Source organism: Solanum lycopersicum, chromosome 12 (genome assembly GCF_036512215.1).
Source record: "Solanum lycopersicum chromosome 12, SLM_r2.1".
Lineage (NCBI taxonomy): Eukaryota > Viridiplantae > Streptophyta > Magnoliopsida > Solanales > Solanaceae > Solanum > Solanum lycopersicum.
In genome coordinates this window covers 63,022,684-63,166,862 of record NC_090811.1, presented here as the reverse complement: position 1 = coordinate 63,166,862, position 144,179 = coordinate 63,022,684, and the positions used below count along the sequence as shown (strand labels likewise).

The 144,179-nt window shown below is 33.5% G+C and overlaps 2 protein-coding genes and 2 long non-coding RNA genes across 10 annotated transcripts; 1 reads left to right on the top strand and 3 right to left on the bottom strand.

Moving 5' to 3' along the window:
* Positions 1 to 5,370: 5,370 nt before the first annotated feature.
* Positions 5,371 to 7,590, bottom strand: LOC109119078 (uncharacterized). The gene is made up of 5 exons (XR_011213108.1): positions 7,453 to 7,590; positions 7,199 to 7,282; positions 6,909 to 7,091; positions 6,667 to 6,808; positions 5,371 to 5,740 (listed from the first exon to the last, which is right to left on the bottom strand). It is a non-coding gene; the product is annotated as an uncharacterized lncRNA (long non-coding RNA).
* Positions 7,591 to 28,642: 21,052 nt separating this feature from the next.
* LOC138340640 (uncharacterized) lies at positions 28,643 to 30,957 on the top strand. Its single transcript, XR_011213344.1, has 2 exons — positions 28,643 to 28,855; positions 30,665 to 30,957. It is a non-coding gene; the product is annotated as an uncharacterized lncRNA (long non-coding RNA).
* A 15,986-nt stretch (positions 30,958 to 46,943) lies between these two features.
* Positions 46,944 to 109,955, bottom strand: LOC101266703 (actin-related protein 8-like). 7 transcript variants are annotated; one of them, XM_069292309.1, is made up of 18 exons: positions 109,419 to 109,945; positions 106,397 to 106,479; positions 106,084 to 106,154; positions 105,867 to 105,937; positions 104,492 to 104,553; positions 104,303 to 104,397; positions 92,881 to 92,962; positions 92,619 to 92,761; positions 86,415 to 86,462; positions 86,188 to 86,339; positions 62,113 to 62,182; positions 60,973 to 61,037; positions 53,711 to 53,842; positions 50,389 to 50,507; positions 50,108 to 50,260; positions 47,913 to 48,034; positions 47,443 to 47,766; positions 46,944 to 47,342 (listed from the first exon to the last, which is right to left on the bottom strand). In XM_069292309.1, exons 8-13 carry the CDS (start codon positions 92,742 to 92,744, stop codon positions 53,773 to 53,775), a joined length of 531 nt encoding a protein of 176 aa, XP_069148410.1. In that variant the 5' UTR covers positions 92,745 to 92,761; positions 92,881 to 92,962; positions 104,303 to 104,397; positions 104,492 to 104,553; positions 105,867 to 105,937; positions 106,084 to 106,154; positions 106,397 to 106,479; positions 109,419 to 109,945; the 3' UTR covers positions 46,944 to 47,342; positions 47,443 to 47,766; positions 47,913 to 48,034; positions 50,108 to 50,260; positions 50,389 to 50,507; positions 53,711 to 53,772. The 7 variants fall into 7 exon arrangements, with proteins under 7 accessions (XP_069148410.1, XP_069148413.1, XP_069148411.1 ...); XM_069292312.1 differs by lacking the exons at positions 46,944 to 47,342; positions 47,443 to 47,766; positions 47,913 to 48,034; ... (3 more) ...; positions 60,973 to 61,037; positions 62,113 to 62,182 and adding exons at positions 65,417 to 80,471; positions 81,547 to 81,616 and having other exon boundaries at positions 105,867 to 105,988; positions 109,419 to 109,955; XM_069292310.1 differs by lacking the exons at positions 46,944 to 47,342; positions 47,443 to 47,766; positions 47,913 to 48,034; ... (3 more) ...; positions 60,973 to 61,037; positions 62,113 to 62,182 and adding exons at positions 65,417 to 80,471; positions 81,547 to 81,616 and having other exon boundaries at positions 109,419 to 109,952.
* A 10,484-nt stretch (positions 109,956 to 120,439) lies between these two features.
* Positions 120,440 to 122,562, bottom strand: LOC101266401 (peptidyl-prolyl cis-trans isomerase CYP59-like). The gene has a single exon (XM_004252472.5). The coding sequence runs from the start codon at positions 121,688 to 121,690 to the stop codon at positions 120,542 to 120,544; it is 1,149 nt and encodes a 382-aa protein (XP_004252520.1). The 5' UTR covers positions 121,691 to 122,562; the 3' UTR covers positions 120,440 to 120,541.
* Positions 122,563 to 144,179: the final 21,617 nt, after the last annotated feature.

Here is a 144,179-nt window from a genome sequence, read left to right as displayed (position 1 = left end):
ATTTTCTTGTAGTGCTTGTTAGCAAGACAAGTTAATTGTGAGACCGTTGTTGACACCCAATTTCGACCCTCCTCGGTATTAATTAATTCTCGAGCTTCTTGATTTCCTAATGAGTTGAAATAATTGATGTTATAAAATTCAAAACTGTTTAAAATTGCTTTAGTCGCTTTTTATGAGTATATATATATTAGTTTATTTTATAAATAGTTTATATCATCTAAAAAAGATTTTAGTTTTACTTAACAATTCTATTAAAGATTTTAGTTTTACTTGACAGTTTGTAGTAAATTAATTTTGTTAATATTGAGTTTATAACCAAGTCAATTATTTTATCTCATTAAATTTTTAAAGCTCGTTGATTAGTTTTTAGTCAATTCGTCTTATTTAAATTTTAGTCTAATTTACTCATTTGGCTAAATTAACTATCATTTAAACCCACTTTAAAGAAAAGATTTTGGGCTTCCTTAGCATCAACATTCAGCAGCCCATCCTACCCCCAGTTAAACCAAATAACCTGACCCGGCCCTATTCTCCGACCGCCCCAGCCAGTCTTTTATCCGATCCAATTGCATTCACAAAAGAACCCAAATATTCTCCTTCAAAAAGCGTCTGTAAATTCATTTAGGATTAGGAAATGTGTAGTCCATCGGTTTTGAATTTAATGGTGGATTCCCGTTCCTAAATGCATGTATTTTTGTTAAGTCTTTGCTACAGCTATGGGGTCTATAGTTCAATTAAATTTTGGTCTTAAGTTTCTCTATCGTGGATGGGTATTAATTCTTCTTTTTTCCTCGTGTTCGCGAAGAACTCATTTCTTACCTTGTATTTCAAGGAGCCGTAAAGGCTAGACTCCTTCTTCGAGTCAAGCAGTCCGTAGAACCAAGGAACAGGCCCAAAGTTGGAAGAATCTGTGTAGGCCAGGGAGTTGAAGATTTTGGGCCAAGAAGATCAAATTTGTTTTTGAAATATTATATTTTATTTATTTTGGGCCCTAAGCCCACTTGTTATTTTGAATTTAAATTTGGGAATTTTATCAAAACAACAATATGTTAGTTTTTTTGGTGACAATATTTTAATATTTAGTAATACTAGCATGTTTTAATTACTTTAGATTAGTAATACCGTATTTTTTTCCTTGTATTATGGTATGTATATTTATAAAAAAAAAACTATAGAAAAGATGGAAATTATAACATAAAAAAGGTAAGTAGTATTAATAATCCTTCAGTTACTTTTTAAAAGCTGTAGTTTTGGCATATATTAATTTGAACGTTTTTTTTCTTCTTCCCTGTTCTTCATGTTTAAAAATGATTATAAACATATTTGTCTCCTCTATTATTCAATTGATAAAGAAGCTATATTATACAATTCGAATTCTGCAAATATAATCGAATACGAAAATTTTTTGAAAGCGGAAATTTTCGAATCCTACACCAACAATTTATTCCTTTCGATTTTATTCATACTTTGGAGATCAGGTATTTTTTTAAATTTTTTAATATGAATACGTTAAATGTTTGTATGATTTGAATTTTTTTTGAAAGATCATCTTATATTCCATTTATATCAATATAAAATCTCTGAACAATATAAGCAACAATAATATAATTATATATGATTATATGATGTGTACGGCTGGATATGTGTTTGATTCTGTTTAGACCCATATTAGTTATGTTTTTTTTTATTTCTTGTTTTTAACAATATGAAATTCTATATGTATTAATTTTGAAACGGTTGTTAGTGTGTGATAAAAGTTGTGAATTTGAGTTCGAACTTTACCGATTTTGATACCCTTTGAAACGTACACTTTTTTGATTGTAGATTGGACACATTTTTTTTTGGATTTTGGAATACTATTGAAATGTGATCATCACTTATATATTTGTTATTGTAGCTATGGGAAGCATTAGTTTATTGGTCATGCATTCTGGGAGGTGGAACAATGAAAATTGCTATGTTGATTACAGTACGGAAGCAATTGTGTTAAAAGAGCATGCGACATTTAGAGAACTAATGGATCTTGTTTCAAATCAAATTTGTGTTGACTTGAGCTTCAACATTGTGAAACTTAAATATAAGATAGAGGGTAGTACTGCACCTCTGGAAATACACAACGACATGGGCGTGAGAGTGTATGTGTCGTTGAAAAAAATAACAAAGAATTGTCAAAGTATCCTATATGTGTATCCGTATTTGTGAACGACTGTCAATTAGCTGATATAAATATGTTTGAAGATGGATTCGAAATGTGTGGGCCTGGTGGAATAGATATAGTTGATACAGAATCATTAGTGCTTAGTGTGCAGAACAATAGCGATAACATGAATTGCGACATTATTACAAACGCCAAACATAAGGTAGTGTTGGAAGATCAAGTTTATAAGGACAAGGGAACTTTAAAGGCTGTGATGACGCAATACGCTATTGATCATAGATTCCAATGGAAAACGGACAGATCGAGTCAAACATGGTATGTGTATTTGGGTTGGATTCTCTTATAATTTTTTTTCATTATATTTTTTACATTATATCAAATATTTATTTGTATTTTACCTAATTCTAATATGGTGTTATTCAAACAGTTATACACTTGTTTGTGTCTCTGATAATTGTGGGTGGGTGTTGAAGTCGTTAAGTATCAATAAATCTGGAATGTTCAGAATTAGAAAATTCGTAGATGATCACACGTGTCCATTGAAAGATAAGGTTTATGAACAACGTCAAGCAACAAGCAATCTTAATGGAGGTATGATACAACCCAAGTTAATTGATCATAAAAGGAAGTTGACGCCAAAGGATATACAACAAGATGTCAGCTTAGCTCTTAGAGTAAATGTATCATACTCAGTGGCGTGGAAGGCTAAATAAAAAGGATGTAATTTCTTTAAGAGGTACCCCATCTGGTTCTTATGGTAAACTTTCGAGCTACTTATACGTATTGGACGCTACCTACCCTGGATCTCATATAAGGATGAAGAAAACCAATGAATCTTTATCTTTTTATTTCGCTCTTCCCGTTCATAAAAGGTTTTGAGTTTTGTAAACCAATTGTCGTAGTTGATGGCAGCTACCTCAGGGGCACTTACAATGGAGTATTTGTTTCTGCAAGTACTGTTGATGGAGCAGGTATTGGAATGATAATATATACACTTTGTTTTGTTGATTAATATATTTATTCTATATGAAATAAAAACTTTATTAAATGTTTTGTCTGTAGGAAATATATTGCTGCTGGCATATGGAATTATTAATTCAGAAAATGATGCATCCTGGACTTGGTTTTTTGAACAGTTTAGAGAAGCGCATGGCGTTAAATATAACATGTGCGTTGTGTCTAATCGAAACGAAAGTATTATAAAGGCAGTTTCGAGGGTATTTGATAGAGTTCCTCATTATGCCTGTATTTGGCATTTGTGGAAAAATGTGAAAACACTATTTAAAAAGTCACACAATAGTCTGTCGGAAGTTTTTATGGGATGACAAAGGCATACAAACAATCTGAATTTGATGAACTGATGGAAAAGGTTGAACAAGTTGATGTTCGTGTAAAAAATTACTTGGAATCAGCACGTTATGAAAAATGGGCTAGGGTATATGCAACCGTTGATCGAGGAATGTTTATGACATCAAACATAGCTGAGTGCATAAATGCTTGTCTATTTGAAGCAAGGGAATTGCCGGTATACAATTTTCTTGAAGAATTAAGATAGATGTTTGCAAGATGGAATTTGAAAAATCATACGTCTGCTTCACATACATTCACCACACTTTGTGGTAGACCACAAGAGATGCTTGTTGCTAATGAAGAAGCATCATTACATATGAAGGTATGTTGTTACGATTTATATGTTCATCAAAATTATATGACATAAATGTTTTATTTTTGTAGGTTGTGCCATCAAATAACTATGTGTTTAGTGTTCATCACGAAGGAAGAACTTACATTGTTTGTTTGGAAAATAAAACTTGTACTTGCAAGAGGTTTCAAATAGATGAAATACCATGTTCGCACACTTGGGCTGTTTTAAAGAAGAAACATTTTGATGTTGGGTCATATTGTTCCGACGTGTACAAGCCAAGTAACTTGTTGAATACATATAGCATTCCAATTCGTCCGTTACCTGATCAAAACGAGTGGAATGTACCTGGGTATATTAAGGACTGGATAGTGCAGCCTCCAAATCACAAAAGCTCCCTGGAAGGCCATCCAAAAAGTATCGTGACAAGACGTATAGCGAGCTATATTGTAAGAAGAGAAAGAATTCTTGCAGTACGTGTGGGTTTAAAGGGCATAATAGGCGTTCATGTAGGAATGGACCGTGTATTGTGTAGTTAATGATGTTTCATTTTTTGTATATTTTTAGAGTTAGGTTTCTTCCAGACTTCTAATGCCTTCTGGGTAATAAAATAACATGGACTTCTTTGTTCATGGTTGTATCTTGAAATGTATTCGCTCTACGTCTTCTCTCGAATAATATTACTTGTATTCGAAATCTGATTGTATCTACGTTTTAATACCAAACGTATACATCCATTTGAATGCATACAATTGTTGGATTCTTCTATTCTAAATTTGGCAAATATTTTTTTTGTATACGTTGTCTTTCGATAAGTGTTCATTCATATCCATGTTTTCAATATATATTATATTTGTCCTATCTAAATTTTATGAGTGAACTTGTATGTGTCACATACAAAACCTTTGCAGTTACTTGTATTCCAGTTGAATTGTATTTATAATATAATATAAATTATATTTTGTAACATTTTAATGAATGCAAATTTTTTTTCTTCGTTTTCTATTAAAATGTATTTGTATCCCTGGTACTAATATATTTTGAGGAAGTGTTCATATTTATGTTTTTAATCTATATTGTATTTGCTCTATCTATAATGTATGCGTAAAATTGTATGAGTAAGAAACAAAATAAGTGCAGTTACTTGTATTCAAGTTAAATTGTATTTATAATATAATATAAATTATTTTTGTAACATTTTAAAGCATACAATTTTATTTTTTTTGGTATACGTGTTCTCTCTAAAAGTATTCATATTCGCTATACGTATTCTATCTTTTTTATGTTGTTAGTATTATTAATTGTATTTACAATTTAATAATTGAATACCAAGTCTTACATCCATTTGAAACATATGAATGCATACAGTTTGCTAGATTATTCTAATTGTTTTGGTATACCTTTTATAACGAAATGTATTCGTATCCATGATTTTAATCTACATTATATTTGTTCTATATATATTGTATGTTGGTAGAATCATATGTATGTTGATAGAATCATATTTATTGCATTTAAACATCAAAAATGAGTTTTGTGTACCCCACATGCAATACTTAAGCTTGAACACTTTAATATTAACCCAAAACCTTTGAAACCATAACTTCAAGATTTTATACATTAATAAACACAAAAGAACTGGAACCCTTTAAAATCGTTTCATAGAATACAAAAACTAATGTTCAATTACACATCAATAAATGGACAACAACTAATCTATTTGAATTGTATCAATCTCCTCCATTGCTACATTGAATCAGCTATATCGTGGAGGTGCTTCATTGTCACCTATTGCTCCGGAATCATTCTTTTGTTGTCCATAATTCCAAAGAAGTGTAGCATATCTTGATCGTAAATACGATGCAACCAAAATATTCGCTGGAATACCTTGACCGTATGATAGGTATTCGGCAAAAGCTAGCATATAAATACCACAATCCCTATAATATAAGAAATTAAAAGTTAGTACATTAAAGAAATCATTCTCTTGTTGAGCTTGCAATACATCAATTCCTTTATTGTTGTAATATTCATTGACTGATAACTTCAAAGGGATCAACTGAGACAGTTTAACTATCTCTGCCTTGATAGCTGCATCGTGACTTGCTGCCCTATATGAGTCATACACGTTGATACACTTATCATTCAATGATATCACAGTCAACACCCAATGAAATTTCTCCTTGACGTGGACAGGAACAAAAACATAATCAATCTTATGCCAAGGTGTAGCAGCATGCATTTTGTACCCTCTAATGTATTCACCAATGACATGCTCTTCATCGGCACAACCAACATCGCTATCTAAATCCAAATATTTTTCAAATAGCAGAGATCTTTGAACTAAATACACAATCTACAGTTGTGTATTTATAGCTGCCTCCAACATTATACTTGGCTTTTTTTCGTAGATAATATAAAATCACATCAACATGCTTACAAATTTAAACACAAATGTATAAATACTCTAACTACTAATCAATCATTGTTTGTAAATATAAATGCTAAACAACTTTTACCGAGTTGTTCAATAACTGTCCTTTGAAAAACAGATTATAGAACCAATTCTTATTGTCTACTATGAGAACGCCAAGGTTAATGGCCACAGAAATTTCAGCTAGATTCTTCTAGTAATGGTCTTGATCATGCTTCCTAAAAACAGAATAAAAATAGAAACAGTATACCATTCATTAAAAAAATAAAGTAATTACTATCAACATTTAAATACAAAAAAAACAAGAAAACCTATATATAAGCTGCATCTAACAATAACTATTGTTGAAACACAAACAAACATTTAACCGAATACAAAAATTTAAACAGTTATATTTTAAAAATATCTTGTAATTATTCACCAATGACTTACTTTCTGTCATGCTTTGTAAGTAAGCCATCTCGGATCCATGAACGGAACGCATCCCACAACGTTATATCATAATCGCCAGATATCAAATCAAATATAAAAGGGTGTTTCAATTAAAAAATGTGGGGCTGACTTGATGAACTACCTGAAATGGTTCAAAACACTATAAATTAAATACACACTAACATTAGCAATAAAAAAAATGATTACATTAACAAAAGTATTAAAATAATGAAATATTGTACCAGCAAATGATCCAAAATTGATAAGATACGGAGATGTATTATAAGGACATGGACGTCTATTCCTACGCGTAGGTAATGGCGTCTGTTCGTTATTGCTGATAGGTTGAACTATCATCAAATTTTCACCGTTCGTACCCAATTGGACATCGATAGTGGCCTGATCTGCCTTTGTTATAATGCATCCTGCAATTGTTGTTATACAAAATCAGAACTTCAATAAAGTGTTGATATACAAAATCAGGACTTCAACAAAAGACGCTAAAAAAATCGAAACCGAAATTTGAACTAACCTTGCCACCACGAAATCTGTTTTTAATAATGAATCTAGCTCAAAAATCTTCTTGATTCCTTGATAATCAATGGCTTTTCCTAATCTTAAAAATTGAAAAAAAAAATCACAACAGATGGACAAAAAATACAAAATCATAAATGTATGATGTATATTAAAACAAAAATCACATAAATTGTCCATAAATTCTTGATAAACAAAATCTGAACTTGAACAAAAAACGCTCAAAAAATCAAAACCAAAATTTAATCTAACCTTTCCACCACGAAATCTGCTTTAATAATGAACCTAGCTCGAGAATCTGCTTGAATCCTTGATAACAATGGCTTTGATGAAGAAATCTGGAAAATTTGAACAAGGAACTAGAAAATTTTTGGCTGAAAATATTGAATTGATTTTAATTTTTACCTTTCTTGGAACTTTACACTAAAATTTAATTAATTAATTTCTTTTTTTTCATTAAATGTTATTGGACCATGTTTTGGTCCAATCAACGTGTTTCCATTTATATATTAATTTAATAATACCAAAATATACTAAAATCTGAAATACACATATTTAATAAAAATATGTACAATTATAACATATTGCTATTTTGTCATTTTCACTAAAAATTTTAAATTAATGTTATTTTGATTAATTATGTTCTTAAACTTGTCTTAATTGCTAATTTTTATTTTAGGACAGGTACAATGGGCCTGAGGTCTAAAAACGAAGTGGGTTAAAGACCAAAAAGGTCAAATGGGTTCAAATATCGGTTCAGACGGACAAAAATTTTGGACCCAACTATCTCTCTCTCTTGCTCTTATTTCTTCGTTTATTTATTTGCTATTATTTATTGTTAGTTTTAGGGTCGACAATTTCAAATTCTCCGTGAAACATCGTGATGTTTTATCGACTTAAAATTAAATTAGATTTAAATAGATTTAAAATAACAAATTTTACAAGTTTGATGTTTTACTTAGATAAAAAGTTATGAATTTACTTTCAAACAATTCTAAATAATTTTTACCTCAAAAAATTCAAGCTACATAAATTTAGCTAAATATTTTAATTGTTGGATAATCGCAAGTAAGCAGACGTCTTAGATGCTTTCAAAAACCTTCCTAACATGTTAATAAGAATTCCCGAACTCCTCTAAAGTTTTCAAATTGTTTTTTCTGTTAAGTTTTTGGAAAAAGTAGTTTTTTTTTTAAATTTTCCTTTAAAAATTAAGTGGCAACTCTAAACAAGTTCAAAACATTACAAAACACATTTATATTTTCTGAAAAACTTTCGAATAAAACAACCATGATAAACGAAAGTTGAGATTGAGGGCCCGTTTGGATGAGCTTAATAAAAGCAGCTTTAAAAAAGTACTTTTAAAAGTGCTGAAACTTATTTTTAAAATAAGTAGTTATGCGTTTGGATAAAAGTGCTGAAATTGTTATGTCAAACGTGAAAAGGGAAAAATGGAAGAAAGAAATGTTAGGGTTATATGGGTAATTTGGAGATTGTACAAAAATATTAAACACAAAAAGATAAAAATGTGGTCAACTTAAAACAGCTTATAAGCTAAAAAAAAAAGCACCCCTACCCCAGTTTTTAACTTTTGGCTTAAAATAAGTTTTTTTTTAAACTTAAAATAAGCTGTTTTGAGTATTGCCAAACAGCTAAATAAGTCAAAAACCAGCTTTTAAGTCAGTTTGACCAGCTTTTAAGCTGAGCCAAACAGGCTCTGAATCCCTTGCATTCTAGTAGATATTTGTGGGCATATTCATCCACCTAGCGGATTGTTTAGGTACTTAATGATCCTAATAAATGTTTCTTCTAGATGGTCTCATGTGTGTGCATATTGTTATTTCGAAACTTGATGTTTGGCAAAGTATTAACATAAATAATATGATTACAGACACAGTTTCTGATAATCAAATTAGTTTATTTAGTGATGGGATCACGACTCACCTTTAGAAGAGGTAGAGTAATTAAGAAAAAACAAATATAAAATTTACTCTCGAAGTATCAAAGTTGAATTTCGCTCATATAATAGTAATAAATTGGGAATTTACTAAAGCAAAAAGGCACATGGCATAGTAAACTTAGAGTTTACAAGTACTAAAAATTTATAAGTTTACATGAAAAATTTAGTCATCCCAAAGATGTGCACATTGAGTAATGGACATACATGAAAAACTAGAAGATTCTTCAAGAATTAAGTTAATTTGTTACTTGTTCTTATTTTATTCAAAAAAAATTTAGACTGATTTAGATTCACCAATTGATTTTAGGAAAAATTAAGAAACCTTATTTTTCAGAAGATCAAAACAGTAATTCTAATGAAAATCTTTAATTGGGTTTCAGGGTTTCATATTAACATCGTAGGAAGGTTTTGAAAACACCTAAAATGCTCGTTTACTTGCGATTATCTGGCAATTAAAGTGTTTGGCTAAAATGCTTAACTCGATTCAAGTTTATTTGAAATTCTTAAAAAGGTGAAATACAACCTTATTATCTAAGTGAGGTTTTTACCTTGCGAAATTTATTTTTTCAAGTCTATTTAGAGTCGATAGATTTTAATTTAAATAATTAAAACATAACGGCGTCTCGCGGAGATTTTGAATTTTTCGACCCTAAAACTAACGACAATTAATAACAAGTAAATAAGCGGTAAAGTAAAAGAGATAGAGAAAGTTGGATTCAAATCCGATTTCTGTCCGCCTAAATCGATGTTTGACCCATTTTGCTTTAGACCTTTTGGCCCAATTGAGTCACCTGCACCTGTCCTAGTCTAACATTAATAATAATCAAGATAAATGGGCTTTTGGCCCAATGATTACAAAAATACAGAAGCTGAAATGGGCTTTTGGCCCAATAACTTATAAAAATGACTACAATTACAAGATTATTAAATTTTAATGGGAAAATTGTATATAATAGCAAACTAATAACCTAAAATAAATGGAATAGCCAGGGTTTGATTTAATTGTGCTCCATAGCAAACGTTAGCTAAAATTTTTCAGCGTCTCTCTCCCAGAAATCTCGCTCGCCACTCTCTATTCTCGCTCGCCTCTCTCGCTTTATACACAGAAGTGTATAATTCTGTTTATGTTTTGTATAAAGCGAGAGAAAATTGTATATACACATGCAAAAATATATATCTTCGTGTTATACACTTAATTATACAATTTACAAACATTTTACTTCAAATATTGCAGAGAAAAAGGTCAACAAATTATACAATTGCGAATTATACAATTGCAGTGAAATACAATTTTCTCTAGCTTTATACAACAGAAGTGTATAGATTGTGTTTCTGTTTTTGTGTAAAACGAGAGAAAAACATATATCTTTTTGCTATACACTTAATATTGCAGCGAAATAGGCAGTGAATTATACAATTGTTCATTATACAATTGTAGTGAAATAGAATAGCGAATTATACAATTGTAGTGAAATAGAATAGCGAATTATACAATTGCAGCGAAATAGGCCAGCGAATTATACAATTTAGGCCAGCGAATTATACACTTGTATATGTATAGCGAATTATACAGTTTTATATTTGCTATGGAGCGAATTTATGCAAAGTTTGCTATAGTATACAAATATGAATTTTTTGTTTGTTATATGTGAAAGTTGCCCAATTTTAATAGCTACAAGTATGATAATTGTCAAAAAATAACTATAGTTTACATCTATATCTAGCCGGTTGTATAACTTTTATCATTATTATTATTTAAACACTAATATAATTACAATTTTAATTCACTAAATAAGGTAATTTATGTTACAACCCTTTAATTACTTCCTTAAGACTCTCAACTTTTCGTCATTAAATTACCAATTAGTATTTACCTATTGAAAACATATACATTCAGATTCCATTTAAATAAACAAAATTATTGGAATACATTTTACTCCATTCTTTTGTTTTCTCTATTGTTCTTACATCATTGTTCTTATTCAGGCTTCATAAATATATTCATAGAATTTTGTTTACTTAAATTTACCTATTTTATTTGATTTATTAATGAATGAACCTTATTTCTTTAGATTTTAAATAGGTGAACTCCATGGCAAGCATAACTTGTGTAATAATTTTGATCTTGGTAAATCTACTTATGCGGCGCTTCAATCGGACGAAAGAGAAAGTATTAGTGAGGGTAAACATGAGGAACCAATCACAAAAAATATTAGTGAAAGAGAAAGTATTAGTGAGGGTAAATATGGGAAACCAATCATATAAAATATGCCTACACATAATAAATTAGGTTTGTAATAATTACTTTCTTATTTAATATTAATAATTTTTTAATTTTATATACACACACACACACACACACACACATATATATATATATATATATATAACTTTGCTATTTTGTAACGACCTATTAGTCGTTTTGAGCAGTAGAGTTTATTTCTGGTAATAACTGTCTGGGTCGACGGGTCCCACGACGGACCGTCATGAGCACGACGGACCGTCGAGGGGGTCTCGTTCCAAAACACTTAGATTCTAAAAATTTTTGGGTACTGAGAACAACTCTCTGAACTTCGCGACGACATGGCAGGACGGACCGTCGTGGGCACGACGGACCGTCACAGACCCTTTGATGAAATTTAGTCTCTGAACTTTGTGACGGAAGCAGCAGGACGGACCGTCGCAGGCACGACGGGCCGTCACAGGCTGTGTAACCCTGACTGGGTCGGATTTCTGTTAAAAGTTTTAAGGGGGAGTTTTTGACTATTCCTGCTTATAATTATAAAGTTAGTGGTTTAATGTTAATAATTCAATTATTTGGGGGTTAAAGGAGACAACCTTGGAATAAATAGTGGGTTACTTTTACCATCTTTTATACTTAATTATATGGTAATTAGGGTAAAAGAAAAAGGGTTGAAATAAGGAAAAAACAGAAAGAACAGAGAGAAGAAGGGAGAAACGAGCGAGAGGGAGAGAAGAACGCAGCTTTGGGAAGAAGATTGCTTATTCACGATTCTTCGGTGGAGGTAGGTTATGGTTTATGCTATTTCATAGTAAACTCTTAATAGCGAATGATATTTATTGGGTAGTATTGTAAAGTCTTCTATATGCTTAATTGTATGCTTGCATGATGTGATTATGTAATTGTAATGGGTTGGAAAGATAAGGTTGTGAAGCTTAAACCTAAAACCCTCTCTGTTAATGATGATGCCTTGGTATTAAAGAAGGCTTGATGAACTAAAAGAATGAGGTTAAGGGATCGAGTGTCACGAACCGACACGTAGTATTAATGGATCGGGTGTCACGAACCGACACGTAGTATTAGGGGATCGGCTGTCACGAACCAACACGTAGTATTAGGGGGATTGGGTGTCACAAACCGACATGTAGTATTATGGGATCGGGTGTCACGAATCGATACGTAATATTAGGGGATCGAGTGTCACGAACCGACACGTAGTATTAGGGGGATCGGGTGTCATGAACCGACACGTAGTATTAGGGGATCGGAGTGTCACGTTCCGACACCAGGATAGTAAAAAGAATGAGTCTTGAATTATGTTAATGGACTCAATTTAATGAACCTATTTCCCAAATGAGTATGGTATGGAGGCTTGAGTCCTCATGGATGTACTTGGCGTTATTATCAATGATTCTTGTACTTGTTGCTGCTACCTGTTGAGTATTGTAGTTGATTTTATGATATTATCTGATATATATTGCTTTCTATTTTGAGTTGACCGATGATATCTACTCAGTACTTGTGCTTGTACTGACCCCTACTTGTATGTTTTCTCTTGTTATTTGTGGAGTGCAGCAAATGTACCGTCGTCTTCAACTCAACCGCAACTCTAGCCAGTCTTCACCACGTCAGATTTCAGGGTGAGCTATTGTTCCTAGCTCGGACTGGATTCTCTCTCATTCATGTCTTGATGTCCTTGAAGTTCGGACATGGACTATCTCTTGTATTTGTTTTAGCTTCCTAGACATTCTTAGATTTAGTAATTTGATGATAGATGTTCTTGTGATGATGACTTCCAGATTTTGGGGAATGATAAGTATTGAATTTTAGAAGTTATTAATTGATTTCGTTAATGAGTTTTAAGTCTATAGCATTATATTCTATTTATTATGGTTGAAGTGTTGGGGTTTAGATTGGTTGGTTCACTCACATAGGAGGGTAAGTGTGGGTGCCACACGCGGATCGTTTTGGGTCGTGACAAACTTGGTATCAGAGCATTTGGTTCGTTGGTCTCATCACACAAGAACAAGTCTAGTAGAGTCTTGAGGAACGGTATGGAGACGCCTTTACTTTTCTTTGAGAGGCTACAAGACTTTAGGAAAATTCCATTCTTTCTTTCTTTTGTGCTATTACTTGGGTCCAATTGGTATCTAGGTGATACAAATTGGTATCTGACCATCTTCACTCTATTTCGCAGATGGTTAGAACTAGAGCAAAAATCGCGCCAACACCAACACCGGCAAGACAAGATGCGTCTGAGCCAGCCACTGGGTCTGTAGCTCGAAGAGGGGCAGTGACAAGAGGCCGTGGTAAAGGTCGCGAGAGGACGTCCTCTAGAGGAAGAGGACAAACACCTGGCCCATTTAGTACTAGAGCGGTGACTCCTCCACCGACTGAGGAAGTAGTAAGAGAGGGGGAGGAAGGGGAGAATGAGCAAGTGCAGAATGAGGAATTACCACCCCAACCTACCTCAGAGATGATTAATCAGGTTCTTGCTTATCTTAGCGGGTTATCTGATCAGGGCCAGGCACCTCCAGTGTTTTCTGCACCAGCACCTCAGGTTTCGGGAGTACAACATGCAGCTGTTGTGGCTCCCCGCATGGATACCTCATTGGAAATAGGCACGTTTCCTCGGTTGACTACAGGGCCTATAATGACAAGTGATCAGCATGAACTTTTCAGTAAGTTCTTGAAATTGAAACCTCCAGTCTTCAAGGGTGCTGAATCTAAGGATGCCTATGATTTTCTGGTTGATTGTCATGAGCTACTACACAAAATGGGCATAGTAGAACGATTTGGCGTCGAGTTTGTGACCTATCAATTTCAGGGGAGTGCCAAAATGTGGTGGCGATCGTATGTTGAGTGTCAACCAGCACAAGCACCACCTATGACTTGGGCATCATTCTCTAGCTTGTTTATGGAGAAGTATATACCCCGGACTTTGAGGGATAGGAGGAGAGATGAGTTCTTGAGCCTAGAGCAAAGCAGGATGTCGGTTATTGCATATGAGGCTAAGTTTCGTGCATTATTTAGGTATGCCACCCAGCTTTGCTTCAGTCCACAAGAGCGGATTGGGTTGAGGTCAGATTTATGGATTTCAGCCTTACAGGTAGCTGCTGCAGCAAAATCCTTTCAAAAGGTGGTAGATTTCGTGATAGAAGTGGAGGGAGTGAAGCCAAATGACTTCACCATGGCATCATCAACTAAGAAGTTTCATAAGGGAGGAGAGTTTAATGGTTCTTACTCTAGAGTGCAGAGTTCAGGAGGTTATCCAGCTCGACCTATTCAGTCTTCACTACAGACTGTAGCTGGGGGTCCACCGCAGACCGGTCAACATTTCTCTGAGTTTGGAGGTTATCCCCAGACTCCGTCGTTCTCACAAAGACCTATGCTTGAATCCAGAGATTGTTATGGATGTGGAGAGACTTGACATATTAGGAGAAATTGTCCAAAACCGAGTTACAGACCCCCAATAACCAGAGGTAGAAGTGGCCATGGAAGAGGCCGTTATTCGGGAGAACGTGGTGGCCGAGGTAATGGTGGTCATCAAAGCGGCCGGGGTGACGGGCAAACTGGAACTACTGCAGCGCAACATGGTAGGGGCAACGGACAGACCGGTGATAGGGCCCATTGTTATGCTTTCCCTGGGAGGTCTGAAGCGGAGACATCTGATGCTATTATCACAGGTAATCTTTTGATTTTTGATTGCATGGCTTCTGTATTATTTGATCTTGGATCCACATTTTCATATGTATCTTCCTCATTTGCTGCTGGTCTTAATTTACATTGTGAATTGCTTGACATGCCTATTCGTGTTTCTACTTCGGTGGGTGAGTCTGTTGATAGTTGAAAAGGTGTATAGGTCTTGTCTTGTGACTTTTATGGGGAGCAATACTCATGTAGACTTGGTTATCTTAGAAATGGTTGACTTCGATGTAATTCTGGGTATGACTTGGCTTTCTCCAAATTTTGCAATCTTAGTTTGTAATGCTAAAACTGTAACGTTGGCCAAGCCTGGGACAGATCCGTTAGTGTGGTAGGGTGACTACACTTCCACTCCAGTTCGTATCATCGCCTTCCTTCGCGCTAAGAGAATGGTTAGAAAGGGTTGTTTAGCTTTCTTGGCACACCTTAGGGATGATACTACCCAAGTACCTTCAATTGAGTCGGTTTCAATAGTCCGTGAGTTTCTGGATGTATTTCCCGTAGACCTTCCTGGTATGCCACCGGATAGGGATATCGACTTTTGTATTGATCTGGAGTCGGGTACTCGCCCCATTTCCATACCCCCTTATAGGATGGCTCCCGCTGAGTTAAGAGAGTTAAAGGCCCAACTTCAAGAGTTGTTAAGCAAAGGCTTTATTAGACCAAGTGCATCCCCTTGGGGTGCTCCCGTTTTGTTTGTGAATAAGAAGGATGGAAGTTTTCGGATGTGCATTGACTATAGACAACTGAATAAGTTAACTGCTAAGAACAAGTATCCTCTTCCTCGCATCGATGATTTGTTCGATCAATTACAAGGTGCTTGTACCTTCTCAAAAATCTATTTGAGATCTGGTTATCATCAATTGAAAATACGGGCAACGGATGTGCCCAAGACTGCTTTTCGGACCAGGTATGGGCATTATGAGTTCTTAGTAATGTCTTTTGGGCTTACGAATGCCCCAGTTGCTTTCATGAGCTTGATGAATGGTATTTTTAAGCCATACCTGGATCTCTTTGTCATTGTATTCATTGATGATATACTGGTATACTCAAAGAGCAAGAAAGAACACGAGGAGCACTTGAGAATGGTATTGGAAATGTTGAGGGGGAAAAAGCTTTATGCCAAATTCTCTAAGTGTGAGTTTGGGCTAGATTCAGTGTCTTTCTTGGGGCATGTAGTTTCTAAGGATGGAGTGATGGTGGATCCTTCTAAGATCGAAGCAGTGAAGAATTGGGTAAGACATACTAATGTTACAGAGGTAAGGAGCTTCGTTGGTTTAGCTAGCTACTATCGTCAATTTGTCAAGGGATTTTTTTCCGTTGCTTCCCAATTGACAAACTTGACTAAGCAGAGTGTTCGATTTGTATGGTCGGACGAGTGTGAAAAAAGCTTTTAGAAGCTCAAGACTTTGTTGACTACTGCACCGATTCTTACCCTGCCAGTGGAAGGTAAGAATTTCATTGTTTACTGTGATGCATCCTATTCTGGTTTGGGTGCAGTGCTAATGCAAGAGAAGAATGTAATTGCTTATGCCTCGAGGCAATTAAAGGTGCATGAACGTAATTATTCTACCGATGATTTGGAGTTGGCTGCGGTAGTGTTTGCATTAAAGCAATGGAGACATTATCTATATGGGGTTAAGTGTGAAGTCTATACAGATCATCGCAGTTTACAGTATGTCTTTACTCAGAAAGATTTGAATTTAAGACAGAGGAGGTGGATGGAGCTACTGAAGGACTATGATATCACCATCTTGTATCATTTGGGAAAAGCTAATGTTGTGGCAGATGCTTTAAGTAGAAAGGCAGGGAGCATGGGAAGTCTAGCTCACTTGCAGGTTTCTAGATGCCCATTGGCTAGAGAGGTTCAGACTCTGACAAATGACTTTATAAGGCTAGAAATAAATGAGAAGGGAGGATTCTTGGCCTGTGTGGAGGCAAGATCTTCCTTTCTTGATAAGATTAAAGGAAAGCAGTTTAGTGATGAGAAACTGATCCGGATCCGAGATAAGGTGTTGCGAGGAGAGGATAAAGAAGAAAAAATCGATGAGGAAGGTGTCTTGAGAATTAAGGAAAGGGTATGTGTACCCTACGTCAATGATTTGATTCACACTATTCTTGCAGAGGCTCATAGTTCAAGGTATTCTATACATCCTGGTGCAACCAAGATGTATCGTGACCTAAAGCAACATTTTTGGTGGAGTAGGATGAAGCGTGACATTGTTGATTTTGTTGCTCAATGCCCGACTTGTCAGCAAGTAAAGTATGAACACCAGAGGCCTGGAGGGACACTTCAGAGAATGCCCATTCCTGAATGGAAGTGGGAGAGAATCGCAATGGACTTCGTGGTTGGTCTTCCAAAGACGATGGGTAAGTATGACTCTATTTGGGTGATTGTTGACAGATTAACTAAGTCTGCTCATTTCATTCCGGTCAAGGTGACTTATAATGCAGAGAAGTTAGCCAAAATTTACATCTCAGAAATTGTTCGATTGCATGGAGTTCCACTCTCCATTATATCAGATAGAGGTACGCAGTTTACTTCTAAGTTTTGGAAAATATTGTATGCTGAATTACGTACTAGATTGGATCTTAGTACTGCATTTCACCCTCAGACCGATGGTCAGTCTGAGCGAACGATTCAGGTTTTGGAGGATATGCTTCGTGCATGTGTGATATAGTTTGGTGGTCATTGGGATAACTTCTTACCCTTAACAGAGTTCTCATACAACAATAGTTATCACTCAAGCATTGATATGGCCCCATTTGAGGCACTGTATGGGAGAAGATATAGGTCTCCCATTAGGTGGTTTTATGCATTTGAGGTTAGACCTTGGGGTACTGACCTTCTGAGAGAATCGTTAGATAAAGTAAAATGCATTCAAGAAAAGCTTTTAGCGGCTCACAGTAGGCAGAAAGAATATGCAGATCGAAAGGTTAGAGACTTGGAGTTTATGAAGGGTGAACAAGTCCTACTGAAGGTTTCACCCATGAAAGGGGTGATGCGGTTTGGTAAGCGAGGTAAGCTTAGTCCGAGGTACATTGGTCCATTTGAAGTTCTGAAGCGTGTGGGGGAGGTAGCTTATGAATTAGCCTTGCCCCCAGGACTCTCAGAATTGCACCCGGTATTTCATGTGTCTATGCTGAAAAGATACCATGAGGATGAAAACTACATCATTCGTTGGGATTCAGTTCTTCTTAATGAGAATTTGTCTTATGAGGAGGAGCCTGTTGCCATTTTAGATAGAGAAGTCCGCAAGTTGAGGTCAAGTGAGATTGCATCCATCAAGGTCCAATGGAAGAATAAACCAATTGAAGAGTCCACTTGGGAGGAGGAGGCTGATATGCAAGAAAAATACCCACACCTGTTTACAGATTCAGGTACTCCTTTTCGCCCTTGTTTTTCTTCTTGTGATCGTTCGGGGACGAACGATGGGTAAATTGGTATCTATTGTAACGACCTGTTAGTCGTTTTGAGTAGTAGAGTTTATTTCTGGCAATAACTGTCTGGGTCGACGGATCCCACGACGGACCGTCATGAGCACGATGGACCATCTAAGGGGTCTCGTTCCAAAAAACTTAGATTCTAAAAAATTTTGGGTACTGAGAACAACTCTCTAAACTTTGCGACGACATGACAGGACGGACCGTCGTGGGCACGACGGACCGTCACAGACCCTTTGATGAAATTTAGTCTCTGAACTTTGTGACGGAAGCAGCAGGACGGACCGTCGCAGGCACGACGCGCCGTCACAGGCTGCGTAACCCTGACTGGATCGAATTTTTGTTAAAAGTTTTAAGGGGGCGTTTTGGACTATTCCTGCTTATAATTATAAAGTTAGTGGTTTAATGTTAATAATTCAATTACTTGGGGGTTAAAGTGGACAACCTTGGAATAAATAGTGGGTTACTTTTACCATCTTTTATACTTAATTATATGGTAATTAGGGTAAAAGAAAAAGGGTTGGAATAAGGAAAAAATAGAAAGAATAGAGAGAAGAAGGGAGAAACGAGCGAGAGGGAGAGAAGAACGCAGCTTTGGGAAGTAGATTGCTTAATCACGATTCTTCGGTGGAGGTAGGTTATGGTTTATGCTATTTCATAGTAAACTCTTAATAGCGAATGATATGTATTGGGTAGTATTGTAAAGTCTTCTATATGCTTAATTATATGCTTGCATGATGTGATTATGTAATTGTAATGGGTTGGAAAGATAAGGTTGTGAAGCTTAAACCTAAAACCCTCTCTGTTAATGATGATGTCTTGGTATAAAAGAAGGCTTGATGAACTAAAAGAATGAGGTCAAGGGATCGGGTGTCACGAACCGACACGTAGTATTAATGGATCGGGTGTCACGAACCGACACGTAGTATTAGGGGATGGGGTGTCACGAACCGACACGTAGTATTAGGGGGATCGGGTGTCACGAATCGACACGTAGTATTAGGGGATCGAGTGTCACGAACCGATACATAGTATTAGGGGATCGGGTGTCACGAACCGACACGTAGTATTAGGAGATCGGGTGTCATAGACCGACACGTAGTATTAGGGGATGGGAGTGTCATGTTCCGACACCAGGATAGTAAAGAATGAATCTTGAATTATGTTGATGGACTCAATTTAATGAACCTATTTCCCAAATGAGTATGGTATGGAGGCTTGAGTCCTCATGGGTGTACTTGGCGTTATTATCAATGATTCTTGTACTTGTTGCTGCTACCTGTTGAGTATTGTAGTTGATTTTATGATATTATCTGATATATATTGCTTTCTATTTTGAGTTGGCCGATGATATCTACTCAGTACTTGTGCTTGTACTGACCCCTACTTGTATGTTTTCTCTTGTTATTTGCGGAGTGCAGCAAACGTACCATCGTCTTCAACTCAACCGCAACTCTAGCCAGTCTTCACCACGTCAGATTTCAGGGTGAGCTATTGTTCCTAGCTCGGACTGGATTCTCTCTCATTCATATCTTGATGTCCTTGAAGTTCGGACATGGACTATCTCTTGTATTTGTTTTAGCTTCCTAGACATTATTAGATTTAGTAATTTGACGATAGATGTTCTTGTGATGATGACTTCCAGATTTTGGGGAATGATAAGTATTGAATTTTAGAAGTTATTAATTGATTTTGTTAATGAGTTTTAAGTTTTCCGCATTATATTCTGTTTATTATGGTTGAAATGTTGGGGTTCAGATTGGTTGGTTCACTCACATAGGAGGATAAGTGTGGGTGTCACTCGCGGCTCGTTTTGGATCGTGACATATTTATTATATAATTATATCCATATAACATAAAAAAAGTGAACTGTAGTTATTTATTTTAAATGTATATTAATGTTTGGCATATTTTACATGAATATTAAGAAATATTAAGTAGCAAAGTAATTAGTACAATCCTAATCAATTATGTTAGGCATTTTTTACGGTGCTTGTTCTCTATGTTTACCATCTTTAATGTTTTCTCTTTCAATATTTTTATAACACCGATTTTTTTTCCAAAGATCCTTCTGATTCACGATCCTTTTGCATAATTGCAAGAATGATTTTTATGATTCATCTTCATTAGGTATCTTCTAATTGCATTTTTTTTTTGTTTTTATGAAGATTATATTTGTATACATCTGTATATTTCATCTATTTTCATAGAGTTTCAATTGAATATTTTTTATTATAATGGTGAAAATCAGTACTCCGATATACATTTATTTGATGAATTCTAGGACGAACTTCCTTCGTTGATTTCAATAGCAATGGAAAAAAATAGTTTAACAAGAACATGAGAAAAGAGACGTTGAGATTTAGCTGTACAACAAAAGCCGGAGGAAAGATTAACATGTTATATTCATATGTATATAGTTGTAAAAAAAATACAATATGGACATGAGCAAAGGTTGATTAGGATATATAATTATATTTGAATGCACTTGGATATTGACATTGTATTATGTTCTATTTTTCTTATTTTTGGGTTGTCCATGTATCCAATTTTTGTTCAACGACAAGTATTCAAATATATTTTAGGTAGGTGTATTAATAAGGTAACTATTTAAATTGTTGTGCTCTTACACTAAATCGATATACTTTATCAAGTTTGATATATTAATACATTAAATTCTATGATGATTTGTATTTTTCAATTTTTTATACAGTGAAATAGTTATACATTTGAATACTTGTATTGTATTATATTTCATTGTCGTTTTTTTTAAATTGTCCAATCGTATTGAAATATCATCACAAGGTGAAAGGTTTGATTATGGTATATAAGTATATTTGAATACACTTGGATACTCACATTGTGTTCTGTCTATTTTTCTTATTTTTGGGTTGTCCATGTATTTCTGTTTGACAACAAAGGTAGTCATATGTATATTATATAGGTGTATTCATATGGTAGATGTATTTAAATTGTTGTGCTTGTATGCTAAATTGATATACTTTATCAAGTTTGATATATTAATACATTAAGTTCTATAGTGGTTTGTATCCTAGATATATTAATACATTAAGTTATATAAATCATTGTACCATTCGAAATCAAAGTATTCATATTCTAAATGTATAAATTAAATAATACATTTTTCTTAGTAGAAAATTAGATTATATGTGGTGTATCCTCCTATTGAAGAGCCACATAAGTACATTTACAAAAATCAAAATTATTGCACAAGTTATGTTTGTCATGGAGTTCACCTATTTAAAATCGAAAGAAATAAGATTCATTCGTCAATTCATCAAATAAAATAGATAAATTTAAGAAACAAAATTCTATGAATATATTTATGACGCCCGAATAAGAACAATGAAGTAAGAATAATAGAGACAACAAAAGAATGGAGTAAAATGTATTCCAATAATTTTGTTTATTTAAATGAAATCTGAATGGATATGTTTTCAATAGGTAAATAGTAATTGGTAATTTAATAACCGAAAGTTGAGACTCTTAGAGAAGTAATTAAAGGGCTGTAACATAAATTACCTTATTAGTGAATTAAAATTGTAATTGTATTAGTGTATAAATAATAATAATAATAAACGTTACACATTCGGCTAGATATAAACTTAAACTATAGTCATTTTTTTGTAAATATCATACTTATAGCTATTAAAATTCAGTAACCCTATAACTGTAGTAATTTTTGTAAGTTGCTCTTCTTAATATACATGTAAAATATGACAAACATTGATATACATTTAAATAAATAACTACAGTTTACTTTTTCTATGCTATATGAATATAATTACATAATAAATAGCAAAGTTAAATATATATATATATATATATATATATATATATATATATATATATATATATATTAATTAAAAATGTTATTAATATTAAATAGAAAAGTTATTATTACACACCTAATTTATTATATGTAGGCATATTTTATGTGATTGATTCCCCATGTTTACCCTTACTAATACTTTCTCTTTCATCAATCTTCCTATATCACAAAATTTCTGTATTTTTCTCCCAAATTTCTTTCAATTTAAGATCTTTTTGATGATTTTAGAAACAACTTTTGTAATTTAAATTCGTCAGATATCACTTAATTGAAGATCATATTTGTATACATATATGTTGCATCTATTTTTATAGGCTTTCGATTCACTCGTTTTCATATTACAATGACTAAAGTTATATAAAAAAAAGTAGTACAAGAAGAACATGAACAAAAAGAGATTGATGTTTGTGTGATTGTCAAATTTGTATATAGTATAATAGTTATATACATAGACACTTGTATTCTAATATTGTTTTTTGAATCACTAGTATTCTAATGTTAACACAAATTGAAATGGTGTTATCTGAATACAAGTATATTTGGATACATAAGCAATATGTCGAATTGAAAGGTTAATTAGGTAATATAAGTATAATTGAATACATTAATACTATTTTTTTTATAAATAATTACACGAGTCAACACCAAACCTCAAGTATTATAAGAAAAACTTGACCAAAAAGCGATTTACGTTTGTTGATTTTTTTTTCATTTTTTTATGCAATCGAATACTTGCGTACTTTTGCTACCTACACATTCTAATATTTTCCTTTTTTTTTTGTTTCTGTATTGTCAAATATATTCATCTTTTGTTTAACAACAATATATATGTATCCTATATTAGTGTATTCATTTTTTGTCTAACAACAATGTATTATTTTTTAAATTATCGTGTTCGTGTGCTAAATTGTTATACTTTATCTTGTTTGATATATTAATATATTAATGTTTTATAAATACTTGTATCCTTAATATATCAATACTTTAAATTGTATAAACAAAGATACTATTTTGATACAATTAATATTGTTTCCTTATTTAGTTCATTGTAATTAAAATTGTATCAAGTATAAATAGAAAAATGAAAAACATATACAATAATATAGCTAGAAAAAGAGTTAAAATGTAGTAAATTTTTTTATAAATATTATACTTATAGCTATTGAACTTTAATAATCCTATAAATATAGTCATTTTTGTAAGTTTTTGGGGTCCTGCTGAAATGGGTTCTTTGGGAATTGGACTGCCGAAATTCAAAAAATGGCCCACATCATTGTCCTTAGAATTAATAAATTAGGCAAATTGAGTTACTTGGTGAATTCCGCTAAAATAAACAAATAAAATGAATTAATATAAGTTAATTCATAAACTTCTTAATTCTATCGAAATAAATAATCGATTTAACTATGAAAAGAACTAATCCTTAAAAAATATTACAATAATATACAACTAAAAAAAATAAAATCTTTTTGAGACGATAACCGAATATTCATAAGATATATTAATTATATACGTAATTATGTAAATCATATATGCTATCTAAGAATTATAAAAAAAAAGATAAGATTAATTTAAAATAACTTGAAAAATATTTTAAGATTTATAAAATCTAATTATTTTAAATTGTTTAGAATTAAGAAGCTCGTTAATTAATTATTATCGGACAGGATCAAAATTGGGTGTCAACAGTTCTCATGACATGTTGATTGGATCAACTAATGTTAAGACTAAATCCATAAGTTGTGAAAAGTGTTAAATGTGACTATGGGCTCGTTCACCTATCATGTGATATGATAAAGAGATGCATTTCATAAGATAATCATATGTGCGTTTGTTGTCAACATGTAGTTTGACATTCGCAAATTGTTTGTGCATAATAATTAAGTTAAGAGTACAACTTTCAGAATATGAAATCAAGATAATTCATCTTGATAATTTGATAAATATTCAAGTTGATTTGACATTAAATTCCTCAAATAAATTGTCAATCATCGCTTATGAGAACAAAGTTTTACGGTGTGAAATATAATGTAGTTGTATGCATCACACCAATAAATTATGATCAAATTTTCTTTCAATTGATTTATGATCAGGGACTATATATTTTTCATTATATTATTTTGATATGTAGTATATAATCAATGAATATACAATGATGCACAAAGATAGATTCTCCAAAAGATTGAGATATATGTTAGTTTGTCTAACATTGTCGCGATCCAAATCGGGCCGCGACTGGCACCCACACTTAGCCTCCTATGTGAGCGAACCAACCAATCTAAACCTTAACATTTCAATATAATATCAACAGAAAGTAATGCGGAAGACTTAAACTCATTAATAAAAACCAATTCAATAACTTCTAAAAACTCAACAACTATTATTATCCCCAAAATCTGGAAGTCATCATCATAAGAACATCTACTTCAAATTACTAAATCTAAGAGTATCAAAGAAGCTAAAATACATAAACAGCTAGTCTATGCCAGAACTTCAAGGCATCAAGACATGAAGAGGAGGATCCAGTCCAAGCTAGAAGCATTAGCTCACCCTGATATCCGGAGTAATGAAGACTGGCTAGAGTTGCGGTTGAGTTGAAGACGACGGTACGTTTGCTGCACTCCACAATTTACAAAGAAAACAAATACAAGTAGGGGTCAGTACAAACACAAGTACTGAGTAGGTATCATCGGCCAACTCAAAATAGAAAACAGTATATATCAGATAACATCATAAAATCAACTAATATCCTTAGCATGCAGCATTTACAATTACCATAACCCTTGGTTACAACACCAAGCACATCAATGAGGACTCACGCCTCCTCATCATACTCATTTGGAAATTAGGTTCATTAGATTGAGTATATTAACATCTTTCAAGATTCGTTATCTTTATTCCTCTCGTGTCGGTACGTGACACTCCGCTCCTCATATACTATCCTGGTGTCGGAACGTGACATTCCGATCCTCATTCTATCCTGGTGTCGGAACGTGACACCCGATCCATATTCTATCCTGGTACTGAAACGTGGCACCCGATCCATATACTATCCTGGTGTCAGAACGTGACACTCCGATCCTCATATACTATCCTGGTACCGAAACGTGGCACCCGATCCATATACTATCCTGGTGTCGGAACGTGATACTCCGATCCTCATATACTATCCTGGTACCGGAACGTGGCACCCGATCCATATACTATCCTGGTGTCGGAACGTGACACTCTGATCCTCATATACTATCCTGGTACCGGAACGTGGCACCCGATCCCCTAATCTCACTACTTTCGTTCATCAAGCCTTCTTTTACACTAAGGCATCATCATTAACAAAGTAGATTAGGGTCTCTCACGATTTAGGATTCAATAGCTTCATCATGCTTATTTTATCACAATTACATAATCACATTCATGCAAGCATACAATTAAGCATATAGAAGGGTTTACAATACTACCCATACATATCATTCGCTATTAAGAGTTTACTACGTATAGTATAAAAACCATAACCTACCTCCACCGAAGATTCGTGATCAAGCAAGCAATTTTCTCAAGGCTTTGTTTTCTCTTCGTTTCCCTCTTGTCTCGATCGATCCTTTCTCTCTCTTCTTGTTCTTTCAAATTTTCTTATTCAAACCCTCTTTCCTTTACCCTAATTAGCATATAATTAAGTATAAAAGAATGATGAATTAACCCACTAACTAACTCAAGGTTACCTCTTTTAACCCCAAGTAATTGAGTTATTTAATAATAAACCACTAACTTTATAATTATAAGCCGGAATAGTCCAAAAACGCCCCTTAAAAATAATTACAGAAATCCGACCCAGTCTGGGATTACGCAGCCTGTGACAGCTCGTCACGCCTGCGACGGTCCGTCCTGCTGCTCCGTCACAGAGTTCAGAGACTCAATTCTCTGAAGAATCTGTGACGGTCCGTTACGCCTGTGATGGTCCGTCCTGCCATTCCGTTACGAAGTTCAGAGAGTCGATTTCAGTACCCATTTTTCAGAATTTCTAAGTGTTTTGAAACGAGACCCCCTCGACGGTCCGTCGTGCCCATGACGGTCCGTCGTGGGATCCGTCGTCTCTGCCAGTTTTCCAGAAATAACATCTGTTGCTCAAAACGACTAAACAGATCGTTACAAACATAAGGGGGATATTAGAAGCAACACAAGAGTTGTAAATACTCCTATTGAATCTCCCTTAAGGATAGAGTCTACGACATTGATGAAGCATGATAAACTAATCAATTCTAAATAAAATAATTCTTGAAAAGGGGAGAGGATCAAAGAATCAAAATGATCATAATAAGGAGACAATGTGATCTTGGAGAGACTATGACATAACATTTTAAAAACCTCATGCGAGGGGTAGCTACCTAAAAATAATGAACTAATGAAATCTTAATAAGTTATGTCATATTGTGAATCGATATAAAATGATATTTTGTTGACAATATCTTTGATACAATAGGGCGCAAGATTATAAATGACTATGAGGATATGAATTCTACGTCTATTGAAGCATGTTAGTGCAAAAACAATTATCAAGTGAAAAGTGGAATAATGCATCTTGGTAAACCTAAAACTTATTTGACTTGCAATCTAGGCACTGAAAGATATCAAACATTTAATATTGAATGTTTTGCCTGATAATAATGATATGAAAATATCCGATGAGTTCAAAATCTATAGCATATACAAGTTTTGAAAAACTTATTTATAATCTTCATAAGGATTAAATAGATTCAAAATGCATAAAGCATATACAAGTACTTGTTATGCAAGTAGATGACTAGAATTGAAACTCTTAAAGAGTTTTCAAAAGGCATAGATTATTTGCTTAAAGAAGTTGAAGTAAGCAACTTGCAGAAATCTTTGACCTGAAGGGAAATTTCATGAAAGGAGATAAAATGAAGCATATTTCATCGAAGTTCTTCTACACTCATGAGCTTCCAAGAATGGTGATATGAACATGCAACATGTTTGTTCAAGTAATAATATAGTTAATTTATTCACCAAGTCTCTACCAACTACAACTTTCAAGAAGATGGTGCACAAGCTTGGAAAACGAAGATTCAAGTATGTGGATTGATGTTCTCATTAGGGGGAGTTAATACATGATGTACTCTTTTTCCCTCGCAAGTTTTTGTCCCCATTGAGTTTTCCTTGTAAGGTTTTTAATGAGGCATCCATAATGCGTATTATTAGACATGTGTACTCTTTTTTTCTTTACTAGATTTTTTCCACTGGGTTTTATCTAATAAGGTTTTAACGAGACACATAATCTACCGACATTCAAGGGGGAGTGTTATAAACATATTTGTATTATACTGAATGTCTATTATGTTGAGACCTTTTAGGATATGGTTAGGAATCCGACTTGGGGACAAATTTAGGTTTACCCTATAAATAAAGGGGTTTTCCTTCATTGTAAAGAAGATCCATGAATCCTGAATATACTTCAAAATAAAAAGAAGTTTTTTCTCTTTTTCCTACTTTATTCTTCTTCATTGTTTTATATTATTTCATAACACCAAGTATAAACACATGCAAGCTTAATTCTTTTGAAAGCGAATCATTACAAATTTTCATAATTAATAATGACTTTACTATTTAATTAGTCCACATATTATTACTCCATATTTAATGAAATCATAATCTAAAAGATACACCCTCCATTTCATATTAATTGACTATCTTAATAAGAATAGTTATTTCATATTTATTAAATAAAAAAAAGTATTAATTAAAGTATAAATTTTAAGAATTACATATATTCTTTCCTTACTCTTTTTCTAATTACACAAATCTCATGTTTTTAGGCATTCGAATACATAACTCAGAATCTGGATACATTATGTCATCATATATCCATCTGTTGAGCTTATTAAGGGAGACAAAAACTAAAATCAAATTAATATCTCATAATATCCATTTTTGTGCTAATTAAGGGGCAAACATAGAATCAAATTAAATGTCCAGGACTCAAAGATCATCGCTGGTCCCCAAGCGAACCCTCATCCTGGCTGACTACAAGTAGAAAACTAACTTAAGCATACAAAAGCTTAAAACTGAAATAAACAACTTTTAATAAAAAATAATATATTCAACTAGCCATAAAATAGGGAACTTTAGTGTAACGACCCGCTAGGTCGTTTTGAGAACTAGGACTATTTTGACCCCTTCCAAAAAAAATTTAAAGGGGTATTTTCAACTATTTAGTAACTACAATTATTTAGTTTACCATTTTTTTTCTAAAATATTTAATATGGTGATAGTTAATGGGCCAAGTGTGTAATTTGTGTATTTTTCCTTTACTCCTCAGCCATATAATTAAGTTAAGTTAGTGGGATACCCTACTTTCAATACTTAATTAGTTATTAGAAAAAGAAAAAAAATAAAAGAAAAGAGGTAGAAGGGCAAAGCAACGGAAGAACAGAGGCGGCAGGTTAGAGATCATTCAGATTTTCCCCCTCTCTTAAATCCATGTGTAGTTTAGATAAAAGGGTGATTCCTTGTCTGATTTTATTTATTGTTATTATTATTATGGTTAGTTAGTCTTATTATATTAATATAATTTGTAGGAAAGTTTGAGAGGGGTAAGTTGCAGGGGCTATTGTAAATTTTGGCTTTCAATAAGAACAAAAAAAGGGGTGATTGGATTGGTGGTTAAAGGTGTAACAAAAAAATAAAATAATATTTCCAATCTAATAGGTCCCTTACCAGTGAATTGGTTTTAATTGTTTGAAATTTTCTTTGTTATTTAATTTTCTTTTTCGTTTTTTTTTCTTAAATAGGTAAGGTTCCATAATACATAGTTGCCAGTGATTCCCATTTGATTGCCAACGATGATTCCCTTTTATTTATTTAATTTTTTTTGAGATGTGCACTGTAGGAAAATTTAGGTTCTGAGAGTTGGGTTCATGTAATGGTTCAAATTGATTTATCTCTATTATTATATTTTTATCCTAGTGTAAAAAAAATAGTTAAGTTATATATTGAGATAGATAATTAATTATTAGGTGTATATCCAATAATTTAACATTTAAATTTTAGTATATTTGGAGAGATTAAGGTTAAATTATTGGCCGGGAATTTGACAATTTTGATAATTTTTGCCATATAGATTACATCAAGATTTCAGATTTGATTAGAGATATGAGTGAGTTTTAGGGTCTATGATGTACCTATAATAATTTGAATGTTTACAAACTCGCTACTTACAAATATTGCATCATTGGTAGATCGTGAACATTCCGAAACTTTGCGAAAGTGGTAGGAACTATCTTGAGGATTCATTATACGAGTTCGGTTCTTGAGGTATGTTAAGACTTTTTAGACTTGTTGAAGGACTCTTTCCTAATTAAAGGTTAAAAATAAAAATAGACAAAGGGGTAAGGGGGAAAAATGGTGGTCTCGTATCAATGGTGTGACGGGCATTGGTACGAGTACCGGTGTTATAAGAAGGAAAATTTCTATTATAGAATGTGGATTGAAATTTGAGAATGCCAAAGCATATGGGCATTAGCTGATATATTATTGACTTGAATTCCTTGTGTGATTGTGTTTTATTTATTTATTTCACCCGTATAGTTGTGATAATTGAGGTGGTTATGTATTATGTTCATATTGATTGATTGAGATGCATCATCATCTCCTCTATTGAAATAATCTTGTCCACATGCATAGACATGAGACTGAGTATAAGTTGGGCACGTGGAGATCATCCGTGCTGGGGATGGTGAGATGTTAAGATTGTAATTTGGGCACGTGGAGACCGTCCGTGCAAAAATTATTTGATATTATGATAGTGCGGTGAGATCGTCTGCACAAACACGTGGAGATCGTCCGTGTCGGTATATAAACCTCGCGAGTCCTCCATGGGTCATGAACTCTCGATGTATTTCCGAGGAGTATCATGTATATACCGTTGAGTGAGTACTGGGTATTTTGAGACATATCATTACATGGTATCATATTGCATTGCATTTCATCCCATCATTCATCTTGATGATTATGTGTTTCGTTTGGTGTTTGGAAAATACTTAATGTTGATTTCCTTTATTGATGAAACTTAAATAGTAAGTGTAATATATATATATGTATATATATATATATATGTATATGCTTATATAACCTAAGAATTTATTTTCTTATATAACTTCCGTCACTACTTCTTCGTTGTCGGTCAATGAGACATACTGGGTACACGTGGTTTCGTACTCATACTACACTTGTTGCACTCTTTGTGGTGCAGATTCGATTCCGAGTAAGAGTACATCTCGTGGAGCAAGTTGAGTTCGAGCTTGAAGTTCTTGGAGTTGTGGTGAGCTGCTTGGCTGTTCCGTGCCCCACACCTCCCTGTATCTTTTAGTTATTCTGTTATTAGTATTCAGAAAGAATATCCCTTATGTTAGATTTGTCATTTAGTTTCAAACTTGCATCAAATTTTAGAAGCTCTTGTACTTAAGACACCAATTCTTGGGGTGATATATTTTAGCTTCCGCATTTCGTACTTATAAGGAACTCAATGTTGGAGATTCTTGCTAAGTGTTAGTCTTTTTACTCATTTGTTGGTTTAGTTGGGTTAATATGTTGGGTTGGCTTACCTATTGGTTGGGAACATAGGTGCCATCACGACTTGCAAATTTGGGTCGTGACATTTAGTCTTTAAAACATTTAATAAAATAAATTATTAATAAAAATTCCTCAACTATACTGACTATCTATGAAACCTCTAACTGATAAAGATAAAAGTCAGGACAAGACCCACAACCTCCTAACTAAACTAAAAGGTAAATGATCCTCCGGAAATAAGGAGTCTCACCATAGCTAACTCGAACTCTGAAATGTATCAACGAAGCTCATGTTGATGATCCTGAATACCCATGTCTGCATCATCAAAAAAAGCAGTCCAATTGGATCAATACGCGGAATGCACGAGTATGGTAGGGAAAAGTTAAAGTATAATATAAGTTTGATTCTTGAATAAAAGGGATAATGCACACATACCCCCTCAACATATGTCCGAAATCTCAGAGACACACTTATACTATACTAAGGTCCTATTACCCCCTGAACTTATTTTATAAGTAATTTTCTACCCCTTTTTAGCCTACGTGGCACTAGTTTGAAAAAAAGTCAATCATCGTTGGGCCCACAAGATAGTGCCACGTAGGTCGAAAAGGAGTAAAAAATTATTAATAAAATAAGTTCAGGGGGGTAATAGGACCTTAGTATAGTATAAGTGTGTCTCTGAGATTTCAGGCATAGGTTGAGGGGGTACTTGGGCATTATCCCTAAATAAAATGAAAACATACTTACATATTTTCAACTCAACTCAAATAAAGAATCAGATACACAACTCAAAGATTCGATATTCAATTAAAAAATTAGATATCCAGCTTCAAAGATAGGATACTTGACTCAATGAAGCACATATCAACTCAAGATACTCAAATTAAGGTACTTAACTAGAAATACTCAACTCGTGATACTTAACTGAACTCATTTTAATATAAAGTAGTTCAAAACAAGTGTAATATAAAGAAAAGTTGTTTAAAAATATGATGTTAACTAAAGATAATAATATCATAAAATACATATCATGATTCCTCTCAAAGTCTACTTGTGAAATACATAAATGAAGTCCCATAGCCCCATTCATACTAAGCAGAACTTCTTGAGGAACCATGTAACTAATATTGTGGGAGTTTCTCTAACCGACAACCATCACTTTGAGCCTAAGTGATGATACAATGTTATACCTCATGTTTCCCAATGATCATCCTATACCTTGCCATCAGTATAGGACCTTACTTAGCTTAGTGGATCCACTATATAAACTTGTGTAATCATCTAAAAAGTATGACCCGTCAATTCCCATGATGGCTTCATGGTTTACATGGAGACCTGAGAGTTAATATGAACTCTCATCTCCACATCGGTGCTCATACTACTTCCAAAACATATTTTAGCTCATACTTTTAATAAAACTTCCTTCCTTTGGGTTGAAATAATTTGTTGAACCCTTAGCTTTAAAAAACTCCTTTTTGGAATCAATGTTCCCTTTTTTGTTCAAAACTCTTAGTTTCCTTTTAACTAAAACGTTAAACATTTAAACCTTTAGAAAATATTTAGTTCCCTTATAGCGTTTGAGAAATGAACTCAATTTTTGTTCTTTACTTAACTTGAAACTTGACTCTTAGGGAATACTTAGTTACCTTATAACTTTTGAGAATTTAACTCAACTATTTGTTATTTCTTGACTTAAACTTTAAGTCTTTAAAACAAAGTGAAACTTTTGTGAATGACTTAAGAAAACTTTATAACTTTACTTTGACTTGCTTCTTAACTTCTAAACTTGACTCTTAACTTTCCTTGAATTGAAGTATGGATGATTTCATGATTTTCAACTTGGAGTGTTCATGCGGAATTATGAGCATTAACTACTCAACTCGAGAACTCTAAGATACTTCTCAACTCAAGATTGTTCGACTTATAGGGTGCATGCGGAAATTATGGACATGAACAACTCGACTCGACTCGAAGGTCTAAATAACTAGATGGAAATCATGTATATGGATCATCTTATTCTCTTATTTAATTCCTCAAAACTTAGTTCAAATTAATGATGGATCTCAACGAATTCTCAATTTAACTTAAGACTTTCTTGAACTCTACTCTTAACTCTCTTTTGAATGTGAATTGTGAATTCAGGAGTTTTGATTCATGGCATGGAGGATCTCATGATGAAAAGGTAGACTCATGAATAAATTCTCATACCCTCATACTAACTTACTTGAGTCTTGAAACAAGTTACTAGAAGTTGTAGAAGACTTATTAATTGAATTTAACAGTACTTTCTTAGAACGTTTGAAAGAATTCTCAAAAACTTAACTCTCAACTCTACCTTAAATTTGAATTATGAATTCAAGGTTACGATCATGTTAATAATACTGATTTTAGGTGTTTAGAAGTAGCTTAGATTAGTTAGAATCGAAAAGGAGTGAAGGTGCACTTTAGATGAACTCAAACGAAGCAACCGGAGGCAAACTGGATGGGGCAAGCGACCCTGGGGATATAGGTGGCGCAGAGATCCATCCCCCAAGTAAAGATATGGGTTTAGGGTGCTTTGGAAGGCGTGCCGCGCCAGGCCCAATCCAAAAAATTCTGCCGAACACTTTTTGCTCATTTTCTCACCCTAAATCGCCTAAAATCGAATTGTTTCTTCCCCGATCGCTTGAATTTGATTGCTTAACTTAATTTCACTCTAATGTACTAGAAACAACACTAAAATTAATAAATTTGATATCAAGAAATCATCAAAACTCCAAAACAACAAGATTTAAAATGAACTTCAAGAACACTTTTCAAGAATCCATCATGAACTCTAATCTTTAAACTTTAAGCATGAAATTTCGCTGAAAAACAACATGATTGGCATGTGGATAAATAAATCCAACACCATTGAATCGTTCATACTTCTCAGGATTAAACCATGTCGAAAAACAGCAACTAAACTCAAGAACGTCGATGAACGCCTTCATCCTTTCATCTTTTTTCCTCCTTTCTCTTCTTTTCTCTTCTTGCCTCTTCTCGAACTATCAACTACACACTAGGTGTATATTATAATTATAAAACTGAACCTACAAGGATTATAACCCATAATATATGACTAAAAATGAATTAAATCTGATTGGGTAAGGAAAGGACTAAAATACCCCTCATTATTTTCGGCTAACTTTCCTTAAATGGACATCCTAACTTCAAAAGGTCATATATCACTCATCCTAACTTGAAACTTAGAAATCTTAATGGATTTGGAAAGATAATTCAAAGATCTTTCCTATGGTATCTTGTAGCACACCTATCTCATCAAGTGCTAGGAGTTATGTTCGTTTAAAGTTGATCCAAACTCATACTTAGCTTAACTTGAAAAATTTCAGATTTTGCTATTTTCAATTAAATTCTTTTTGGAACTCTTGGTGCTATATCTTGTGACCTGACCTTAATACTTCAGAAATTTTAATTGCTTGGTGAAATCCCACTCATTACGATGAACAGTTCGAGTCTTAGCTCGAAAAAAATTTATGGGGCGTCACATCAAAATTCTATAAATTGTGTTATTCCATTCCAAATTACTGCCAACAAAAATACATCCAATTTTCTTCTTTTTGTTCACGTTCTCTCTGTTTCATCTGTAGTAAAAAAATTCATAAAATACATGATGAATATATTGATTTTGATGAGGCATTTTAGACTTGAGTGATATAAAAGTGAAGGAATAGATTATACAAATAGTATGAAAGTGAAGGTGAATCAATTGTACATGGATAAAGCTACTCTAGTGGTTGTAATAACAGAATACAAAATACATAAATTCAATTTTTGAGTTAGATTTTACTAAAAAAGGCACGTGACACATATTCTTGTGCTTTAATCATTATTTTTTCATACATGAATTTGAATCTATAGTCATGATACATTGTTTGTTAGAGTTTGATACATTAAAACTATGACGTATATATTATAGGTTTTCACATCTGTGAGTTAGTGCAGTGTTAATATAAAGTATCAGACACATGTGAATTTCTTTTTTGATTTTTGAATTTATATATGTATACATAAGTAACGATAAATTACTCATTCCAACTTGATGCAATTTTAGTTTGATGTATATTTAATGATGTTTTTATAGCTGTGAGTAAGTGTATTATTACTATAACATATTAGATACATGTGAATTTCCTTTTTATGTTGATATATCAATATTGATTTTTTTTTTGTATTGTATCAGTGTTCAAGAGAATATATTGTTTTAATGTATCTATTATCCACTTTAGCAGGTATATTAAAAGTTTTTTTGAATGATACATCTATTTATTCAGCGTGTGAGGGTTGCGAAGATACACTATTTGCCTTGAAAATAAAATTTATAATTGTGGGAAATTTTTGCATGATGAGATACCTTGTGTGCACACAAGTACTGTTTTGAATATAAAAAATATTACAAAGATATGTATTTGTATATTGACGAGAGAGATTGGGAAATGGAGGAGCGAGGTGAGCAACATAGAGAGAGAGGTGAGCGAGAAAGGTTTGACAGTGGAAAAAGACTAATTGTATTTGTATCTATGTCATATAATTGTATACATATGTGTATAATTTATATTTGTAAATGTATAAAAGAAGACAAGTGACGTGATAAAAACAAAATTAAGATGCGAGCCTTAATTTAATTCAAACTAACGTTATATTGGCTAATTAACTATAAGTGAAAATTTCATATATGACATATATGATATTAATATTTTCAAGTTATAACGGTAGATTTAGAGTTTCAAGTTATAACATTAATAATTTCAAGTTCTAACAATTTATTAAAAAAATTATTTTTAATATTTGAAAACATTTATTTTAAAAAAAATAAAAAAATAAAATAAATATTTTATAAATAAATGTTTTTCAAGGTAAAAAGGTAAAAACAGAAATAGTGGTTCCAAAGTTGTCCAGAGACCCTTAAAGTTGTCCGCATATTTTATTTAGATACTTCAAGCCAACGTTTTACATATTGAACGCTTTTAGCTTTACAAAGTTGTTCCTATTAGACACATTTTGATAATTAGCTAAAAATATAAAGAGAGTGTGATGCACTTGCCATGACATGGCAATTTGATAAATTAAATAACGTCATATGGCTTTGAGCGCAATATAATTATAATTAAAAAAATTAACAAAAATCCTTAAAATTGTGTAAGAGATAATGACAATTGATTCTATAATATTAATATTATCTCTAAAATGGTGTATGAGATAAGAATACTATTGATTTTCTATTATTAATGTTATTTCTCTTACATATTAATTATAATGTAATTATAAAAAATAATAATTAATTAATAAACTAAATTAAATTATACATAGATTAAAACTAATTTATTAATACTCGTAACTAAACTGAAATAAGTGATAATATAAAAAATAAGTATATTTAAAGATTGTAATATTAAGCCTTCACTAGATACATGGGTTGAGTTTCTTATTCTTTTTTATTTCTTTCCATTCCTTAGTGTAAAAAAAAAAAAAACTATTTTTTGTGGTTGTATCATAATTTAAAACAATTTGTTTTGTCTATATTGTAATTAGATTTTTGTATTTGAAAAAAAAAATGGTCATCTATAATAAGTTTTACAAGTGAAACATAAATAAATTTAACCATCAAAATAATAAATCTAAAATTAGTCATTGAAATAAAAAGAAAAACAGTCAAATGATAATGTTTGAGGAAAATTAAGTATACTCATATGAGATCATATTATTTGCTTCAAAAAAATAAAAAGTAAATCAAAATCGAGGAAAAGGGTATATGTGAGTCATTTGTATATAAGGAAAGGTATATATGAAACACTTGAGGAGTATATCAGTTTTTCTTTATTACTCTCTCCATTTAAAAAGAATGATATCCTTTCCTTTTTAGTTTGTTTAAAAAAAGATGGTCTTTTTCTTTTTTGGTAACATTTTAATTTCAGCTTTCTACGTGACATGTTTCAGGCCACAGCCCACAGGATTAAAACACAATTTTATACATTTGACATAACTTTAAATTTATAACCACAAGATTCAAAAGTCTTAATTATTTTATTAAACTTTGTGCCAAATTAAACCATGTCATTCACCGTACTTAATTTTGCAATCCAAATTATAGTAGCATTATGATTTTCCCTTTCACCTAATAATTTTTTTATAAATAAATTAAAAATTAAAATAGCCCTTTAACGTGCAAAAAAACTTTTTGAAATTATGCTATTATCATAATTGCTTTTTGCACACAGTTAGAAAGGATTTCATAATGCAAATGAAAGATTCGGGATTCGAATGGAATTCGATAGATAATTTTTTATGTAGTGATTAGATTCATTTTTTTGATAATGAGATTCATTCTTGATAATAACAAACTCAAGTAATATTTATGTTAAATTTTGTGTGAAGATTCTAATAAGAATATATTAAAAATGAATCATTAAATATTTATTTAGAAAACACAAATTTTACCCCAAGAATATTTGATTTTAAAGATAGAATAGATCAACCAATTACACTAAAAATCAAATAAGGTAGATTATAGGACGAAAAAAATCTTTTAATTTTCTGTCGTAATATGTTAAGTATTTAAGAATTTTATCTTACAACTCTATAATATTAGAATTATTCAAAAATCTTACACCTTGACTTTGATTATTAACCAAAACTTTGGTGAGAGCAATAATTTTGCTCCCCAATGTATATTCTAGTCTTGTTTACTTTGGAATGTTAATATATATCACTAATACCACTATTTGCATCGTACATCAATTTATAAAATTGAGGGAATTCAAATATAATTAAATAAATTCTAATTGGGATAATGCACAAGTACCCCTCAATCTATGCCCGAAATCTCAGAGATACACTTATATTATATTAAGGTCCTATTACCCCTGAACTTATTTTATTAATAATTTTCTACTCCTTTTCGGCTTACGTGGCACTATCTTGTCGGTCCAACTCTGGTTGACTTTTTTTTTCAAGATAGTGTCACATAGGCCGAAAAGGGGTAGAAAATTACTTACAAAATAAGTTCAGGGGGGTAATAGGACCTTAGTATAGCCTAAGGTCCTATTACCCTTCTGAACTTATTTTATAAATAATATTCCATCCCTTTTTAGGCCTACGTGGCACTATCTTAAAAAAAATGTCAACACGTGTTGGGCCTACAAGATAACATTTTTGGTTCCAATTCTAGGTGAAATTTGATTTCATCTCTTGTAATACGATAAAACCTATATATATTAATATAAGTGGGACACCTTTTATGTCCACCTGGCGTAGAAATTGAAATCACACTCTATTAGGCGCGTGAGGGAGTAATTTTTTGCCACGTCATAAAGCTACAACAGTAAAAAAAAAAATCTCCATTTTTTTAAATATATATATATATATATATTATAATTTGTATTATATATGTATGTATAAAAGAAGACAAGTGACGTAAATAAAAGAATATTAAGTTGCGAGCCATAATTTAATTTAAACTGTAGTTATATTAGCAAATTAACTATTATATATTTGTTTTTTCACATAATTTTTCTTTAATTTTTTTAAAAAAATGTTCACGCTTATTTATAAAGTTGTAAAGTATATTATTTAGAGGTAAAGTAATAAAATTATCATAATTTTTTAAGGGATAATTGTATAGAATGACAAACTAATAATATAAAATAAATATAGTAGTTACCTTTTGATTTATTTGTGTTCCAATAGCAAACTGTTTGTCAGTCCCTCTCTCCCTCATATTCTCGCTCGCCACTCTTCCTCTCTCGCTCGCTTCCAGTTGATCGCCTCTCTCGCTTTATACAATAGAATTGTATAAATTGTATTTCTAATTGTATAGAGCAAGAGAAAATTGTATAAATGCATGCAAATACATCTATCTTCGTCCTATACACTTATAATTATACAATATAAATACTTTTCTGCCCAAGTCTCTTTTGCCTTTCTCACTTTCAACAAATTCAAATTGTACATGATTTCTCTATTTCTCGTTTATATAATTCGATTCAATTGTATATTCCCTGGACAAGTCTCTTTTTACCTTTCTCTCTTTCTCGTTTATACAAATTCAAATTGTATATAATTTCTCTCTTTCTCATTTTATACAATTCAATTATGCCTTTCTCGCTTTCTCGTTTTATACAATTCAAATTGTATATAATTTCTCTCTTTCACGTTTTATACAATTCGCTTCAATTGTATATGTATAACGAATTATACATATATAAGTTTGCTATGGAGCATAATTATCTTTGCTATAACATACAAATATAATTTTATGTTTGCTATCTATGAAAGTTGCCCCTTTTTAAATGTAAAAAGAATATTTATCAACGGAAAGTAGGGCTTTTCCAGCGCGCAATTATTTTTCAATCCAAATTATATTAGGACTATGATTTTCCCTTTCACCTAATATATTTTTTGGGAAAAAAGGGTCTGATATATTCCACAACTTTATTATTTGAAGCTGATATGTGTCTCCTTATGAAAGTGGCTCGTCTATATCCTTACCGTTATACAAACAGCTGACATATATCTCTACCGTTACAAAATGAGCTCACATATATCCTTCATTTAATGGAAGTGAAAAAAAATAGTTTTCAATTTATATTTTTGACTTTTAATTTTTTTAAAAAAATTATGTATGTGTATATATGAACTTCTAGCAAGGTTCAAGATATGTTTTAATTTTTTTATACATAAATTAATTTTTGACGTCTTTGAATATAATTATTTGAGTTTTATATTCTTATTTTATTATTTTCCTTCGTTCCTTAATTAGTGTAAAGAGGAAATTTTAAAACTAAATTTTTTGTGATTATATTATAATTAAAAACTATTTTTCGACTATATTGTTATTTAATTTTTGTGTTTGAAAAAAATGGGTTATTTGTGATAAATTTTATGAAAATTCGTGAAACATAAATAAATTTGACCATCGCAATAATAATTTTGAATCAGTCGTATAAAAAAGTCAAGAAAAATTATGTGTGAGGAGGATTAAATATACGCATATGAGATTATTTTTTAACGAAAAAACATATTAAAAAATAAAATTAAAACTTAATTTTTTCCCTTCCGTTAGAGAAATAGGATATATGTAATCAATTTATACAATAATAAAAGCATATATAAAACACTTTTTTATAAATACATTAAAAATCAAAATAGCCCTTCCACTGACTCACGAAACCCTCCTCCCAAATCCCAAAATACGCCTTCAACCTCCGTCTTCTGTTCCTGCTTGTCAAAAAATTTGTTGTCATTCGATTCCTCGATTATGATGACGTGCAAGAGTTTTTGAAGTTGTGCAAAATTAATTATTGCGATGGTTGTGATTCCATTGTGCAAAAGGGAGAACCAACAACGGATGGTTTATATAAATTCATGTTCTATCGCACCAAATAAAAAAAATGTTTGAGGGTTAGACGGTAGATTCATGTTCTATCACACCAAGAGGGTATGACATTAATTTGAGTTTTGATACACCATAATTAGGTTCAAGTCTCATAGAATTATGGCGTAACAACCCTTATGTGGATAAGACATTGAGTTTGAGTCAATGCACCACAATGATGAAAAAATGATGACTAAGGCATAAATAATATATTTTTAATGTAAAGTCTTGGAAATGCGTCTCATTGAATTTGCTCCATTGTAAAGCGAATGCGATAGCAGTATATGATAAGTTTGAAATCCGCCCAATCGCTCCATTCTATAATAAGAATGTGGTAGCAATAAATAATAAGTCTGAAAGATAACAAATGATTGAATGTATGAATAAGGGCGTGGAGGTACATAATTATAATAGTAACTATTGTGTGATTATTAAAAGGGAAGAATAATATGAGTTCTTCAAATAGTTCTTCAATTTATGAAAAATAATTTTATCATCAAAATGCATGGCATGAAAGGTCATTGGACTTGTGAATGTTGTCAATCCAATTATTTGACAAGTTTATAAATCCTCCATCAAAAGACAAGAAGATAAAGTGATGGTACACTTGATCTTTCAAAGTAATGTTGAGGTGTGTCATGGAAATATGATGAATTTTAAAGCCATGACAATGTGCTTATAATGCAAATTATGAAGTACATATAAATGATTAGTCCATTCTTTGAAGAAAATGTGACCTGTGATGAGTATCGTGAATGCTCGGTGGGTCAAGATGTGATAAAATCATTATGGGTTGGTTATATGCCACAACTTAGATCTATGTGAGGTTTGAAAAAAAATGGTATATGTCACAACTCATCTCTACGAGAGATTTGAGAGGAATAAATAAATTTTTATTTGGCAGAAATGGTCAATGATCGTGTACGTTTATACGCCATAAATATTATGGTATGTTTATTTGTGAATTACCAAAAAGGAAAAGAAATAAAAACTCTTGCCTATAAAGGTTATGCCATGACAAAAATAATATTATTGTATGGTAATACAAATTTGTCATTTGTTGTGTACCTATGGTACAACAAAAGTAAAGCAAGAAACATGTCTTGCTCGTAATAATTTTAACCATCACAATAATGATATAATTTCTCCTTGAGGAGATGTTCACCATATGGACGGTGTCATGGAATATGTGATAGTACACAAAATTAATTGCAAGCTCTAATGAGTTGTGTGATTATCAGAGAAATAATATTGAGGTTGTAGTAAGTCTCAAAAGAAACTTTTTAAGTTTCGAATGAATTGAAAAGAAATATTGAGACTATAAATTATGAAAAGATTTAATATCTTTAAATTAGTACAATCGAATCGGGTTATAAATATTACTCATTTTTTCCTCTTATTTGTTGCACACAAACACGGGCATGCTGATGGAATCACTTGCAAAAATAAACTATAAGTGTACTAAAATAAAGATTAGTTGGCATGATAGGTTGACCATTCTGATTTAATTGTGATACAAATGTAATTGAGAATTCAGGTGGCTTATATGATGAAGAAATAAAAGATTCTTCAAGAATTCTCTTATATTACTTGTTCTCTTCATAAGATAATCATTGTACCAGCTAATGTTGGGATTGTAATCCCTGAAGTTTTTGAAACATATAAAAAGGTGAATATGGATCCATTCACATGCCATGTGGATTATTTGCAACTATATGATAGATGCATCTATGTGATGATGATTACATGTGCTTTGGTGTCAACTTACAAATTGGTGTTTGTAAGGTTGTTTGCTCGAATTGTTAAATTAACAGCATAGTTTGAAATTATAAAATTATATTGATAATGCTGGTAGATTTAGCAGAAATTGTATGCCTCTAATTATAGCTAAATCATGATTATGAGAACAAAATAAGATTTGATATGAGATAATTTTATTTAACATGTAGCAAACATGTATGCATCAATACAACAAGGTTTCTCCATTAAAATTTGTTCAGGGTCAGGAACAAAATAATTTTCATCTAAAATATTGAATGTGCAGTTATGAATTTAATTTCTCCACCACGCATAAAGATGAATTCCCAAATAAGGTTGGGACGAATGTTGATTTTCTAACATTAGGAGGAGAGATGATTTTGACAGCTGAAAATTATGTGTGAGGTTAATTATGAATTATCTGGATCTTTGTTAAATAAATATGTGAACCTAAAGTTTAAGGGATAATTCATTTGCATAATGTTGCAAATCAATTGCCAGATGAATGTACTGACCCTATAATATAATTTTGCTGCAAATGCTCCAATGTGAAGTATTTGAAGGACAGAGTCTATGATACGTCAGAAGCGTAATAGACTAAGCAATTCCAAATATAAAATTCCTTAAAGAAGGAAGGAGCAAATAATCAATATAGTCATGACAATGAGACAAATGCTATAAAAGTGCACATTGACATAACACTTCATAAAACATCGGAAAAGGTTCAAGTACCTGAAAATAATGAAAAATGAAGAGATTTCAATAAGTTATGTCATATTGGTATCGATATCAAATTACCATCGATGGTATCTTTAATATGAGGTAGCACTCAATGATGATTATGGAGAGGATCTTGAATTTAAATCTGTCATATAGTGTGGACAGATAAATGGTTGACCAAGTAAAATGCAGAATTCAAGTATAGTTTGTTTCACTTTAAAAAGTGATGTTTTGGACTGATGGTCCATAAATCAAGGTATAATGTCAGTAGGGTACAAATAAATTATTATGCGATAGTACAACCGTAAGATATTAAGTATGACTTGTGCCTTGAAGCATAAATGTAAAAATCCTGACATTATTGAAGATGTTTTCTCCTATGATGAATGCAATGAGGTTTGTTTTGATCTGACAACATATGAAAAACTTGAATGCATATAGTGAATCATGTCTAGCTAGACAATAAAGGTTGTATAAAAATCCTTGAAACAATCGAGGTGTCTGAAACATATAAAAGTTTGAAGGAAACTTTTCAATAAAGCTTCAAGAATCCTTATATGGATTGAAATAATCAAGGAAGAAAGGGGTACAAAAGGAATGACCCTAATTGTCCTTGAATTTGTATGAAAAGTAAATTTTGCTGGCAAGATACAATTTCTCCCAACAAAAGGACATTGAAATGGTGTTGAGCACATACTTGAATATTCTCGAATGACCATAGTTATGAGTTTATTGTTTTCTCCTATGGTGAATGCAATGAGGTTTGTTTTGATCTGGCAACATATGAAAAACTTGAATGCATATAGTGAATCATGTCTAGCTAGACAATAAAGGTTGTATAAAAATCCTTGAAACAATCGAGGTGTCTGAAACATATAAAAGTTTGAAGGAAACTTTCAATAAAGCTTCAAGAATTCTTATATGGCTTGAAATAATCAAGGAAGAAAGGGGTACAAAAGGAATGACCCTAATTGTCCTTGAATTTGTATGAAAAGTAAATTTTGCTGGCAAGATACAATTTCTCCCAACAAAAGGACATTGAAATGGTGTTGAGCACATACTTGAATATTCTCGAATGACCATAGTTATGAGTTTATTCTATTCTGAGGAATTCAAGGAATAATTGATTGGTCACGCTGATGCAGAATATTTATCTGATTCGCATAAATCTTGATCTCAAGCACACTATTTGTTTGAATGTGGAGGCACAATAATATCTTCGCTATCAATGAAGAAAATGTATGTGATTTTTCTTTGAAAAAGAATTTATCAACCACAATGTGCGAAGATAATCAACTGTAAATGAAAGTGTCCACAAGATGATTATTGATGTGAACAAGTTAATATGCAATTTACTTGCAACAACGAGGTCGTGAAGAGTAGAATGATATTCAATAATATATTCGTCAAATCTCAAAGCCTCGTTATATTCATCAAATCAGAAAATTATTTATCAGGATGAGTTCAACGATGCAACATCTTCGAAAATGTGATTTGATCACAAAGACACTATCAATATCAATATTTGAGAAGCTGGAATACAAGATTAGAGACAACATTGCAAGAAATTAAGTGATGTTTTAATTAGGGTGAGTATAATACGCGTTGCACTCTTTTCCCTTGACCAATGTTTTGTCCTACTGGTTTTCTTGGTAAGGTTTTTAATGAGGCAACAAATAGTGTGTATCAAAAGATATGTGTACTCTTTTTCCTTCACTAAAAAAAATTTTCACGGGATTTTTCCTAGTAAGATTTTAACGAGGCACATTATTTATGGACATCCAAGGGGGAGTATTATAAATTCATTGTTTTATGTGGATGATCCATTAGAGTTATCAAACAATTAATTTGATTCATGTATAATTGTTTCCAAGGTGATAGACTTCCAAGGTGATAAGAACCTTAAGAGATAACTATGTATCTATGTGACCTTTGGGAGTGATATCTCGACACTATAAATAGAGTTATCACTCACCATTTGATACATACACTTGAATAGAAGAGAAGTTCTCTTCTTCATCCCTATGTCTTGTCTTCTTCTCTTTATATTTGTATTGCCATGAGCTTGATTATATAACAGTAGAGTATATTATTAAAAGGTAAACTAATAAAATGATCATGATTTTTTTAATGTAAAAAGAATATTGATCAATGGAGAGTAGTACTTTTTCAGCGCGCACTTATTTTTCAATCGAAATTATTTTAGGACTATGATTTTCCCTTTCACCTAATAAATTTTCGGAAAAAGGATCTGATATGCATCTCGTTATGAAAGTGGCTCATCTATATCCTTACCGTTATACAAACGGCTCACATATATCTCTATCGTTACAAAATGAGCTCGCACATATCCTTAATTTAATGGAAGGGAAAAAAAATAGTTTTCAATTTATATTTTGACTTTTATTTATATGAACTTCTAGCAAGGTTCAAGGATGTTTTAATTTTTTTATACATAAATTAATTTTTGACGTCTTTGAATATCATTATTTGAGTTTCATATTCTTATTTTATTATTTTCTTTCGTTCCTTAATTAGTGAAAAGAGAATTTTAAAACTAATTTTTTGTGACTATATTATAATTTAAAACTATTTTTTTTTACTATTGTTATTTAATTTTTTGTATTTGAAAAAAAAATGGGTTATCTATGATAAATTTTATGAAAATTAGTGAAACATAAATAAATTTGAGCATCGAAATAATAATTTTAAATCATTGGTATAAAAAAATTTATGTATAAGGAGGATTAAATATACACCTATGAAATTGTATTTTTTTTTTTAAAAAAAAGATATTAAAAAGTTTAAAATTTACTTTTTGTTAGAGAAAAAGGATATTTATAATCAATAATAGAGGTAACTTCGTAAGAGTTCGGAGTCTAAAGGGCAAAAAAAGTTGATAAAAATTTTAAAATGGTATATCAAAAAAACTTCTAATCAAATTGGTGAATTCGCTACTGACATAGTGATTTACTTTAATTAAAATCAACAGCGATTTTAATTAACGGCATTAAAGTAAATCACTATGTCAGTAGCGAATTCACCAATTTGATTAGAAGTTTTTTTGATATACCATTTTAAAATTTTTATCAACTTTTTTTGCCCTTTAGACTCCGAACTCTTACGAAGTTACCTTAATAACTAGGTTTCTCGTTACTACGAGAGCAGGTAAAGTTCCAGGAATATTTATTTTTATTTTTTGAAAAACCTACCAGCTCAAACACTATTCAAATTGTAATTGAGTATATCATGAATCAAAAATGGATGTGGCTAGAAACAATAAGAATAGGTAGGAATAGAGTGACATATTATGGTGGGAAAGGAGTAGGGGGTAAGGGGTGTAGTGGGAGAGTGGGTTAGGTGGGGTAAAGGGGTGGGCGTTACCTGGTGATTATAATAGAAAAATGAGACATTGCCACTTGTCACCCCCCTCCCCCACCCCACCCCCTTTCCCTTTAGGATGAAATGACACTTCTCGCACAAGGTTAGTTTCCTCAGACCGTTTCTAAACACTTTACGACAGATGATCAGATAAAGCTTTAAAAGAGTCGTCAACAACTGAAAAATTATTCATAAAAATTTCTAACATATGCACTTCTAAATACTAAATAGTGACAGGTACATTACATAGATCAAAAGACATCTTCTTTGAATGCGAACATACTACAAGGACAAACCTCTAAACAGTGACAGGTACATTACATAGATCAAAAGACATCTTCTTGGATGCGAACATCCTACAAGGACAAGTAAACGTATTCATTTTCCTTATATTCAAGGAACTTGTTGTCATAAAAAAAATTATTTTTCAAAGTTTCTAATCAAGAAAATAGGAATAAACCAACACACACCTTATTAAGTTCCAAAATCTCACTAGTACTTCTGACCAGCTTTTAACTGTGAACTCGAGCATAGTTGAAATTGCGTATTTTTTTTTTTTGGTTATTAGACAAAATAAAGGCTCATCTTTAGCCACTTTGACAAAATATTCCATTGGTCGTTTCATTGCTATTATTGGATGGATTGGGCCTCAAGCTTCTTACTACATAATTGGGGCGTAACAGTAAAATTTTTGAGGGACTGAAGTTCGTGTATTGGTATTTTTTCGATCCAAACATATTTAGCAATAACATGCCTAAAAATATGGGTAACTCACATCTTTAGAACCCAATTACCCTTTAAAACACTAGTTTACCTAATTACACATTTTACCACTTTTCATGATTCAGATACATGCATATTTCAGGCATGCATCTCAGATACATGAAGAACTAATTATGTACAAAATGGAACCGAAAACCCCATTCCTAAGTCAACAAGGAGGAGCCAAGACAATTGAAAAGAGCAAGGCGACAGAACTCTCCAAGACTAACAATTATTATATGGATGCAGGGATCACCAGAAAAGGAGACATAACTACATCCTCCTCAGATTCCTAACAAGTCATGGATCACAATGAACGTGTGATCTGCACAAAAAATGCAGTAAATAATATCAGTAAGTATCATTATTCACCCACAACAAGATTCTAGTGATGCTCATCACCTATATATTATACACTACAGTACCTCATATGTATGCATAAAGCGATATCGAATTAGCCTTTAGCTTTTCATGCACTCATGCTTATGAGATAGGTTCATGTTGCATACACCATATTTGTTCTAATCGTTTTTCTTCCTGTCTGAGATTGGTAAAGTAAATTGTCCTGAACTACTTTACAAATATGTATTGAGAAACAATGCATTGAATTTTCCATTGGTTCAGCTTATTGTGGCCATTGTCAAAATTTTGTACTTTGATTCATGTATTACAGGTCGCCAACGCTTCAAGAGCTTGCAAAAGTAACTAGTAAGAGTATCACCAAGAGTTTTGTTCAACTAACAAACAACCTGTTAAGGGTTCAGAAGAGTTTCTCAAGATGAGCTACTTTGTTTTACATGAATATTAAGGTAAGTGTTGATCCTTTTTGCTGTATTAAATAGAAAATGGTCCAAAAGTTGAGATAGTGACTTCATAAAAAATGTGAAATGTATACCATAGAGTGGATTGATTTGTTGTACTCGAGCCAAGAGTCTTCCCAAAACATCCTCCTTACCTCCACGCGGAGGGATAAAGTCTCGTACATTCTACTCTCCCAAACCCACTTCTCGGATTTCACTGTTGTATCCAAAAAGAATGGATAGCATGGTGATTCTTTTAGTTGTAGAATATTGAGAAAGCATTGAAGAGTGCAGGAGAAATGCCTTTTTTCTAACTTATAACCTTCCTATTATATTCTGTGCATCATTAAATGGTTATAGGTCTATATTTAATGTATAAGAAGTGTACAATTAATGTACAAGACATACATAAAAATTATATATAGATTATGTAATAATTATTCATCTATGTATAATGTTTACAAGTAACATACACACTAAATATATTCCTATATCTATTTAATAAATAAAAACTATTTAATTTAGCTCGTTTAAAGGAATATATATATAGCTAAGATTTATACCTATCCTTATTCCTACAAATCTGTGGATAAAATCAAAATAAAAATAAATAACATGTAGAAGTTGGTTATAATGGGTTACGATGGCTATCTTAAGTTTAAAAATTATATGGGTGGTCTCTTATAAAATGGTCATAAAACTAAAAACAAATTGTAATGAACTGGATCCCCGTTTTCCCCGCTAGAATACTACTTGGACGCAACTGTCATATTAACAAATTAACATTATCAACTGGAATACTATATCGTTGCAACTTTTTCCCTTGTGAAGATGTGTTCTTGTAGCTTTGAAGTGGCCCAAGGTAGTATGCAAAGAAGAAACATTCTAGATTAAGATTATGGATATAGGAGTTGGTGCTTGTAAGAACTAATGCTACACCTTTAATGGGTCATGAATGGAGCAAGATGTAACTTCCTAGTTAATGGAAAAAGAATTATGAAGCTCTCCAATAAACTGAGAGTTGAAAGTTATACTTAGTTCTCCTATAAAAAGGATGACTTTGAGGTTTACACTATTGCAGCATAGAAACTCAAACAGTACAACAATTTATTTTTCCCATGAATATAATAGTTCACAGTGAGTAAAGAAGGTCTAAATGGACAATTGTGGCCTCTTTAACTACTGGACTTCCTTTTGGCACCATAGTATTTCTCCTCCGTGACTTTGGGAATGACTAATTTTATTAGTACTTGTGCACAAAACATGGTTGATATGTATTCATCACATGTGCTATCATTATTGTTTTTTGGGTATAAGGTATCTATTAGACCCTCAACTTGATGGTTTGAGCAGTTCGGGCTTGGCTAGGAATTTACATGATGAACCTAGTCAACGCCCAATGACTTCAGTCAACGTTAAGTTTAATTAAAAGAAGACCTTGGCAGTGGCGTGGTTAAGGCATGCAAGGCAAGGCGTGGCTAAGACGTGACAAGTGCTGGAAAAAAGAAGGTATGTGAGGCAAGATGTGGTTAAGACATGACAAGAGCTGGGCAGGCTAAGGCAAGGCAAGCCGAGGATGTGACCGTGACAAAGTCGTGGCTAAACAAGTTGAAGGCTATGTGCTGGACAAGGGCAGTGGCTAAGGAGATTGCACCCCAATGGCAAGCCAGGCGAGGCAGGACTAGCGCACATGACTAGTACGTGAGCAGGCGTGAGATTGGGCGACTGAAGAGTGATTTTGACGTCAATGTTGAAGGCTGCTCGCATGTGCCTCGCACATGCGTGGGCAGTTTCTAGCCGTTGGAGCTTTGTCCGCATTTTAGATAAGGCTTGTAGTTTGAATTTAGCTTATCAACTGAATTCATGGGCATGTGACTAGGCATCGTAGCCTATTTAAAGGCACAGGAAGACCATTCTTGGGCACAAGATCTTTGGTCGAATTTTGTAGGCTAAACTACTTGTGTGCTTCTTTGTGGCGCGAGTTTGATACAAAGATGGGGCTTGTTCCTGTAAAGTGATTGTCTGTTCTACGTTCGTATGCTTGTCTAAAGTTAATCTAAAACGTGAAAGAAAAAGTAAAAAGGTCTCTTGAGTCTAAGTCTTTAGACTGTCTTAGTGGGTTAGATCGATTATAGTTGACCCCCTAACAGTATATATGGCTGAGGATACAAGATGGAACGTGTAAGCCAATCCTAGGAGCATCACAGACAAAATCCCTTTCATCGACCAAGTATTACCTCTGGAAGTAAAAAACTAATCCTAAGTAGAACATTGTAAGCAGCTACAAAACCTGTCCAGTCATGGATGATTAATGACTGCAGCTTCCATAATTGCCCATGCAGTAAAGCTAAAATTAAAATATCAATATAGAAGAGGCAATAAAACCAGTGTGCTGTTTGCATCATGACCTCTGCCGACATCAGGAAGTGGGGAAGGTGCTCAACTGCAGTAAACAACAAACAATTAAAGTTGACTGATTTCTCAATTCAATACAATGTCAAAGGCAAATTTGTGATTAAGCATGAGTGAAACTATAGTGTCAAATTATTCGAAGATGTTATGGAAACTTACATTGCCAATCGATAGAGCCCCAAACCATGCAGAATCGGTGCCATACGGGGGCGGAAGAACTCTGATGCCACTGGTCATGGATGGGGGAAGAAGTCCAAGGACTTCCTTCTCTAATCTCCCTGCAACAAATTTTAAAGCAAAAACAATTGTTTCATTGAAGAATGGAGCTTGATACCAATAAGTAATACTAGAGCCAAGGCGTGGCAAGTCTTAATCCTAACAAAATACGGACTTTTGAAACTTATGGTTATAAATACACTAGTATAACATTGGTCTGACATGAAATTGTTGACACTTGTTGTAACACCCCGCAAATTCTTAGCTAAGATTTGAACCTTTCTACGTATGCAGCTAGACCCAAACTCAGTGAAACTTTTACCTTGCCTAGGTGTAAAGACTAAGGCTTAATTGTGGGAACTGCCAAGGATGTGAATTAAGGTCATAGGGAACCTCCAGCACAATGTTGAGTTGAAAGCTTCTCTACCAATTGACTTTATGTAAAAGTTTTTACTAGGGTCAACTTCAAACGAGCATTCCTCCCAGGAGAGCCTTAAGTTTCATAAAGAAAAAGGAGGACCCAAGGTAGTATGTTGTTACATGAGACTCTGAGTTTATGAGTGCTCTGCATGCCTAGTTAGTACCCTTAAGCTGCTAAGCCGAGAGAAGGTTAAGTATGTATTATATGGCGTTCTTTGAAGCTGGTATTAAGGGAATTATAGATAGTTGATGTTGAGACTCTTAGTGTAGTTTTAATTCCCATAGGAATTGGGTGAATGTGAATTTAGAGGTGTTATGTTAGTAGAATAAGAAGAGAAGGTCAACTCATTAAGTGTCACAAGAAGTGGTTATGTACACCAATAAGTGTATAAGTTATAAAATGATGACTATAGAGGATAGAGAAAGTTAAGAGAAGTATCTTTGACGGATGTCCTAGCAAGGGGTTCGTATCTACAAATATAGTTTACCGGGGAGAGCTTAGAGTTCAAGTGTATAGTGATACCTTGACCGTGCATAGTAAAAGTGATTGTATCAAATTCCTTGTACTAAAGCCAAGATGACACTCTACCCATGTCTTATGCATTCATGTCTTGCCTATGTCTAAGGTCCAAATTCTCTATGCAAACTCATGTCCATGTATTGTCCCTTGAATAGAACCAATAACTTCACACAGTGATCCAAGTCTATACTAAAGATGTCCATAAATTCATCTTTTGTGTTGCCATAGAACTCATGTCTTAGATCGTATCTATGTCAAGTTCCTTGTATATTATGATTCATGCTTATATGTTTCCTTTGAGGGTTGTCAAGGAGCCCCTCATGTTAGTGTAGTACCTATGAACCATAAGAAAGTTCTTGACTAAAGTCATACTCCCTATTCCTTGCATGTAGAGCTAACACCCCGCAAATTCTTAGCTAAGATCTGAACCATTCTACGTGTGTAGCTAGACACGAACTCGGTGAAATTTTTACCTTGCCTAGGTGTAAAGACTAAGTCTAAATAGTGGGAAGTGCCACATATGTGAATTAAGGTCATAGGGAACCTCTAGCACAAAGTTGAATTGAAAACTTCTTTACTAATTGAGTTTCCGTGTAAGTTTTTAGTAGGTCCCACTTCAAACGAGCATTCCTCCTAAGAATATGAAGACTTATGTGGCCCATTACCTACCAAATTATTTTTGAGTCTTCTTTCCAATGCCATGGACCGCTCGTCAATCCGAGTTCAGAGTAAAAGTTAAGTGTGTTTTACTGAAGGATAGTCAAAACAGACAGGAAAGTCAGTTTTGGCCGAGCTTCTAGAAACGTGTGTATACCCTAGTGCGGCCGCTCATCAGGGTGTGTGGTCCGCACAAGGATCTGTACAACGACCGACGGGGAGTATTTTAAGACTGTCTATTATGAAATGTATCAGTATTTTCCTATTCTTTCAAGCTTTGGACTTGTTTTCTCTCTTCTCCTCATCCTCCTACACTAAGGTAAGTTTCTCTCATGATTTTCCCATAATCCTATTTACTTCTATCATTCGAATACAGATTACTACCACAACTTAACCCCATGAGCACAGATGGTGCAGGTCGGTAATGAGAAACTCCCCCAAAATCAGAAGAATACAATATTTTCCGTTATTTACCCATTATTTATGATGTTTGCATAAAATTCTACTTAAGAGAGTACTTTAGTTATTCAACTTCAGTTCATGTTTCAGAAAGTCAGTTGTTTACTGTTTTTACCTATTTTAAATTATTCAACTATTCAATTTATTTCATTGCCTTAGTTTCTTTGGTTTTATTACAAATTAGAAAAAATCTTACCTCATATCTCAGTAGTCAGCTGCTTATCATAATTGGGTTAAAGATCATATTCAGGTTCAGTTCCCCAGTTAGTATATACTTCATTGTTTCAATTCAGCTTTACGTCTTACCAATACATTCAATGTATAGACGCTCTTTGGTGCTACATCGTTTCATGATGTAGCTTCAGATATACAGGTGTGTGATCGGACTCTTCAGTAGGCTTCACCTCTTCAGTTTGTGGTGAGTCCTCCTTGCATCCAGATGACTTGGTTATGCTTTTCTCAGCTCATAGTTAATTAGTTCAGTTCTAGTTCAAATAAAGGTAGCCTGGGGCCTTGTCCCAGTGACTCACTCAGTTCAGTTTTATAGAGGCTTCTTTAGACATTAGTTGTTCAATTGATGACAATGTTTCAGTTGACTTTTCAGTTCTTAGGTATAAAGGTTCAACTTATTTTATTTTCAAAGTTTAGCCAATGTTTATCATCTCACAGCAACTTCCGCATCTATTAGTTTTTAGTTTTTTCCTAGTATGCCAGGCCCAATAGTGGTTCTCAATGCCAGTTACGTCTAGGGTGTAGACTCAAGACATGACACTTGTAATCTTAAATATGCCATAATATTTGTACGACAATACACTATATCACTCCTGCAGGTACTCTGGATAGAACAGAGGTGGATGACACCCTGAAGCAGCAGCAACAGGGCAGCACAACCTCAGAGCCAGTTACCGTAGAGAGAATGGTAGAGCTATTTGAGTCTTTAAAGGATCATCCCCATGAAAATGGAACAACTACTGCTATTTTATATTGTTTGAAGAAAGCAAGAATATTAGCAAAACATTTTTGGATACAAAATCTTATTTATCCACTTGAAATCTCATAACAAGAAAAAGAGTAGTATCCATGAGTTTAGAACTTCCTATTTAGAAACAAAATCTAAACTTTCTTGATCTGGGGCTAAATTGGTTATGTCTAACTTTCATAAAAGTAATAAATAACTAATAATAATAAATACAATGTGATTACAGTTACCTGCTAATCCGGGCATACAAGCACACACCCCAGCCAAAACAATTGTCTTATACCAATTGTCATCATCCGCCACTAGCTTCATGACAATTCTTTATGCAGGATGTTACAACATCCTGCAAACTCATAGCATTCCTAAAACAAGAAAAAACGATCTATTAATTTTTCAAACCACAAATCGATTTACACAACTGGCATTTTAGTTCTATCATTCTGTTTTTACTACTTTTTTACTTGGTTTCAGTTTATTGTTTTCCTATTCTCAAGCAAAAGACTTGGTATAACTGTTTCTGGTTCTTTAAATCAGTACATGGGTTGTACTAAAAACCATATTTACATAATAACCTCTAAAGGCACTGTCCTATCCTTATAATGAGTCTAAAACATCAATGATAGAGACAGTGTCATTAGAGTAGAACAGATTATACCAAAAACACAAAGTTAGATTACAATTCAATTTTACTTCCTGCATATTACTCTCCCTTTTCTCAAATAACAGGATCTAGGGGCTGGCGGTAGTCCGCGCGACCATCCAGATCTAGCTTTAGCACATGACCAAGTTATACTTTGAAACGTATTATAGTTATGTTAAAAATCTTATCCTAAGTTTCGGCTGTATGGTAATCTTTTACTCGAGCATGGAGTTCGTCTTAAATATCAATAGATAGCATTTCTAACAAGGGTTTCAGGCTGCCCCTTTCTTCATCTTAACGGGGACTTACAATACCACATGCTTGCTATCATTGATATTCAAAACTTGCCACCACCTCAAAACCAAGTCAAAACTTGTGATAAGAGATTTAAGAACTATAATAAGAGTTCATTATAACTTAGTTAGATCTAGATATTAAATAAGAACATCATGCAGAAGTTATGAAGCTAGCATAGATATGAAAGTATCTTAGCCGGCCATATAGGCGGCAATCACAAAGGATAATAATATAAATAAGAAAGAAATAATTTAATACCTTGAAGAATTTCTTCAAACCACAGTTTTTATTTCTTCAAACTAGAAAGTTTTTACAATAGAGAGAGAAGAGAGACGAAAACTTAAAACTAAACTTCAGAAGACTTACTTCTCAAATGAGAATGAGTCTTCTTTTATAGACAAAGAAAAGTAAAATGGACCCCAAAAGTGGGTCCTACAATAATGGACCAAAAGTGGGTCCTAATAATAATGCTTTAAACGGTAAAATGGACCCCAAAAGTGGGTCCTACAATAATGGACCAAAAGTGGGTCCTAATAATAATGCTTTAAACTATTTTTGATAAGAATGAATCAGATTTTAAATCTTATCATATCTTATCTTTTCCCTTTATCTTTTTAATTATCGTGCTTTCCTGATCTTTAATTGAGGCTAGGAAATCTTCCACTTTGTTTAATTGACTTTCAGTCAAATCAGCATCTTGATTCATTGATTGTGCATCAGTGGTATTACCACTATGTCCACTCTTCATTGATGCGTCTGATTTATCAAAGTCTGAAATACTTTCCATTAAGTTCTTCTTGACTTCTTCTAGGTAGTCATTAATCATTTCTTGTTTATCTCCATCTTGAATGGAAATCCTTCTTGCAATATGTTTAATGGAGCTTCCAGCAGTTAACCCCTTTTTTGGGGAGTCTTGATATGCCTGGATAGTCTTAGTGATTTACGATATAAACAAGGAATATTCTCATTCGGGGTATAACCTAATTCTGGAACCCATTTATGGATCCAAGGTATAGAAAATTCAATAAAGAAGTACATCTGATCAATTTGTTCTATGTTTGGAACATGATCTTGTACAAACAAATTCATCAAGAAGGGGGAAATCTTCACCCATTGTTTATATAATGTTAAGAAATTATAAGGTAAAATCTTCTTTGTTGGCCCATGAAGAGCCCACCAGTTTATAAACCAATTAGGCAAGTTCTGAGTGAAAACCCTTGCATAGATTTTTAAAAACCAAGTGTGCTTGAGTTTTTCATTATTATAATAAAAAAATTTATGGAAAGCTTGGATATAATCCCAATAAGTAAAATTCATATTTACTTTATTAACGGAAACAATTTTTTCCTGCATTGTGGATATTCCCCATTCTTCCATAGATATGATCTGTTTAATAGTGATCTTTGAGAAGTTATAAACATTCTCGTTATATTCTGAGGTAAAGTGCTGAAATTCCGCACTTCCTGTATGACTTAGAATAGACTCATAGTACGACCGACTCTTATATGATTCTCCAGGGAAATATAATCCCTTTGTTATGTATCTCTGGAGTATCTTCCAAGGTTCATTACTCCTTTGGATGTCAGAGTTTCCCAAAAGAAATATAATTTCTTTTTTAGGTCATGTTATTGGCAGATTCAAATTTTTAAAGAACATACTTATAAAACTGCGTTTAATGTTCCTTTCGGACAATACAAATGGAATGTTATGCCTTTTGGATTAAAAAACGTACCATCTGAATTTCAAAAAATTATGAATGATATTTTTAATCCCTATATGGACTTTATTATTGTTTATATCGATGATATTCTTGTTTATTCTAAAACATTAGAATCTCATATAAAGCATCTTGATATTTTCAAGAATATTGTTATTCAAAATGGTTTGGTTATATCTAAAACCAAAATGAGTCTTTTCCAAACAGATGTAAGGTTTTTGGGTCATCAGATTTGTCAAGGGAGAATTACTCCAATTCAAAGATCTGTAGATTTTGCATCAAAATTTCCTGATGAAATTACTGATAAAACAATGCTTCAAAGATTTTTGGGCAGTCTAAATTATATTTCTTCTTTTTATAAAAATCTTTCTAAAGATCTTGCTCCTTTAACTGACAGGTTAAAGAAAGGTAAAATGTTACCTTGGAATAATGATCTTACTAATTTAGTTAAATCTATTAAGAAAAGAGTTCAATATTTACCTTGTCTTTCTCTTGCTAATCCAAATTGGATTAAAATTATTGAAACTGATGCTTCAAATATAGGTTATGGAGGAATACTAAAACAAGTAAATCCCCATGATAAGATTGAATATCTTGTTCGATTTCATTCAGGCAAATGGTCTGAATCTCAGCGTAAATATGCGACTGTAGCGCATGAAATGCTTTGCATTGTTAAATGTGTTTTAAAATTCCAGGATGATTTATATAATCAAAAATTTATTATTAGGACTGATGCTCAATCAGTCAAATATATGTTTGATAAAGATTTTAAACATGATATTTCGAAATTAATGTTTGCCAGGTGGCAAGCACAACTAGCTCCTTTTGATTTCGAAATTCATTATAAAAAGGGAACTGATAACTCTCTCCCTGATTTCTTATCTAGAGAATTTTTGAATACTTAATATGTCTACATATCAATATCTTCTTGGTGATAAAACTCTTGTTACAATTTTAAAAGTTTTACCTTTTAATAACAATTTTAAAAAAAAAAGAAATCTTAGATAAAATCATTGATGATCTTCTTATGGATTTATTTTTACAAGGGTCACAATGGTCTGACCTTTCCCTAAATGATGATAATTGGGAATATGATAGTGAAGGATATTTCGACAATTACTAATCTAATTGTTATATCTTTGCAGTATGGCAGGCGGTGATGAGCCTCCGCCATGGTCACTTTGTTTAAAAGGTTTGTAATTTATTACCAACCTGGGAACACCTCTTTCTTGTTCTGCAGCTTTATTAACATAAAATGCAGTACAAGACCATGGAGATTTAGAGGGTTTTATAAGTCCATTTGATAATAAACATGGTAATACCTATGCCTCTTTAGCCAGAGAAGCTGATATAGCCAGAGTTTCAGAAGAATGACCCAAAAAAGAAATTATATTTCTTTTGGAAAACTCTGACATCCAAAGGAGTAATGAACCTTGGAAGATACTCCAGAAATACTTAACAAAGGGATTATATTTCCCTGGAGAATCATATAAGAGTCGGTCATACTATGAGTCTATTCTAAGTCATACAGGAAGTGCGGAATTTCAGCACTTTACCTCAGAATATAATGAGAATGTTTATAACTTCTCAAAGATCACTATTAAACAGATCATATCTATGGAAGAATGGGGAATATCCACAATGCAGGAAAAAATTGTTTCCGTTAATAAAGTAAATATGAATTTTACTTATTGGGATTATATCCAAGCTTTCCATAAAAAAATTTATTATAATAATGAAAAACTCAAGCACACTTGGTTTTTAAAAATTTGTGCAAGGGTTTTCACTCAGAACTTGCCTAATTGGTTTATAAACTGGTGGGCTCTTCATGGGCCAACAAAGAAGATTTTACCTTATAATTTCTTAACATTATATAAACAATGGGTGAAGATTTCCCCCTTCTTGATGAATTTGTTTGTACAAGATCATGTTCCAAACATAGAACAAATTGATCAGATGTACTTCTTTATTGAATTTTCTATACCTTGGATCCATAAATGGGTTCCAGAATTAGGTTATACCCCGAATGAGAATATTCCTTGTTTATATCGTAAATATTTCCATAATTTCTGGGAAAAACTGAATAGAGATGATCCTACAACTGGTCAGATATATGGCCAAGAACTTATTGATCAAATCACTAAGACTATCCAGGCATATCAAGACTCCCCAAAAAAGGGGTTAACTGCTGGAAGCTCCATTAAACATATTGCAAGAAGGATTTCCATTCAAGATGGAGATAAACAAGAAATGATTAATGACTACCTAGAAGAAGTCAAGAAGAACTTAATGGAAAGTATTTCAGACTTTGATAAATCAGACACATCAATGAAGAGTGGACGTAGTGGTAATGCCACTGATGCACAATCAATGAATCAAGATGCTGATTTGACTGAACGTCAATTAAACAAAGTGGAAGATTTCCTAGCCTCAATTAAAGATCAGGAAAGCACGATAATTAAAAAGATAAAGGGAAAAGATAAGATATGATAAGATTTAAAATCTGATTCATTCTTATCAAAAATAGTTTAAAGCATTATTATTAGGACCCACTTTTGGTCAATTATTGTAGGACCCACTTTTGGGGTCCATTTTACTGTTTAAAGCATTATTATTAGGACCCACTTTTGGTCCATTATTGTAGGACCCACTTTTGGGGTCCATTTTACTTTTCTTTGTCTATAAAGGAAGACTCATTCTCATTTGAGAAGTAAGTCTTCTGAAGTTTAGTTTTAAGTTTTCGTCTCTCTTCTCTCTCTATTGTAAAAACTTTCTAGTTTGAAGAAATAAAAACTGTGGTTTGAAGAAATTCTTCAAGGTATTAAATTATTTCTTTCTTATTTATATTATTATCCTTTGTGATTGCCGCCTATATGGCCGGCTAAGATACTTTCATATCTATGCTAGCTTCATAACTTCTGCATGATGTTCTTATTTAATATCTAGATCTAACTAAGTTATAATGAACTCTTATTATAGTTTTTAAATCTCTTATCACAAGTTTTGACTTGGTTTTGAGGTGGTGGCAAGTTTTGAATATCAATGATAGCGAGCATGTGGTTTGTAAGTCCCCGTTAAGATGAAGAAAGGGGCAGCCTGAAACCCTTGTTAGAACTGTTATCTATTGATATTTAAGACGAACTCCATGCTCGAGTAAAAGATTACCATACAGCCGAAACTTAGGATAAGATTTTTAACATAACTATAATACGTTTCAAAGTATAACTTGGTCATGTGCTAAAGCTAGATCTGGATGGCCGCGCGGACTACCGCCAACCCAAGATTTCTCTCTTTCTGGATAGTCCACCAAATAGTAGCAAGAATCATTCTCCAGTTACTTTTGTTCTTTGCTAGTAATCCGGCTACTTCCCAATTGTATAAAGCCTCTGCAATTCTTCTAGGGATGACCCATGAGATGTTTTTGAGCCTTAGGAATAGACTCCACAATTGGACAGTGACCTTGCACTAGATGAACAAGTGATTGACTGACTGCACTTTTCGAGTTTTTGGCCAAAACCATCCTTAAAGTATACCCCAAACTTAAGCTACATCCTTAAAATATCATTCTTAGCAGAAAACATCCTTCAAGTACTTAAAAGTGAGCAATTTTCATCCTTATGTGAGATCGTACAAAAACATGAGCATTTCACGTGACTCAACAAAAAAAATTCTGCATAATTTCATTACTTGCTATATTAATCTTAGACGTTATTGCTTACGGAAATAAAAAATGTTTGGAAGGTGCTTTTTTTATCATTTATTAACGGAAAGAAGATGGAGTTGAATTATCTTTACCTTTTTCAATGCCAAATTGTATTTAGATCAATAAAAATTTTGGACCTATGTGACGTTGAAGTGATCAAAATATTGAGTATGTCTCAATTTGAGTTTCTTTCTACATTATTAGAAGTGAAAGTATCCAACAAACGCCGCTTCTAGTATATTCAATTGAGAAGAAACATATCTGAACTAATAATATTATTAATACAAAATACATGAAAAATAAATGAAAAAACTGTCAAAATTAAATTTTTTTGCATAATGCTAAACTCAATAACCGAAAAAGTTCACGATAATATTTTTGATGTATCTAAAAATAATAATTAGGAAGAAATGACTTAGTTTTTGTGGCATTTGTTAGTTTTCCGATAAATTAAAATAGGAGGAAAATTGCTCACTTTTAAATACTTGAAGGATGTTTTCTGCTAAGAATAACACTTTAAGGATGTAGCTTAAGTTTGGGGTATACTTTAAGGATGATTTTGGCCAAAAACTCGCACTTTTCCTACAAGAAAAACATCTTAAACATAGTGTAAAAATTCTCTTGTGTCAACACAACTTCCTTAGATAGTAACTACACAAAACAGGCAACTTTGTTTAGGATCTTGACCTTTCAAATGTGTTTCCATGGCCATTTGGGTGCCTGCATGATTGGGTGGTTCAACTTCCTATATGTTACACTTTAAAAGTCCCTGTACAGTTCCCAACCAATGCAATATGTCCTTCCCCGTCTACAAGCCACTAAATTGTTCAATGACGCTGAAGAATTCTGCCACTAGGAACTTTCCAATCATTGATGTCACGACCAAAAATGGACATGATGGCACTTGTCTTATCCCACCAAGACAAGTCAGCCTAAAACTCAACTTATTACAATAAAATGCGGAAAATTTACTATCGACTTACATTATACCCAAAACCTGGTTGTCAAGTGTACAAGCCTCTAAAGCATAGCAATCGGATCAAAAGAAAATATAAGTCTCATATGATATTGTTTCTAGAGTAGAACAAAATCATAAACAAGAGTAAGGAGGGATGCTGAGATGACCAACAACTACCTCACAAAATCTCCAGGAAGCCTCGGGAAAGAAGAGAATATATCATAAAAGTCCGGGCTAGTAACCTACAAAAATTTGTAGAAGCAAGGGGTGAGTACCAAAACACACGGTACTCAGCAAGTAAACCTCAAAACACAAGCTAAGGGGATGAAATACGGTACTCCTACCACCCCCAACCGAACCTCCACAACTACAACCTGCATAAACAACAGCCCAACCTAACAACTCACAGTTTACATAAAACGTAACTCAACAAAAACATTTAGACAAATTACATATCCTCCACAACAACACTTTAACAAATTACATATCCTCCACAACAACACTTTAACAAATTATATATCCTCAACATCAACACTTAAACAAATTAGATATCCTCAATAGCAACACTTCCACAATTTTACATATCCTCAATAACACACTTCAACAAATTACATATCCTCAACAACAACACTTCAACAAATTATATATCCTCAATAACAAGCTCAGTATTCAACAATCACAAGTTTCGCAAAAAGGCAATCACTAGATCAGCAAAACACAATATCAAGTTCACTAATGATAAGTATGTGCAATGTAATGGAATGCAATGTCAAGTATAATGATGCATGTCTGACCTAGTGATACACACCCGCTGTCTCTCAGTCCGGGACCCATGGGGGACATATCTGTCCATGCATCTGTCGCGGCGCACGACACGACCCTCGATAATAGTAACCATCGCGGCGCGCGATACGTCCCTCGAAATATAGTATCCATCGCGGCGCGCGATACGTCCCTCGAAATGGTACATCCTCTTTAAGTTCTCATTCTTTCTCAATGCATATAACACTTTTCACCATCATGTCTCAAAATAATGCAAATGACATGTTCACACAAATAAGAGAATATCACCATTTTCATAACATTGCACAATTCACAACAATAATGATTCAAAAAGCCTTTCGAACCATTCTCCATTATCAGCACATCACACACAATCAATTATTCACATTGCCTTTTATTACCCTTTGTTTTCATCATTAAAATTAATCAAGGTGTACAAGCCAACCCATCACCAAATCCCGTTACTCACAAACATATACCACAAGGAAATACACGCATTCCATACACTTAACAAGAGTTTAGAAATTCACTTGCCTTAACCAATCGAATAATCACTCTGGGACTTGAGCCTTTCCTTTCTGTTGACCTTCCAAATCGATGCAATCTATTCAAGTATATATTCATAATAAGGTTTCGAAACTAACAACACCCACATTACTATAGGTTAAGCCTAGATTCAAAAGCTCACACCATCCTATAATCAATTTCCTAAAGTTTAAATCTATGGGTAAATCTTAATTTCTCCAAACAATACAACCCTAATAACTTTCATATAATATAGTATCCCTAAAATTTAAGTAACAATATGCTGGAACATGGATATATATCAATGCGATGACCAAAAAGAGCTTTACCACTCCAAAATTAATAGCAATCATTAACCTCTAATAACAAAATAATATAAAACCCCATATTAATTCCATTCAACTATCACCGCCAATGTAAATCAAATTAATCTTATCATCACTGCCAATCATTGCCTTATTATTGGCAATGATTGGATCACTCACTTTTGTTCTTACCCTCAGTAATAATAACATGACCAATTAATCCAATTTGCAGCAATTCAACTCTTAATTTTCCGACCGAAATAATATTATAATACTAGTTCCTATATGCAAGAGTATTATAAACAGATACAAATTGAAACTCGCTTTAGAATTATCAAAAGTGTGATAATTTTCTCTGTCTCTCTCGTGTAATTTCAATATAATAATATAATAATAATAATAATCCTATGACATATGTTCATACTCATAAAACTGCATACTAAACTTACCGGAAATACTTGTCAGCCTAATTACTGATGATTGTGCCGCCATATTTTAAGTTTCTGTTGAGTTCTAAATCAAGATAGGAACCCTAATTATTATAAGGACTAGTTATGAGTGTGGTGGAAGTGACCCACTAATTTTTTTTACTGTTATTTTGTTTAACCACTAATTAGTTAAATTATTAAAACTACCCACTAATTTTATAATTATAATTACAATAATTCAAAATATCCATTTAGAATTTATCAAAAAAATATTTTATGAAACAAAAGTTGCAAAACTAAAACGACCAAATGGGTCGTTACAATAGATACCAATTTACCCATCAATTAATTAACTCAATTTAAACGTATAGTTCAAGATTCTCAAAAATGACGTACCGGGTCATTACATTATCCACCACTAAAAATCATGTTCGTCCTCGAACACAAGGAAGAAGAAAGAATAACCAACGTTATCATATGTCTAAGTTATGACCTACCAGTCGATGTTAATCTCTCTAGGTGAGCTCATCCTTAAGATCATTTCCTCATGATCAACTACTTAGAAATGAACTTTCGAATAAAACTTTGGGAGATTTTTATATCAAGAGTGAGTATCAAGCCACAAACTAACCAATGAACTCAATCTAAATTGAAACCTACTAGACCATAATACAACCATCAAGAAAAATCTCTTCTCACATAACCAAAATAACATTCTGAACAGATACCAACTACTACCAGAAGTGAACTTTAGCTAACAACCACACTCATAACACACAAGCCATCACATATCTTATCAAGATATCCTTTCCACAACACAATCTTCTCAGTAACTTAAGTGATAGAAGTTTGATGTTTAGACATCGAATACTCACCAAGGGATAATCAAACATATCTAATTCAAAGAAGAACAAGATCAAGTAAGCACCCTACAAATGGTACACACTAGAATGCAGAACCTTTTACAACACTGTCGGGTAACCGTAGCTATTCACTAAAGCTCTTTTGTGAGTTCACATAAGCAAGGTTGTGCATATAAAAATAATGATATATTTCTAATTTTTCAAACAACATCAAATATGTCATAACTGAAGTGAACAAGTCTAACCAAGGATCTACCCTATCAAGAAGACATAAGAGGATCGGTACATCCGATCCACCACTAGAAATCCACCCATAGATGTAGAAAAACACATGAGTATATGGAACGAATCACACTCTAAAACTTTTTTTGAAACGAAGTAGGTGGTTACCTAAAAATGTATAGAATCAACGCCGGATAAAATAAGATACTCTTGTCATTGTATACATATCAAATAATCATAGTTAAATGACTCCATATCAGATTTTTTTTCCCCAGCCACCCACATTAAACTAGCCTGATATCATTACAACCTTACACATACTCGATTTTCAAACTCCACTAATTCTCACAATATTCCATCAAAGTCAACACTCTTAATATCAACAAACATCATAACCACAACATCCATTTACCTTACTCTCAAACTATCACAAGTATCAAAGTCTTCTTAGCAAATAAATTATAACCTCCAAAATTTTTGAACTATGACTTTATCTCTCTCTCTTTCCATTCAAGCATAGCATGATAGATACAAGTCACAATCAAGACCGATAACACTAATTTCAAATCTATATTTCTCCACCAGGGTAAAATAATTAAGTCACACTTAATGTCAACTTCACCTAAACTTTCACATACCATTTTCAACCACCATCATTTACCTCATGCAATAACTCCAAGAAACCCTTGATCACTCCAATATTTATGTATACTATAATCTCATAACCTCTACTCACCATCAAATGCCTATGTAACACATTATAACAATCTATTTTGTCTCATCAACAAAGTACTTTTAATCCACTCCGATCCTCATTAACCATGTAAGGTTGTAGGTCCACACTATTTAACATCCATTTGTTACCTATCACATTCTGAACAATCTACCTCGACATAACCATATATAGTCTTCCACACGTCATTTATTGTAACCCAACCAAAACATAATATTTAGAAAAGTTAATAATAAACCCATAGTCACATCTCAAAGTCATATCTAAACTCAAAGGCGAAATCACGACAACCATCACCTCCGAATACAGTGTTTGTACGAGACGTCTTATTGTTCCTTTGCCTTTCTTAAAATCTTTCCATGACGAAAATTTCAAATAACTTTTACTCTTCAATACACCATAATTTTTTTTTCCCTTTTTGCTAACTCATTTACTAGTCTTATATTTTTGACCAACAATATGGGAAACCTTAGGTATAACAATCAAAAGTAACCAAATGTACTACTCAAATTTTAAGTCCTTCTATATGCTTCATACTCAATGTGATAAACCATTTCTTACCTTACCAATTCATTCCTTGACAATATACACTATCACAAATCTAAACTTACCACGTAAACTTGAAGTTTTGATCCCAACCGTGTAATACAATCCCATTATCTTACAACCATTCTATCAACATTAACTCATACCTTGATGATTTTTATGAATTCACGTATTTTAGCTTATCATTGATCACCTCTCCATCGACCTTATCATATCTTTTTGCTAAAAATTCAATTGTACTCATTACCAACTTAAAACCACAAAAAAAACATATAATCACACTCGAGTTGAACATCTATATACACTCATTTTTCAAGTTTTATCCAATAGCCTTTAATCAATATGATTAACCCATAAAACTGTCACAATAATCTAGGCAAAACAGATGAAATCAGATGTCTCTGAATTCAATTATCCACTCTCTTTGAAGATACATCTTTGGCCCTTACAATCTGAGTAAATATCTTTATATTTTGCCTCCTCTTGAAGATTATATAGCCTCTCATTGATTCTTTCCATTAAGGGTCTAGCTCATTTAATTCTATTGGAGTGGTGTCGCAACACCTCATACAACTTTCCAAATAATCAAACTACTAAACAAATAGAAAAAAAAATATCATAATTTTAGATACTCACAATCGTCATTGTAATAAGAAATTCATGTAACTAACAATCTTTATCATATAGTTACATCTCTATCACAATCCATCACAAACTCTTATTACGATCATGCTTAGTTAGCTCCTTTCATCATCACGATGTCAACCATTTCTCCAATATGACACCTCAAATCTAGTTATACCAACCAAAATTCAACATATTAACTTAACTTTATACGCATTTTCTTACTAAAATTTTCAATTGCCTTCACCTAAGTATACTCATTGGGACTTTGTTTACATATAAGTTTGTCATTTCAATATTTCTCCACTCAATTGGAGCTTATGATAAAACCAACACTACTCATTTAAAATACTAAGGAAACACTTCATAGCCTACACACACATTAATATCATACCAAAGATCCACCACTAAGATTCCCCTAATAAGTAATGCTTAACTCATTCTTCTGTAGTTACAAACTAGTTGGTTTCTCAAATATGAATTCAACACCACATCTTACCATATGAGCATGTAATACAATATATAACTCCTTAAGTAGTTAGTATTTGCACTTAACGTCAACGTATTCATTTTCATATACCACATTGTGAAGACTTTTAAATCCACCACTAGAACACATCATACCTATCGAGAAGATCATATCCAAACAGGTCACACATTTCTACCCATCAAATAGATGTTAAGTATTATCATAGTTCCATATCTAGCCCAAGCTATATGAATCCTTTCATAGTTCAGGTCAATATCAAAAGTAGCACACTCCATAACTCCAACCAAGTAAGCATCGATACTACTATAGTAGAAATTCTAACCTTAATTGGTGCATCATTTTCTAAGAATTCCATTCATGTTATGATAACTTTACTGATTATAGTTTCCAAAGTTACAACTCAATTATCTAGTCATCCCTTTAATCACCCCACTTCCAATTCTTAATCACTCTAATATCGTATATACCACACAAGTACTAATCATTTTACTAGGATAACTAAACTTACATAGCCCCTTAATTTTTTTTTTAATTTTTTTTAATATTCAAAATATAACCACAAATCCTTTTCATAAGTATATCACTTCCACTTTAATACCAGATCTAACATCAAACCAATACACGACATGCCAATGATTCACAAAAGGAACTACGCACGAGTCATCACATAAATGAGAGCGAATGGAGTGAAGCGATAAGAATCAAAATGGGACCAAGTACGCACAATAGAATCCAAGAAGTGAAGATATTTCCTAGAAGTCACTAAAGCCTCTCGAATATAGGTACAGACGTCTCCGTACCGATAATCGAGACTCTATTTAGACTCGACTTGTACACACATGAGACCTATGAACCTGGGGCTCTGATACCATTTTGTCACGACCAAAAATGGACGTGATGGCATTTGTCTTATCCCACCAAGACAAGTCAGCCTAAAACTCAACTTATTACAATAAAATGCGGAAAATTTACTATCGACTTACATTATACCCCAAAACCTGGTTGTCACGTGTACAAGCCTCTAAAGCATAGCAATCGGATCAAAAGAAAATATAAGTCTCATATGATATTGTTTCTAGAGTAGAACAAAATCATAAACAAGAGTAAGGAGGGATGCTGAGATGACCAACAACTACCTCACAAAATCTCCAGGAAGCCTCGGGAAAGAAGAGAATATATCATAAAAGTCCGGGCTAGTAACCTACAAAAATTTGTAGAAGCAAGGGGTGAGTACCAAAACACACGGTACTCAGCAAGTAAACCTCAAAACACAAGCTAAGGGGATGAAATACGGTACTCCTACCACCCCCAACCGAACCTCCACAACTACAACCTGCATAAACAACAGCCCAACCTAACAACTCACAGTTTACATAAAACGTAACTCAACAAAAACATTTAGACAAATTACATATCCTCCACAACAACACTTTAACAAATTACATATCCTCCACAACAACACTTTAACAAATTATATATCCTCAACATCAACACTTAAACAAATTAGATATCCTCAATAGCAACACTTCCACAATTTTACATATCCTCAATAACACACTTCAACAAATTACATATCCTCAACAACAACACTTCAACAAATTATATATCCTCAATAACAAGCTCAGTATTCAACAATCACAAGTTTCGCAAAAAGGCAATCACTAGATCAGCAAAACACAATATCAAGTTCACTAATGATAAGTATGTGCAATGTAATGGAATGCAATGTCAAGTATAATGATGCATGTCTGACCTAGTGATACACACCCGCTGTCTCTCAGTCCGGGACCCATGGGGGACATATCTGTCCATGCATCTGTCGCGGCGCACGACACGACCCTCGATAATAGTAACCATCGCGGCGCGCGATACGTCCCTCGAAATATAGTATCCATCGCGGCGCGCGATACGTCCCTCGAAATGGTACATCCTCTTTAAGTTCTCATTCTTTCTCAATGCATATAACACTTTTCACCATCATGTCTCAAAATAATGCAAATGACATGTTCACACAAATAAGAGAATATCACCATTTTCATAACATTGCACAATTCACAACAATAATGATTCAAAAAGCCTTTCGAACCATTCTCCATTATCAGCACATCACACACAATCAATTATTCACATTGCCTTTTATTACCCTTTGTTTTCATCATTAAAATTAATCAAGGTGTACAAGCCAACCCATCACCAAATCCCGTTACTCACAAACATATACCACAAGGAAATACACGCATTCCATACACTTAACAAGAGTTTAGAAATTCACTTGCCTTAACCAATCGAATAATCACTCTGGGACTTGAGCCTTTCCTTTCTGTTGACCTTCCAAATCGATGCAATCTATTCAAGTATATATTCATAATAAGGTTTCGAAACTAACAACACCCACATTACTATAGGTTAAGCCTAGATTCAAAAGCTCACACCATCCTATAATCAATTTCCTAAAGTTTAAATCTATGGGTAAATCTTAATTTCTCCAAACAATACAACCCTAATAACTTTCATATAATATAGTATCCCTAAAATTTAAGTAACAATATGCTGGAACATGGATATATATCAATGCGATGACCAAAAAGAGCTTTACCACTCCAAAATTAATAGCAATCATTAACCTCTAATAACAAAATAATATAAAACCCCATATTAATTCCATTCAACTATCACCGCCAATGTAAATCAAATTAATCTTATCATCACTGCCAATCATTGCCTTATTATTGGCAATGATTGGATCACTCACTTTTGTTCTTACCCTCAGTAATAATAACATGACCAATTAATCCAATTTGCAGCAATTCAACTCTTAATTTTCCGACCGAAATAATATTATAATACTAGTTCCTATATGCAAGAGTATTATAAACAGATACAAATTGAAACTCGCTTTAGAATTATCAAAAGTGTGATAATTTTCTCTGTCTCTCTCGTGTAATTTCAATATAATAATATAATAATAATAATAATCCTATGACATATGTTCATACTCATAAAACTGCATACTAAACTTACCGGAAATACTTGTCAGCCTAATTACTGATGATTGTGCCGCCATATTTTAAGTTTCTGTTGAGTTCTAAATCAAGATAGGAACCCTAATTATTATAAGGACTAGTTATGAGTGTGGTGGAAGTGACCCACTAATTTTTTTTACTGTTATTTTGTTTAACCACTAATTAGTTAAATTATTAAAACTACCCACTAATTTTATAATTATAATTACAATAATTCAAAATATCCATTTAGAATTTATCAAAAAAATATTTTATGAAACAAAAGTTCCAAAACTAAAACGACCAAATGGGTCGTTACAATAGATACCAATTTACCCATCAATTAATTAACTCAATTTAAACGTATAGTTCAAGATTCTCAAAAATGACGTACCGGGTCATTACATTATCCACCACTAAAAATCATGTTCGTCCTCGAACACAAGGAAGAAGAAAGAATAACCAACGTTATCATATGTCTAAGTTATGACCTACCAGTCGATGTTAATCTCTCTAGGTGAGCTCATCCTTAAGATCATTTCCTCATGATCAACTACTCAGAAATGAACTTTCGAATAAAACTTTGGGAGATTTTTATATCAAGAGTGAGTATCAAGCCACAAACTAACCAATGAACTCAATCTAAATTGAAACCTACTAGACCATAATACAACCATCAAGAAAAATCTCTTCTCACATAACCAAAATAACATTCTGAACAGATACCAACTACTACCAGAAGTGAACTTTAGCTAACAACCACACTCATAACACACAAGCCATCACATATCTTATCAAGATATCCTTTCCACAACACAATCTTCTCAGTAACTTAAGTGATAGAAGTTTGATGTTTAGACATCGAATACTCACCAAGGGATAATCAAACATATCTAATTCAAAGAAGAACAAGATCAAGTAAGCACCCTACAAATGGTACACACTAGAATGCAGAACCTTTTACAACACTGTCGGGTAACCGTAGCTATTCACTAAAGCTCTTTTGTGAGTTCACATAAGCAAGGTTGTGCATATAAAAATAATGATATATTTCTAATTTTTCAAACAACATCAAATATGTCATAACTGAAGTGAACAAGTCTAACCAAGGATCTACCCTATCAAGAAGACATAAGAGGATCGGTACATCCGATCCACCACTAGAAATCCACCCATAGATGTAGAAAAACACATGAGTATATGGAACGAATCACACTCTAAAACTTTTTTTGAAACGAAGTAGGTGGTTACCTAAAAATGTATAGAATCAACGCCGGATAAAATAAGATACTCTTGTCATTGTATACATATCAAATAATCATAGTTAAATGACTCCATATCAGATTTTTTTTCCCCAGCCACCCACATTAAACTAGCCTGATATCATTACAACCTTACACATACTCGATTTTCAAACTCCACTAATTCTCACAATATTCCATCAAAGTCAACACTCTTAATATCAACAAACATCATAACCACAACATCCATTTACCTTACTCTCAAACTATCACAAGTATCAAAGTCTTCTTAGCAAATAAATTATAACCTCCAAAATTTTTGAACTATGACTTTATCTCTCTCTCTTTCCATTCAAGCATAGCATGATAGATACAAGTCACAATCAAGACCGATAACACTAATTTCAAATCTATATTTCTCCACCAGGGTAAAATAATTAAGTCACACTTAATGTCAACTTCACCTAAACTTTCACATACCATTTTCAACCACCATCATTTACCTCATGCAATAACTCCAAGAAACCCTTGATCACTCCAATATTTATGTATACTATAATCTCATAACCTCTACTCACCATCAAATGCCTATGTAACACATTATAACAATCTATTTTGTCTCATCAACAAAGTACTTTTAATCCACTCCGATCCTCATTAACCATGTAAGGTTGTAGGTCCACACTATTTAACATCCATTTGTTACCTATCACATTCTGAACAATCTACCTCGACATAACCATATATAGTCTTCCACACGTCATTTATTGTAACCCAACCAAAACATAATATTTAGAAAAGTTAATAATAAACCCATAGTCACATCTCAAAGTCATATCTAAACTCAAAGGCGAAATCACGACAACCATCACCTCCGAATACAGTGTTTGTACGAGACGTCTTATTGTTCCTTTGCCTTTCTTAAAATCTTTCCATGACGAAAATTTCAAATAACTTTTACTCTTCAATACACCATAATTTTTTTTTCCCTTTTTGCTAACTCATTTACTAGTCTTATATTTTTGACCAACAATATGGGAAACCTTAGGTATAACAATCAAAAGTAACCAAATGTACTACTCAAATTTTAAGTCCTTCTATATGCTTCATACTCAATGTGATAAACCATTTCTTACCTTACCAATTCATTCCTTGACAATATACACTATCACAAATCTAAACTTACCACGTAAACTTGAAGTTTTGATCCCAACCGTGTAATACAATCCCATTATCTTACAACCATTCTATCAACATTAACTCATACCTTGATGATTTTTATGAATTCACGTATTTTAGCTTATCATTGATCACCTCTCCATCGACCTTATCATATCTTTTTGCTAAAAATTCAATTGTACTCATTACCAACTTAAAACCACAAAAAAAACATATAATCACACTCGAGTTGAACATCTATATACACTCATTTTTCAAGTTTTATCCAATAGCCTTTAATCAATATGATTAACCCATAAAACTGTCACAATAATCTAGGCAAAACAGATGAAATCAGATGTCTCTGAATTCAATTATCCACTCTCTTTGAAGATACATCTTTGGCCCTTACAATCTGAGTAAATATCTTTATATTTTGCCTCCTCTTGAAGATTATATAGCCTCTCATTGATTCTTTCCATTAAGGGTCTAGCTCATTTAATTCTATTGGAGTGGTGTCGCAACACCTCATACAACTTTCCAAATAATCAAACTACTAAACAAATAGAAAAAAAAATATCATAATTTTAGATACTCACAATCGTCATTGTAATAAGAAATTCATGTAACTAACAATCTTTATCATATAGTTACATCTCTATCACAATCCATCACAAACTCTTATTACGATCATGCTTAGTTAGCTCCTTTCATCATCACGATGTCAACCATTTCTCCAATATGACACCTCAAATCTAGTTATACCAACCAAAATTCAACATATTAACTTAACTTTATACGCATTTTCTTACTAAAATTTTCAATTGCCTTCACCTAAGTATACTCATTGGGACTTTGTTTACATATAAGTTTGTCATTTCAATATTTCTCCACTCAATTGGAGCTTATGATAAAACCAACACTACTCATTTAAAATACTAAGGAAACACTTCATAGCCTACACACACATTAATATCATACCAAAGATCCACCACTAAGATTCCCCTAATAAGTAATGCTTAACTCATTCTTCTGTAGTTACAAACTAGTTGGTTTCTCAAATATGAATTCAACACCACATCTTACCATATGAGCATGTAATACAATATATAACTCCTTAAGTAGTTAGTATTTGCACTTAACGTCAACGTATTCATTTTCATATACCACATTGTGAAGACTTTTAAATCCACCACTAGAACACATCATACCTATCGAGAAGATCATATCCAAACAGGTCACACATTTCTACCCATCAAATAGATGTTAAGTATTATCATAGTTCCATATCTAGCCCAAGCTATATGAATCCTTTCATAGTTCAGGTCAATATCAAAAGTAGCACACTCCATAACTCCAACCAAGTAAGCATCGATACTACTATAGTAGAAATTCTAACCTTAATTGGTGCATCATTTTCTAAGAATTCCATTCATGTTATGATAACTTTACTGATTATAGTTTCCAAAGTTACAACTCAATTATCTAGTCATCCCTTTAATCACCCCACTTCCAATTCTTAATCACTCTAATATCGTATATACCACACAAGTACTAATCATTTTACTAGGATAACTAAACTTACATAGCCCCTTAATTTTTTTTTTAATTTTTTTTAATATTCAAAATATAACCACAAATCCTTTTCATAAGTATATCACTTCCACTTTAATACCAGATCTAACATCAAACCAATACACGACATGCCAATGATTCACAAAAGGAACTACGCACGAGTCATCACATAAATGAGAGCGAATGGAGTGAAGCGATAAGAATCAAAATGGGACCAAGTACGCACAATAGAATCCAAGAAGTGAAGATATTTCCTAGAAGTCACTAAAGCCTCTCGAATATAGGTACAGACGTCTCCGTACCGATAATCGAGACTCTATTTAGACTCGACTTGTACACACATGAGACCTATGAACCTGGGGCTCTGATACCATTTTGTCACGACCAAAAATGGACGTGATGGCATTTGTCTTATCCCACCAAGACAAGTCAGCCTAAAACTCAACTTATTACAATAAAATGCGGAAAATTTACTATCGACTTACATTATACCCCAAAACCTGGTTGTCACGTGTACAAGCCTCTAAAGCATAGCAATCGGATCAAAAGAAAATATAAGTCTCATATGATATTGTTTCTAGAGTAGAACAAAATCATAAACAAGAGTAAGGAGGGATGCTGAGATGACCAACAACTACCTCACAAAATCTCCAGGAAGCCTCGGGAAAGAAGAGAATATATCATAAAAGTCCGGGCTAGTAACCTACAAAAATTTGTAGAAGCAAGGGGTGAGTACCAAAACACACGGTACTCAGCAAGTAAACCTCAAAACACAAGCTAAGGGGATGAAATACGGTACTCCTACCACCCCCAACCGAACCTCCACAACTACAACCTGCATAAACAACAGCCCAACCTAACAACTCACAGTTTACATAAAACGTAACTCAACAAAAACATTTAGACAAATTACATATCCTCCACAACAACACTTTAACAAATTACATATCCTCCACAACAACACTTTAACAAATTATATATCCTCAACATCAACACTTAAACAAATTAGATATCCTCAATAGCAACACTTCCACAATTTTACATATCCTCAATAACACACTTCAACAAATTACATATCCTCAACAACAACACTTCAACAAATTATATATCCTCAATAACAAGCTCAGTATTCAACAATCACAAGTTTCGCAAAAAGGCAATCACTAGATCAGCAAAACACAATATCAAGTTCACTAATGATAAGTATGTGCAATGTAATGGAATGCAATGTCAAGTATAATGATGCATGTCTGACCTAGTGATACACACCCGCTGTCTCTCAGTCCGGGACCCATGGGGGACATATCTGTCCATGCATCTGTCGCGGCGCACGACACGACCCTCGATAATAGTAACCATCGCGGCGCGCGATACGTCCCTCGAAATATAGTATCCATCGCGGCGCGCGATACGTCCCTCGAAATGGTACATCCTCTTTAAGTTCTCATTCTTTCTCAATGCATATAACACTTTTCACCATCATGTCTCAAAATAATGCAAATGACATGTTCACACAAATAAGAGAATATCACCATTTTCATAACATTGCACAATTCACAACAATAATGATTCAAAAAGCCTTTCGAACCATTCTCCATTATCAGCACATCACACACAATCAATTATTCACATTGCCTTTTATTACCCTTTGTTTTCATCATTAAAATTAATCAAGGTGTACAAGCCAACCCATCACCAAATCCCGTTACTCACAAACATATACCACAAGGAAATACACGCATTCCATACACTTAACAAGAGTTTAGAAATTCACTTGCCTTAACCAATCGAATAATCACTCTGGGACTTGAGCCTTTCCTTTCTGTTGACCTTCCAAATCGATGCAATCTATTCAAGTATATATTCATAATAAGGTTTCGAAACTAACAACACCCACATTACTATAGGTTAAGCCTAGATTCAAAAGCTCACACCATCCTATAATCAATTTCCTAAAGTTTAAATCTATGGGTAAATCTTAATTTCTCCAAACAATACAACCCTAATAACTTTCATATAATATAGTATCCCTAAAATTTAAGTAACAATATGCTGGAACATGGATATATATCAATGCGATGACCAAAAAGAGCTTTACCACTCCAAAATTAATAGCAATCATTAACCTCTAATAACAAAATAATATAAAACCCCATATTAATTCCATTCAACTATCACCGCCAATGTAAATCAAATTAATCTTATCATCACTGCCAATCATTGCCTTATTATTGGCAATGATTGGATCACTCACTTTTGTTCTTACCCTCAGTAATAATAACATGACCAATTAATCCAATTTGCAGCAATTCAACTCTTAATTTTCCGACCGAAATAATATTATAATACTAGTTCCTATATGCAAGAGTATTATAAACAGATACAAATTGAAACTCGCTTTAGAATTATCAAAAGTGTGATAATTTTCTCTGTCTCTCTCGTGTAATTTCAATATAATAATATAATAATAATAATAATCCTATGACATATGTTCATACTCATAAAACTGCATACTAAACTTACCGGAAATACTTGTCAGCCTAATTACTGATGATTGTGCCGCCATATTTTAAGTTTCTGTTGAGTTCTAAATCAAGATAGGAACCCTAATTATTATAAGGACTAGTTATGAGTGTGGTGGAAGTGACCCACTAATTTTTTTTACTGTTATTTTGTTTAACCACTAATTAGTTAAATTATTAAAACTACCCACTAATTTTATAATTATAATTACAATAATTCAAAATATCCATTTAGAATTTATCAAAAAAATATTTTATGAAACAAAAGTTCCAAAACTAAAACGACCAAATGGGTCGTTACAATAGATACCAATTTACCCATCAATTAATTAACTCAATTTAAACGTATAGTTCAAGATTCTCAAAAATGACGTACCGGGTCATTACATTATCCACCACTAAAAATCATGTTCGTCCTCGAACACAAGGAAGAAGAAAGAATAACCAACGTTATCATATGTCTAAGTTATGACCTACCAGTCGATGTTAATCTCTCTAGGTGAGCTCATCCTTAAGATCATTTCCTCATGATCAACTACTTAGAAATGAACTTTCGAATAAAACTTTGGGAGATTTTTATATCAAGAGTGAGTATCAAGCCACAAACTAACCAATGAACTCAATCTAAATTGAAACCTACTAGACCATAATACAACCATCAAGAAAAATCTCTTCTCACATAACCAAAATAACATTCTGAACAGATACCAACTACTACCAGAAGTGAACTTTAGCTAACAACCACACTCATAACACACAAGCCATCACATATCTTATCAAGATATCCTTTCCACAACACAATCTTCTCAGTAACTTAAGTGATAGAAGTTTGATGTTTAGACATCGAATACTCACCAAGGGATAATCAAACATATCTAATTCAAAGAAGAACAAGATCAAGTAAGCACCCTACAAATGGTACACACTAGAATGCAGAACCTTTTACAACACTGTCGGGTAACCGTAGCTATTCACTAAAGCTCTTTTGTGAGTTCACATAAGCAAGGTTGTGCATATAAAAATAATGATATATTTCTAATTTTTCAAACAACATCAAATATGTCATAACTGAAGTGAACAAGTCTAACCAAGGATCTACCCTATCAAGAAGACATAAGAGGATCGGTACATCCGATCCACCACTAGAAATCCACCCATAGATGTAGAAAAACACATGAGTATATGGAACGAATCACACTCTAAAACTTTTTTTGAAACGAAGTAGGTGGTTACCTAAAAATGTATAGAATCAACGCCGGATAAAATAAGATACTCTTGTCATTGTATACATATCAAATAATCATAGTTAAATGACTCCATATCAGATTTTTTTTCCCCAGCCACCCACATTAAACTAGCCTGATATCATTACAACCTTACACATACTCGATTTTCAAACTCCACTAATTCTCACAATATTCCATCAAAGTCAACACTCTTAATATCAACAAACATCATAACCACAACATCCATTTACCTTACTCTCAAACTATCACAAGTATCAAAGTCTTCTTAGCAAATAAATTATAACCTCCAAAATTTTTGAACTATGACTTTATCTCTCTCTCTTTCCATTCAAGCATAGCATGATAGATACAAGTCACAATCAAGACCGATAACACTAATTTCAAATCTATATTTCTCCACCAGGGTAAAATAATTAAGTCACACTTAATGTCAACTTCACCTAAACTTTCACATACCATTTTCAACCACCATCATTTACCTCATGCAATAACTCCAAGAAACCCTTGATCACTCCAATATTTATGTATACTATAATCTCATAACCTCTACTCACCATCAAATGCCTATGTAACACATTATAACAATCTATTTTGTCTCATCAACAAAGTACTTTTAATCCACTCCGATCCTCATTAACCATGTAAGGTTGTAGGTCCACACTATTTAACATCCATTTGTTACCTATCACATTCTGAACAATCTACCTCGACATAACCATATATAGTCTTCCACACGTCATTTATTGTAACCCAACCAAAACATAATATTTAGAAAAGTTAATAATAAACCCATAGTCACATCTCAAAGTCATATCTAAACTCAAAGGCGAAATCACGACAACCATCACCTCCGAATACAGTGTTTGTACGAGACGTCTTATTGTTCCTTTGCCTTTCTTAAAATCTTTCCATGACGAAAATTTCAAATAACTTTTACTCTTCAATACACCATAATTTTTTTTTCCCTTTTTGCTAACTCATTTACTAGTCTTATATTTTTGACCAACAATATGGGAAACCTTAGGTATAACAATCAAAAGTAACCAAATGTACTACTCAAATTTTAAGTCCTTCTATATGCTTCATACTCAATGTGATAAACCATTTCTTACCTTACCAATTCATTCCTTGACAATATACACTATCACAAATCTAAACTTACCACGTAAACTTGAAGTTTTGATCCCAACCGTGTAATACAATCCCATTATCTTACAACCATTCTATCAACATTAACTCATACCTTGATGATTTTTATGAATTCACGTATTTTAGCTTATCATTGATCACCTCTCCATCGACCTTATCATATCTTTTTGCTAAAAATTCAATTGTACTCATTACCAACTTAAAACCACAAAAAAAACATATAATCACACTCGAGTTGAACATCTATATACACTCATTTTTCAAGTTTTATCCAATAGCCTTTAATCAATATGATTAACCCATAAAACTGTCACAATAATCTAGGCAAAACAGATGAAATCAGATGTCTCTGAATTCAATTATCCACTCTCTTTGAAGATACATCTTTGGCCCTTACAATCTGAGTAAATATCTTTATATTTTGCCTCCTCTTGAAGATTATATAGCCTCTCATTGATTCTTTCCATTAAGGGTCTAGCTCATTTAATTCTATTGGAGTGGTGTCGCAACACCTCATACAACTTTCCAAATAATCAAACTACTAAACAAATAGAAAAAAAAATATCATAATTTTAGATACTCACAATCGTCATTGTAATAAGAAATTCATGTAACTAACAATCTTTATCATATAGTTACATCTCTATCACAATCCATCACAAACTCTTATTACGATCATGCTTAGTTAGCTCCTTTCATCATCACGATGTCAACCATTTCTCCAATATGACACCTCAAATCTAGTTATACCAACCAAAATTCAACATATTAACTTAACTTTATACGCATTTTCTTACTAAAATTTTCAATTGCCTTCACCTAAGTATACTCATTGGGACTTTGTTTACATATAAGTTTGTCATTTCAATATTTCTCCACTCAATTGGAGCTTATGATAAAACCAACACTACTCATTTAAAATACTAAGGAAACACTTCATAGCCTACACACACATTAATATCATACCAAAGATCCACCACTAAGATTCCCCTAATAAGTAATGCTTAACTCATTCTTCTGTAGTTACAAACTAGTTGGTTTCTCAAATATGAATTCAACACCACATCTTACCATATGAGCATGTAATACAATATATAACTCCTTAAGTAGTTAGTATTTGCACTTAACGTCAACGTATTCATTTTCATATACCACATTGTGAAGACTTTTAAATCCACCACTAGAACACATCATACCTATCGAGAAGATCATATCCAAACAGGTCACACATTTCTACCCATCAAATAGATGTTAAGTATTATCATAGTTCCATATCTAGCCCAAGCTATATGAATCCTTTCATAGTTCAGGTCAATATCAAAAGTAGCACACTCCATAACTCCAACCAAGTAAGCATCGATACTACTATAGTAGAAATTCTAACCTTAATTGGTGCATCATTTTCTAAGAATTCCATTCATGTTATGATAACTTTACTGATTATAGTTTCCAAAGTTACAACTCAATTATCTAGTCATCCCTTTAATCACCCCACTTCCAATTCTTAATCACTCTAATATCGTATATACCACACAAGTACTAATCATTTTACTAGGATAACTAAACTTACATAGCCCCTTAATTTTTTTTTTAATTTTTTTTAATATTCAAAATATAACCACAAATCCTTTTCATAAGTATATCACTTCCACTTTAATACCAGATCTAACATCAAACCAATACACGACATGCCAATGATTCACAAAAGGAACTACGCACGAGTCATCACATAAATGAGAGCGAATGGAGTGAAGCGATAAGAATCAAAATGGGACCAAGTACGCACAATAGAATCCAAGAAGTGAAGATATTTCCTAGAAGTCACTAAAGCCTCTCGAATATAGGTACAGACGTCTCCGTACCGATAATCGAGACTCTATTTAGACTCGACTTGTACACACATGAGACCTATGAACCTGGGGCTCTGATACCATTTTGTCACGACCAAAAATGGACGTGATGGCATTTGTCTTATCCCACCAAGACAAGTCAGCCTAAAACTCAACTTATTACAATAAAATGCGGAAAATTTACTATCGACTTACATTATACCCCAAAACCTGGTTGTCACGTGTACAAGCCTCTAAAGCATAGCAATCGGATCAAAAGAAAATATAAGTCTCATATGATATTGTTTCTAGAGTAGAACAAAATCATAAACAAGAGTAAGGAGGGATGCTGAGATGACCAACAACTACCTCACAAAATCTCCAGGAAGCCTCGGGAAAGAAGAGAATATATCATAAAAGTCCGGGCTAGTAACCTACAAAAATTTGTAGAAGCAAGGGGTGAGTACCAAAACACACGGTACTCAGCAAGTAAACCTCAAAACACAAGCTAAGGGGATGAAATACGGTACTCCTACCACCCCCAACCGAACCTCCACAACTACAACCTGCATAAACAACAGCTCAACCTAACAACTCACAGTTTACATAAAACGTAACTCAACAAAAACATTTAGACAAATTACATATCCTCCACAACAACACTTTAACAAATTACATATCCTCCACAACAACACTTTAACAAATTATATATCCTCAACATCAACACTTAAACAAATTAGATATCCTCAATAGCAACACTTCCACAATTTTACATATCCTCAATAACACACTTCAACAAATTACATATCCTCAACAACAACACTTCAACAAATTATATATCCTCAATAACAAGCTCAGTATTCAACAATCACAAGTTTCGCAAAAAGGCAATCACTAGATCAGCAAAACACAATATCAAGTTCACTAATGATAAGTATGTGCAATGTAATGGAATGCAATGTCAAGTATAATGATGCATGTCTGACCTAGTGATACACACCCGCTGTCTCTCAGTCCGGGACCCATGGGGGACATATCTGTCCATGCATCTGTCGCGGCGCACGACACGACCCTCGATAATAGTAACCATCGCGGCGCGCGATACGTCCCTCGAAATATAGTATCCATCGCGGCGCGCGATACGTCCCTCGAAATGGTACATCCTCTTTAAGTTCTCATTCTTTCTCAATGCATATAACACTTTTCACCATCATGTCTCAAAATAATGCAAATGACATGTTCACACAAATAAGAGAATATCACCATTTTCATAACATTGCACAATTCACAACAATAATGATTCAAAAAGCCTTTCGAACCATTCTCCATTATCAGCACATCACACACAATCAATTATTCACATTGCCTTTTATTACCCTTTGTTTTCATCATTAAAATTAATCAAGGTGTACAAGCCAACCCATCACCAAATCCCGTTACTCACAAACATATACCACAAGGAAATACACGCATTCCATACACTTAACAAGAGTTTAGAAATTCACTTGCCTTAACCAATCGAATAATCACTCTGGGACTTGAGCCTTTCCTTTCTGTTGACCTTCCAAATCGATGCAATCTATTCAAGTATATATTCATAATAAGGTTTCGAAACTAACAACACCCACATTACTATAGGTTAAGCCTAGATTCAAAAGCTCACACCATCCTATAATCAATTTCCTAAAGTTTAAATCTATGGGTAAATCTTAATTTCTCCAAACAATACAACCCTAATAACTTTCATATAATATAGTATCCCTAAAATTTAAGTAACAATATGCTGGAACATGGATATATATCAATGCGATGACCAAAAAGAGCTTTACCACTCCAAAATTAATAGCAATCATTAACCTCTAATAACAAAATAATATAAAACCCCATATTAATTCCATTCAACTATCACCGCCAATGTAAATCAAATTAATCTTATCATCACTGCCAATCATTGCCTTATTATTGGCAATGATTGGATCACTCACTTTTGTTCTTACCCTCAGTAATAATAACATGACCAATTAATCCAATTTGCAGCAATTCAACTCTTAATTTTCCGACCGAAATAATATTATAATACTAGTTCCTATATGCAAGAGTATTATAAACAGATACAAATTGAAACTCGCTTTAGAATTATCAAAAGTGTGATAATTTTCTCTGTCTCTCTCGTGTAATTTCAATATAATAATATAATAATAATAATAATCCTATGACATATGTTCATACTCATAAAACTGCATACTAAACTTACCGGAAATACTTGTCAGCCTAATTACTGATGATTGTGCCGCCATATTTTAAGTTTCTGTTGAGTTCTAAATCAAGATAGGAACCCTAATTATTATAAGGACTAGTTATGAGTGTGGTGGAAGTGACCCACTAATTTTTTTTACTGTTATTTTGTTTAACCACTAATTAGTTAAATTATTAAAACTACCCACTAATTTTATAATTATAATTACAATAATTCAAAATATCCATTTAGAATTTATCAAAAAAATATTTTATGAAACAAAAGTTCCAAAACTAAAACGACCAAATGGGTCGTTACAATAGATACCAATTTACCCATCAATTAATTAACTCAATTTAAACGTATAGTTCAAGATTCTCAAAAATGACGTACCGGGTCATTACAATTGAGGTGCCTTCTAAATATAATATTCAACTGATGAGGTGTCCATTGTTCAGCTATTGTACTTTGTTGCTGAAAAACCCGAGTGTGTATGTCTAGGAAAAGTGTCTCCAGATTTCCTGCTTCATGCCAATCCTCCTTCCAGAATCTAGTTTTAGCACCATCTACCACTTTAATCTTCGTGTTTGGTTTGAATTCATCCCATAGTGATCGGATGGATTTCCATAAACTAACACCATAGGGAGTGGTAACTTCCTTTGTCATCCAATTGTCACTTTCTTCATATTTGCTTTTATGACTAAGCCCCATAAATTGTGATCATCGTTGGAATACCTCTAAAGCCACTTCATTCTCAAAGCATAGTTTGATTCTTAAGGTTCTTGATCCCTAAACCCCAACTCTCTTATCATTGATCACTTTTTTCCATTTTGACTTAGTACCCCTTCCTTTCCTTTTTTCCTTGCTACAAAAACTTTCTCCTGATGCTATCCAACCTATTGATGACGCCTAGAGGAATAGGAAATAAAGACATCATATATGTTGGAAGTGCATCAAGCACAGAGTTGATCAAAGTCAGTCTTCCTCCAAGGAGAGGTACTGAGACTTCCAGCTTGCTAGTTAGCCATTTTGTGGAAGTACTTGGTATTCTTGTTCCCCTAATTTAGCCAAACAGATCTTGACCTTCGTCTCCGGTATATCTTTACATATTTTATTAAACCCTCCGGGTTCAGAAGTAAAGTTGCCTTTTCCGTTGCTTCATCTTCCTCTATCAGTGGCAATATTTTCCACAACGGCCAGCTTTTTAAGCACACAATAGTCAGGTCTCCCAATGTAATCGAATGAGTCCCACCACTTCCTAATTCTATCTATGAAACTATCCTGTCAATTCTTGAAGATATTTGATGATTATCCCCTTTATACCAAGTGAATTTAGCATTTCCGAATTGGTGATCAATTAGATTCAAATCCTCAATCAAATCAGAAAACTCTCATTCCTTTTGTTCTCCTAGTACAATTTTTCTTTTTTGAAGCATATCTGGCCACATTGAAATCCCCACATATTGCGCAATGGACCTTCTATTTATCCTCTAATAGAGACAATTTCTTCCTATGCTAGTCTTCTTTCCACATAGCAATTGGGTGCATAAACACGAAAAGTCCTGCAATTGTGATTCAAATTTACAGGTGAAAGTATATGTCCCCGTCTCTAGTACCTCCCCCTTCCATATCCTACCATCCCACAACATCACTATCCCTCCTCTTGTCCCACTCGCCTCCAAACATGCCTTTGACACACACACACACACACCCTATACCCCCCAAATAATGTCAGCTTTTAAGTCCCCCACAATGTTCTTGATAATCCTCCTCTTATCTCTATTATTCAAAACCCTTACATTCCATGATGCTAGTTTGAATTGCATCACGAAATGGTAAGGAAATTTTCCCCCCTTTCTCTACCCCGCCTTGAATTTCACATTAAATGCTACTAAACTTTTCAATCCTTTAGAACCTTTGAACCTTGTCTTCTTACAAACCGCAACAGCATCCTGATGTCTGGCTTGTCTGGCACTGTCCACCTGTAATAGAAGTTCCAGAGCTTCTTGTTCATGGCCTTGGAAGTCGACATCCAGTAATTTCCCTAGACGGTCAGATCTTGTTTTACCCAAACAGACATCTCTCTATCTTTTTCTGTAGTTAAATGTTGTTATTGTGTGCACAATAGCTCAGCCTCTTCAACCTTCCATTCTTCAATGGAGGACACTAATCTTTGCTCTAGTGTATTGTCTGCAACTTATTATACACCTTCTCCATCCCGTCCCTGATCAGGATTTGCGACTTTGGATCTGTGGTTTGCAAGACTGCATCTATCAAAACATCACTTGAACTGATTATTGACATCTCCTGAATGTTACTCTGTTTTGTTCTATGCTCCATACAGAATTGGCTTTCTGTATCTTTAAGAGACCAATCCTCTCTAAAGATGGGCTGTGTTGAGATTGTTATGTTGTTAAAAAAGACCAGACTTGCTGGTTCAAGCCCACTGGTTCATAAAAAAAAATTGTCCTCTCATTGAGGCCCAAAGAATCATCCTTCATTAAAAGGGGTATGTACCTCCCACATACGTCAATGGGTAGTGGGTACCACCACTTTTGATAGCTTTTCTCTTCCCACATGAGTTTCTGTTCTAGAATCCCTATTTATAAGGAATTTCTGAGCTGAGACAGAGGTTACTCCTTATTACTCTCTGGTTTATATTATGATCCAAATTTATCACAGTGTCATCCTCTTCGGTAAAAGTCGAGGCTTTTTTCGGCAAAACTTCAAATCCTGCTTTGCTTTCCACTCATATCGGGGAAAAACACTTGATTTCGTCACGCATAATTGAAACTTCTTTTGATATATTTCTTCCATCATTTGCCACCAAAATTCTTGCCCACTCATATGGTTTTGTATCTTCTTCAATAGCCACCCATCCACCACAGAGTTGTCCAATTTCTGCAAAAACTTGATGTGGCCAAAAATGAAGAGGGGCTCCTATAATTTTGATCCATGTCTTTTAACTTCCATGGAGATTGGTTCACAACCTAGGGTTGGAATCCACCATTCTAAGTTGAAAACTAGGTTTTCCCATTTCCACTGGCCTTGAAGGGTTTGTTCCAACATGAATTTATTAGAAAGTTCAAAGAGGAACATATTTCCATATAGCTCATAAATATTGACTCCAAATGACTTCTTCTATTCAGAGGATGACCATCTTCTAATCTCGGATAAGGAAGATGATTCTTTGTTGGCCTTCTCCAAATATCCTACACGGCACCTGCTTATTAGCCCATCCTCTTGCTTGTCTGATTTGCTTGTCATCTCCGTATCTCTATGAATTTTAGTAAGTCATTCGCTGTCTCTCACAACCTTTGCATAAGGATATTTGGGTTCTGTAGCTCTTGATAGGATCGTTGGTACCAGTACTTTAGGCATTTAATGAAGTTTTCAATCTTAAATGCTAAATTGTACCATCCAGCATTTAAGACGGGTTCTGGAATGATGATACAGATCTTCCCCAGCATTCAAATCATTAATGCTCATATATCTCCCGTAATCATTGTGTTTTCTAGTACAGAAAAATTCCTCCTTTCTGTCAGCAAACCTCCATCTCCTAATGTTCTTCTAATTATCAGTGGATGCTTCTCTAAGAAGTGAGCAAATCCAGTGCCTTGCTGCTTATAGTTCTTCTTCTCATCATTCTCCAACTTCTCTCCACCCACTCATACCAAACAGAACCCTCAGCATTCCATTTGGTTATGTCGAAAGATCTGAAACCTGCATTAAAATATATCTTGTTTTCCCCAAAGCCGCAACAAAGAGTAGAGAATACAAGAAAGAAAAGGTATCGAAAAGGGTATGTCTCAGGCAAACTACCGGAAAAGAGGGTTCTCTCTCTCCTAGAAGGTAGGAGATAGTTTTTGGGGAATGTGACTGGAGTATGTTTAGTTTATATGCTGGAGACTTACATTCTTGCAAGATATGGCCGAAACAGAACCTCTCCGGTTCTGAAACACTCTACAGAAAGAGTAATGTTGCTATCATCCGGTAACACAAGAATGAGTTTGCTATCTTTGGATGATAGCTCAGCTTCATAATCCTGAGCTACATAACAGCTCATCTGCAAAACAAAACATGATGGATGTCAAAAGATTAAAAAACAATTCGATCAGAAAACATATGTAAGGAGTCTTACCTTGCACGAATGCAAAAAATTAGCAGCCGTGCTTGAGCCCATAGCCTCCTAATCAGAAAATATACTTAAAAAATTTAGACGTGACACATGGCAGTTCAAAAATTTAAGCAAAAATTTTATAAAGACATTTGATTTGATTCTAGAACCTTGATTTACCAGTTAGAAACTATTGAGAATTGATTCGAAAAAGGAGTCTCAGTTACTAAGTTAGTCACCAAGTTACTTATTATTTACTGTTAGTTTGAATAAGTCTTTTACTAGAGTTAAAAAAGTCTTTGTTAGGTTGTTATTTGGTTACTAATTTTCTGGCACTATCCTAGTTTCTAGTCTTGAGGGAGTCATGGAGAGACATTATCTAACTGAGGCAGATGTTCCCCATTAATAAAAAGTGCACTTCTACATAGTACTTAGTTCATCTTCTTTATGCAGCTCTAAATTTTGTAGTTAAAGATTCTCGTTTTTTCCTACATTCTGGTATCAGAGCAAGTGTTTGATCTTTGACTGGGCGATTAAGGAGATACGGATCAGCCAGAGGGAAATATAAGAAAAAAAAGAGTTATGGCAGCAAATGGTATAACATCCTCTTCTTCACAACCCCTCATACTCGCCTTGAATGGTGAGAAGTATGAGTCATAAAGCATCAAGATGAAGACCATATTTAGGTCGCAAGAATTGTGGGACTTAATCGAAGATGGGTCATCTTCACTGATGTAGCAGCGCCGGATGCAGTGGGAGATGCTTGGCTGATTTTGAAAACTAAGTTCCAAGGTTCGTCAAAGGTAATTACTGTGAAACTACAATATGTTCATGAAAAAACAATGAATCTATGTAGGACTTCTTATCAAGAGTTAGTGGAATTGTAAGTCAAATGAAATCATTTGGTGAAGAGATTGGTTATAAAATTGTAGTTTCAAAAGTTTTTAGTTCACCCCCAAAGTTTGATCATGTGGTTGCAGCCATAGAGGAATCAAAAGACATATCTAAGTTATCATTTGATGACCTAATGGGCTCTTTGCAATCTCATGAGCCACGGATCAATAAGTCTAACAGAGAAAACTGAAGAACAAGCTTTTCAAGTGAAGGAAGAGCATCCAATTCAGAATGAGAAGTCGTTAGAGCAAGGAGCACGAGTGGCAGGGGCTCTTTTAGAGGCAGAGGACGTGGTAGAGCTAGAAGCCAATTTGGGTGGACAAATAGTCTTAGAAGTGGAGTGTAGGGTTACAATTATTAAAATAGATCAAGTTGATGTTTGGTTTGTGGATAGTGGCTGATCCCATCACATGACCAGTGAAAGAAAAGGATTTAAAGAGTTAGTGAGACAAAAGAAAGGCGAATTTGGCTTGGTGATAATAAGGAAATTCAAGTCGAAGGTGAAGGTACTATTGTTGTCCAGACAAGTCAAGGCAAAGTGAAACTTATTCAAAATGTGTTATTACTCCTAGTTTGGCACATAACTTACTAACTGTCGGGCAATTGTTGTCTTGTGGTTTCTCTGTCTTGTTTGATGATATGACTCATGTGTTATCAAGAATAAGAAGTCTGATAAAATCTTACCAAATATTATCATGACATGACAGATAATAAAATGTTTCCACTCGAAGTTTCAAAAGTTGAACAAGCCTTGATGGTTAGTAAGAAAAATCTTGACGAATCTAAGTTGTGGCATTTGCAATATGGACACTTGAATATGAATGGATTGAGATTGCTAAGTCAAAATAAGATGGTTCATGGTTTGCCAAATATAGGATCTGCTGAAACTACATGAGAAGGTTGTGTATATGGCAAACAACATAGAATTATTTTCCTATCGGAAGATCCATAAGAGCTACTAGCTGTCTTGAAATTATTCATGTAGATTTGTGTGGTCCTATGGACACAAAATCTCTTGCTGGTCCTCGATAGTTTCTGTTACTAACTGATGATTACAGTCGGATAAGTTGGGTATATTTTTTGAAGATCAAATCAGAAACTTTTGCAAGCTTCAAAAATTCAAGGCCCTGATTGAAAACCAAGTCGATAACAAGGTTAAGGTTCTGCGTAGCGACAGAGAAGGTGAGTTCTTATCAGAATTTAAGTTATTTTGTGAAGAAAATGGAATTCACAAGGAATTGACTGCACTTCACTCCGGAGCAAAATGGGATTGCTGAGCGGAAGAACCGAACTGTATTGGAGATGGCAAGAGCATGTTAAAGAATAAAGATCTTCCAAATCAGTTTTTGGCTGAGGGGGCTCATACTGCAGTTTATCTGCTTCATATCTCTCCAGACCAAAGCAGTCATCGGTCGGACACCTTTTGAAATCTGGAAAGGTAGAAAGTCGTGGGTAAGTCATTTGAGAATTTTTGGTTGTACTGCACATGCTCTTCTCAACATCGTAAAAAGCTTGATGAAAAATCTGAAAAAAGCATCTTTTCGGGTATTGCTCTGAATCTAAGGCTTTTAGATTATATAATTCGACAAATGGTAAGGTGATTATCAGGAGAGAAGTTGTATTTGATGAAAACACATGATGGAATTGGAAAGCAACAATAGAAGTTCACAAGTTACAATGGAAGATGAAGCCTTTCCTAGTGAAGAAGTAAGTCAATCTCTTGCTAATAGTCATTCTCTTACTAATAGACCAAGCCACTCTTCAAGAAACTCCAGCGACACAAATCCAAGGTGTAGCATCCTAACATTGTTGGTGCCTGACTCAGAACAACCCGTGGAACTCCTCCACGAAAGTTTAGATCACTTTTAAATATTTATGAAACATGTACCTTTGCTTTATTCGGTGCAGACCAGCTAGCTTTCAAGAAGCTTCAACAAAAATGGAAGGAGGTGTGCAATGGAAGAACTTGTGGCAATAACGATTAATGGGACATGGGACTTGGTGGGCCTTCCAAATGGAAAAAATGTTACCGGAGTAAAATGGGTGTTCAAGACAAAGTACCATGTTGACGGAAGTGTGCGGAAACACAAAGCAAGATTGGCCGCAAATGGATATTTGCATCAACAAGGCATTGACTCTGACGAAACTTTCTCTCCAGTTGCTAGCTTTGAAACAGTACAAATCATTTTAGATTTGGTTGTACAATTAAATTGGAAGGTTTATCAATTTAATGTTAAGACTGCATTCCTTAATGGTGATTTGGAAGAAGAAGTGTATGTAACGTAGCCAGATGGTTATGTAGAGAAAAGAAAGGAGAACAAAGTATACAAGTTGAGAAAGCACTCTATGGGCTAAAACAAGCTCCTCGCGCATGGTACAGCAAAATCAACTCACATTTCAGAGAAAATGTTTTTGAAAGAAGTAAGATAGAGCCAACTTTATATGTGAAGAAATATGAAGAAAATGATCTATTGTTGGTGTATGATCTATATGGGTTCATCATACTCTCTTGTATGTGATTTAAAATCTTCTACGATGAAAAAGTTTGAAATGACGGATTTAGGAGTGTTGCATTATTTTCTTGGACTTGAAGTGAAGCAGGAACAAGATGGAACTTTCTATCACAAAGGAAGTATGCCACGGATCTTCTCAAAAGATTTAACATTCTTAACTGCAAAACAGTGGCTACTCCTTTGAATGTAAATGAGCAGCTGCAACTTGATGATGGTATTGAAAAATCTGAAGGAAGTTATTTTAGAAGTTTAGTCATTTTCTGTAGGAATGATTTCAAGGTTATGCATAGGCCTTCGAAGCATCATCTTGGAGCAGCTAAAAGAATCTTGCGCTATGTTGCTGGATTACAGGATTTGGACTATGGTACTTTCCAAAACCTGATCTTAATCTCTATGGTTTTCCAGATAGTGATTAGGCAGGGGATGTGAACGATAGAAAGAGTGTTTCTGGGATCCTTTTCACTCTTGGTTGTGCAGCTATTACTTGGAGCTCAAAGAAACAATCAACAACAGTGTTGTCTTCTTCCGAGGCTGAATATGTTGCAGCGGCATCTTCAACATGTCAAGTGTTGTGACTGAGGAAATTACTTGCTCATCTTCACCAAGAACAAAAGGGAGCAACAAAAATTTTCTGTGATAATTTATCAGCAATTGCAACAGCTAAAAATCATGTTTGTCATGGGATCAAAGCACATAATATTCGGCATCATTTTTATTTCGGAAAAGGCTCAAAACAACCCCTAAACTATTTGAAATAGCTCATATATACCCTTAAACTTTATTTCGGCTCAAAACTACCCTTCCCCTCATACTATTGGGTCAAAAGTACCCTTCTTATTAACGCAAGTTGTTAAATGCCACACAGATGTCATATGGATGCCACATTGCATGCCAATAGGATTCCACTGCCACGTAGACTAAATAAAAAGGGTCAAAAATACCCTTAGATTATCTGAAATAGCTCATATTTACCCTTAAACTATATTTCGGCTCAAAACTACTCTTCCCGTCAAACTATTGGATCAAAAGTACCCTTCTTATTAACGGAAGTTGTTAAATGCCATGTGGGTGCCACATTGCATGTCAATAAGGTTCCACTGCCACATAGACTAAATCCCTAATTCCTAATTACTTCCCCCCTCATTTCATTATTTCCAGAAATGGTATATTCACTGTTCTCCCTCGTTTCACGGCTAGGGTTTCATACTTTTCTTCGTGACTGGGTTTCAAAGTGGATATTCATGCTTGTAGGTTAGTAAATATTTTTTCTTATTTTATTATGTTTACGATTTCAAAGCATGATAGTTAGGATTTCACAACTTTCCCCTAATTTCGCAGCTAAGGCTTCGTAGCTTTTTTTGAGGCTGAGTTTCAAAATGGATATTCATGATTGTAGGTTAGTAAATATTTTTTCTTATTTAATTACATTTACGATTTCAAAGTATGATAGTTAGAATTTCACAACTTTCCCATCATTCCGCGGCCAATGTTTCATAACTTTCTTCGGAGCTGAGTTTCAAAGTGGATTTTCGTGGTTGTAAACACAATAAAATAAGAAAAAAGTTTACTCACCTACAACCACGAATATCCACTTTGAAACCCACCGACGAAGAAAACTGTGAAATCCTAGACGCAAAATGAGGGAGAAGGGTGAAATTGTTTTGGAAAATAATGAAATGAGGGGAAAATGAGTAATTAAGTTTTAGGGATTTAGTCAATGTTGCACATGTAGAATTTAACAACTTCCGATAATAAGAAGGTCACTTTTGACCCAATAGTTTGACGGGAAGGGTAGTTTTGAGCCGAAATATAGTTTAAGGGTCAAGATGAGCTATTTCGAATAGTTTAAGGGTACTTTTGACCCTTTTCCTTTTAGAGTGTGTTTGGTATGAAGGAAAACATTTTCCGGAAAATGTTTTCCAATTTTCTCATGTTTGGTTGGGACAAAAGTTTTGGAAAATGTTTTCCAAATCAACTCATTTTCCTCAAAATTAAGGAAAATGACTTCCCTTCAAAAATTAAGGAAAACATTTTCGAAAGCTCTCCTCCAATTTCATATTACATTTTTTTTAGGAAAACAAACATTAATTTTTTAAAAAAATATTTTCAATTTCAAAATTTTATTTTTTCACCCGATCTCTGACCACCCTCCCCCCAATAGTTTGACGGGAAGGGTAGTTTTGAGCCAAAATAGAGTTTAAGGGTATATAATGAGCTATTTCAGATAGTTTAAGGGTATTTTTGACCTTTTTCCTTTTCTTTTTTTTTGAAACTGGTAAGATTGTATCTTCAACATTAAGGGCATGTTGGTCACCACCAAAAAGTGTTAGTTACAAGCTTCCTATCAAATCTACAATCTGGTTGTATCTACTATATACAACTGTTTACACCAAAAATTGTAAGGATACTATACAATTCCATTTGACCTTGTGAACGGAATTGGATCTATTTTCAGAACATCTACCATTCCTTTCCTTCCAAACTGACCACAATATACATGATGGTATTAACCTCCACCATATTTGGCATCATTTCATCCATCTCCTGGTTTCAGAAGGGCTTATTGAGTTCGAATAAGTCTTTTACAAGAGTTGAAAGAGTCTTTGTTAGGTTGTTATTTAATAACTAATTTGCTACCACTAGAATTCTAGTTTCTAGTCAAGTGGGAGTCATGGAGAGATATTATCTTCTTGAGTCTGTAGCAGATGTTTCCCGTTAATAAATGTGCACTTCTACAAAGTATTTCCTTCATCTTCTTTATGCAGCACTAAATTTTATAGTTAAAGAATCTCTGTTATTCCTACAGAGACAGTAAAAATACCTCTCTTAATGCCTTATCAGTGAAATATCTCCCATAGTATATGTTATGATCTTCCAGCTGTTTCTTAAGGAACTCCATGACCTTCAATGCTCCAATTTCCGTAGCATTCACACCCACCAGGTGCATGATTTCACCATGACGAACTGTAAAAAACCAACAAATCACAAGAAATTTATGATTAAATTACATCATCAGAAAGAATAAATAAGTGGAGAAACAAACTTTCTGACTGAAATATCCTTGCTACTTTGAAAAACCTTACCTGGAACAACAGATGTCTAGTGAATCCTAATATGGACTACTATGCCGGAAAGTTCCCTTGCAGAAAATAAAGCTAACACGGCCTACAATGTTTGAAAGTAAGAAAATCATTTCACTTGAGCAATTCTCTTGTAGTACCCGTACCCCGAACAACCTTAAACATTATCAAAATAACGAGTTGAGGTTCTCCTTATTGTAATTAATTGTCATACCTTAACTAGCTATAGGATTCATTATATATGTAAAGATATAAAGAACTACAATAAGTATTTCTTCTTCTAGAATCTTCATGGTATCACGACTCATTGTTAACTTGAGAAGTGAGTTTTTCTCCTTCGCAGCACTAGGGTTCCTTTTTCTCGAAAAAAAAGCTCCAATTTTCTCCCTCGCTTATTGTTACCTTCTATTAATGTTCTAGAAAAACTAATACCACCATAAGTTTCCTCTCCCTTTAAAGATAAAATCCTAGAGAACAGATTCGGCAAAGGCTGGCGCACCAGCTGCCAACAGTCGTAGCTAGGCGACAGGTCATCTTACGCACCGGCGAGTGTGGCTTTTTTAAGTTCTTTCCCCCTAGGGTCGCAGTCCTATTCCGAATCCACCCATTCAATTTAAAGATTTTTCAATCACAGAAGATAGGATTCGAAGAGTTAGACCTTTCTTCAGCAATGCCCTTCAGTTTATCTTCTCTGAGGGACAAGTTTGAAGATACGCTCTTTCTGAACTTTGGAAAATGTATGTTTCTAATTTAAGGTCTAACTTATTTTTTTATTTTTTTTATTTTTTTTTTGGGGGGGAGGGGGGGGGACACACACACACAATGAGTGGATAATAATTCTCTTTGACAAATCAGTGCGGTTCGTGTCTTGGTTATATTAATGAAGAGAAGTAACAACCAACCGCATCTAATGATGGTCAATGGAATTCTGAGTATTCACTTGTTATGACATGGCTCCTGAACACTATGCACCCACGAATTCCCAAACAATATCTATTACTTGACAGCTGAGACAAATAAAAAATCTGGAATTCAACCAAACGTATTTGCTCTTGCAAAGAAAATGAGCAGATCTGAAATTCGGAATAAAATTCATGGCACAAAGCAAGGTGAGTTGACCACCACTGATTATTATTCTGAATTAAGTGAGTTATGGCAAGAGATAGACTATTATGAGGATCTCCAAGCAAAAAGTAGTGAGTATGCAGTTCTTATTGAAGAATTCGTTGAATAGGAACGGGTTTATGGCTTTCTGTCTAGTTTGAACCAAGACTATGACCAGACCAGGATTCAAGTTCTTGGCAGAGTTCCTTTTCCTTCTGTTGAGGATGCATACTCCTATGTTCAACAGGAGGAGCGCCGAAAAGTTGTCATGCTTTATCAGGCTCCAACCAAGAAGTCTAGACCAATTATCTCTCATGAACAACCAAAGGCGATCATCTCTGATAAAAATCACTTGCACTGAGATTATTATGGAAAGGCAAGACATACAAAGGAGACCTGCTGGAAACTACATGACTTTCTAGCAAGAGGCCGTGGAGGAAAACGTGTAGGTCATCAAGGCATTCGGCTAATATGCTGAAATGTGGAGACATTCGAGAAACGGCTTCCAGAGAAACCTCATCTCCAGGTGAAATTCAAAAGGCCGACTCCTGACCAAGCTTGACCCACCCAGTGCTGCCAAATCCACTTATATGCAATCAGGTATGCTTTTTCTGCTCATATTTGTTCTTAGATTATAGATTCTTGAGATTATATTGATACACTTCAGAAATATGATTTACTATTAAACTGCACGTTTTCTTAAACTTTCTTTCTTCCTTCTTAAGTGGACGCCTATGAAACTTATAACGAACTTGGTTCCAGGTCCCGAAGTTCAGCCAAAGAACTCAGTTTGAGATCCAACTTTTTTGCCGGTGATGATCCCCACTTTTACTCCGTGGTATTGGTAATTGTTATCTTTCACACGATAAGCTGAAATGTCCTTTGAGACTTGTATATTTTGGGCACTCTGAAAAGGCTGATGTTATTCTGTACTCTGATATGTCTCGTGTACCTTATGCCCTTGGGGGGATTCATGTTATGGGAATTTACTTACAATATAATCCGCTAATAAATGTACTTAATGTCATGATATTGGTGCCTCACATAGTCAGTAGGTAATAGGGGTTACAGGTTAAGGGTTTGTTTGCCTGGGTAGTGGCTGTTGGATGCGGTCATGGCCCTCTAATTTAGATCATCACAAGCTGGATATCATAGCCTGGTTAAGGAGTTTTAGGGAGTCACTGAGCTGTGTTTGACAGAGTCTGCCATATGGGTGTGTGTTGTGCACCACATATGCAACAGAGAGGCTGCAGTGATATTTAGGATGTCTCGCATTCATTTTTATCAAGATCATGCGTTAAACCTCGCATGTAATCTCTTGTAAGTAACAACCGTACACACACAATCTTTGGAAACACAAGAGAAGCACCAGCTTTGCCTGATGTCACTGGGATTCCAGCTGCCCCTAGAGGTTGGGGCCAAGGTCGAGCCTCTAGAAAAGCTGCAAGAGCTCACCAAGTCTCCAAGCAAGTTGAAGAGCCAGAACAAGAAAGGGTACCAACAATCCAGTTGTCTTGCCAACTGATTTAAGGTGAAACCTTACAGAGCACGAGGGGTGGTTACAGATTTAAGGTGAAATCTTACAGAGGGATTTTGCATTCCCACAGAGGCAAGCAGCCCAAAAAGTAGTACGACATCTTTAATGACGAAGTTCCTTAATCCTTGACCTCCATTATTCACGGGATAAAATGCAAACAAGGAACCTCAGAAAGCTCCCAGACTAATGAAAGTTTCGGGGAGAAGGTCCATTGAGTTGGTTGCGTATCAAGTGCAAGATGTGGCCAATTCTGGGCACAGGTTGTGTGAGTCCAAGCATCCGAAAGATGCACCACCAGTGACATTGTATGATAATACCAAGAGATCTATGGAATCGTTTCTGTCGGCTGACAACGAGAGGCTTATGCCTCGAAGTTTGAGAATCATGAACATGCTTGAGTGTAGCATGCAATTCAACCCGTTTGGCTAAATGTGCGTCCCACTTGGTCTTGGACGAGAGAGCTAAAGTTTGGAGATTTGTGCAGGGTTTAGCATATACAATTTGTTTAAAGATGTGGTTGAGACGATAATTGATGCAACATTTTGGATACATTGTCAACCTTGCCAGAGATAAAGAGTGGCAAAAGGAAAGTAGGGCAGAGAGAGAGATCAGAACAAGAAGCTCAAACATCCAATATGTTTAGTGGTGCTCCAAGAAGGGCTCCACCAGAGCAAGGCTCAGTCAAGGGTCCAGTCCTCATCTGGTGCACAAAGGTTGGCCATAACTGAGGTTTTAGATAGCAGAATCGATAGACACCAGGTAACAGGGGATTTACCAAGCAAGATCGGAGAATCATGAGTTAGCCGTCGCAGCAACTATCAATTTCCGACACGTGGGAAGGGACAATCCAGCGAATGTCCCGTGGGCACAAATGTATGTTACCATCATGAAGAGTGGACTACATCCAGAAACATTGCCTTATGTTTTGGCAGAGATTTACTGGCACACCAGCACAACAAACAGCTTCCATAACTACAACTACCACGGCTGCACCATCTCCAGCCCGAGGACTACTGGTATTTGAGCTGCAATACTATATTGCCATTCCAAGTTTGTGAGATTCAATTTGCCAGACGAGCCGCCTTTAAAATCAAGGGTAATCTGAGGGTTCCAGCGGGTACGCTTATTTCTTATCTCAATGTGAAGTGGATGATTAGAAATTTAGAAAAGGATACTTGGCTTATGTCGCAGTACTGCAAAATACAGAAGTTAAATCACCAGATCTGGAGTCTGTGCCAATTGAGAATAATTTCCCAGAAATCTTTCTCAATTAGAGGATACCGATGTATTTAGAGGATATTGAATCCATTATAGATATCCTAGGTTCCTGTTAGGATTTAATCTCTATTTCCTTCTTTGTGACAGTTGTAAATATGGTTCTCACTGCAACCAATGTACTGTTTTTATTCAATACACACAAATTTTACCTTCTAAAAGAAAAAAAAAAAGCCTTTCCCGATTAGTTACCCCAGCTACCATAGATGCCATCTAACAGGAAAGTCGATTTTTGTATTGATTTCCTGTCAAGGACACAGCCTATTTCTATCCCACCTTACAGGATGGCCCCAACAGAATTGATGGAACTGAGAGCAGCTAAAGAACCTCCTGGAAAAAGGATTCATAAGACCAAGTTTCCAACCACGGGGTGTTCCGGTCATATTTGTTAAGGAAACCAGTTCATTACGGATGTGCATTGACTACTGTCAATTGAACAATATTACAATCAAGAACAAGTATACATTGCCTCGCAACCATGACTTGTTTGACCAGTTGCCAGGTTCATGCACTTATCAATGACAAACTCAAGGTTGCGATTTCAACAGTCGAAGGTCACAAATGATGATATTTTGAAGACAACCTCTAGACTCGCTACTCACATTATGAGTTCTTATCGAAGAATGAGTTATGGATAGAGAACTCAGCATTCTCAGGCCAGTAGTCATGGGGGAGGTTATTAAAAACTGATCTCAAGAATGTAGAAACAGTGCAACGTAGGCCAAGGCCAACGACACCCACCGAAATACACAGCATCTGGAGTTCGATAGGTTGCTACCGAAGGTTCATTGAGGAATTTTTTTACATTGGCCACTCCATTGACAAAATTGACTCAAAAGGGAGTCATATTCCAATTGTCCAACATTAGTGAGAAAGCTTTTAGAGCTCAAGAAATGTTTGACCATATCACCAGTGTTAACCTTGCTGACAAGTTCTGCTTATTTCACCGTATACTCTATGCCTCTCATGTGGAGATGGGTTGTGTACTAATGCAGAAAGGAAAAGTTATTGCTTGCACTTCAAGGCTATTAAAGAACCATGAGAAGAATTATCCATCAACCCCTCCCCATATTTCTCGAGGTAATTTTTTCTCTAGCCAATCTTTGACTTGAAAACTTAGTGTCACTATTCACTACGGTGAACTATTTGACATACACAGACCACAAAAGCCTGCAATATATTTTTGTAGCAGAATGAACTAAACTTGAGGCAACAAAGTTGGCTCGAACTATTAAAAGACTATGACTGTGCTATCTTATATCATCTGAGTATTGTGAATGTGGAAGCAGAAACCTTAACCAGAAAATAAATAGGTAGTTAGGTTGAGGAGCTAGCAAACTGCAAACCAAGGGATTTGACTTGCAGAAGCAGAAGTTGGAAAGGTATTGACTTACACGATAACATAACAAGTCAAATCGAACCGACGAACCAAATCAAACCGAGAAAAAAAAACGACTTGTGGTTTGGTTTGGTGGTTGAAAAAAAACGACCACTCTTGGTTTGGTATTAGAAGAAAAAATGTCAAACCGAACCCAAACCAAACTGACATATAATTAAAAAAAATTATTTTATTTATAGGTAAAAAAAATATTCTTTACATTTAATATACTTTGTTAATATATTTTTAGTTAGTTTTTAGTTTTCAATGTTTATATATTTTATTTCAATTTTGGACTTGTTAAAATTATAAATATTTTATTTTGTATTAAGATCTAAAGTTACAATTATATTGTTATAGTTTTTCAAATTCGAAGTTAACAATTTACTTTATAAATGTTTTTTATATTCAGTTTGCCTCCAGCCTTTAATCTTATTAATTCAACATACTGAACGTTGATATTTCAAAAAAATATTTTGCATTCATGTGAATTTTACAATTTTTTCGAAAATTTCTATTCGCTTGACACTTTTATGTTTAGTTTATCACAGGGTTAAGTGAAAAAATATTAGATCGCTTTTTCAAATACCGTTGAGTTGTATAAAATCGAAAAAACCGGAAAAAAATCCGAGAAAACCGACTAAAGTCGAAACCGAAAAAATCAACTTTATATGGTTTGATTTGGTTTTTAGATTTAATAAACCGACATAATTGGTTTAGATTTTTTTTAATCAAAAACCAAACTGACCTTGTACACCCCTAATCACCACGAGTGAAACAAATCAAGGCAAAGCAATATGGTGACATTTACTTGAGTATACTCAAAGACAATCTTCACAATGAGAAGTAACCACAATCACCTTGGTCAATGATGGTGTGTTCAGATGAATGGCATGATGGCACGCCTTATTCTAGTTACTTGGTGCATCCTGGTTCCACCAAGATGTATCACGCTTTGAAAGATCTCGATTGGTGGAAGCATATGAAAAAGTACGGAAGAGTTCATCACTACAACTATATACCCAGTGCAATCCCACAAGTGAAGTCTGGGGAGGGTAGGATGTATGCAAAACCTTACATCTACCTTATACCTTTGTAGGGTAGAGAGGTTGTTTTTGATAGACCCCTAGGCTCAAAAGCAAAGAATAATTTGAAACACGATTATAAGAAAATAAGACAGCAATAATCACGATACAAAACATATAGAGCAACAGATAGTAATAAACACAGAAGAAAAAAATAAACTAGGCCATTACTAAATAATATTACTAAAAAGGAGAAGCGTAGAAGCGTCTAGCCCCCTGCTCCTGCTCCTCCTTACTGGCACATTCATGCACCTCCTCTTCACATGCCCGAACCATCTCATCCTCGTTCCCCTCATCATGTCCTCCACGAGGCCGCTCCCACCTTATCCCGTAAATCTCATTTCTAATCATATCTCTCCTAGTCTTTCTTAAAAAGTCATCTCTCTCCTAGTATGTCCACACATCTATCTAAGCATCCTCGCTTCCGCTACATTCATCTTCTAAATGTGGGCATTCTTGACTAGCCAACAATCTACCCTATACAACAAAGTCGGTTAAAACACCACTTTATAGAAAATACCTTCAAGCCTTGGCGACACAGCCTTTAATTCCAAACTGGTCAAAGTCGAGCACCAAAAAACAGGAGGACTTGCACAAAACATTGTGACACCAAAATGGAAATGAAAACACATTTTTATGGACATCCTCACACTTTTTTTTTAATCAAATTGGTTTCCACACACCTTCTGGAAGCATGACTCCATTTGGATAGTTATGGATAGGCTCACCAAATATGCTCAACTATACATAAAGGAGATACCCACTTGCATAGGGTACTAGTATGTATCATCTTGGATCGAGGACTCAATTCAATTTTAAATTTTGGAAGGTAGGTACTTGGGATAAAAATCCGTTCAAGTACGACATTCCATCCCCAAACCGATGGTCAGCCAAAAAGAACTATTCAGATTCTTGAGGACATATGCCTCGGACTTTGGATACTACCACTCAAGTATCTAGATGGCACCATTCAAGTCCTTATATTGGCAAAGGCATAGATCGCCAAAAGTTCAGTTTGAAGATGGCAAGACATATCTTTTAGGTCCGAATTTAGTTTGAGAAACCTTGGAGATGGTCAAAAATGCAAGAAAGACTCAAGACTGTGCAAGTCGCCAAAAGTTCTGTTCCGACAAAAGGAGTCGAGAACATGAATTTATGAAAGGTGATCGGGTGTTCTTGAAGGTATCACACATAAAAGACGTGATGAGGTTTGGGAGAAAGGAAAACTCAATCAGAGGATTCATAGGGCCATACTAAATCATAGACTGTACGGGTTATGTGTCTTACAAGCTTGCTCTATCGTTAAAGTTGTCTTTCGTACATGTCCTCTATGTTATGAAAGTACGTTCATGATCCAACCAATGTCACTCCTGCCCAATTCAATATAGTCAAGAAGCTAGCCTACAAGGCTGTGCCTATAGCTATTGTGGATCGACAATAGCGAAAGTTGAGGTCCAGAGAAGTTTCTTCCATAAAGTTGTTATGGAGGAACCCACCCTACCAAAAAGGCCACATGGGAGGTCAAGGCGGACATAAGATCCAAAAATCTGCCATATCCCAAATCCCAATACACGTGTACGACTTGAATAACACTTAGGGAGGAATGTTCTTAAGGAAGAGGATATAATGCCCCTTCATTGAACAGCCCTTAAACACTAATCCCTTTGTCCCAATTTATCTGACACAATTCGCTTTTCGAGAGTCAAACAGTTTAAGTTTGACAGATAATTTGCTCATGGAATCTTCAAACACAAATTAAATGAAATTTATATATTTGTAAACTACATCAAAGCTACTATAATTCCCAATAATTGATAATTTAAATATTTAAAGATATATGAAAATTTTATGGTCAAAGATAGACTTGTTTAAATCTAAATGGTCCTCCCACAAATAGTATGATATTATATATGAAAATCTAACTAGGAATGTAAAAACATGAAATGTGCACTCTTTTAGGATTAATTTGATAATCAAAAATCAAAATGATATGTTTGTATATAACAAGTAGTACTGTAGTAGGGTAAAGGTTGTAATTTTACCAAATGATTTTCAGCATATACAATAGTTATCCATTAGATTAATTAGTTGCCCAACTAGAAAAAAGAAAAACAAAGAAAAGGATTACATAATTATAATTCATGTATTGTGTGCTTGGCTTTGAAGGGTACTCCTCATACATTACCTAATACCTACATGTTGAATTTCTCGACTTTCACTTAATAACAAAGAAGGCACTTTTCCAAGTTTTTAGCATCTGACACTGATATCTTCCACTTCTATATGTAGAACACTATCAAATCATTAAATGATTCCAAATGTGCAAGCACAAGACCCCAACGAGTCGTATTTAAATTACTTCATGTAGAGATTTTCTTCATTTACTACTATATATAATTCAGTGATCCCATTTAATCAAAACAAATGAAGTGAGACAGCTGGTGGAACAAAAAGGTCAGACAAGTTGTCAACTTTTTAGCTTATATTCATCTAGCCTTATTTGAGAACTTTTATCCTTTAATTTGTCTAGTTGTTGTAGGGCATACCAACGAAGATATTACTTGAACAGAGGAAGTTTCTTTTTTCTCTTTACAAAGCTATAGGAATAGATATAATATTTTCTTATCCAGGAGGTTAAAGCGGTACGTAGAAGCTACTTCAAGAAAAACACAATCCTTTTTCTCCAGTACTTCAAATGTTCTTGCCATATAAATATAGGAATATATAAATTTAAAAGTATATATTTATTAGTGTAGTATTGATTCGAAAATTCCTCGTCTTAGAGTGGCTCGTCCCTTCTTATAATATATATTTGTATAGGACAATGGTAGTTGAGTATTGAAAGTTCTACATCAAACAAACTTAGATTAAGGTAAGTAGACACCTAATCCTTTAAAAGTGATTTTCAACAAATAATATGTTTCAGGTGCTTTCAATTGCATATATGGATATTTTCAATGTTTATTTTGTACTCATGCGCGGGGGGGACGAACATGTGCGAGTGTCACTGCATTAATGGATTTCATGACTTCTAATCTCATTCAAATGATACTTCTGATTATGTTTATACGTTTTATGTATTGCAACTCTTGAAAGAAAGGATGTTCAGTTGTTCATAACCGAATCGAAACTGATAACCCAATCGGAAAATTAGCTTACTGGATTATTGGTAATGGGTTATCAGACTAACAAATTAAAAACTTATAATCCTATAGTTAATGGCTTATCGGTGCGTGGACAGATTACTCATTTTTTATCGGGTAAACTATTAAGAATTATCATATTTACATTTTACCCCTAAATATTTAAAGTATCTCTTGTAAACCTAAAAAATAAAACTCATTCATTGTTCTATTCACTTCTTTGCTTCGAAAATAACAAGTCACTTGCTCAATTCTCGTGACTTCTAATCATAATGCATAGTCGGTAACATAAAGAAAACCTTAAATAAACTCTTAAAGTAAAAGACAAATTATTCTTGATAAGATAAGGACCGCAACAAAAATGAAACAACCCCATTGTGTCCTTCACACAGTTTGATATAAAACTGAAAATTTTCAAATCATATTGAGTTTTAAATTTTTCATCGACTCAGTAATTAAAAAATGTTTCTACATATACTTCAAGTCCAGAATAAAACTCTCATTTGATTTTATGTTGTAATCTATTAAAAATTGTAGGAATAAAACTCAACAAACCTAAAAAATTGATAATTAGATGATGTATCACAGTATATACAAACAACTTAGTGAAGAAATGGACATAATGATAACGGCTCGATATCTTATTGCCTCTTAGATCTATCTATTAACCGTCCGTTAATTGCTAATACGATACAAAACCAACCGTTATCTTATCAAGCTAGCGGATTAGTACATTTAAAACCCGATAACCAATAAGTCGAACCATTAAGCATAATTATCCACCCGATAAGCAGCCCTATTCACATATGATAATTATGTTCATGACTAAGACCAAGAGGTTGTATTGGTGACGTGAATAACTACAGCAACAACATAACCAGTGTAATGGTTTCAATTGGTGAGATAAACGATATAATTATATTTTGGGAGGGATCTTCAGACAACTGAGTGGGTATTTGGACGTACTGGTCCAATTCCCATAAACCACACGGGCCAATGTGGGATTATGTCTGCTGCTATGTTTATCCACTAAATACAGTGATTGGATTTCTTTGAGTTTTGCTAGCACTTCCCTACCGTACATGCACGTCATTGGAGATTGATGTAGTCCTAGCTACCGAGTGGATAATGCTTTCCATGTTGCGCATACAGGGTCTCCATGTTTAGGTGGAGGCTCCAAAAAAATTGATAAAAGGATTTATTTTGTATGGCCTATACAACCTCTCTACCTTCACAAGGTAGGGGGAAGGTTGCCGACACACCACCCTCCCAGGCCCCAGTAGTGGGATTAGACTGGGTATGTTGTTATTCTTATTGTTGTTGGTCTATAAACACAATGGTTATTATAAAATAATTTTAAAATGTTTTACGATGTGTTCGTTATCTTGAGATCTAATTGATACACTTGAGAAATACATTTGTGTTCCTTATGCCCTTGGGGTGTTAATGTTTTGGGAATTTAATTGTACTACTAGCTTATAAATCTGTTTTCTATATATCATGCTATTAGTGCATGACATAGTAGATGGTAATAGGGTACGAGTTAAGGGTTCTTTCGGCAGGAAGTGGCAGCTGGATGCTCTAGTTGGGGTCATGACATATTTCTACTTGGGATAAGACATAGGCAGATACCACAAATAATATAATTCTATCCAAAGGAACAAATACCTCAGTTCACCGAGCACAAACATCAAAGTATAGTCCATGGGGTTACCTAGGTGACCACCTTTTTGGAACTCAGAATCAAGCACTTCAAATCAAATGTATGAGATATGATAAGTGAAATGCGAGAAGTAGAGGTATTTGATGGAACAAGGTACCATACAGGAAAATTCATTACTCCCCTAAAATGTTTGAGTAGCACCTCCAAAATACAACATAGTTTGGAGGAGATGAATAATACCTCGTTGACAACACAAACTGCAGGCACATCCATGTTGAATAACGTTGAAACAATAGCTTCTTCATGCCTTTTAGCTGCTTTTTCATATTCAAAACCTGAAAATTACAGGTGACAAATATTCGCCCCCAAACAACAAATTGAGTCGTTGACGTAAACGAAAACAAATTTGACCAGAATATAGAAACTGACCATCATGATGGCAAATAGGCATGGACACAATGATTGGCTGTCTTGACCTTTCCGCTTGCATCCTGCATAGAGTTCATAACAGCCAAATATAAAAATAAAGGAAAGGGTCAAGGGGTTCCACTTTTATGTGCTTCCAGTAATCTTGGGTTTCAGACTTCAGTGTCTTGGGTTTCAGAATTCAGTAACAAACTCATATTTCTAATTCCAGCTCATAGGGAAGCTATTTGTAACATTCAGACAAAGATGAGAGGTGTTTTAATCAAACTCTGAAAGTCATTGTAAATCCAGCCTTTCGTACCTTTTCCTTTCTTAGTGGGTAAAACCGGTGGTTTTGTTATTAAATTATTTTCTGAAAGTTTAGATACTGAAAAAGTATGTTTTATTCATAGTGTTAGTACAGAATTAATAGGAGAACAAGTAAAGACCAATTAAACTAATCAATCCCTAATTCTTTGCAAATCCTTGAATCAAGGGATTTCCTCTAAACTATTTTCCTAGAATAATATATTCTAATCCTATATTTACAAAAACAGATTCTAATCAAATCTGCCAGCTTTATTTGTGGAGCAAATTATAATCAAATCTGCCAGCTCATTCAACATTTTCCTATTTAGGATTTTACTACTAACTAAGGATTTGGGTATTTGATCTTTTTTCTTGTTTGATCCATGTAGGAACTCCTGATATTTAAGAATTGAAAACTGAGTAAGATTTTATATATGCAAAGATGAACAATTAGTGTTACTGCACAATATAATGCTAAATTCATCTTTATACAAATTGATACAATGAATCAAATAACACAGTTGTAGCAATTTGAAAATGAAAATAAAAAGTATATGGTGTGTGCTTCCTCAAGCGGGTTGATGGAGTCCTATCCCATAAATTTTTAGTTTAAGTGGTGCAACTATCTCATCTAAAAGCTTAAGCCGGCAAAGAGTGCACTCTTTTATTTACTTCTAGACATTCTCATATTCCTTAGAGCAAGTGGGGTTTAACTAAATGTACATGTTCTAAGAAGGAAAGAGAATTGAAGTACATAATTACATGGAGCAAATCAAGCTATACTATATTTACAAGATCCTATAAAATCCATATGATTCTAACATTGCTTTAAATTATTTGGCCCCTTATATTATCTTTGTTTGATTTGACAACTTTAACCTGCTATTAACATTTAATATTTTTAAGAACTTACACAGTTGCAATCAATTTTTCATTTTATATTCGATATATTTCCACTGAAACGAAGGAATACTCGTAAAACACCCATAGACTAGTGTCTAAACATGTAGAATGTCAGGTATTATAGTTTTACATAACAGTTTAAGAAAAGCAATATAAAAGAACAGTGAAAAATGAACGGAATACAAACCTGGTCTATATAGTAAAAAAATAGCCATATACATCAAGAGAATTCTGAAGATGCTCAATGTCACGAAAAACCTATAGAAGAGATAAGTTTCCAGAAAAGACAGGATAAGAATTGTGTAGCGCCTGAAATTGAACAAATAGTTAGAAAAACACAGGCCTCAAATGTGTGAATAATTTTCATAATTAGCATCTAATTGTTAACCCATAAGAGAACTTACCAAGGATATTTCTGATGTCCTTGATGGAGCACTATCCTTGCTCCAACCAAATCTGGCATAGCCTAACCCACCTTTTGATGAGAAAGATGAAAAAAAATGAATAAGCTCGAAGAAACTGTAAGAATCTTATGAATATTCGAGAATATGTGTAATTAAGTAGCTTAATCACTCCTAGTGAAATTAGGTATTGATTTCCTTTCCTTTTTAAGACATGAATGTAGTTATTTAGACCCAACAGCTTGAGTCAATAATCAAGCCGAGCTCCTCTTCTTTTTCTCTTAAGTTTCACAGAAAACTAAAGTGTTGTACATACCATCAATTATAACAGCCCTCGGCACTTGAGCACGTTGACCATAAATAGTCATCCATGACAAGCTGGGTGCTGAGGGAAGCGTCCTGCAATCATATACATAATATCAATGTTTTGCATAGTGAGGATTCGATTGCCGACTCCATTTTGTTTAGAATTAAGGTAAGTTGTTAATATCGTTGTTATTGTTATGTTGTACCTTTCTAAATGAAATCAAGATATTCCCATCATTTCAATTTATAGGACATGATTTGACTCCTCATGACTTAAAGTAAGAAAAGAAGACTTTCGAAACTTGTAGTCTTTTTTAAAAAGGTAAAGGAGACTTTTGAAACTTTTAGTCTTTTTAAAAACGGTAAAGGAGACTTTTGAAACTTGTAGTCTTTTTAAAAAGGGTAAACCTTTGTATATATATTACAAACGGGACATTACACTTAAAAATTGTGGAAGTTACCCATACATAGAAAAAGTCAATTCACAAATGATCTACCATACTACTACTTCTTACAAGGGATCTAAAACATTAAAAACTGAAACATGATCTTCCAAATACATCCCTTTACACCAAAAACAATTAAGACCTAGACATCGCATATTCGAAGCATCTCTGAATTCTTTCCTCACAGATTATCATCTCCCAAATGCAAGCTGGGACAATCCCCATCTCTTTTTGTTACCAGTGGAATATCCTTCATTGTTCCAGCATTTTGGAGTGTCACATATACTTCTTGGCATTACCCATTGTAGTCTCCTTAAGTTGATAAACATCCTCCATAGTTCTGAAGTTCCTTATAGTGTAAAAATAGAGATTATTAATTGTCTTTGCTTCTCTCTGCATATATAGCACATAGAACATAGTTAATATCCTCTCCTGTTTAGGTTGTCCTGTGTGAAGACTTCTCCTCTAGCTCATAACCAAGTGAAACAAGCAACTTTAGAAGGAATTTTCACTTTCCATATCTATATTCATGGCCAATCCTCCATTATATTGTATGTTAAATAAGCTTACATCTGATCGACAACTTTTCTGAGTTTTCCATAACATCTGACCCTCCTCTTCGCCAGTCCCTTTAAACAGCTCCAGCTTTTTTTAAAACTCAACCATTCTATCAATCTGTCAATCAAACAAGAGTCTTCTAAAAGTGAGATTCCACCTTCACTATTACTTACTTCTCCAACTGTTGCCTTTAATGGTTGATTGATCAAGTAGATGTCCGAAAAGTGCTCTATAAAAGCACCACTTCCAAACCAATTGTTTTCCCAAAAAAAAAGGTTTCATACCATTGTCAATAGATTCCTTATGGACTTCCACAATCTAACTCCACAAGGACCCTTCACGATGTTGGCCAACTTCCTTGCATGCAAAAATTTCTCTTTAATTACCTCCTTCCACTATGAATGAACACATCTGAAACTAGCCTCCATAGCTATTTCCACATCAAAGCATTGATTCTATACCTCCAGATTTTCATACCCATGCATGGCCACATGATTCATTAAGAAGTAGGTTTCCATGCCCTAGCCAGTCAAAATCTCCTCGAGCCCCTCCCCCTGTATGGCTGTACCTTGCCTACTCCCTTTTATCCACGGGGCAGAAATTCCTTCTCACCCCACCTTCTCCGACAAGTGTTCTCGCTGGAGCTACACATCAGACTTGAATCTAATATAGAAGTTATTCAAATTCCACTCTTATCACCTTTGGAACTGCCCCACCATCCCCTTTCACCTTCAATCTCACCTACTTTAGATGATTTTTCAACTTAACTTCATATTCTGTCTGTAGCTATCTGCCACAAAAATACCCCAGTTTTTTGAAGATCTTTTTGGACCAGAAATGCAGTGGAAGACCCAGTAATCCTGTCCAGACTTGACTCACGGAATTTGGGGATGGAGCCAATAGTAGGGTGCCACCATTGGAATGTCAATACATGCTTCGTCCAATTCCATTCTCCACTTAGCATGTCCTGTCTAATCACTTTCCCGAGTTCTTTTTCGGCCTACCTCTACCAACCTAACTCCCGTTACAACCAACCTATCACACTTAAACTATCAAATTAAGTTTCCAACAACTAATTTTTTTAGAAGAGTTCCACTAACGTTTATGCAAGTCGCAATAAATCTAACTCCAACCTCAACCAAATGATTTTGCATAAAGTAGGACAGAGAAAGTAATTTTTCTTATTATGCTACACCTATAAGCATTTAGTTAAATGAAACTATATTTATACACCAACAAAAGCCAAGCCAATTCTGGGAAAAAACCATATAAAGTTTGTTTAAGATGACGTCGAGCATGAGTCATTTAAGGGTTTTCGGTTGTCTCTGTTGCGTCCAAATACACCAATAGATTTAAGGATAAATTTGAGGAAAGAGCCACAATATGCATCTTTGTTGGTTATCCGCAAGCGCATTGAAGAGATAGGAACAACACAAGTCAGACGTATTGATTGATTGGAGACTTGAAAGGAGGAAGTCTACATGTAAGTGCCTCCCACATATAAGACTCAAGGGAACTTGGTGTGCCAATTAAATAAGTTAACTTGGTGTGCAGGTTAAACAAGTCGACATGTGGCTTACAACGTTTATCAGGAATTGGTACCACAAGCTGTCAGATACGTTTTTGAAATATGGTTTCAAGCAGTCAAGTGCAACAAAGAACAACGTACCCAATATGATCCCACAAAGTCGAGTTTGGGGAGGGCAGAGTGAATGCAGACCTAAACTCTAACTCAGAGGTAGAGAGGTTGTCTCCGATCAACTCTTGGCTCAAGGGAAATATAGTCCAAAGCAGTCCAGGAGAAGAAATGATAGAAGTACAAGAAATAACAAAGCGAACAGAAACAGAAGCTAGGAACGATATAGTAATATAACAACAGTAACTACAACAAATTAATATGATAGTTGAAGTACAAAAAACAACTTATAAAAACAAAAATGAAGCACAAGAAACAACAATACTACAACTACTAGTATGAACGGGTAATAAGACAACACACAACTAGATTGAAAAAGTACATGACATTACCGAAGACTTCGGAGATGACTTTCAGCAAAAAGGCCACAAGGATCCTCCTCCTGAAGAAAGTACATCCAGAGGTGATCGTCGGACACTATTGATTTGAATCTCTTATTGATAACGCACATTTTGGCAGACTGTTTTGCACCCAAATATTTCAATATCTGAATTGTTACATCGAATGGCAAATCCTCAAATTCCTTTCGATACCTCTTATGACGAAAACATTTTCCCCATATTCTGCCGAAGAACTTAAATGCCATTGCCAATACGAACAGCCATCTAATCATCATCTTCACAATCGCACAAGAAATTGCAGAATCAAAATCTAGGTCTGATATTGAGAGTACGTCGAGAGAATTTCTTCAAATTGGGTTTGGGGATTTTTGGGGCGGGAATAACAAGAATTGTCAGTGGAATTGTTGTTAACTTCTTTTTGATTTTTAACTTTAACAAGAATTATATTAGCAAGCGTTTATCGTAAATTAACTTGAAAATAGTATATTTATTTTTTTATTCTAACAAAATTCTCTAAATATATTTGACATACTTTATTTATGTTGAGGGTTCATTAAGACAATTTTTTCATCTTTTCAAGATAAGTGAAGGTCCGAATATAATTTATCATTAGCAAAATCTCACTCGCGGGAAATATTTTATCATGATAGAGCCCAACCAATCAAAATTGGATGAAACTCCACACATTTTCTGATACATGAATTATGGATCCATTCTTAAAATAAAGGCTGGAAAAAGATTTTAATATTTCAGGATTATTTCTACATTTTTGTATTTTTTAATATTTCGATTCGATTTTAATATGTATTTTTGTGTTATTCGATATTTGGATTTATCAAAATATATTATATTATAATATACATGAATATTATATTAATTATTAATATTAAATAATAAATATTACAATTTAATTTAAGAGCAAAATATTACGTCCCTTTTTCACATTGGCACTTTCTACTTCTGGCAACCGGCGTCAAACAGCAGCACACGCAGCACGGCAACAGTCGTTGCCCACAAGTCCGCAATCGACCAGCGTCCAGCAACAGGCAGCAATGGCCGACCACTTTCCATATTTCGCAGTGGAACAGCGACCGATCAGCGACCATCATCAGGTACTGTATTTGATAGATTGATTGATTATATAGCAGGTCCATAGCGCGCACACACACAAAAAAATATATATATATTTGTTGCATTGATTTTTAATGCTTCAAATATCAAAAACTAAGATATGCACCGAAAATCAAATTGAACTTTCTTTAAGTATTTGTTTGTTTGATTGTTGACTCATACAAGCTTCAGATTTGTGAATTTAAATTGAGTCAAAAATTGAGAAAAATATTGGATGAATCTGCATATAACTGCATATTTGATATAAAAAAAAACAGATCAAGATTAGTATATGTATAAATTCAAAGTGAACAAATTATTTAACTTGTTAAAGAGAGAACCACCTCAAAACTTAATTCCATAGATTCGTGTTGTATTTGTTGCATTTAGGCTGATTGGATGTTAAAATTCATAGTTTTTCCATGTTCATGTTTTTGTCCTGCTTTATTTTTGAATGTCACCTTTGATTTCTTTTTCTTTTTCTTTTTTCTCACCTTTTGACTTCGTTCTTAAATATCTATTTCCCTTTACCTTTTTCTTGAATGGATTTAAAAATCAATCCTTAGCTCCAATAAAAGAATCAACGGATGAATCAAATTTGTTTTTGTTTTTGTCACAATTTTCACCACACAATTCACTTTGATGCTTAGTAATCTCAACTCTTGCTTGGTACAAATATCTTCTAGCAACTTCTCTCGAATCTATATCATTTGTAACTAACATCATGACGATAAGTTACTCTTTCATTAACCCGTTCAAACGAATTGCCATAGACTCTTCTTTTTGGTGTACTTCGCAAATCCATTCTCATGCTTAACATTCTTAGACCATCTTTTCAAAATATATTTCTCAAGAATAAAAGAGAAATTCAAGTCAATGAACAAAATTTTAAGTGTGTAACAATATAGACAACCCATGGATTAAAACATATGACAACTACAAATAATATAATTTTCAAGAGCATTGAATTGGATAATTTCAGTTTTCTCACTTTCACTTTTTCAAATTGTATATTTTGTTAGACTCCCTTTAGTTTCAACATTGATTACTCTTTTGGTTGTCCCTTTTATAAATTCATGTTGAAATCTTGTGTAAATTCTCCTAGTGTACACCTGCAACATGCTTTAATGTCCCACAATCTTTCGTGAAAATTCTAGGATCACCCCGAGATTTATAATTTTGTATAGCTTTAGTATCACGCATTTCAACTGTCTGTTGCTCATAATACTTTACAAACTCCATTATACTCATTGTCTTGCATGACATTTCAGTGAAGACTTTATTTGTGCTCTCACTTTTTGGGGTCGATTTGATATCTGCTGAGAAATTAGAACGACTAAATACAGAACACCATTTTTTACTCATATCATACAACTTTTGAAGTCAAGTATTAATCGTACAATACCAATCATCTATCATTTTCTTTTACATACTAACACAAATTCTGATTCTCAATTGCACCTCCACTAGAAAATATCAAAGTAGTATCGAAATCTGATTTAAAGTAAAGATGTGATATATTTTTTTGAGCATTTCTATCAATGTCATTCACACAATCTATGACATGTTCTAGAAAAAGCTTCCTTAATAGCAAAAGTTATGGCAAGAGCTTGATCAGTAAAGATTATTTTTAGTGTTTTCGCTCCCATTGCTTTCAAAAATGTTTGAAAAAGCCAAACAAAAGAATCATTTGTTTCATTGCATAAAAATGCACATCCAAAGAAAAGCATTTTTTCAGTGGTTGTTCACACCAACAAATGAAACACAAATCAATGTCATATCTATTTGTACGATAAATACTGGCAAAAATCATCTCACCCCAAAACACTCGTAGTGCAATTTTAAATGTACTATCTCTTCAAAAGAAATTACACAATCTGAATCTTCATCAACTTGAAAAAAATTAAAAAAGTTTGAATCCTCTGATTTTAAATGCATGAAGTGATTTATCATGGTTTGAGCATCTCCACTACTAATCATATTTCTCATATGTCCTCGCATAAAGTAATGAGCATCTTGTTCAATAAATTCCGCGTTTGCAATTCCACCAACTTCATTATAAACGTATTGAATCTCTTTTTTTGTACGAATACCGGCATCCAACACATAACCAAGAATACTTTTAGTAGCACTTGTATGTAAGCTTACGACCCGATTGTATGAAATGTTTCAAATTATCTTCTATCATTGGATGACTATGCACACATTGAATTCACATACTTTCCATATCCCATTTAAAATTTTGAATTTATACGAGCCATACAACCATATCTATATTTTAATCTTTGTCGCTTCCTTTCTTGAAAAATGGAAAGCTTATCAGATTTTCCTTCACAAGAACAAAAAAATAACCATCTTGTTACTTCTTTATTTATGTTGTAAGTCTTTGCACTTTTTGAACACCAAAACCTTTGGCAGAGCATATGAATTATATGCAATGTATTATTCTTCTTCATAATTGAATTTCGTACCAATCTTAAAAGCAAAGTTTGAATTTGGTGTAAAAAATTGTGCATAGTAGATACAGACCAAATTGTAGATTTGATAGGAAGCTTGAAATTGACACTTTTTGGTGGTGACCAGCATGCTTAATGCTGAAGAATACAATCTTACCAGTTTCAAAAAAAATAAATGTATTTATCTTCTATTTTTTGGGTGGAACATGGCAATTGCAAATCACACACAGACCATGATAGACTTTTTGAGCTCATTACACAACATGTATTGATGCTACCTCATGTACATAAGTTACTAAATATTCTTTAATCATAAAGAAAAAGTAACAGCAGTTTTATTATTGCTATGTCATGTCTGAACTCCAATCTGTTGCTTAAGTTTTCCTTATACACTTCATTCTTTCTAAACATAACTTTTTACTTGTTGGATTGGCTTACTGCAGCATTTGCACCCAAACTGATAACTGGGACTTGATATGCAAGTATGCTAAAAGGTTTGTCAAGGCAGGAATGAAGCTACGAAAGACTTCCTTGGACACTCGGATGGAATTTGCCTCAGAAATAGAACTTTTCAAAAGATAAAAAGATGTAGAACTTTATATCTCAATCTTCTTTTTTGTTGCATGAGTGGCTTCAAGTTAATAGGGTGAATTTCTTAGGGCTTCAGTTGTAATGGATAATAGGCCAAACAAACACTAAAGCTTACTGCTCTGGCTTTGGCACACTGTTGTTGACTGCATCTTTGCTTCTGCAGGAGATGTGGATGCTTTGTGAAAAATTGAGAAGATACAATTACAAATCATGAAGGAACATACTCTTGGAAGTGGACTTTCATGTGGTAAGATAATTCGTTTTCTTTTACCTGCTCCCTTTCTTGTTTCAACACAAAACTGAATTAACACAAAGGGGACAAAAATTCGTAGCATATAGCCTACTAGAGAAGTGATTAGTAAAATATTTGAGGTCTTGATAGTAGACTTTTAGAAACATTTTTGGTGCTTTCTTGCATTTAACACCATTGTCCCTTACCTGCTACTCCTTGTTGAAGGTTTATAGGTCCCTGATTTTGGAGCATTCCATACAATTACGCTTTCTGTTGAATGCCTTGAATTGGGCCCTTAATTTTCTGTTGATTCTGTATGTTGGGCCCAAGCCTGTTAGGGCGTAGCTTAGCACTATATATAGACGCTATGGGAAACTCTATTCTGTAATTCTGTTTTTGCCTTTCCATAATAAAACTGCTCCCTCTCTTCCCGTAGACGTAGCCAATTTATTGGTGAACCACGTAAATCTGTTGTCTTGTTTTTCGCGTTTATATTTTCTCGTATTATCTCAAATTCCGCACAACAAACTGGTATCAGAGCCTCTCGGTTAATCGGTGTTCTTGGAGAATTCGAGATGTTTGCTTTGAACGTGAAAATCGACAAATTCACAGGGAGGAACAGTTTCAGTTTATGGCAGATCAAGATGCGGGCTTTGTTGAAACAGCAAGGCTTCTGGGCGCCGTTGTCGAAAGACAAGAACGCCGTCGTTACTCCTGAGATGGCGATTCTGGAGGAAAAGGCGCACTCGACGATCATGCTGTGTCTCGCGGATGACGTCATCACGGAGGTCTCGGATGAAGAGACTGCTGCTGGTCTGTGGTTGAAGCTGGAGAGTTTGTACATGACAAAATCTCTAACCAACAAGCTGCTTCTGAAACAACGTCTATTCGGTTTACGAATGGCTGAAGGTACACAACTCAGGGAACACTTAGAGCAATTGAATACTTTGTTATTAGAATTGTGTAATATCGATGTGAAGATCGAGGATGAAGATGCTGCCCTGATTCTGTTAGTATCTCTCCCAATGTCGTTTGAGAATTTTGTTCAATCGTTCATTGTTGGGAAAGATACTGTGTCACTGGAAGAAGTCAGATCGGCCCTTCATAGCAGGGAATTACGGCATAAGGCTAACGGCACAAGTACGGACATACAGCCTTCCGGTCTGTTCACCAGTAGCGGAAAGGGAAGGAAAAACGTCGAAAAGAAAAATAAGCCGATGTCGAAGGGTGCAAAGCCGGATGATGTTTGTAATTACTGCAAGGAGAAGGGACATTGGAAATTTGATTGTCCGAAGAAGAAGAAGCAATCGGAAAAACAATCAGTGTCTGCTGCTGTTGCTGAAGAAGACACCAATTCTGAAGAAGATATTGCCCTAGTTGCGGATGAGCACACTCATCATTCAGATGTGTGGGTTCTTGATTCTGGGGCATCCTATCACATCTGTCCTAGGAGAGAGTGGTTCACGACTTATGAGCAGGTAGACGGAGGCAGCATCTCGATGGCCAACAGTTCTGTCTGCAAGGTGGTTGGGACAGGCTCGATCAAGATAAGGACACATGACGGTAGCTTTTGCACATTGAACGAGGTCAGGCACGTTCCATTGATGACGAAAAATCTGATATCTCTCAGTCTTTTGGACAGCAAGGGATTCAGCTGGTCGGGAAAAGATGGAGTCTTGCGGGTCTGGAAGGGTTCAAATTTGATTCTGAAAGGTGTCATACGTGGTACTTTGTATTTTCTACAAGGTTCCACGGTTACAGGTTCAGCCCATGTTGCATCGTCAGAATTTCACCAGAAGGATATGACTAAGTTATGGCACATGAGACTTGGTCATATGGGTGAAAGAGGGATGCAAATTCTGTCAAAGGAGGATTTACTTGCTGGTCATAAGGTTAAGAGCCTAGAGTTTTGTGAACATTGTGTTTTTGGAAAACTACATCGCAACAAGTTTCCAAAGGCCATTCATAGAACAAAAGGCACACTTGATTATATCCATTCTGATTGCTGGGGTCCATGCCGTGTTGAGTCTTTGGGAGGCTGCAGATTTTTTGTGTCCATTATTGATGACTACTCAAGGATGACTTGGGTGTACATGATGAAGCATAAAAGTGAAGCCTTCCAGAAGTTCAAGGAGTGGAAAATTTTGATGGAAAATCAAACAGGGAAGAAGATCAAGAGGTTGAGAACTGATAATGGGCTGGAATTCTGTTGATCTGAATTTGATCAATTCTGTAAGGATGAAGGGATTGCTCGACATCGTACAATCAGAAATACACCACAGCAGAACGGTGTAGCTGAGCGGATGAATCAAACACTTCTGGAGAGAGCAAGGTGCATGCTCTCTAATGCTGGGCTAGATAGAAGATTCTGGGCAGAAGCGGTTAGTACAGCTTGCTACTTGATTAACCGCGGACCACATACAGGCATACAGTGCAAGACACCTATGGAGATGTGGTCTGGAAAAGCTGCTGATTATTCAAATCTGAAAGCTTTTGGTTGTACGGCTTACTATCACGTCAGTGAAGGTAAGTTAGAACCAAGAGCTAAAAAGGGAGTATTTGTGGGCTACGGAGATGGAGTGAAAGGTTTCAGAATCTGGTCTCCAGCAGAAAAGAGGGTTATTATGAGCAGGAACGTTGTCTTTGATGAAAGTTCTCTGCTTAGAACCATTGTGAAGCCTACAACTACGTCAGAAACTGGGAGTCTTGACAAACAGGTGGAGTTTCAAGTCATTCAGAACGAGAGCGATTTAAAAGAACCTGAAGAGGAGGATCAAGAGCCACAGACAGAAACTGATATTCCAGAATCTGTGCCATCAGATATCCATCAGAGTATAGCTCAAGATCGGCCAAGGAGGGTTGGAGTTCGGCCACCTACGAGGTATGGTTTTGAGGACATGGTGGGTTATGCACTGCAGGTTGCTGAAGAGGTAGATACATCTGAGCCGTCTACTTACAAAGAAGCCATTTTAAGTTCTGATTCTGAAAAATGGTTTGCCGCTATGGGAGATGAGATGGAGTCCCTACACAAGAATCAGACATGGGATCTGGTCATACAGCCTTCGGGGAGAAAGATTATTACTTGCAAATGGGTTTTCAAGAAGAAGGAAGGGATATCACCAGCAGAAGGAGTCAAGTATAAAGCCAGGGTTGTTGCCAGAGGTTTCAACCAAAGAGAGGGAGTGGACTACAATGAGATCTTCTCACCAGTGGTCAGACATACTTCCATCCGAGTGTTACTAGCGATAGTTGCACATCAGAAACTGGAGCTTGAACAACTTGATGTGAAGACAACATTTCTACATGGAGAGTTGGAGGAAGAGATATACATGACTCAGCCGGATGGTTTCCAAGTTCCAGGGAAGGAAAATCACGTCTGCAAGTTGAAGAAGTCCTTATATGGACTTAAGCAGTCTCCAAGGCAGTGGTATAAAAGGTTTGACAGCTATATGGTGAAGTTGGGCTATACTCGGAGCTCATATGACTGTTGTGTCTACTACAATAGGCTCAATGATGATTCATTCATCTATCTGGTGCTTTATGTAGATGATATGTTGATAGCTGCAAAGAAGAAGTATGACATTCAGAAGCTGAAGGGTTTACTTAGTGCTGAGTTTGAGATGAAGGATCTGGGAGCCGCTCGGAAGATTTTAGGGATGGAGATCATTAGAGACAGAGAGAGAAGGAAACTTTTCTTGTCACAGAGAAGCTACATTCAGAAGGTCTTAGCGAGGTTTGGCATGTCTTCATCTAAGCCCATTGATACCCCCAGTGCTGCCAATATCCATCTCACTGCCACGTTCGCTCCACAGTCAGAAGAAGAGAAGGAGTATATGTCACGAGTCCCTTATGCCAGTGCCGTAGGAAGTTTGATGTATGCTATGGTCTGTACAAGGCCAGATTTAGCACATGCAGTCAGTGTAGTGAGCAGATTCATGGGACAACCAGGGAGAGAACATTGGCAGGCTGTGAAGAGAATTTTCCGGTACCTTAGAGGTACATCTGACGTTGGTCTCATTTATGGAGGTGATACTCAGTGCTTGATTACTGGCTATTCTGATTCAGACTATGTTGGAGATGTTGACACAAGAAGATCGATGACTGGCTATGTGTTTACCCTTGGAGGATCTGTCGTCAGTTGGAAGGCAACTTTGCAACCTACAGTGACTTTGTCTACTACGGAAGCGGAGTACATGGCCTTCACAGAGGCTGCAAAAGAAGGGATTTGGTTGAAAGGGCTGGTTAGTGATCTTGGTCTACATCATGATCAGGCTACGGTGTATTGTGACAGTTTGAGCGCAATTTGTCTAGCCAAGGATCAAGTCCATCATGAGAGAACCAAGCATATTGACGTAAGGTATCATTTTCTGAGAAGTGAGAAGAGAATCAAGGTGAAGAAAGTAGGAACTGCTGATAATCCTGCTGATATGTTTACAAAGCCGGTTCCACAGAGCAAGTTTCAACACTGTTTGGACTTGCTCAACATCAGAAGCTGTTAATTGCCCTGCGGGGCAACTCTGAGGAAGAGGGGGAGGCCTGACACTATCATAGTGCGTCTGAAGAATCTGTTCAGAGAATTCAAGTCAAGGTGGAGATTTGTTGAATGCCTTGAATTGGGCCCTTAATTTTCTATTGATTCTGTATGTTGGGCCCAAGCCTGTTAGGGCGTAGCTTAGCACTATATATAGACGCTATGGGAAACCCTATTCTGTAATTCTGTTTTTGCCTCTCCATAATAAAACTGCTCCCTCTCTTCCCGTGGACGTAACCAATTTATTGGTGAACCACGTAAATCTGTTGTCTTGTTTTTCGCGTTTATATTTTCTCGTATTATCTCAAATTCCGCACAACACTTTCTCAAAAAACTAATTAACAAGGTAAACATGCACTTCCATATTTGCTTATTCTCTTTTGCTTAAATGAGCAAGATATTCAGCTGGTCTTCGCAATAAGACTTTCGTGCAAGAGCAATCAATGGACATAGATTATTTTACCTATTATTCTCATGTTCTCAGACTTATCATTAGGTTGGTTTGGTTTGGTTTTTCATTAAAAAAGATCTAAACTAATTATTAAATCTAAAAACCAAATCAAACCATGTAAAGTCGTTTTTTTCGGTTTTGGCTTTAGTCGGTTCTTTCGATTTTTTACAACTACGGTGTTTGAAAAAATGATCACTTATCTGTGTGATAAACTAAAGTTAAAAATTGTTAAGTGCTGATGTTCATTGCAGACAGTACCTGATTCAAGAAGGCAAAAATTCATGGTTGAACTTCAAAAGCTAGTTGCGAACTGGCCTTTGGAGAGTGACAAAAGGATGAGAGGGAGGAAGAAGGTAAGCTCTTTATTCTTTTTATTTTGAACATACTAGTATTATTGTTTTGATATTGCTCTGAAATGATTTAGTGCTGACGTAGGACGTTAGGAATTTTATTTTGTTTGTTCGTATTTATGGGTTACCCGTTGGATCTTAGATAGCTTCTATATAGTTTCCTGTATTTTTTTCTGATCCCAGTTGACGTACTGATTCTGTTTTCTTCAAAACGTGGCATGGGTGTCGTCTTCTGCTGTTAAGTGCGTATTCAGGTGTTTGTATATTTTACATCCTCTCCTCAAACCAGTTTTCTTTTATTACACTACTAAACCAGACATTACATCCTCTCCTCAAACCCGTTTTCTTTACACTACTGCACCAGACATTAGATTATAAGAAAAGTGCTTGTATCTTTTTAGATCTTTTCTTAGAGAGCCGCATAAATAGGGAAAGTTACTGGTTGGAATATTATAAATTATCTTTGCGAATTTCAAATGTAAAATAATTAGAAGACAGCTAACCTACATAGATGAAGAATATACAAATACAATACTCATGTAGTAACTTATGCACATGTTTCAGTCTTTGCAGCTGTGACACAGCTTGAACGTAGCCTCAGAATACTCACCATTACCAGTTAGCTTGAGTGAGGATTCTTTTGAATCCTGTAACATTGAATTACCATTCTCATTAATTGACGTTGGTAGGTTTGTTCTGAATTATGTTGAAGGGAGGGGGGAGGGGGCTTCAGTTAGTTCAAAGTTTTTTTTTTTTCATATAGATGGGTCTGACGTTGCAGATAGAGATGGAAACCCTGAAGCAGTCGGAAGGTTTTGTTTGAAATCTCAAATACCTTTATCTTCACAGTTCAAGATCTATTTTGCTTTGGACAACATGGATATCCCTGCAATAAAAGTAGAAGTAGTATGTTTTTACTCGACTGGGAGTCTGAACTTTTTAGCTGTATTTAAAGATGTGGGTTGTATGTTAGGGGCATCTTTCTATGCTTTATCTGTTGTTTTTTGTGGAAATTGGATTCGCAAAACTAAACATCCCAAACATGTTTAGCAGGAATGTAGCATTTTTTATACTACTTTTGGAGTTAAGATGACGTTCGTGCCTTGAACTATGTATGGAGTAAGGATCAAAATACCCTCCTGACTCTGGTGTGTTCAATTTATGTTCTTAAAATGTTTTAGCCCAAGTAGCTTCCATGTCCAGCCATTAAACAGCTAACTCTAGTCTCTTCTTATGTCCATTTCTTTTTTTCTAAATTATTGTATCACAAATAAATAAAAGAGGGATATAATTTCTTAACTGTTCTAAATAAATAAAAAGAAGGATAGAATCTAATTTCAACTGATTACACATTGTTATAGGCTCATAACTGGATCTATTTGACCAGCCTTACTTAACGTGTCTTCTTTGTTATTTGCCGGTGTTTTCTTTCTTTGTGATTTCTTGTCTCTTTTCTTGTTTTCAGAAATTTAGTGTACTTTGAGTTGCAATGTCCACCATGCTGCTTCTTGTCTTCTTTGAAGGCATCAACACCACTGCCTCTTTGAGTTCTAGGTCGATATTGGGACCATAACTTTGCTACACTCTGACTAAAATCAACTCGTATCCTTCGATCATCAATTTTAGTATTATCCATCTTAAAATATGCTTGCTCGCATGACTCCTTGTCCTCGAACTCGATAAAAGCATAACAATGGCTATCCCCAGTCTTGTGATCTCTGATAATTTCAACAGATGTCACGGTTCCAAAGCATGAGAAGATTATATAGAGTGCTTCCTCTTCAGTTGAGGGATTTAATTTACAAACAAAGAGCACATTCTCAGGGGGTTTCATCTCAGCATCAGGAATGTCTCCTACACTTTCAAGTATTACTGCTCGGGAGTGTGCTTCCTTCTCTTCACCAACACCTAATTCCTCATCCTTTGGCGTCCAATCATCCTCTAGTCGAACATCATCATCATCATCAATCTCATCTTCCGGCTTTCTTTCAGGTGAAGCATCTGGAATCAAGTCTTCTAACTGGGAAGGATCATCGAAAGGATCATACAATAGGTAAGTGTGTTTGATTCGTATATTTTGATGAGGCTTGCCCTTGTCATCGACATAAGCTTCATTGATCCTATTTAGCGTGTCAAACCCTTCTGTAATCTCTCCGAAAACAGTATGCTGTCCATCAAGTGAGTCTAGATCATCACGTAACGTGATATAAAACTGGGAAGCATTTAGATTCTTCTCACCAATACCAGTGCTAGACATGGCAACCGTTCCCTTCTTTGAATGCTTCAGGCGTGGATGAATCTCATCTCCAAAAAAACGAGCTTGACTCCCGTATAGAAATTTGTATATCGAATCTCCTCCGGATCCTGTTCCAGTTGGATCTCCCGTTTGCATGGTGAAGTTCTTCCGAACGGTATGTAATAGACAATTATGATAGTATTTTATCTTGCATAATTTAAGAAAATTTTTGCATGTCAAAGGACATTCATCGGTAAACAAATCAATTACCATATCCCCCAAACTTGTTACAATCATGACAGACATAGCGAAATTGAGGAAGAATTCGAAATTTCTGGTGAATACAGAGAAGAGGGACGAATAGGGCTGGCTTTATTTATAAGAAAGAAAGTAACGCGGTCAAACTGTTACTATAGTAATTACATATACTTAAAACTATTCCTTTTCCTTATACATCAAGGACTTGTTTATATTTATTTTTTTTCCTTTTTTTTTTTTTACTTTAATTCATATTTTTTATATTTTATGATTATTTTTTGCACTTTAATATTTTTCTTCTTTGTCGCAACCCATACAAGTTGACTTGTGCAATATCATCAATCTTAATTCAACCAAAAAGCTGTGCAATCTTTGACAATTAAATTTAGGGGTTAATAAGATCGTTAAGAATGTAAATAATCTTTATTTTACGTTTATATATTATTTTGTAGAATTAGAAAAAAGAATGCCACAACAAAAGAACTATTGCAAATAATAATAAGTTAAATGTGGTAGAGACATGCAAATCGTTGCATAACGAAAATTGAATATATTTCTTTAACAATGGTTGGAGGAGAGACAAAATAGCTCTTGTTAAATAATGCGTGGATGCCAATCATCCTCATGTATCAAGCTCTAACCAATAATGTATCATGACATATATATATATAGATTTGTACAAAAATTAAAGAATGAAAAAGTAATGATTAAAGCATAAAAATATGTGTCGCATGCCTTTTTTAATCAGATCTTTTAACTAAAAAATTGAAGTTATGTATTTTGTATATTGTCATTACAGCCGCACTAGAGTAACTTTATCTTTGTACAATTGTTTCGCCTTCACTTTCGTTCTATTTGTATCATCTATTTTTTCACTTTTGTATTATTCATATCTAACTTCGCTTTTCTAGATTCCTGAATGCCTCAACAAAATCAAAATATTCATTATGTATTTTAATAAGTTTCTGACTGTGGATGAAACAGAGAGAACGATGAACAAGAAAAAGAAATTTGAATTTAAATTTTGCATTTTTTTTTGTTCCTTTAAATGTATGACTAAATTCTTGACATCAATTTGAAATGGAATAGCACAATTCATAGAATCTTAATTTGATTTTAAGTTTTTTTTCTCCCTTTATTAGCGCAACAGATTGATATTATCGGATCTTAATTTGATTTTTACTCTTTTTTCCCTTAATAAGCTCAATAGATAGATATTATCCATAATATTGTATCCTAAATTATGTATTCGGAATGCCTAAAAACATGACATTTGTGTATTACAAAAAGAATAGAATAGAAGGTAATTCCACTCTTACTTGTGGAATTCTTAAATTTCTTACTTAAATTTATGTTTTTTTTATTTAACAAAAATGAGATAACTATTCTTAGTAAGATAGTGAACCAATATGAAATGGAGGGCGTATCTTTTAAATTAGGGATAATGGTATACAATGACAAACTAATAATATAAAATAAATATAGTAGCTACCCTTTGATTTATTTGTGTTCCATAGCAAACTGTTTGTCAGTCCCTCTCTCCTTCATATTCTTGCTCGCCACTCTCCTTCTCTCGCTCGCTTATTCTTGTCGCTCGCCTCTCTCACTTTATACAATAGAATCGCATAAATTGTGTTTTAATTGTATAAAGCGAGAGAAAATTGTATAAACACATGCAATACATATATTTTTGCCCTATACACTTATAATTATACAATACAAATATTTTCCTCCCCAAGTCTCTTTTGCTTTTCTCGTTGTATACAAATTCAAATTGTATATAATTTATCTCTTTCTCATTTTATACAGTTCGATTCAATTGTATATTCCTGCACAAGTCTCTTTTTGTCTTTCTCTCTTTCTCGTTTATACAAATTCAAATTGTATATAATTTCTCTCTTTCTCGTTTTATACAATTCAATTATATCTTTCTCACTTTTTCATTTCACACAATTCAAATTGTATATAATTTCTCTCTTTCTCGTTTTATACAATTCGTTTTATACAATTCACTTTAATTGTATATGTATAGCGAACTATATATATATAAGTTTCTTATGGAACGCAATTATGCAAATTCTACTATAACATATAAATATAAATTTTATATTTGCTATATGTAAAAGTTGCCTAATTATGATTTCATTAAATATGGAGTAATAATATGTGAATAACAAAATGTACGACTAACTAAATAGTAAAAGTCGGTAGTAATTATGAAAAATTGTAATGATTCACTTGCAAAAGAATTAAACGTGCATGCATTTATACTTGGACGATATATTACACGAGATGAAATCAAATTTTACCAAGAATTGGAACTAAAAATGCTATTAAGCCTTTTTAAAAAATATGATCCTTGTTATAAATTCATTAAATGAGTGATAATCCATAATTTAGTACATGAATAACTATCTATATTCAGTAGGTTTTTAAAATCTTTTTGGATAAGAATTTATCTATTTATTATGATACTTAATATGATGACTTTTACAGTGATTTCTTAACCTATAAATAGGGTTATTCATTCACTATTGTATGATATACATATGAGACTTACATACACTTGAATAAAAAGAAAATTCCTCTTCTTTTATCTACTTCTCTTGTCTTCTTTTCTTTATGATTATATTCCTATGAGCTTGATTTTATAATACGTTATCAGCTCGAGTCTCTAGCCAATTGAGAGTTAGTTTTAGTTTTTCCTTAACTCATGTTTTAGTTGATCTCGTTATGAGAATCAAGGTATTATTTGCATAAAAATCAGGTATGTATTTTCTAAATATTTTATGATTTAGAATAAAATAGTATTCAGTCACTAACAATTATCAGGAACCAAAGACATATACAATTATTGGTTGAATATGACATGTTATACAAAACTTCTTAAATGGAAGAAGGTATATATAAAATTTTAATAGCATGAGTTTGAATATTATTTTGATTTTTTTGAAAGACTCAAATGGTAAGTCATATTATACTTCGCTCTATTATACCGTTGGTTAAGGGTAAGACGATGGATTCAAGTTTCATCGCACCAGAAGAGTAAGATATCAGGTTAAAGTCTGGATGCAGCATAATGAAAAAAAAATATTTGAGGGTAAGACGGTAGATTCATGTTTTATCGCACCAAGAGGGTAAGACATCAATTTGAGTTTTGATGCACCATAATTGGGTTCAAGTCTCATAGAATTATACACGTCTTATATGGATAAGACATTGAGTTTGAGTCAATGTACCATAGTGATGATAAAATGATGACTAAGACAAAAATAATATATTTTTAATGAAAATTCTTGAAATTTGTCTCATGAATTTGCTCCATTTGCTAAAACGAATGTGGTAGCAGTATGTGATAAGTTTGAAATCTACCCAACTGCTCCATTCTATCATACGAATGTGGTTGTTGTGAATAATAAATCTGAAAGATGACAAGTGATTGAATGTATAAATAAGGGCGTGGATGAACAAAATTATAAGTCATCAATATGGCTAAATGAAGAACACTATGGGTTCTCCAAAGAGTCCTTCAAAATGTGAAGGTAATTTTTATTATCAAAATGGTATGAAAGGTCATTGGGCTTGCGATCTTGTCGATCCAATATTTTGATAAGTTTTATAAATCCTCCATCAAAATAAAAGAAGATAAAGTGTGGTACACTTGATCTTTCAAAGTGATATTGAGGTGTGTCATGGAAATATAATGAATTTTAAAACCATGACAATGTACTTATAATCCATATAAATGATTAGTCCATTCCTTGAAGAGAATGTGACTTATGATGAGTATCGTGAATGCTCGACCATTCTATAAGAGAATGGGTCAAGATGTGATAAAACATACCCGTGTTGAATATATGCCACAACTCACCTCTATGGAAAGTTTAAAAAAAATGATATATGTCAAAACTCACCTTTACGGGAGGTTTGAGAGGAAACAAATTTTATTTGACAAAAATGGTTAATGGTATTGTACATTATATGTCACTATGGTATATTTATTGTGAACTACCGAAAGGGCAAAAGAAAGAAATAGTTCTTGCCTATAAGAGTTGTGGTCAATATTGTGTGGCAATACAAATTTGTCATTGGTTGTGTACCTATGGTACAACAAAAGTAAAGCAAGAAAGACGTCTTGCTCGTAATGATTTTGACCATGACAATAATAATATAATTTCCTTCTTCAAGGAGATGCTCACCATAGAGATGGTGTCATGCAATATGTGATAGTACACAAAATTAAAATAGCAAGCTCTAACGAGTTGTGTTATTACCAGAGGAATAATAATGGGGTTGTAGTAAGTCTCAAAAGAAACTTTTTAAGTTTCGGATGAATGAAAAAGAAAGATTGAGACTATAAATTATGAAAAGATTTAATATCTTTAAATTACTACAATCGAAGAGGGTTATAAATATTTATGTAAATGATTACACATTTTTTCCTCTTGTTTGTTGCACACAAATGTGGGCATGCTGATGAATTCATATGCAAAAAAAAAAAGTAAACTATAAGTGTACTAAAATAATGATCAGTTGACATGACCGGTTGACCATTCTGGTTTAAACGTGATGCAAATGTAATTGAGAATTCATGTAGATTATATGATGAAGAAATAAAAGATTCTTCATAAATTCTCTTGTGTTGCTTGTTTTCATTGTACTAGTTAAGGTTGAGATTGTAATCCCCTATAGTTTTTGGAACATATAAAAAGGTGAATATGGGTCCATTCACCTATCATGTGGATCATTTGCAACTATATGAAAGATGCAACTATGCGATGATCACATGTGTTTTGTTGTTAACTTACAAATTGGTGTTTGTAAGGTTGTTTGCTCGAATTGTTAAATTAAGAGCACAGTTCAAAATTGTGAAATTATATTGATTATGCTGGTTGATTTAACGATAATTGGAGGTCCAATTATCGTTAAATCATGATTATGAGAACAAAACTCCCAAATAAAATTTGGTATGAGATAAATTTGTTTAACATGTAGCAACACATGTATGCATCAAGCCAACAAGGTTTCCCCAGTAAAATTGGTTTAGGGTCAAGAACCATATAATTTTCATATAAAATGTTGAATGTGCGGTTATGATTTTAATTGTTCCATCACGCACAAAAATAAATTTCCAAATAAGATTGGGATGAATGTTAGATTTTTTAACATTAGGGGAAGAGATGATTTGACAACTGAAAATTATGTGAGGTTAATTATGAATTAATAAGATCCTCGTTAAATAAGTATGTGAACTTAAAGTTCAAGAGATAATCTATTTGTATAATGTTATATATCAATTGACAGATGAATGCACTGACCCTATGATTTAATTCAACTGCAAATGCTCCAATGAGAAGTCCTTGAAGGACAGAGTCTATGATACGCTGGAAGCGTAATAGACCAATCAGTTCAAAATATAAAATTCTTTGAAGAAGGAAAGGGGCAAATGATCAATATGGTCATGATAATGAGACAAATTCTATAAGAGAGCACCACGCAATAACACTTCGTAAAACCTCAAAAAAGGTTAAGGTACCTGAAAAATGATGAATATGAAGAGATCTAGATAAGTTATGTCTTGTTGGAATTGATATCAAATAACCGTCGACGTTATCTTTGATATGAGGTATCACTCAATGATATAAATTGTGAAGATGATGTTGAATTCAAATCTGTCATAGAGAGTGGGGTACAAATAAATTATTATGCGATAATATATCCATAAGATATCAAGTACGACTTGTGCATTGGGGTATAATGGTTTGTCGCAAGAATCCTGATATTATTGGAGATGTTTCTCCTATGGTGGATGCAATAAGGTTTGTTTTGATTTGACAACATATGAAAAAGTTGAATGCATATAATGAATAATTGTCATGTCTAGCTATACAATGAAGGTTATATGAAAATCCTTGATGCAATCGAGGTGTCTGAAGTATATGAAAGTTTGAAGGAAGTTTTTCAATAAAGCTTCAAGAATTCTTATATGGAATGAAATAGTCAAGGAAAAAAATGGTACAAAAGAATGACCTTAATTGTCCTTGTATTTTATAAAAATGTCTTGGTAAGACAGAATTTTGTCTTGACCTACAGATTGATAATTTGACAAATGAAATATTTGTCTAACAATGCACATACACTGAAAAAAGTTTTGATGCAATTTTATATGGATAAATCGCATTCATCGAGTACCCCAATGATTATGAGATCACTTGACATAAATGATTATTCAATTTGATCTCAAGAGAAGGATGAAGAGTTTCTTGGTGATGAAACTTCATATCTTAGTGCAATCAAAATACTAATGCATCTTGCTAACAGTACTCAACCAGATGTCTGTTTTGTAGTAAATTTACTGATAAAATTTGGTTCCTCCCCAACAAAAAGACATTGAAATTGTGTTATGTATATACTTGAATATCTTTGAAGGACCATAGACATGAGTTCATTGTATTTCGGAGAATTCAAGTCAGAGCTGATTGGTTACGCAGATGTAGAATATTTATCTGATCTGCATAAAACACAATCTCAAACACGTTATTTATTTTCATATGGAGGCACAATAATATCATGGCGATCAATGAAGCAGATGTTGTTATGCAGAAATAAAAGCCCTCCATGATGCAAGTCGAGAGTGCGTCTAATTGAGATAAATGACACACCATATTCGAGAAATGTATGTTTTTTCTTTGAAAAAAAATATAATAACCACAATGTACGAAGATTGGAGACATTATCTCAAGAAATTAAGTGATGTTTTAATCAGAGAAAGTATTATACGCGTTGCGCTCTTTTTTCCTTGACCGAGGTTTAAAATTTAAAACCAAACATAATCAAATTCAATTAAATATCAATTTTTTAATTTATTTGGTTCAAATTGCAGTTCAAACTCTACTCGTATTCATTTAACAAATTCAAACTCTACTCGTTGTTGTAATAACATGTATGTTTTGATTTAATTTAATGGGCCTTATTTTAAAATCTTTTTACGACAATTAACTGAAATAATTTTGGTTTAACAAAAGTTTAGAGTTCTTTTCTCGTATATTTTGTTTCAAATTTTAGTTTCATAATCTATTGAACACAGTCCAAAATGTACTTATGTTGCATGTATAAAATAAGCTAACATAGAAATCGCAAAGATAAATGTTATAAGATAAAAGTCGTGAATCATTATTTCGTGCTTACACAATTTATTTTAATTCAGTTTAATATTGTTGAATATATAAATTCTATTTAAGTTAATTTAACCACATGCTTAATTGACTAGTGAGAAGAATTATCTTTTAAGCAATATAACACCAATTATTTGAGTATATATATATATCTACATCTATTGATATTACTTTAAAAGTATGAATTCCTAATCATGTTAAATTATTATAATATTATTTTAGGTTATTATTTTTGATGAGTTGTGACTTTTTCGATAAGTTGTGACTTTTTTCGGAGGGTAATGATTTTTCAATGAGTTGATTTTCAGTATCTATATCTATATCTATCTATATTACTATAAAAATATAAACTCCTGACTTGAATGTTAAATTAGTGTAATATCCTTATCTTAGGTTATTACTTTTCCGATGAGTTGTGAATTTTTCCAGTGGCGGATCTAGGATCTTAAGGTTGTGGGTGCTCCGAAGTGAAACTATAAAAAATACGGAAAAGGGCCTAAAATACCCTTAAAGTATTGACAATGGTACAAAATTACCCTTCATCCACCTATTGGTTCCAAAATGCCCTTTTCATCCACCACCTATTGGCTCCAAAATACCCTTGTCATCCACCTTTGAGTTCAAAAATGACCACTTATTTATTGATTTTAAATTTTAACTATTTAAATATTTTTTAAAATACTTGATGCTCAATTATTGGTTATAATTTAATTTATTTGTATCATTTATAAACTAAATCACTACACACTCATTACTATCTAAACCCCACCCAATTAATAATCCAGCTATTATATCAAAATCGTCATAAACACTACTAAAACAAGATAAAATTATAGAATCCTGAAAATGACATTCAAAATTATTCGAATTCGAATCAAAGCTCCAATTAAATTTATGTTGAGCCGTTTATTTAGGAGGACACTTTCAATAGGATTCTCTTTCAAGATTGAATTAGAAATTTATGATTAAATGTAAAGAATTCATATATCCCGAATTAATTCATGCACTTTTTTAAAATATATTTTTATAAATATTTATCATTTGTTTTAAAACCTTTAATATATTATTTTGAAAAAAAAGTTACATATGAAGTAATATCACATAATTGAGACGTAAGAATAATAAGATGAACATAGTCAGACTTTTGAATTTGTCGGTAATTTTTATTCAGACACTTAAATGTATGATAATTTACTTCTATAGATATTTTTATCTCAAATTTTTAAAAACACTCATTTGGCAGTAGCTTTTCTGTTGTTGCATTAATATTATGACGGGTTAATTAATTTGGTGGGTTTAATTAGTAATGGGTGGGTAGTGGATTGATTTATAAATTATACTAATAAGTTAAATTATAACAATAGTAAAACGCCACGTATTTAAAAAAATATTTAAATAGTTTACATATAAAACCGTTAAATAAGTGGTCAATTTTGAACCAAAAGGTGGATGACAAGGATATTTTGGACCCAATAGGTGGATGGGAAAGGTAGGGTATTTTAGGCCTTTTTCCGTAAAAAATATGTGTTAAAAATGAGATTCGAACCTTGGTACAACAAGGTTAAAAGAGTTTTAAGTACCCATCCTAGAACTGTTGGGCCAACTATATGATTTATTCATTGGGTGTTCTATGTTAATTTTATACAAATACCTATCGATTTCTACATAGATATATATATTTAGAATGAAGTTAATGGGTGCTCGAGCACCCGGCGGACACCATGTGGGTCCGCCCCTGATTTTTCCGAAGGGTTATAATTTTTCGATGAGTTGTGACTTTTTCAATAAGTCATAATCTTTCCAAACAATTCTGACTTTTTCAATAAGTTGTGATTTTTTCAAAGAATTCTTACTTTTTCAATAAGTTATGACTTTTTCAAAGAGTTATGACTTCTCAAAAAGGTCATGACTATTCAGATAAGACACAAAAAAATATTTTTTCATACTACCCTTTGTTGACTAGAGGGGTTTCCTCTCTTTTTTTCAAGAGTTAATAACTTTGGGTCACTCAACTATCAATTTTTTCGATGAAAGTCACTCAACTTTCATTTTCAACTCAAAAGTTACTCAAGACTCAACTATGTCTTCTTGCATAGAAAATCACTCAACCTATTTAATTATTTTTTAATTAAAATTTGATCATATAGAATATTAAATCAAAATTTTAAGAACTAAATATGTATCCATTTAAATTATTTAATGACCCGCCCCATTTAATTCGACTCTCTAAAAATATAATATTGAACATCCTATTTTATCATTAATTTCCTAAATCATTCTCCCTTAGTCCCCATTTTGTTAATCTTCTCAAGCACTTTAACATATTGCTTGCTCAAACTAGTAGCATCAAAACCTCCATCTTCGAGAATTTATCTTGGTACCTCAATAATTTCATTCACTATCGCTTGATCATTAAATAAAATGGTTGTGATTTTGGACTCTGAGGTTGCTAAAAATGACCAAGTGAATACAGCTAAGGGTGAAGATTATGCTATTTTATTTAAGGCTCAAAATTAGATAAAGCAACCTAAAGGTACAACCCTCATCTTGCTTTGTGCCTTATATTACCTTATGTTTTGTTGTTTACCGTCAATTTTTGATTTCTTTGTTTTTGCCGAACAACAACATCCACTTATTGTTCATGATAAAATAAAATGTTCCCTTAACTCAATATTATAAACAAGATTAGGACAACAGAGATTGATTTAGGAAATTAATGGTAAAATAAAATGTTCAATATTATATGTTTAGCTGTCGGGTTAAATGAGACGGGACATTAAATGGTTTAAATGAATATATATTTGGTTCTTAAAATTTTGTTAATAATTAAAATTCCATGTTAGCAAATTTTAATAAAATTATAATTAAGTTGAGTGACTTTCTATGCAAAAAAAAAAAAAAAAAAGACATAGTTGCGTGACTTTTGATTTGAAAATGAAAGTTGAGTGACGTTCTGTGAAAAGACTTAATAGTTGAGTGACCATCAAAGTTATTAACTCCATTTTTAACCCACGATTTTTTTTTAATCTTATGCTCTTCTTCTTCTTGCATTTAAATTTTTTAATGTGATTTCTGTCGTTAGGTAGCACTATTGTGATGAAGTAAGTCATTCTACCCTAAGAGGATATATTTTATAACCTCGAGTACTTGAGAAAATAATTTTGATGATCTAATAATTATTTTTTCTTGGTAATGCTATGATATATGAAGTTAACATGATGTCGTCTAAATTCATTTTTTTTTTAACAATTTCTCTTCTGATGTAGATGTATGCTTCTGAATATCTTTTCAAAAACTTCAAAAATTGTCACGATTTATTTTTATGCTCAAGACAAAAGAATGGCTTTATTTATCAATGATAATTATGTGATATAGACTCTCATAAATTTTGCTTCAAAATACTAATTACAATATAAACATTGTCCTTTTGTTTACTTTTTTACTATTTCTTAATATTTTCAGTATTTTAGACGAAAAAAGCTCATATGACTTGTAATAACGCCAGTTGAAGTTTGTATTATTTTAATATTTATTGTTTATTGTAATTTAATAACCCAAAACATATGCCTGAAATTCCAGAGACACACTTGTAATTTACAAGGGTCTTATTACCCCTCAAACATATACTCTAATTGAAAAAATTATCAACACGCGCTAGACCCACAAGATAGTGTTACATAAACCGAAAATGGGTGGAAAATTATTTATAAAATAAGTTCAGGGGGTTATAGAACCTTATTATAGTATAAGTGTATCTCTGTGATTTTGAGCATAATTCAGGGGGTACTTATGCATTTTCCTTGCTTATTTAATAGTTAATTTTATGAGATACATGTTTTCATTAATGCAAACATATATTTATATTTGGGTAGGTATTTGTATTTAAAATAATGTTATACAAATGTATTATCAAGTTAACAAGATGTTTAACTTTAAAATATATTATTTTAAAATATTTGGATTTTTTATTGAAAAAAATCACAACTAACATGTGAATATATAAAATGTAGTTGTTATCTTCACATATTCATATGACAACAAAACAATTTAACGTTGAATACAAATGCAAAGCATACCTGGTTATATGACAAGAAAAATACAAAGCAAATATTTTCTATGAGGTAATATTAGTGAGATAACACTAATTACATGATTAACCTCATCAAATTGAAATAAACATACACATTATTGCATTTAACTAATAAAATTTTTCACTGATCATCTTCATAGGTTTGCATGAATAAGAAATATATATGACGATCCAAGTTGAACATTCACAAACTGCAATTCTATTTTTTGTTAAGCTTATTATTTAAATCTTCACTTAAATAAGCAATAATATTTACTGTGCAATATATTTTTGAAATTAGTAATCACGTGTAACGCACGTGTCAAAAGACGTGTGTGTGTGCGCGCGTGCGTGCGTGTGTGCGTGCGTGCGTGTGTGCGTGTGTGCGTGCGTGCGCGCGTGTGTGTGGAAAAGGGTCTTGAAAAATATTTCGACTTTGGCCAAAATTGTATTTACGATACTAAACTTTATGGAGGACCTTTTACCCCATAACTATTTAATTGTGTATTAAAGGTATATATGTACCCACGTGGACATACTATTATTTTTAATTATGCAATATTTTTAATGTCCACGTGGACACAAATACTTTTAACATACAATATTAAATTGTGTGTGTGAGGGGAGGGGGGGGGGGGGCAGGAGAGGGGGAAGAGAAGGAGATAAAATATCCTTTCCAAAGTTTGATATCAGAACTACAATTTAAATATATTTCATACCATTTTCCCCACAAATATACGTCACATATATAATGAATATTCAATTTAATTGAGTAGGGCATAACAAAATATGACTTCTTTAATTAAATAATAAGGTAATTAATAGTCAATCTGCTTGATTAGGTCATAACAAAATATGACGACTTTAATTAAATAAGGTAAAATGCACAAGTATCCCTTCAATCTATGTCCGAAATTTCAAAGACACATTTATATTATATTAAGGTCTTATTATTCCCTGAACTTATTTTATAAATAATTTTCTACCTCTTTTTGGCCTACGTGACACTATCTTGTCGGCCCAACACGTGTTGACATTTTTTTTCAAGTTAGTGTCATGTAGGTCAAAAGGGGTAGAAAATTATTTATAAAATAAGTTAGAGAATAATAGGACCTGATTATAGTATAAATGTGTGTTGGATTTTGATTATAGATTGACCGGATACTCATTTTTCTATGAAGTAATAAAGAATTGTAAGTGTGGACGAAATAAATCATGTGAAGTTTTAAGTACTTTGCCGTAAGACTATTGTATCATATTAAAATTCAATCAATTAAATTTGAATTCCTCAAACTTTGTAAAATGATGTATGATGCAAATACTGGTATTAGTAATATAAATATTAACATTTCCAAGTAATCAAGACTAGAATATACATTGGGGAGCAAAATTATTGCTCTCACCAAAGTTTTGGTAAATAATCAAAGTGAAGGATAAGATTTTTGAATAATTTTAATATTCTAGACTTGTAAGATAAAATTGTTAAATACTTTACACATTACAACAGAAAAATAAAAGATTTTTTTCTTCCTATAATCTTCTGCCAGCTAATTTGATTTTAGTATAATTGGTTGATGTATTTGATCTATAAAAATCACATGTTCTTCAGGTAAAATTTGTGTTTTCTAAATAAATATTTAATGATTCATTTTTAAAATATTCTTATTAGAATCTTCACACAAAATTAAACATAAATATTAGTTGAGTTTGTTATTATCAAGATATAAGTAATGTTAAAATGAATTTTATCATCGATAAAATGAATCTGATCACTATAAAAAAAATTATCTATTGAATCTCGTTCAAATATCATCTCCCGTTTGCATTATGAAATCCTTCCGAACTGTGCAAAAAACAATTATGATAATACTATTTTACATAATTTCAGAAAATTCTTTTGCAAGTTAAAGGACATTAATCGACGAACAAATCCATTATTATGTCGTCTAAACTTGTCATTATCATCGCAGACATAGTGGAGCACGGATGCACGAAGGAATACCGAGGGTTTGTGAGAGAAGAGTAGAAAGTATTTTTCTTTATTTGTAAAAATATATTAAAAAAAAGTTATGTGGTATAATAAATAAAAACTATATAAAATTAACATATTTGAGCCTCCGTGCCTAACATCATTCTTGATTTTTTTTAATAGGACAAACTATTTAAATTTTACTAGTTTAGGTTCTAATTACTAAAGTTTTCGATAATTCATGAAATCATTTTTAGGGCGCCTGAATAAATTAAAATTCAGGCCTAAACCAATGTAAACGTGCCACGTAGCAAGATTGCAAGCCACCACTTTCCCTAAAAAGTTCAAGAACAAATTATTTCTTGGCCAATGTTTGTCAGGGTGATTATTGACAAGTATTGTATATATGTTCTTTTATATTTTAATTGCTGCTACATTTACTTAATGATTAAAAAGAGTTTGTATGATTTCTGAGTCGAAATATTTCAATTTCTTAAAGAATGTCTAAATAATTCAATGGAGGGAGCTTGCAAATCGAGAAAGTAACAAAATTGCGGATAAAAAATTCACCGTTTTTACTGTTATAGGAACAGAGGAGTCCACCATAAGCAGCAACAAGTAGAATTTGAACCATTTGTTGCTTTTCTTTAAGAAAATTAGATGGGTAACGAAGGAATTTTCAGATTTTCACCTCAATCAAATAGAGCTTAATAAAAGAAATATAGAAGTTAATGCTAAAATGTACAAGTATCTTCTAAATTATAGCCAAAATTTTAGACGCATATTTTAATTAAATTAAGGTTTTATTATCTCTGATTTTTTTTTTTGTAATTTTGTACATCTTTTGTCTTACGTGGCACATTCCGTAACTTCACGCAATTGATGCGTGTAAGATATATTTGGATGCCACATAAGTCAAAAAGGTGCAAAAAATTTCAAAATAATAAGTTCGAGAGGGGGATGGTAATAGGATCTTAATTTAGTTAAGACGTGTCTCTAAAATTTCAATCATATTTTAGGAGGTACTTGTGCATTTTCTCCGTAAAAGAACCCACTCAAGAATATCTTGATTAAGTTCACTCCAATGAATAAACAATACCTTCATCTTCAGATTTTTCTTTACATCCCACTAAATATCACGTAGAGAAAAGTTTGAGTCGAAAAAAATAAACACAAATTTTCTACAAAGGTTAAAATGTGAGTGGATCAGGGTTTTGCCCGACCCACAATTAGACGGATAAGAAAATTTTAAAGAAATATTATTTTATTAGGGGGATGAGACACTCGCACACGTTATGAGATTGCAAATGTTGTAAAAATATTGTATTTAGAATTATTGGAAATAGTTAAATGGGGTAAAGGATTCTCAAAAACTTTAGGCGTCTACTTCAAAGAAAAATACAAGTTTAATGAGATAATTATGTATTTTCTCTTAATATTACTAACAATAAGACAAAAATATGCATATCATATTACTAATAAAAGACAAATCATGTATATCTTGATTATGTAATTTTATTAGTCTTAAAATAATAAATTTATTAATTAGAAATGAATCAATTTTCAATATATAATGTATTCAACAAACTAAACACTTAAATACATACGAATCATACACTTAAACATTAATTAGATGAATCAATTATCCATATGTATCATAGAAGTATCTGTGTTTATTAATATAATATAGTATTATTTCATGTATCTTGATATATATCATCTGATGTACCAAGTATCAATTTCATATGTTATATTCAAAAACATTTATCTTAGATAAATACGAAAATAGTTAGATATAGGGTGTGTTTGGTAAGAAGGAAAATGTTTTCCTATAAAATATTTTTTCTAGAAAATAAATAGATTTATGACTTATTTTCTCAAGTTTGATTGGTGTGTAGAAAATATTTTTACGAAAATGATTTTTAGTGTTTGATTTATTAATGAAAAATACTTTTAGAAAATATCTTTTATTTTTACTAGAATAGAAAATAATATTTTAATTTTTTTTTAGGTTTGGGGGTTGAGGGGGTGAATTAATAAAAATTTAAAATTGAATTTTTATTCTAAAAAATAAAATTATTATTTTTGGGTGGGGGTGGGGGCTAGGAGGGTAGGGGTGAAATAACAAAAGTTGAATTGAAAATATTTTTTAAAAATAAAATAAAAATTAGTTTTGGGAGGTGGGGCAGGGTGGGGTGGGTGTGGGTGTGGGTGTTGGGGGTCGAGGTGAAAATATAAAAATTTGAAGATGAAAATATTTTTTAAAACTGAACTTAATAATTAAAATTTCGAAGTTAAAAATATTTTTTAAAAACAAATTTAATTTTTTTTTTTGGGGGGGGGGGGATGGTAGGGGTAGATGTCGAGGGTAGGGTTGAAAAAATAAAATTTTGAAGTTCGAAAATATTTTTTAAAAAATAAAATCTATTTTTTTGTAGGGGGGGGGGGGGATTTTGCTGGGGGTGAGTAGTTATGGGGTAGGGGTCTGTGATCGGGGTAAAAAATAAAATTTTGAAATTGAATTAATTTTTTAAAAATAAATTTAATTTTTTTGGAGGGGACGGAGGTATGATTTGGGTCGTGGGAGGGTGGAGTAGAAATATAAAATTTTAAAATTGAAAATATTTTTTAGGAATTGATGTTTTTTTTTAAAAAAAATGTAATTTGAAGTTGGATGAGAGTTTTGAAAAATGTTTGAAAGATAAGAGGCCGGGGGGTTGAATTTAAAATTAGTTGTTCAGTTGACTGCCTGAATGCAGTAGTCGACTTCCATGCAGGATAGTTCAGTAAATTATAACAAAGTAAAATAGTGAAAAGTAAATGAACATTGGAAGTTTTATACTGGTTCGAATCACCAATGTGGTGCCTAGTCCATTCCCCTAGAGTTTCAAAGGTTTCCTTAAACGCTTGATCGAACTTGGTTTATAGAATGGGTACACTTTCGATTCTGTCTGATATGCAAATCAAATCTTCTATACTTGACACTTTCTCTACTCGTATAACCTAGTCTTAGAATCTTTCCTTCTCTTTTTCTTTTACAATTGTTCACTCTCGTTTACAAAACTTTATCATAGACAAAAGAAGATTACATATAAGTTCAAGTAAAGATGTGTACTTCACACTAAAGGTTGAGGAGGTTTATATAGTGATTGCGCTTATCTGAAACCCAAGGGTGTTTGAATCAAGGATCTTTGATCACATCCTTGATTTGTCTTGTGATTGATTTACTGAGTTATGTCCATATTAGATATGTGCATGCTAAATCAAATTTTTCCTTTAATTAGGGTCTTGAGTCTTGGTTTGATCTTGATTTTTGATTTAGTTTATGTTTGATTTGGTCCCGTATTTGATTTGTCCTTCAGATTTGCTTTGGTTGAACCTTCCTTCTGTGTATCCCTTGATTTGTCAATTGTGATGTTTGATCTGATTAATCAATTATTCACTTCCCTTTTTCATCATGATTTGATTTGTGTGCAAGCTGTGTTTGATTGATCTTTGTTTGATCAAATCTCGTTCTTCTTTTTAGCTTGATTCCATTGTGATTCCTTGCGAATCGTCATGGTCTCCATCTTGTGGCTTTTCTGCAACATATGACTTAGTCAGTGAGAGTAGTTTGTCATTATTAAAATATGTATGATATACATAAGGTTAACAATGTTTTCCTTAACTTTTAAAGGGAAGTTATTTTCCTTAATATTAAGAAAAATGAGTTGATTTGAAAAATATTTTTTAAAACTTTTATTCCAACCAAACATGAGAAAATTGAAAAGCATTTTCCGGAAAATGTTTTCCTTCATACGAAACACACCCATATTGTAATAACAAAACAAATATATATATATATATATATATATATATATATATATATATATATATATATATATATATATATATATATATATATATATATATATATATATATATATTATACACACACATACACATATGACAAGACTAAAAAATATGACAGAACAAATTACGTTACATACATGCGTAAATTTTCAATGATACATAAATCTATTCATTAATCGCACACAAACTTAATAAGATACGCTAATAATAACCACATACATAATGTGTCAAATACATGTGTAAATCTCCGTTTATTAAAAATTTCCAATTATGTTCATGGTTATTCAACGTATCTCACCATGGCAGTATTTACTTCACCGTTTTATTCATCGGTGTTGCTCATTGCAGCTAGATCCGACGCGAGAAGTGATGTAAAATTTTTTGATTGGTGATTAGTATACAAGGTATGCAACCGGTACCATCATCAATTTCAAATTTGATAAATTCGAAATCTCTGCTTACAACTATATCCATTGTCTTTGCGTGCGAGAGCCAATTATTTCTGTTCTGTGCTATTCCCTCTTTTGTTCTACTTTAACTTAATTAGTGTATAATTTTTTCGAAATTATGAAATCCTTTTTAGTTAAGACTTTTTAAAATTGATGTGCCTGTTTCAGCGTGTTTTGAAAAAAAACCAAAAATTTATTTCTTCTATTCTACTTTAATTTAATTAGTGTATAATTTTTTTTTGAAATTATAGAATCCTTTTTAGGTCTGACGTTTAGTTCTTGGTCAGCGTACTTGCTTGTTGATAGGAGTCTATCCCAGTAATTTTAACTTATAATAATGTCAATTTCTATCCTTTTCATTGCAAATATTTATAGAAAATTGTCATTATTATGAAATAATAATATTTCATTTTATTTACTTCAATACTTTCTAAAACTTACGGAAAAATGCATAAATACTCTCCTAACCTATATTAAAAATCTTAGAGACATACTTATACTATACTAAGGTCTTATACCCCTGAACTTATTTTATAACTAATTTTCTACCCCTTTTCGGCCTACATGACACTATCTTGTGGGGCCAGCGCGTGTTGATAATTTTTTTCAAGTTAGTGTCACGTAGGCCAAAAAGGGGAACAAAATTATTTATAAAATAAGTTCAGAAAATAATACGACCTTAGTATAGTATAAGTGTGTCTATGATATTTCGGGCATATGTTGGGGGATACTCGTGCAATAAGGGGTCGTTTAATTACTGGTTAGAGTTATGTAGGTATTAGTTATGCAGGTTTTAGTTATGCAGGATTTAATTATGTAAGTATTAGTTATGCAGGGTTAAGTACTTATGCATGGTTAAGTTATGTTGAGTTTAATTATGGGGTATTAGTTATATAGATATTAGTTATGTAGCGAATAAAATACATGAATTATTAACTATTGAATATTAAACTTGTTGTAAATTATTAATATATATTATTTACAAAATAATAAGACATGTTAATAAAATGTGGAATATATTAAATAATATATAATGCTAATACTTAATTAGCATATGTACTGTCAAACAATATCGAATTTTTAATATTAAAAAAATATTTATATTTGCATAAATAAATAAAAACTGTAAGTATGTAAAAAGAAATGAAAATAATCTATATATAATAGAAAAAGTAAAGTTTTTAATTAAAAGAATTTATAATAAATGAAAATGATCTATATATAAAAAGAAATAAAAATAACAAACATATAGAGGAAAACAATAAAGTTTTCAATTAAAAAAATAAACTAAATTAATAGAGTAAATCTGTAAGTTATCATTTTAATACATGTATAACTAATATTCACATAATTTATTTCACTTTCTACCCTGCATAACTTTATACATAGATTCCTCATAAGTTATGTTGATATTAATTAGGAAAAATGTACAAGTACCTCCTTAACCTATGCCCGAAATCTCAGAGATACACTTATACTATACTAAGGTTCTATTACCCCCTGAACTTATTTAATAAGTAATTTTCTACCCCTTTTCAGCCTACGTGGCACTAGAGAATACTTGTGCATTTTCCCTTGTTATTATTATTAAATGACAATATTTCATTTTACTTACTTTAATATTTTCTAATGAACTTGCTAATGGATTATTTTAATTTCTTAATAAAATTAATTATTAACTTTTTTACTTATTTTATTATTTTACCAACCCTCTGCAATTAATTATTCTACTTACTTTAATAGTTTATAATAAAACTTACTAATTACTTACCAAAATAATAAATAAAAATAATTAAGTGATAATTTAATAAAATAAACTCCTAATTAATAATATTGATAAAAGAAGTAGTACTTAAAAAATTGTCACGACCCAAAACGGGCCGCGAGTGGCACCCACGCTTATCCTCCTAGGTGAGCGAACCAACAAATCTAAACCTCAACATTTACCAATAGTTCAACTATGAATAACAAAATATAATGCGGAAGATCCAAAACTTATAAATGTAACCAATTAAATAACTTCTAAAGTTCAGTAGCTATTAATCCCAAAATCTGGAAGTCATCACATCAAGAACATCTATCCTCAAATTTCTAAATCTAAGAGTATCTAAGAAGCTAAAATAAGTAAAAGAAATGGTCCATGTCCGAACTTCAAGACATCAAGACGTGAAGGAGAGAATCCAGCACAAGCTAGGAATAATAGCTCACCCTAAATCCTGATGTGCTGAAGACTGGCTAGATCTGAGGACGAGTCGAAGTCGATGGTGCACTTGCTGCACTCCACAAAACAACACGAAAAAGAAAATACAAGTAGGGGACAGTACAAGGAACACGTACTGAGTAGGTATCATCGGCCAACTCAAAATAGAAACCAATATACATTAAACAATAATCTAAAATCAACCATAATACTTAACAGGTGACAAATAAACAGTACAGGAACAATTGGCAACAACACCAAGCACACCTATGAAGGCTCAAGTCTCCACACCATACTCATTTGGGAAATAGGTTCTTCAAATTCGAGCATATTAACCTAATTCAAGATTCCTTCTCTTTATTATTATCGTGTCGGAACGCGACACTCCGATCCCCTAATATGTGTCGGAACGTGACACTCCGATCCCCTAATATGTGTCGGAACGTGACACTCCGATCCCCTAATATGTGTCGGAACGTGACACTCCGATCCATTTATCTCATTATTTTACTTCATCAAGTTTTCCTTGTGTTAAGGCATCATCTTAATAGAGAGGATTTAAGATTAAAGGTTCAACGACCTCATCATTCTAATCCACCACAATTACACAATCAAAACATACAAACACACAATCAAGCATATAGAAGACTTTACAATACCACCCAATACATATCAATCGCTATTTAGAGTTTATCTATCACATAGAAATAAAACCATAACCTACCTCCACCGAAGAATCGTGATCAAGCAAGCTACTTCCCCAATGCCTTTGCTGTCCTCTTTGTTCTCTCTTTCTCGCTCGTTCTCCCTCTCTCTGTTCTTTTTATTTTTCTTCTCCAGATTCTTTTTCTTTTACCCTAATTATCATATAATCCATTATGATAAAAGTAACCCACTATTTATTTCCTTATTATCTTCTTTAACCCCCAAGTAAGTAAATTATTAAATTTACCCCACTGATTTCATAATTATAATCATGAATAGTCCAAAACACCCATTTAAATTTATTCAGAAAATCCGACCCAGGATGGGGTTACGCAGCTTGTGACGGTCCGTCGTATCTACGACGGTCCGTGCGGCAGTTTCGTCGTGAAGTTCAGAGAGTCGATCCCAGTACCCAGATTTTCAGAGTTGAAGTGTTTTGGAACGAAGACGCTCGACGGACCGTCGTGCCTATGACGGTTCGTCCTACTTGTCGTCGAGGGTAGTGAGGAGAGCAGCAGAAGAAATTACACAAGTATGGGACGACGGAGTCCATCACGGTCCGTCGTGACCATGACGGTCCGTCGCGTGATCCGTCGACCCAGTCAGTTTTATCACAAATAGTTCTACTGCTCAAATCGACTAACATGTTACAAATAAGGAATAACTTATTCAAATTACTTTAATATTTAATTAAATTAAATTAATTTTATTGTCAACATATATAAATTTAAAGGAAAAATCTCAGGCTCATTAACACGACTTGAAAGTAACACAAATCTTCTTTTTGAATTTTTAGAGAAAAATTTAGATCAACTAATTAATAAAACATTTTATGATTAAAAATATATTTTAAATATTACACATATATTATTGGGTCCGTGCTATCTTCTACTAGTTCTCTTATTATACTAGATGGGTTACTAGCCGTGCTAAGCACGGCCCAACTTACTTAAATTTGATGTAAATTTTTTTGAAAATTTTGCACAAATCTCATAATATTAGAAGTTAACTACATCTTATCTTGCTTTTTTTCAAATTACAAAAAATTCTTAAATTTGGTGGAATTCAAGTTCATCCAAAAAAATCTTAATATATCGGGTCTCGAGTCCGGATACATCGTTCAATGTTTTGATACGTTGCACTTCGATTTCGGCTACATTCCAAAATATCTTGATATATCACGTCTCAATTTTGAATACATCACTCAATACCAAGTACATTACATAAAGTGATGTATCCGACTAATGCATCGCGTAAAGTATGAATTAGTGTAAATTTTTCAAATAGTAGAAAAAATTGATAAATATGATAGCTAATTTTTCCAATCTTTTTTTTAGTAAAGTAGGAACTATACTTGATCAAATACATATGTCAACATTGGCATACCATGACATTTTCATGTAAATATGCGAAATAGATAAATTGAGCTCTTCACGAATGAAATCATCTTCTTCAATCTTCCTTGAAATATCAATCATCTTGAGCTCGATCTTGGAAAGTTCCTATTTTGGTGCATTCAATCGTTTGCAATTTTCTAAAAGAATGTATCATAGTATGTTGTCCTTCCCATTCATATGCCATTTTTCTTTTTTTTATCGGATGACGAATCAATTGATTTAATATAAGGATGACTCTCTCATTTGTCCCAACCCGAAATCATTGTTAATGTTTGTGCATCTTCCAAACCATCACAAGTACATATGAAATTAATTATTCTCTATAACAAACAGCTTTGGATGAACTGTGAGGAAAGCAAAAAAATAAATATCAAAGAGTTGTAAAATAGAAACTACACACATAATAATATTTCAATTTGATTTGGTTACTGTTCAGCTTATATAAAGTAACATTATTTGATGTTTTCTCGAATCCGCACATATAGGTGCACACACTAAACGTTCTTCTATCAAATGATGTTGTCAAGAATAAGAATATGTTTAATTAGAACATCTATCTTCATGAAATTAGATCATTTAAAGAAGAAAACTTAAGGCAATCATCAAATTTTTAATAAAAATGCTAAGGTTAATTAGCAGCAGTACATGTTGCAATATTTATAATAACAACGATTTTAAATAAGCTAATATTTTGTGTGTTCATCAGAATATTTCGAGAGAC

Bases quoted from the DNA above. Each gene is read 5' to 3' on its own strand.
- LOC101266703 (XM_069292309.1), bottom strand. From the start codon at position 92,744: ATGCACCTGGTGGGTGTGAATGCTACGGAAATTGGAGCATTGAAGGTC. The intron at 86,463-92,618 runs GTATTTTTACTG...TTTTCTGATTAG, and splicing joins CTGATAAGGCATTAAGAGAG to GAGGCTATGGGCTCAAGCAC. The intron at 86,340-86,414 runs GTAAGACTCCTT...TTTGTTTTGCAG, and splicing joins ATTTTTTGCATTCGTGCAAG to ATGAGCTGTTATGTAGCTCA.
- LOC101266401 (XM_004252472.5), bottom strand. From the start codon at position 121,690: ATGTCTGTCATGATTGTAACAAGTTTGGGGGATATGGTAATTGATTTG.